The 123,585-nt window shown below is 46.3% G+C and overlaps 2 protein-coding genes, 2 long non-coding RNA genes and 1 pseudogene across 4 annotated transcripts; 2 read left to right on the forward strand and 3 right to left on the reverse strand.

Annotated features, from left to right (window-relative positions):
* Window positions 1–1,339: 1,339 nt before the first annotated feature.
* SPMAP1 (sperm microtubule associated protein 1) lies at window positions 1,340–11,138 on the reverse strand. The gene is made up of 3 exons (XM_063924800.1): window positions 10,783–11,138; window positions 8,584–8,683; window positions 1,340–1,555 (listed from the first exon to the last, which is right to left on the reverse strand). The coding sequence occupies exons 1-3, from the start codon at window positions 11,047–11,049 to the stop codon at window positions 1,398–1,400; spliced, it is 525 nt and encodes a 174-aa protein (XP_063780870.1). The 5' UTR covers window positions 11,050–11,138; the 3' UTR covers window positions 1,340–1,397.
* Window positions 11,139–25,366: 14,228 nt separating this feature from the next.
* LOC134928832 (uncharacterized) lies at window positions 25,367–34,713 on the reverse strand. Its single transcript, XR_010178045.1, has 3 exons — window positions 34,301–34,713; window positions 33,882–34,060; window positions 25,367–25,809 (listed from the first exon to the last, which is right to left on the reverse strand). It is a non-coding gene; the product is annotated as an uncharacterized LOC134928832 (long non-coding RNA).
* LOC134928833 (uncharacterized) lies at window positions 34,393–81,285 on the forward strand. The gene is made up of 2 exons (XR_010178046.1): window positions 34,393–34,788; window positions 80,942–81,285. It is a non-coding gene; the product is annotated as an uncharacterized LOC134928833 (long non-coding RNA).
* Window positions 81,286–114,632: 33,347 nt separating this feature from the next.
* Window positions 114,633–117,286, forward strand: PTF1A (pancreas associated transcription factor 1a). Its single transcript, XM_063924803.1, has 2 exons — window positions 114,633–115,236; window positions 117,081–117,286. Exons 1-2 carry the CDS (start codon window positions 114,633–114,635, stop codon window positions 117,284–117,286), a joined length of 810 nt encoding a protein of 269 aa, XP_063780873.1.
* On the reverse strand, window positions 116,088–116,206 carry LOC134931496 (5S ribosomal RNA; annotated as a pseudogene).
* Window positions 117,287–123,585: the final 6,299 nt, after the last annotated feature.

Genomic DNA, 123,585 nt, shown 5'->3' on the forward strand with positions numbered 1-123,585 from the left:
CTCCTAGATGTGCCCGGTGTTTGTGTCGGCCACTAGGGTCGCTAATCTTACTCACACAGCTACCTCATTGCGCCTCTTTTTTTCTTTGCGTCATGTGCTGTTTGGGGAGGGTTTTTTGGAAGGGACATCCTGCGTGACACTGCAGTGCCACTCCTAGATGTGCCCGGTGTTTGTGTCGGCCACTAGGGTCGCTAATCTTACTCACACAGTCAGCTACCTCATTGCGCCTCTTTTTTTCTTTGCGTCATGTGCTGTTTGGGGAGGGTTTTTTGGAAGGGCCATCCTGCGTGACACTGCAGTGCCACTCCTAGATGGGCCCGGTGTTTGTGTCGGCCACTAGGGTCGCTAATCTTACTCACACAGCTACCTCATTGCGCCTCTTTTTTTCTTTGCGTCATGTGCTGTTTGGGGAGGGTTTTTTGGAAGGGCCATCCTGCGTGACACTGCAGTGCCACTCCTAGATGGGTCCGGTGTTTGTGTCGGCCACTAGGGTCGCTAATCTTACTCACACAGCTACCTCATTGCGCCTCTTTTTTTCTTTGCGTCATGTGCTGTTTGGGGAGGGTTTTTTGGAAGGGACATCCTGCGTGACACTGCAGTGCCACTCCTAGATGGGCCCGGTGTTTGTGTCGGCCACTAGGGTCGCTTATCTTACTCACACAGCGACCTCGGTGCAAATTTTAGGACTAAAAATAATATTGTGAGGTGTGAGGTATTCAGAATAGACTGAAAATTAGTGTAAATTATGGTTTTTGAGGTTAATAATACTTTGGGATCAAAATGACCCCCAAATTCTATGATTTAAGCTGTTTTTTAGTGTTTTTGGAAAAAAACACCCGAATCCAAAACACGCCCGAATCCGACAAAAATAATTCGGTGAGGTTTTGCCAAAACGCGTTCGAACCCAAAACACGGCCGCGGAACCGAACCCAAAACCAAAACACAAAACCCGAAAAATTTCAGGCGCTCATTGTGTACAGAGACCCTGAACCACTCACATAGGAGACATATTCATTCATAGAGCAGGTGCAACCAATGTGCATCCGCTGTTTTGCATGCAAGCGGCAGAGACTTAGCTGGTGGGTGTCTCTGTACAGAGGCTGCAGGATAACTTGTCAGTAGCGCTGCACACAAAGGCACAGTCACACAAGGATTTGTGTCCACCGCTGAATCAGCCCCAGAGAATCTACCTTGCATTCCTCCATATATTTGAACACTGTAGACTATATGATAAATATGACTTTATATTGAAACATATTCCAATAACCGTAAAAGTCAATAAACCTTTCTAGCTATATAATGACAATATTGTCTAGTGATAATGATAACACTGCATGTATTGAGTTGGCAAATAGCTGCTTGTATATTTCGGGAAACACAAATCATTATTTATTTTTTTAGTAAATTGCTGACTGGGTCACAATTCCAAATGGGGAGGGCATTCTCCTGAGACATGGGGTGTTCCTTCTGTACCCGTACAGTCCATTGTAGCCAATGACAGGTTTGATAGAAGATAAGAACATGCCGTGGCCGCTGATGTGTTCTGCAGAATGACCTGGGACATGAGAGAAACGTTGGTGGTTATACAGAATAACCTGATCATATCATTAAGGGGTCTATTCATGAAGCAGTGAAAGAGTAGAGAAGTGAGCCAGTGGAGAAGTTGCCCATGGCAACCAATCAGCTGCTACGTATAATTTTATAGAATGCACTTTTTAAATGTTATCTCACAGGGCTGTAACTACGTATGTGCCAGCGGTGCTTGGCACACAGCGCAGTTGCCCTGAGGGCGCAACTGCCCGCATCCTCGGCGTAAAGTCAGCAGCATTGTAATGAGTCAAACTGGCTAATTACAAGCCGCCTGTGTGTGTGCTGCCGCCAGAGAGCAGAGGAGCAGCTCCAGGGGCAGGGGTGGAGGAGGAGGGAGGGGGATTCGGGAGCCGCTACAGCGCTATGTAATTGGTGGCGGCGCCGCTGCAGCTGTCCCTGTCCTTCACATTGGCTGGCCGTGATCGCTCCCTCTCTGCTCCTGGTGCACTTACAGTGTAGAAGCTGCAGCCGCTCCTCCCACTTGCCTTAAGTGGTACGATGGGTGAATCTCACTGACGAATCCGCCTCCCAGTCTCCGCCTCTGATCCAGACAGTCACCTGGGAGGAGGCCGGTTTCACTGCTTGCTAGGTCCCGCCTCAGGTCCGCCCCTCGGAGTAGCTCTGCCTGTCACCACCGTCACCTTGGCCGGATGTAACCGTGGGCTGTCACTTCCCCTCTTTGGATCACCGGCCGCTGCTAGGTCTAGCCTGGAACAGGTCAGTACTGTGGCGAGTTATACTCCCGAGCCTGACGACGCGGCCACACACAGCGCAGCTCTTTCCTGCCAGTCGTCTCCTCAACGCTCTAACGGTCCTCAGCAGCCCTTCTATATATCAGCACAGTCATGGGTCCCCGGATGCTTCCTGCTGGGGCCACGAGCAGTTGTAAAGTGGGCGCATTAGAGAGTGTCCTAGATTATCCCCACGTGCATGCTATGCTCACACTGCTACCAATTTCTTGCAGTCTAGGGCAGCAGGATAAGCTGCAGTTAGCAGACACCAACAATCATCCCTCTGTTCAGCTTTTCCCCTTCTTAGAGCAGGGGTATATGGTGCTGTTTGTGGGCAAATTAACAGGGGGGCATCACATGTGTACCTGGCACTGAGGGCATATGTGTATCTGGCAATGGGGGCATATGTGTTTCTGTCACTGGGGGCATATGTGTATCTGTCACTGGGGGCATATGTGTATCTGTCACTGGGGGCATATGTGTATCTGGCACTGGGGGTATATGTGTATCTGGCACTGGGGGTATATGTGTATCTGGCACTGGGGGCATATGTGTATCTGGCACTGGGGGCATATGTGTATCTGGCACTGGGGATATATGTGTACTTGGTGCTGGGGGCATATCTGTACCTGGCACTGGGGGTATATGTATCTAGCACTGCACACAATGCATATGCCGTAATGTGTAAAAGGGGACTCTACCTGCCATAATGTGTGGCACGCGCCGACCCTATTTTGAATAAGGGAGGGGGCGCTGATGCCGTATCTTGCACACAGCACTAAAATGTCTAGTTACGGCACTGTTATCTCAACACCGATTGGTTGCCACTGATAACTTCTCTACTGGTTCGCTTCTCCACTCTTATCACTGCTTCATGAATAGACCCCTAAGTGTTTATGCAGCAATAATTTGTGATCACATGGCCATAGAGTGTTTATAAAGCAAGATGCACTGACCAGTGACTGACACTGTTCAGTGAGCAGTGAGCACACAGCACACAACCTGATGGTTAGCAGATGACACATGTTGTGGGGCCCATTCTCCTGTCTCTTCAGAACCCATACACACAATGACACCAGCACGCTTCCATCATGATTAATCTATTGAGTTTAACAGAACCCATATGCAGCCAGTTTAAACAGATAGCATTGCTAACACAATTGAGCACTAAACAACAACCAATCACATTGCACGGGGAGCCCTTTAAACATTGTCTTAAATTTGAACCACCTGTGCCAATAGTTTTTAGCGCTAGCTGTATCCGAGGGGCAGAGTGTAACCTGATACTCCAGCTAAGGAATAATGAGCTTTGTTGTGAGACCCCCCAAACATTATATATATATATTCATTCTGTATAGTGAGCTCCACCCAGTCCACCATAAAAAGCGGAGAACTATCAAGCCTTGGAGAGAGATAAAATAAAGATCAGGTTCTTTCATTTATATCACAGTCTATGAAATGACAGTAGGAGCTGAATGGTTGTTAATGGCAACTTATCTATTTTATCTATCTCAAAGGTTTGATAAATCTCCCCCAAAGTGACCAGCCACAATGCAGAGTAAGCTTTGTTGCACAGAACCCCTATGTTTAGAGACAGACCCCCGTGGCATAGAGACCCCATGACATAAAGGGTTAGGGTTAGGTTGTGGGTGAGGGTGAGGAAGGTGGGGGGGGTTAAACTACGGGAAAGGAAGGTTAGGGAGGTTAGGGATTAGGGCAGGGCCGAAACTAGGGGGGGGGGCTAGGGGGGCAGACGACCTGGGCGCCGGATTGGAGGGGGCGCCGAGACCCCCTAACACCCTCTCCCTATGCGCTAGTGCCGTTTCTTGCGGCGGGGGCGCCCGCCGCGGCACTTCTTTGTACTTGAAACCCCCTTCTCCCTCCTCCCGAGTGTCCAGCTCGGGGGGCGGGGTTTCACGGAGTGACGCGATTGCGTCGTGACGTCACGACGCAAACGCGTCATTCCACGAAACCCCGCCCCCCGAGCTGGGCACTCGGGAGGAGGGAGAAGGGGGAGCCGCGCAGACGAGGAGGGAGAGGCGGCTGAAGAGCGGCGAGAACCGCTTCAAATGTAAGTCAGCCCCTCTCCCTCCCTCTCTCTCTCTCCCTCCCTCTCCCCACCACCTGCCGGAATGTGTAAAATGGGGACCTGTCTGCCGCAATGTGTAAAATGGGGACACTTTTTCCTGCCGCAATGTGTAAAATGGGGACACTTTTTCCTGCCGCAATGTGTAAAATGGGGACACTTTTTCCTGCCGCAATGTGTTAAATGGGGACACCTGTCTGCCGCAATGTGTAAAATGGGGACACTTTTTCCTGCCGCAATGTGTAAAATGGGGACACCTGTCTGCCGCAATGTGTAAAATGGGGTCACCTGTCTGCCGCAATGTGTAAAATGGGGACACTTTTTCCTGCCGCAATGTGTAAAATGGGGACACCTGTCTGCCGCAATGTGTAAAATGGGGTCACCTGTCTGCCGCAATGTGTAAAATGGGGACACTTGCCTGTCGTACTGTGAAAAATGGGGACACTTTTTCCTGCCGCAATGTGTAAAATGGGGACACCTGTCTGCCGCAATGTGTAAAATGGGGTCACCTGTCTGCCGCAATGTGTAAAATGGGGACACTTGCCTGTCGTACTGTGTAAAATGGGGACACTTTTTCCTGGATATGAAATTTATTTTAGAAAAGGCAATTTTTCAGGTAAAAAAGTTCTGAAAGAGAGATATATATATATATATATATATATATATATATATATATATATATATAATATTTTTATTCATTTATTTATTTATTTTAAATTGTTTAATTTTTTTATTTTTTTATTTATTTATTGTAAAAAAAACAAAACATTTTTTTTGGGGGGGGGGGGGGGGGGGGGGGTCAAATGACTACCTTGCCCCGGGTGACAAAAATCCTAGTTTCGGCCCTGATTAGGTGTAGCATACTTACCTAGTAGCTGGGACAGTTAGGAGTTATGGTGCATTAAATGTGACAGCTGGTATAAAGGCTAAAATATATTAGTAAATATAATAAGTCCTACTGAGCTGCAGGAGGGCAAAACATTAAACCGACACATATGTACTATCCATCTCAGTCCCACTGTGTCCTAGAGAACTCCTATAATCTCTGTCCCTGAATGTACAATGTACCCTAGTTCCTCTACCTCCCCTGTCTCAGCTTACTGGGTCTCTTATTTTGCAGATGCCATATTGCTGAATATGTGGCCTTGTAGGACAGAAATCAAAAAAGGAAGCTAAATAATTGACATCAGCAGTTTTCGTGTCAAATTGTGATACCCTGAAAGATGTGGGATCCACTGAGGATTTGGATGATTTTGGACCTACTTTCCCCCGCATGCCCCGGAGGGAGTAAAGGCAGGTGTAGAGTGCTGTAGGCTTAACAGACGTCACTGAATTCTGACATATCAGTTGTTGCTACTGTGATAAAGACTATGGGCCAAATGTAACAGAGAGTTTCAGAAAGTGAGAAAGTTGGTAAGGTTTTGCAGTTTTTTTTTTAAACTGGCAATCATTTACACTGCAAAACCAGGTTGATCTTGCTGTGTAAATGATTGTACGTTAGCAGGAAAAGGGAAAGGGATACTACTGCACTAGCATATTATAGAAAAGTTCCAAATTAGAACAAAGGAAACCCCTAGTTATATTCTATATCAGATATTTTAATTATATAGGGAGTGCTGCCATTGAATATATTGTTTCCAATATATAGTTATGCACAAAAAGAAACAGAGAAGGATTGGACTTGAAGTGGCGCACTTAAACATTAAATTGATACATAAATTATAACTTTTATTAGAGTATATTTGTTAAAAAGACCTGTAGCTGTGAAATATTAAAACCAAAAACATATAAATTGACAAAACAAAGTGTGATATGTGTGAATAAAAATACACACTGTGCTAACTGTGTAGTGCTACACATATATAATATATTATAGGTACTATGACCCTTGAATCAAATTATATGTGTTGTTAGGCTGAGTGCCCAATGGCGCTTTGAAGTCACTGATCAGTTGTACTAGATAGGCTTACTGAGGGTACTGTAAAGTGCAATATTCCAATAGAAAGCTCCCCCTCAGTTTGGGCACTGTGACCCTGAAAAAACTTAACTGTGAAACACGTGTCGGCGAGTCACACTGTGCTGCTGTGTATAATAACAATGTGCTAAATGTATTGTGTTGTTAGGAATAGAGCGAGATCTATACTAAAGCTGAGCTGGCTATTGTGAAGCCTCATGACACTGATGGAGCTCACAAGCTTTCCTGCACTGAGAGGATTATTTAACCACATATGACTCAGCAAGCTGCATGTACTAGCAACATTGTAGCAAGACTTATGGGCCCTACACACTGGCCGATATTTTGAAAGATATGAACGATCTCGTTCATAAATGAACGATATCTCGTTCATATCTTTCAGTGTGGAGACTTAAGCGATGAACGATGCGCGTCCCCGCGCTCGTTCATCGCTGGTCTCCTGTCGGCTGTGCATGCAGGCCAATATGGACGATCTCGTCCATATTTGCCTGCACGTCTATGGAGCGGGTGACGGGGGGAGTGAAGAAGCTTCACTCCCCCCGTCACTGCCCCCCCCGCCGCCGGGTCGCTCGTCGGCCGTATCGGCCGTCGGGCACCTCGGCCAGTGAGTAGGGCCCATAAGATACACTGCTTAATGTAGCAGCTGAGACATCTCTACAGCACTGCTTGTTACTTTACAAGTATAGAACAATTATCTAGCAATGTTTTTGTGCTACTCAGGTTAAATGCTGTTTATTTGATATATAGGTTTCCATCACACAGCTGATAATTACAAAACAGCTAGTTAGGATATACTGCTATTAACAGCTGATGGAGTGTTCCAGTGTACGGCATTAGTGCAATATTCAAACAGCTCACTAAACCCTGTGCCTCACAGCTATGATCTATATTCCATTATAATAGTAGTGAATATTGTGGAAAACTGTCAGTTTATATGCATTCTTGGACATTACAGTGTCTCTCATTAACAATATCACTAATGAACATTGTGATTACTCACTTAAAGTGATATTGACTTTATTAATTACCTGCTGTAAATCGACTGAGAACAGCTAATTATATTGAGATCACTAGTGGGGAGAAGCACTGATCTATAGCTGTATAAGCATATAAGTGAACATCAATTATCATTCACTTAAAGTGACACTGACTTCAGGTATTACCTGCTGTAAATTGATTAATGAACAGCCAATTATATTGAGATCACTAGTGAGGAGAAACACAGATTCATAGCTGTATAAGCATATGAATGCATATAAGTGAGGGGTCATAGCGCCCAAACAGATTATTCACTTAAAGTGATACGGACTTCAGATATTACCTGCTGTAAACTGATTGAGAACAGCTAATTACATTGAGATCACTAGTGAGGATAAACACTGACTCATAGCTGTACAAGCATATGATTGCACATAAGTGAGGGGTCACAGTGCCCAAACTGAGGGGGAGCTTTCTATTGGAATATTGCACTTTACAGTACCCTCAGTAAGCCTATCTAGTACAACTGATCAGTGACTTCAAAGCGCCATTGTGCACTCAGCCTAACAACACATATAATTTGATTCAAGGGTCATAGTACCTATAATATATTATATATGTGTAGCACTACACAGTTAGCATAGTGTGTGTTTTTATTCACACATATCACACTTTGTTTTGTCAATTTATATGTTTTTGGTTTTAATATTTCACAGCTACAGGTCTTTTTAACAAATATACTCTAATAAAAGTTATAATTTATGTATCAATTTAATGTTTAAGTGCGCCACTTCAAGTCCAATCCTTCTCTGTTTCTTTTTGTGTAAATGATTGCCACTTTAAAAAAAACTGCAAAACCTTACCAAATCCTCTCATTCTATTACATTTGGCCCTAAACCTCTTTAAATTGCAAGTCACGTGCCCCACCTTAACCTCACTAGTGGAGTTGTGATCTGATTAGTGTGTGTGTGTGTGTGTGTGTGTGTGTGTGTGTGTGTGTGTGTGTGTGTGTGTGTGTGTGTGTGTGTGTGATATTTATTTCTCTGCTAGGAAAGGAAGAAGTACTGTATAGCGAATGCTGCTGAAGTGAAGAGCTGGAACAAGAGCCAATCCCTCCAGTTGCAGAAACGTACATAATAACATTAGGCCCTGTGATAATCTATTTACTCAACATCATAAACAAACAAATGCATTTTCGGGTACCACATAATAAACTACTGTACCTGCTCCACAGTTATTCCTGGTTAGTAAGTAAAGAGCGGCTGCACCTTTATACTGGAAACGGTCAGCTAGTTCACCATGGATTGACGTTCCTCCATTTGACTAGAAAATCAAAATAGTTCCTTATTTGTGATGTGAAATAGCCATACACATATATTGTGTCACATTCTTTTCTTTGTTTTTTATTACAGCAAGTTTCTTTAAACTGAACATTTTTCATTAAAACACGGTTACGTTTTTTGTTACCCTTTTAAGTATGTCTGCCATACTTCCTGTCTGGTGTCCTGAAATGGAGTCTGGTCTACTTTTTACTTTGTATGAAGAATAACAACAACACACCGCATGCTCACCAACAGAATTACACAACACAACTCATTTATTGTAAAAGGGCTGAGCACCACACATCTTGCCTGAAAGTTTACTGAAAGTCAATATGGAATATTATTTTTAAAGCTTCTGCTTCAGAAACCACTGTGCACAACATACATTATATTTCCTATGGATGATTTAAAAAAAATTGCCTTTAGTGAGTGGTACCATTTTTTAAAATAAATCTTGTCGATGAATAATGGCAGGGAACTCTCAGTGCCCATTCTTAAGACACAGGGAACTATTTGTTAAACCCTTTTTACCTGAAAATCGTGGAAAGTTACTCAGGTGCCAGAGGAACATGTGACATCACACGAGGGGGCAAGCCACCAGGAGGTGGAAATGTGGAGAGTTCCAGGCACCCTGTCACCCAGATGCAGGTGCTGTGGGGTAGCAATGGTGCTGCCCCCAAGACACTGCACCTTGGGTGACAGTACCACTCGCACACTTCTCCCTATGGCTCTAAATTGATCTTCCATTTGATAGCGGTACTGTGCTATTTAAGAGCTGGGCATAAATAGCTAGCGCCTTTCATATAAGTAGAAAGCAAATATTGACATCAGTGATTATATTTTGTGTCCCATTACTCCTGTACTTGTTTTCATGATTATATTAACTTACAGAAACCAAATCTAATAGATGGATTGCAATGGAAAACTTACATTATTTAGAGTAATGTACCATTATTTAGTCTTTGGATGGAGAGAAATCTCCTTGAAAAATTACTGGCATTGACTCTTCTCTCTTTGTTTTTAAATATTATCATTTCATTAGGTCATGTGGGTCTGATTCTGAGGCAAACAGAAGTCCAAAAGTGGACACATCCTGCGGACTGCGCATTCGACTCATCGATGCATAGGCACCTTGACAGGACACAAGAGTGGATAGCTGGCTCCATTACTGAGCGATTATCGTGTGGATGCACAGTCCAGATCCGTATCGTGGGAGTATCATAGGAGTGTTATAGTCGTTCAGGCAGACTGTCTCAGAAGGAACGCTTGCAGCCAGCATGGGGTGGGTGCTAGTGTGATAGTTACTACTAATAATGAAGACTCTGGATGAAAATACAGCAGGCGGAGTGATGCTTACGGAGGAAGGCGTGCGCAAGGATTTCACATAGGGGGATGGATACTAGCATAATGCAGGAAATCTGGCAGCCGTGGGTGCTCGCATGTCGGCACTTTCCAGCCGACTCAAAATCAGACCCTAATAATCTATTTACTAAACTGCAATCAGCCAGACATCTTGAGCAATCTTTGTTTTTCCCAACAGAATGGCTATTGATTACATTTGTCCAATTTATTAAAGTGATTAAAGTGTTAATGCCATAGAAATAAGGGATTTTGTCGACATTTACCTAGTTACCAGCTCTTATTGTCATCCCGATAGACCCCTATAAGGATAATGAAATAACTCCATTTATCAAGCTCAAAAAATGTAGCTTAGCTAACTAAATTTCTATGACCTAAAAAGCAGGGCATGCTGGAACTTGTAGTCCCACAACATAAAAAAATAAAATAAAAAATAGCGCAAGAGGTAGACAAAGCCTGTCTTAGTGAATAAGCTACAGCTGTACTGAACACAACACTGACTGGGAAACTGTGGGGTAATAAGTCTTGGAGAGAGATAAAGTACCAACCAATCAGCTCCTAACTGCCATGTTACAGGCTGGTTTTGACAAATATCAGTTAAGTGCATATTGGTTGATACTTTATCTTTCTCCACTTTATCACTCTCCAATCCTTAGTACATGGACCCCTGTATTCATTATGCACACAGCACACAAGGGCTTGGAAAATTGGCAGTATAGAGAGGTCATATTAAACACTCACCTGTCCTGTCCTCTTCAGCAGAGGTGGCACAGGTCTGTTCCGGAAATATCCGGTAACATGAGGGTCCTTCTGGGCATTGTATGGTGGGATAACAGAGCCAAGCTTTGGTAAGGAGAAGCTGTAGTCCTTTGCAATACTTTCAGTTGCCACACTGTCCAAAACAAATCTTTTCTCCTTCATCAGAAGTTCGGCTAAAGATGGGGAAGGTGCAAAACGACTTAAATAGCTTAATTTTATTTTCCTCTGAGACCCAGCGGACGCCGCCATTGGACCAGCTTGGAAAGTGAAATGTTCAGAGCTTTGTATATCTCTCTGCCTTCTGAGTAATCACAGTGGTCATTTGGAGGCAGAGGGAAAGTCAGGATGGGTTGCTATAGCCACACACAAACACAAATACATGTTTCTCATACTGACAATTACACTTTGCTCTCTGTAAATGTTTCCTGAGTAACACACATACACAGAGGATCTATAACCCAACCTGTAACAATATGAGACAACGGGCCTGATTCATATTTGTGCACAAACCCCATGGTTTGCGTACAAATACAATGTTTGTGGGTCTACGCAGACACAAGCCCCGTGCTACACAAGTGCATAGTGGGTCTTGTGATGTCGCAGCCCCCTCTCAGCCACAGCATGACTGACATGCGGCGGCGCTCAGGGGGCAGATCGGGGTGTTATCCAGCACATTTTGACGGCATTATGGGCCCAGGGTCTGCGTCCTCGGGGGCAGACTTATAGGACCTGGGTGTCCAGATCGAATGGTGAGTCTGAGTGAGCTTCAGCTTAGGCAGGCTGGCTGGTGTCTGTAAACATCGCACATTGCGACTGATGGTTGAATGGTGATGTGAGGCTGCATCCCCAGACACAGCACTCTGATTCTCAGGGAGTGTAGTGCTCCAAGGTTTGCTGAGACAGCGTTGCACACAATGCATTAGGAGCCACAGGCCAGCAGCAGTCTTCCTGGTGATTATTTTACAATACTGGCCGGAATGCTGGAACATGTTTGCATTGCAAATGCATATGGTAGAGCTGTGCGCTGCAAGAGTCCACCCCGGGCACGTCAGCAGGGCCAGATTAACATTGGGGTGGACGGAGCTCCAGCTCCAGGCCTCCACATAAAAATAGGCCCATCATCATGGCAGCATACACCTGGCCACACAGTCAGCCATAAATCATAAGCATTAAAACAGTTTTTCTAGTTTTCTCAGAAATGTATGCAATTTTTGCATTTTTCTGTACTTAGGGAAACAGTGTACCTGATAGTGAAGGAGGCATATACCAGAGCCGTAACTAGATGTGTGGCGATGGTGCCTTGCCCACAGCGCACATGCACTGAAGGTGCACCATCGGCTAACAAACTTGCTGCTGCGATCAACTCAGAATTACCCCCAATGTCCACAGTAGTGTCAATTATACATATAATGTCCACAATAGTAGCGCCCCTTACACATAATGGCCACCGTAACATAGAAACATAGAATTTGACGGCAGATAAGAACTACTGTACTCGGTCCATCTAGTCTGCCATATGTACACGCACACACATACACACTAGGGTTACGGTTTGTCAGGAGCCAATTACCCTACCAGTATATTTTTGGAATGTGGGAGGAAACCCGAGTACCCGGACGAAACTCACACAAGCATGGGTGGAATATACAAACTCCACACAGTTAAGGCCATGGCGGGAATCGAACACCCAACCTCAGTGCTGTGAGGCAGTAATTCTTAATAGGCCCTAATATATATATATATATATATACACATAAAGGCAGCACTCCCAAAGCTATGTATAAAAGTCATAGATGCCATCTTGGAGATCCTCTGGCATGAGGTCCAATGTACTGACAGCATGTCGGCGGTACAACAGATAATGAAATTCTTAGACAGCAGAAAAATATGATCAACGTTTCATCCTGATGATGAAGTAAATTTGAAACGTTGATCATATTTTTCTGCTAAGAATTCCAATAACCATTGTGGCGCCGACACGCTGTCTATATATATGTATGTGTGTGTGCATATATATATATATATATATATATATATATATATATATATATGTGTGCAAATCGGTGGCACTCCTAGGGACCTTCTATAATTGAAATAATGACAGAGACTGCGCCCTGAATTGAAGGTAACGTTTCAGCTGTATTTCTGCTTTCGTCAGACCAAATGAACAAGATACATAATACAAACATTTATACCCCACTCCTCACCTCGTGTCACCTGCTCCGCGGACTAATGCGCCGGCGCGGGTGGATGACGTCATCACAATCACGCTATACACTAGACTCCTGACCCCTGTCCTGCACCGGTCACCTGACACCTCACCCTCTGTGATTCTCGGCCCGGATCGCAGGCGGGGGTGGATATCGTCATCACGTACCAAACGTGCGATGCGCTCCCCGTCACTGCCGTGCCATGGTCACCTAGGAGACAAACATAACAAAACAAAAAAGTGACATACCCACTTAAACTAAGTGAATCAAAGCCAAAATTATGCATCCCATTTAGAAACTTTCACATGATCGTCATAATAATAGCCTTATTACTTAATTCCAAAATGGAATATAATAAATTAATATATCCACCCCACTTGAAATGCATAGTTAGTATGAACGTCACATAAATGTTGAAACCCTTAAGTCTGTAACTTGAAACATCTATTACAATATACCCTCATAATGTGACTACCTAACTGACAGTCTTCATCTACGGTAGTTAAATGTTCCCTATTTACAAGAAGCAATTCAAGGATAGCTGCTCATTCAAACCCGCTGGTGCCTGAGTATTCAAAAAATGAATCCACCTCGCCTCTCGCTGTAATAATAGCTTGTCTCTATTGCCACCTCTGATGGATTCCGGCTGCTGATCTATGATCTTATATTTTAAACTCGCTAAATTATGTTTATATTTGGCAAAGTGTCTTGCTACAGGTTGTGACTGACTTTCTCCTCCTAAAGCAGCTCTGATGGCCGACCTATGCATCGCCATTCTCTCTCGAAATTGTCTCACCGTTTTCCCCACGTAAAACAAACCGCAGGGGCAATGAATGAAATATATCACATGGGTGTTCGTACAGGTCAGAGTTTTATTGATCTTAATAAACCTCCCTGTATGTGGATGCGAGAAACCTGGTCCCACCTCCATGTAGCTGCAAGTTGTGCAGCCCATGCACCTGTAGCATCCAGGCTTCTTACTGAGAAAGGTTTTGGGGGGGGGGGGGGGGCGGGGGGGGGGGCATTCTTATAGCCAGAGATATCATTATGCACCACCAGATCTTTTAAATTCTTATTTCTAGTATAACTAGATAATAGTGATTTCTGTTTCAAAACAGACAAATCTTTATCAGTGGTCACTACTGGCCAGCAATCTTTCACGTGCCTTTTCACCTCCCTACTCACCGTTGACCATCTTTGTACAAATGGAATCTTATTCTGCATTATAGTGGTTTGTATAGCCTTCCCTTCTAATACTCGTTTCCTATCCATACTGAGCACCTTAGCTTAAGTCTGCATTAGTTCCGACCAATCATATCCCCTGGATTTAAATCTGAGGGCCATCTCCTGGATTTCTTTTTCAGTGTTAACTAAATTATCTGAAATTCTGTGGACCCTCAAAAATTGGGAATACGGCAGACTATATTTAGTAGAGGGTGGATGGAAGCTTGAGGCATGCAACAGTGTGTTCCTGTCAGTAGGTTTTTTGAACAAATTAGTGTGGATCTGTCCCTCACTCATAGACACTGTTACATCCAAATAATTAACCTGTTGTGTGCTGCTACATGCTGTGAACTTGATGTTCTCATCCATCTGGTTAATTTTAGATAATGCAGTTTCAAATTCATTTTGTGTTCCTGACCAAATCAAAAACAGATCATCTATAAAACGAACAAAAAATAAAATCTTGCTCGCAATATCCGGATCTGAAAAAAATAAACCTTTCTCAATTTCAAACATAAAGCAGTTCGCAAAGGCCGGGGAGGCACAGCTGCCCATAGCGCATCCCTGTCTCTGTTTGAACCACTTCCCGTCAAATAAAAATAATTTCGAATGAGCGTAAGTTTAAGTAACTCAAGGAAAAACGCCAAATCCGGTCCTGCATATAGTGTGCTTGTAGACAAAAGATTTCTGGCAGCCTCCACACCCCTATCATGAGGGATGTTGGTGTAGAGGCTTACCACGTCCAAAGTGCACAACACACTATTAGAGGCTAACCCAGATAAATCCGCCAATTTTGTAATTAGAGAGGTTGTATCTTTTAGATACATAGGTTGAGCTTGGATGACCGGCTGGAAGTAATGGTCTATATATTGGGAGACTCTGTAATATACAGAGTCCCTTGCAGAAATAATCGGACGTCCCGGTGGCACCCTGGCATTCTTATGCACCTTTGGAATGGTGTAGAAAACCGGTGCCACCGGGCAGTCCTGCCATAAAGCATCTGCTAAAACTTTAGTAATAAACCCATCTCTGACTGCTTTTATTAACAACTGATGTAACTCATCATTATATCTACTAGTAGGATCCTTCCCTAGCTGATTATAGACTGTAGTATCTAGTAATTGTCTATATGCTTCTGCTCTATATTGTTGTATATCCTGAACTATAATCCCCCCACCCTTATCCGCAGGGCGGATTACAATTTGTTGATCCTTACTCAGAGTATGTAAAGCCTCCCTCTCGCCTTTAGTAAGATTATCAAAATGATGTTTCTGTGTCTTAACTGACTCACTAACTTTAGAGTCCAACACACGGGCGAAACATTTGAGAGACGCATTACTACTCTGGGGATCAAACTGAGAAGCAGGTCTAAGACTCATAGGGAGATCGCTCCCCACCACAGGATTCAAATTATATGCAAAATGTTCTTGTAAACGCAATCTTCTATTCACTTTGTACGAGTCAACTTTCCACTGAAAATCTTCAAAAGTGGATACTGGTATGAACGACAGTCCCTTATTCAGAACCGAAAGTTCATCTGGAGTTAACACTCGCTGTGATAAATTAAATACTATGTTGTTGTCTTCTTGGCTTTCGGTCCTTTCTTTGTGGAGCCTTTGGTTTTGTTTACCTCGCCTTGTGCAATATCTTTTTTTGGGCCCAACATGGCCCTTGTATTGACCCCTAAAGGGGGCTTGCCTCCCCGCTTTCCGCCTGTGGCCTCACTTTCACTCTGTGATGTACCTTCACCACTTGAGGTATCTGTATAAGGGCCCCGCCGGGCTCTGTACTTATTATAGCGTTTGGACTGCGCTCCCCTTTCTGGGTTATTTACCCAACTGTACACTCTTCCCTCCAGGTAATCCTTCTGGACCGTGTTCAGTTTCTGTCTCTTAAATTGCACTAGTTCTTGTTTATACGACTCCACCTGACTGGCTAATTTCTCCAACCACTTGTTGTCCACATCCGCCTTAAGTGTGGCAGCGTATTTTGCTTCAAACGTTGCCGTCATCTCCTTCAATAAATTAAATTCACGGGATGACTCCTCTATTACCAATAGGATCAGGTCCAAACTACATTTGTTTAAAATTCCAATCCATTTACGGCAGAACTCAATGTTATGTCTGCCAATCGTCGGGATGTTCCGGACTCTGAATCCACGTGGTATCTGGCGGTTTCGGTGGTAATCAGATAAAGTGACACCGTGCATATAAAAATCAACCTGCTTCTTATGCAGTCGTAATAACTTTACAAATAAAAGATCATTACTGTCCATGCCCCCAGCCGTAGCCAAATCCTCTTTAAACCTGATGCTCTCCGCATCTGCATCTGAGAAAGACCAGGTTTCACATGCCGGGATATGATTGGTCGGAACTAATGCAGACTAAAGCTAAGGTGCTTAGCATGTATAGGAAACGAGTATTAGAAGGGAAGGCTATACAAACCACTATAATGCAGAATAAGATTCCATTTGTACAAAGATGGTCAACGGTGAGTAGGGAGGTGAAAAGGCACGTGAAAGATTGCTGGCCAGTAGTGACCACTGATAAAGATTTGTCTGTTTTGAAACAGAAATCACTATTATCTAGTTATACTAGAAATAAGAATTTAAAAGATCTGGTGGTGCATAATGATATCTCTGGCTATAAGAATGCCCCCCCCCCCCAAAAAAAAAACCTTTCTCAGTAAGAAGCCTGGATGCTACAGGTGCATGGGCTGCACAACTTGCAGCTACATGGAGGTGGGACCAGGTTTCTCGCATCCACATACAGGGAGGTTTATTAAGATCAATAAAACTCTGACCTGTACGAACACCCATGTGATATATTTCATTCGTTGCCCCTGCGGTTTGTTTTACGTGGGGAAAACGGTGAGACAATTTCGAGAGAGAATGGCGATGCATAGGTCGGCCATCAGAGCTGCTTTAGGAGGAGAAAGTCAGTCACAACCTGTAGCAAGACACTTTGCCAAATATAAACATAATTTAGCGAGTTTAAAATATAAGATCATAGATCAACAGCCGGAATCCATCAGAGGTGGCAATAGAGACAAGCTATTATTACAGCGAGAGGCGAGGTGGATTCATTTTTTGAATACTCAGGCACTAGCGGGTTTGAATGAGCAGCTATCCTTGAATTGCTTCTTGTAAATAGAGAACATTTAACTACCGTAGATGAAGACTGTCAGTTAGGTAGTCACATTATGAGGGTATATTGTAATAGATGTTTCAAGTTACAGACTTAAGGGTTTCAACATTTATGTGACGTTCATACTAACTATGCATTTCAAGTGGGGTGGATATATTAATTTATTATATTCCATTTTGGAATTAAGTAATAAGGCTATTATTATGACGATCATGTGAAAGTTTCTAAATGGGATGCATAATTTTGGCTTTGATTCACTTAGTTTAAGTGGGTATGTCACTTTTTTGTTTTGTTATGTTTGTCTCCTAGGTGACCATGGCACGGCAGTGACGGGGAGCGCATCGCACGTTTGGTACGTGATGACGATATCCACCCCCGCCTGCGATCCGGGCCGAGAATCACAGAGGGTGAGGTGTCAGGTGACCGGTGCAGGACAGGGGTCAGGAGTCTAGTGTATAGCGTGATTGTGATGACGTCATCCACCCGCGCCGGCGCATTAGTCCGTGGAGCAGGTGACACGAGGTGAGGAGTGGGGTATAAATGTTTGTATTATGTATCTTGTTCATTTGGTCTGACGAAAGCAGAAATACAGCTGAAACGTTACCTTCAATTCAGGGCGCAGTCTCTGTCATTATTTCAATTATAGAAGGTCCCTAGGAGTGCCACCGATTTGCACACATATTCCGGCATACAGCCACGGAAGGCACCGGGGCGGTTGGACTTGTAAGCTGAGTGCCGGTCATATGGTTGTTTATATATATATATATCTATATATATATATATATATATATATATGTGTATATGTGTGTGTGGTCCTATAGAGAGGAGTTGTCTTTTCCCCACTCTCAATATGTAAGAACCAGGCGGCACTCAAAGGACTGGTGAAAAAAAAGTAAAGCTTTAGTGAATCATAAATTCCATAATGGCATAGCTTGCCAATGTCTCAGGCACCACACAGGGCGCTCTTTTCAAGGCTGTATGCTGTGAACCAAACAAACATAACGGTGCAACAATCTCACCTTATAAGTATTCTTGTGTCTGTAAGTTTGCCTTGCTGTCCGGCGGGAGCTGGCCTCGGACAGGACTTCCGGTAAGCTCCTGGGCCAGGTGACCAGGAAGTGATGTCATCTGGTATCCAGGCAAACGAGGGTGTCCCGACCTCCACTGGTAACCCGCTGTTACTGGCAGAGGAAAAGGTGCTGTGTAAAATAATACAAATAAAGAAGTGAATTTGCTGTTATCGTGTAACAGAATAAAGCGCTACTGAATAAACAGTGTGTATGATGTCAGTGCCTGTGCAAAATTATACAAAATTAATTAAAAACTAATGTGGTGTGTGCATGTTCCATATTTGCATGAGAGATTATACTGTATTGTATCAAAAAGCAGATGTATCTACATACCTCCCAACTTTTCTTTCTTGGAAGGAGGGACACACGCGCGGCGAAGCCGAGTGCGTTCCCGAAAAAGGACCCGCGATCGCGAGCCACGCCCCCATTTTCGTCACTGAGGGGGCATGCCCAGCGTTCTGTGAGCCGCTGGCATGCCCCCTCTCTCTCTGACTCCAGTGAATAGACGCTCTGAGCACAGCGTCTATTCACCGCTGCTCTGCTAAGCAGGGCAGCGAGAGACAGAGCCTCCCAACTGCCCCCCCCCCCCCCCCACCACGGGACACTGTGGCCCGCGTGTGGGACAGCGGGACAGTCCCCAAAACACGGGACTGTCCCGCGAAAATCGGGACAGTAGGGAGGTATGATCTATTTTGTAGGTACTAGTAACACATTACTGTAATGTAAATGCTATTAAGTTAGTAGGATAAGCTGCAAGTGTATTACCTAGTAAAGCCAGAGGCAGAACTCTGGGAGGCAACGGAGTCAGCTGCCGCCGGGCTCCTGCTTTGAAGGAGTGGTCCTGTGTAGCTCCGCCCCATTTTCTCTGTGTAGCACCGCCCCTTTCGACCGATAACTGTCACGAGAGGAGGGGTCAAGGAAGGCTTTAAGCTGCCGGCGCTGGCTGCTGCCTGTCATACATGACAGTAACAGCCTCAGGCACAGTAGCCGGCAGCAGCAGCAGAGGGGACAGGCCAGGGCGGTGCAGCAGCGAGGATGCAGAGCATCTCCTGGCTGGCACCTACCTGCTTTGCATCCCTTTGCTGAGCGGGTAGCACCGGGCCTGGGCAGCCATTCTCTCTCTGCGTGCAGCACGACAGGTCTCAGCTGGTAGCACCTTCATTACTATCAGTTAGGGTGTGCAGTCTAGGGCCTCTTTCCCTATAGAAAACGCAGGCGTGCCCAGGCGTTTGTAAGGAGTGCCTCTGACGTCAGCGCTGACCACTTCCAGCCTTTTGTGTAGCAAGAATTGTGGACAACCTTGCCTGGCACAAATAGGAAAAATGTGTGATGTTTCAGTGATTGCGTATGGTTTTGCAATCAGCCCGCATATTACGATGCATTTGCAATTTCTGCAATGGGCATTTTCTCTGTTTCGGGGTGGCAACTATTTGATCGCAGTAACTGCTTTTTAGCAGAAACTGCAATCCTTGATGAATTAGGCCCCTACTTCAGATAGGCGTGTTGTATGTGAGACCTAAATAAAAAAAAAAATTTAAAACACGGACGGCTATTTACACTAATGACACATATCTAAACACATTTCTAAGTAAAAAAAAAAAAAGACATTAATTAAACCCTTACTTTCCAACCCTCCCTGAATTTCAAGGAGATACCCTGAAATAGCAGCAATCTCCCAATCTCCCAGAGTGCTTTGCTTCTTTTCCTCATGATGTAACTGTATATGCTTGCAAAAAATAAAAACAAGAAGCCAGTGATACTGTATATGTATTCAAAAGTGCCATTTCCCATACATTGGCCCAATGATCCCTATGGCTACATGCATTTTCTAATAAGGTTTCTTGTGGCCACTTATAGGGATACACTTGTGAGTATCACAATACATGAATAAGACCTGAAAAGTATCGTTGTGTTTTCATTTTCATCAACAAGTAGATCATGCTGAGTAACAACTGCAGCACATACAGTATATATTTATATAGCATCCCTAATACTGACGCATTATATAAATTTATCCAGGACTTACCTTTCATAGTACCCATTCTAATGGGTAGACTGCTATGCAAGGACCATACACTAATGAAAATCAGATAAGGGCAGGTGGGTTGCTAGTCCAGACAGGAGTCTCACCTGCAAGTGTACAATATATACACATATACTCCAGTTTGTGTAACTTGGCTCTGATTTCAGCCTGGGAAGGGTGTGAGATCCGGTGCTGTTGCCGGTGTTGAAACGCAGCAGCAAAGGTACTTCACACCCTTTTGCCTTATTCGATCGACACCTGAAAATACTGATAATCAGAATAATTATAATAAACGCTACAATTTTAAAGACAATCATTTTTATTTTTATTAATGTAAGAAATATCAGGAATATACAGGAGTATTCGCACACAGCAAATAGCATATACATTATTGGAAAATTGGAAAATACTCCTGAAAACAAAGGAAAAATAGAACAAGGGAAGAGGAGAAAAAAGTGAAAGGGCCGGAGGATTGCAGGGAAAATCAGGGAATATCAAGGAATATCGGCAGAATTCAGCCGAGTCTAAACTCTACAATTTTAAATGGATTAATAATATGGTTTCTTAGCACGTTTGGCCAAAGAATTGCGAACCCACCTACCATGGCAAGGTAAACCTTTATCAGGTGGGTCCCTACATCCCTAATACTGACACATTATATAGATTTACTAGCTGAAGTACCTGGCATTGTCCGGGTTTACATTTTCAAGTTATTAAGTTATCAATTAATTTGATGTAACTGTCAACATTTTAAAAATACTTAGCAGCTTAGCAGCTCTTCCAACACACCCGTGAGGTGGCTGCCTAGTGTCATTTTTTTTTTACATGGGGTGTCGCCAGTAGCCCTAATCCCCAGATTTTTAAGGCTGATGGTTAAGCACTGACCGGAAGCAGTGTGTAGGGCTAGCGATAGGGTTCAGCCGGAGACTGGAGGAAAAGAGCCGACTTATCAGATGTTTCTTTAGAGCATGGTGTCAAATCCAGAAGTTTGTGATAAACATATACACATTTCAGTCCAATGATGCCGGGTTGGTAGCATTGCCAGCTTCTATATCAACATCCGTTACATCTTGCCTGGATCTTGTAAATCCCAGTCTGGTGAATAATTTGACTTGGAAATTGTGGTCGAAATAGAGAACGGCCAGGACCACTGCGGTAAATAAAAACAAGCAGATGACAACAACAACGCAGATGATGACAGTGCATTGGAAACGTTGTGCTTTTGTGTCTTCTGTCAGATCCTCAAAGGATTCCCTCAGGTCACGTTCAGACATGAGCTCTTTCTCCTGAGTGTCCCACTCTGATGGAACTGAATCTGACTCACTCATATCGTCCCACTCTGATGGAACTGAATCTGACTCACTCATATCGTCCCACTCTGAAGGAACTGAATCTGACTCACTCTTATCTGTTTTGGGTTCCCTATCAGAAGCCATGCCCATCCCAGGCATAAGATCTGGCTTCCAGGTGTCCCCTTCTGAAGTAGATGGATATGACGTTTCCATGTCGGTGTCGGGCTCCCCACTATCAGGCATGCGGCTTTCAGGCATTGCCTCTTTCTCCAGTCTGTTCCTGAGAGTTTGAGCTGGAAATAATTCTCTCATGTTTGTGTCAGGCTGCCCGGTAGCTTTCGCTTTCTCGGTCAGGTTTATGATCTTTTTTAAACTCCTTTCAGCCTTGTCACTCAGTGGACTAACTGATGTTTCCTGTCCATCTGAGATTTTCATAAGGGTTCCTGCCAAAATTAGCAGGAGGAAAGTAAAAGTAGACTTCATCGTCGCTCTCTATGCAGAGAAATTAAAGAATCCTTGCTGTTGGGCCCTTTTGTGACATCACTGCTTGCTGTTGGGCCTATTGTGACATCACTGCTTTATGGTGTCACAAGGTCACATGGTGTAGAGAAAAGAGACTATGAATATTTTTTAAATGTAAAGGTTACTGAAGATGTGGTAAAAGAGAGAAGATAGAATTAAGTAATAATGTTTAAAAAAAAAACACAGAAAAATAAAATACAGTAAAACAATTATTTATAATTTTTGTTTACCAATTTCTCATCCTTTTACTTTATTTAATTGCTAGTTGTCTTATATGTGCCACTTCTTAAATGTGGTTATATTTCTATATGCACAACAGCTAATCCTGTTCCTGCTGAGCCAGAAGCTAACGTCACTGGGGGTACAGGTTAGTGGCACATTATGTCCAGCAATGTATAGTGCTTCTGCCAGAACATCCCCTTATTATGGCTTCTAGTAAACACTACTACTTTAGGACATGTTAGAAATCCCTGTTCCATTTTACCCATCCAGGTTCAGCCAGAACGGTCAGAATCATGCAGTTCTGCTTGGCACGTATGCATGGCGCAGTAGCAGCACTGCAGAAATCACTGGGAAAATGGCGCAATGCCATTTTCCCTGTGTTTCACGCATGCGCAGTAGGAAAATCACTGGGAAAATAGCTGCTGTGCCATTTTCCTGGAGATCTGCGCATGCACTCTAGGCTTTGAGACAGCGCTAGGGTCCCCTCGGGACTCTACTGCCCAGAGCTACATCGCTGTCCAGCTAGAGAGGAGGGGGCCCAGGCAGAGCCTGCACACGGGCCTCCTTCTCCTAGGGCATCTGGCTACAATGGGCCCGATTCAGACCTGATTGATGTGCTGCAAATTTGCAGAGGTCTGCGATCAGATAGTCGCCGGCCAGAGAGAGTGAAAACCCGCCCCGTGCAAGTGTGCGAATGCATGTGTATGCCATGAGAAAACTTCATCAGCCAGCGGACAGCTGCAAATCCGATCACAACTCACTCACCATCGAATGATTTTCCCAGTCTGTGCGTAGCCCAGGACTTACTCCTGCAGTGCGATACAAATAGCCTGTTTGGGGCCAGAGCTGACGTCACACACCGTCCCAGAAATGCTTGGGAACGCGGCGCCTGCGTTTCCCCCCCCCCCCCAAAAAAAAAAAAATTTTTATAAAGAAAAAATAATAGTAAAAAAATATAAATTAATAAATAAATAAATAAATAAATACAATAAAAAATTAGGAAAATTAATGTTAAGGGTTAAAAAAGGATTCAAATTAGGCCATGCAGTTGTGCAACTTTAATCTCATTACACTGCACATTAGTACCCCTCATTAACATTAGATGGGAGAGAGGGGTGAGCGAGAGATGGGAGAGAGGGGTGAAGCAGAGAGGGGGGAGAGAGAAAGGGGTGAGGGAGAGATGGGAGAGAGAGTGAGAGATGGGAGAGAGAGAGAGAGAGAGAGGTGAGGGAGAGATGGGAGAGAGAGAGAGAGAGAGAGGGGCGGGGGTGGCAGGTTATCCTGCTGTCCCATTGTGAGCTGAAGATACTACTGTCTTTTTAAGTTGATCCTCATCCTTAAGTAGAGACTGTTTATACTCTACACAGTGTTAGTTGGATAATGTAAAAATGACGTTTGAGCACTATATTTTATATATGTATAAGATTCATGGCACATTTAAAAAATAATGGTAGTTAGTAAAAATATTTTTATAACATAAAACAGAGTTTTTTTGTGTAGGTGTTATCCATTGTGGTAGCCCAATAGATGTTACAGTCAGCAGTGAAGTTAGACCCTATCTTTCCCTACCTTCTGGAGTTCTTGGAAGAACAGGTCTGCTCCTAGACTAGACCAAGCAAAGTCCCAGGCAAGTGTCCAAAGCTGGGAACTCTCCCCGTCCAGCTTCAGTGCAGCTGCACTGATTACCGTGGCTCCGGCTTTACAATGCTGGGAGCAGGTGTGCAGAGTCGATCAGGGAGAGCCACTGTAGAGGCCGTAGTGATCTGAGCGTCCCCGGATGGTGAAATTACCTAGCGTGCTGGAGGAAGAGGCCGGGCAGGGTTTGCGCTATGCTCAGATGGAATGCCTTGCAGTTCCAGCAGCATTGGTGGTGGAGGCCGGACAGAAGCTGCGCTCTTCTCAGTTGGAGGGAGATCAGGAAGGACGCAATACGTTGTTATTCCAGGGTGTAGGTTCAAAGTAAGGCCAAAGCAGCCGTGCAGAGTTCACAGCGCCCCCCTCCTTCCGGCGCCCGGGGCACGTGACCCCCTAGCCTCCCCCTAGTTACGGCCCTGGTTTTTCCTGACACTTCCAGTCATCTTTAAGACAATCACCTTGCGAAAGTCTAGCAGTCAAAATTTTCTCACCATCCTGTCGCTGTTTGGCGACACGCATGCGCATTGCAGTTCATACGCATGCGCAGTCATTCCATAATTGGCCGCTTTGCGATTTCACACAACAGCAGTCAGGTCTGAATCAGGCCCACAGTTAGGGAAAGTTACACACAGAACTCTGTAAGACAGGAATGATGTGGAAAACTAAGACACAACTCTGGTGGAACTGCCTGAGAACTAGTCAGAGCGGAACCCAACAGCCACTGATCTCTGTAAATGACCCGCGGAGAAGTCACACTGTCAGTGGAATAATTGTCTAGAGTAGTGGTGCTTTAAGAGAGGAGGAGACCCGTGAGTGCCGCCTGGCTCCAGTATTGTATTGTTTTGTGTGTATACACCCAGGAGGGCACCTGGGTACTTCTGCATACAATTATAGAGTGCCGACCACCATTGTATGTATATATATATATATATATATCTATATATATATATATATATATATATATATATCAATAAAACCAATATCTCTGATGTGCAAAAAGTGTTAAGAAGGTTCATAATGATCCAGGTATTAGCTTATTTTTAGTTTGTGGTGCCGCTCTCCAGTCCCCTGTCCCGCAGGGTCAAATATCCATATCAATATACAGATAGAGTGCGCTGTCAACGGCAGCCTGTACAGGGAAGGTCAGTTCCCTCAAATATATATATAGAAGAAAAAGAAAATGTACTGGTGCCGGCTGGAATTCAATAACAGAATATATACATAAAATATAAAATATATTTTTAATAAATTCAACTAGGAGATTCAGCTTGTCTCTCAAAGATAAAACAACTACATTAAAAAATGAATCACATGAATAAAATGAACGCTGTAGGAGATCACAGAGTATTAACCCTTTCAATTCAAATGTCCACAGTTCCTGGCTAGGACACTAATCCACATTTGCCCACAAGTTGTTTTGTATGAAACTTTTTACCAGACTTTCTTCCGGATGAGGTCCCCTAGGAATCCCAAGCAAATGGAGTCCAGATGGCAATTGGGGATAAATCCGGGTCTGTTGGAAAACTTGTGTCGGAATTTGATCCAGTGGATGCTGATAAGTCCAAATAGCGCCAGGAAGTGGATAGGGTGCTGGTACCTGTGGTCCTACACGGAAAGCTCAACGCGTTTCGCTGGTCTAGTGAGTGCCAGCTTCCTCATATGTACCTAAAGGTTAGGAGGCACACAATAGTGTAGTATTTCTGAATCAAAGGCTTTACTAAAAGATATATATAAACACTCACAAACGTCGTGGTGATATATATAACAATACATCACAATAGCGCATAGTGGGCCTAATTCAGACCTGATCGGTGCTGTGCGTTTTCGCACAGCAGCCAATCAGGTCTGAACTGTGCATGCGCCATACTTGCCTACTCTCCCGGAATGGCCGGGAGGCTCCCGAAAATCGGGTGACCCTCCCGGCCCCACGGAAGAGCAGGCAAGTCTCCCGGAACCAGGTGTCACCCTGCCCGTCCGCCCACTTAGTGTGTAAAGTGGGCGGTCCGGGCAGTTGATGACGCGATTCTTGCTGAAGCGCGTCATCATAGCCATGCCCCCTGCAGTGTAATGCCGGGGATCGCCCCTGTTCCACCCCCGTCCCGCCTCCGGTCCACCTCCTCCCCACGTCACAGCCTGCCCCCCTGCTGAGCCGACCTGGCTGCTCTCTCCCGCAGAGAGCAGCCAGAATGTCGGCAAGTATGGCATGCGCTGGTGCCGCAGTGCGCTGGCACATGCTAGATAGCTGACGGCTGTCTCAGTCCTGTGATCGCCTCTGCCTGATTGACAGCGGCGGCTGCGTGACATCACACGCAGCCACTGCGACCCTCACAGCAACGAGTAGCTCCTACCAGCGCGCAGGAGCTGCGCTGGTAATGAGCTACACCTCCAGAACAATAGCATCGCCGCTGTGCGATGCTTTTGTTCTTTTGCACTTGTGCGGGGGGGTCGGGCCTGACATGTGGGGCGGACTAGCCCTGTGCTGGGCGTCCCCCTGCATGTCAGGGAAGCACATCTACGATCAGGTCTGAATTAGGCCCAGTGTTCAATTAGAACCTGGGTTCACCAGCAGCAATCCCCGGCGTCTCCACACTCACAGCTCCCCGGCTCCGTGATGTCAGCCCATTCACATTCGCATCAAGCCACGCCCAGATGCGTTTTGTCTGTCAGAACTTTATCAGTGGGTGATGTCACCCAATTTATATAATATGTCAGTTGTGGGGTGAGTTTTGGGGCACAGGTTCCCCTTAATGGCTTTGGCTGGGCTGCTACAGGGCATCACTGTTATACCTACCTTAGCACTCTCCAACACTTGTATTATTTGTTTTTATATATGTAACAATTTTAACACATTTATTTTTACACCCCTATAACACTAATACTGTACATGCAATATCTGCTCCTATCTATCCCATGTTTCCTCACATTTCACTTTCCTTGGGGTGGTTCTGGCTGAAGTTTTTTTGTGGAGACCCACACTCTAGACTTGAACCCCGAGATTGTTAGGGACCTGCAGTATAGTGGGGTCCCGTGACAGGGGCTGCAGGCTTAAATGCACTGATCAATACGTGAACTAAAACTCCACTGGTTATTATTATTATGCAACAGCTATATATTGCAAATTGTATTATTATTATTATTATTTTGTAATGTTTGTATAGTGCACCGGCAGCCATAGGGCCGGTGCTAGGGTGTTCGGCACCCCCCTGCAAACTACAAATTTGCGGCCTCCCTCTAATAGTTAATATAGGGAAGGCGTGCGCCAAAGGGCGCAAAAAGGATTATGGTTTCCCAAGGGGCGTCACCACACAACGGTACTATTCAAATTACGCCAAACAGTAGCACAATCTTATTCACATTACATCATACCCCTTATACACATTACGCTACACAGTAGTACCCCTTATACACGTTACAATACAGAGTAGTACCCCTTATACATGTTTTGCTAGATAATAATACCACTTATACAAGTTAAACTATATAGTAGTACCCTTTACAAAGGCCGCGTCAAGCGGTAGTGCCTCTTACTCATTTTACACTACACTGTAGTGCCTCTTTTACACAATGTCCACAGTAGTGTCAATTATACATATAATGTCCACAATAGTAGCGCCCCTTACACATAATGGGCACCGTAACATAGAAACATAGAATTTGACGGCAGATAAGAACTACTGTACTCGGTCAATCTAGTCTGCCATATGTTCACGCACACACATACACACTAGGGTTACGGTTTGTCAGGAGCCAATTAACCTACCAGTATATTTTTGGAATGTGGGAGGAAACCTGAGTACCCGGACGAAACCCACACAAGCATGGGTGGAATATACAAACTCCACACAGTTAAGTTCACGGCGGGAATTGAACACCCAACCTCAGTGCTGTGAGGCAGTAATTCTTAATAGGCCCTAATATATATATATATTTATATATATATATATATATATATATATAGGTTGAGTATCCCATATCTAAATAGTCCGAAATACGGAATATTCCGAAATACGGAATTTTTTGAGTGAGAGTGAGATAGTGAAATCTTTGTTTTCTGATGGCTCAATGTACAGAAACTTTGTTTAATACACAAAGGTATTAAAAATATTGTATTAAATGACCTTTAGGCTGTGTGTATAAGGTGTATATGAAATATAAATGCATTCTGTGCTTAGACTTAGGTCCCATCCCCGCAATATTTCATTATGGTATGCAGCTATTCTGACATATGGAAAAATCCGATATCCAAAATACTTCTGGTCCCAAGCATTTTGGATAAGGGATACTCAACCTGTATATATAAAATACACATAAAGGCAGCACTCCCAAAGCTATGTAAAAAAGTCATAGATGCCATCTTGGAGATCCTCTGGCATGAGGTCCAATGTACAGACAGCATGTCGGCGGTACAACAGATAATTAAATTCTTAGAGAGCAGAAAAATATGATCAACGTTTCATCCTGATGATGAAGTAAATTTGAAACGTTGATCATATTTTTCTTCTGTCTAAGAATTCCAATAACCATTGTGGCACCGACACGCTGTCTAAATATATGTATGTGTATGTGTGTGTGTGTATATATATATATATATATATATATATATATACAATCACAAAACCGCTGGCACTCGTAGAGACTCATAAAGAAAACACAGATGCTGTAGCTTTAAGTCAACGTTTCAGGGCTATGCCCTTTTATCAAGACCAACTATACATACAGAAAAGAAAAATATTTATACATTACCAGTAACACCTCGTGTGCAGACGACCGCCGCTCTCCGGGAGACCCGCTGACGTCATGGGCGCGCGCCGGCGCCGGCGACCCGGCGTCTCCAGGGGGCGTGGTATGAAAAATTGTGTAACCCGTCACCATGGGGACAAGTGTAAGGGTACTGGAAAGGGACAAATGGAACAGCCACGAGTAAATAGAGAGCACGATGTGGGGAAAAAAGCAATATAACCAACATAAAGAAATAGCAGCAATGTCAATAATCAGAGACTCAACTGTGCAGAATGAAACACAGACATAGGAATGTAAAGCATGCTGATACCACAGGCCCTGATATAATGAACAGATACAAAGTGATAACAAGCATGAATGCATCTGCTGATAAACGTAAGGGGCTGATGATGGAACTAATGCAAAAGGCTATGCAATGGGGACTATGAGAAAAATTCACAGATATATTAATGGCTCATAAAAAACATGTGTAGGATAGCATGTCATTCAAACCAAAAGGTTTGACCGTTTGAAGGGTATGTATCCAGCGGGCTTCCCTTTGTAATAAAAGACGACCGCGGTTACCACCCCTAGAGTTATCAGGAACTCCATCAATTATCTTGTAGCGGATGGAGGCAAGATTATGTTGAAATTCTTTAAAATGACGGGCGACGGGTTGGTCAGACCCGCGTCCTTCCAATGCGGCCCGTATACTGGAGCGATGTAAGGCAATGCGCTCCTTGAATTGTCGTATTGTCTTGCCTATGTACAGGAGCCCACACGGGCATTTGATGTAATATATAACATATCGACTGGAACAGGTAAATGATTGAGTAATGCTGAACCTTTTGCCAGATCTAGGGTGGTAAAAAGAATCGCCAGTCTCCAGGCTGCTGCAAGTAGTGCAACCCAAGCACTTGTAGTTGCCTGCTTTGCGTGAAAGAAAGTGCGTTGGCACTGTAGGTTTCATCCTTGTGATGTCATTGTGGACCACAATATCCTTAATGTTTTTTCCTCTACGGAATGACGGTAGGATCCTAGACTTGGCCAGTCTTGGCAGCTGCTTATCATGTGATATAATGGGCCATAGACGTTTTGCCGTTTTCATAGCTGTAGCGCTAAAGGCAGAGAAATCTTATGGCCAAGGGATCCGATCCTGTTGCTGCCCTTTGATCTTAGTCTGTAAAAGGTTCATACGGTCCTGTGACAGTGCTCTCTCCTTAGCTTTCTTCAAGTGATGCCATTTATAACCTCTATTGAGGAATTTACGCGACATTTGGTCGATATGAGAGATGGCATCTAGGCGGTCACTACAAATTCGTAGGATTCTGATGAATTGGGAATACGGCAAGCCCCACTTTAGTGCTGGTGGGTGGAAACTGGCTGCATGCAGCGAGGTGTTTCTGTCCGTAGGTTTTACGAATAAAGAGGTATGGAGCCTGTGAGCCTCATCCTGTGTGATCGAGACATTGAGATAATTAATTTGCTCAAAGCTAGTAGTAAAGGTGAATTTAATGGATGCATCCATTGTGTTGATGTCCTGCATAGCCTTAGTAAAGTTATCCTCAGTGTCAGCCCATAGTATAAAGATATCATCGATATAGCGAAAATAGGCCTTCATTTTATGTGCTACAGCCGGGTTTGACAAAAACAAATCTTGTTCCACCTCACACATAAATAGGTTGACTAGGCTCGGAGCCACGCAAGACCCCATTGCGCATCCGGACCTTTGTAGATAGATGCGACCATCAAACATGAAATAGTTGCGGGTTAGGGTCAGTTCAAGCAACTGGATGAAGAAGTCGATATCTGGGCCTGTGTAGTTATTGTTGCACGAAATAGCCCTTTTAATAGCCTGCAGACCGCGTTGGTGCGGAATGTTGGTATAGAGACTGACCACATCGACCGTGCACATTAGAAAGAAATGCTGTAGTGTCCTTGAGGCAGGTGGTTTGATCTTGTACCACAATGCTTTGTCAATCACATGAGTAACATGTATGACAATATGGACATGCAACTTGTCCTCCAAAAGGGCAACCTGAGCAATTCTGAGTACAAGGCACTGAAAAATCTAGGCACATATACAGACATAGTTATACGCCTTGCCGACAAAGGCGGCAGGGGGGGGGGGGGGTCGTCCAGGACCTCACCGCATACAAATGTGAAGTCTACACCCAACTCCAGGACAGTGCTACTTATGCACTACTACCAACTGATCCCACTGTGGCATACAAAAGGGAGCTGGACGATATCCTACAGCAGGCAGTCCTGGAACACCTTATCAACAATAAAGTGAAAGAAGCACTCACACAGGATCTCTATACCATACCGAAGCTCCACAAGAACCCTACCAGCCCCCCTGGGCGCCCGATAATTGCGGCTCGTGACTCCTTGTACTACATGGTGTCCAAATACTTAGACCACTTCCTCCAGCCTGTGGTACAAGATCAAACCACCTGCCTCAAGGACACTACAGCATTTCTTTCTAAGTTGGCTACTCTTACTCCACTTCCAGAGAGACTCCTGATGTGCACGGTCGATGTGGTCAGTCTCTATACCAACATTCCGCACCAACGCGGTCTGCAGGCTATTAAAAGGGCTATTTCGTGCAACAATAACTACACAGGCCCAGATATCGACTTCTTCATCCAGTTGCTTGAACTGACCCTAACCCACAACTATTTCATGTTTGATGGTCGCATCTATCTACAAAGGTCCGGATGCGCAATGGGGTCTTGCGTGGCTCCGAGCCTAGTCAACCTATTTATGTGCGAGGTGGAACAAGATTTGTTTTTGTCAAACCCGGCTGTAGCACAGAAAATTAAGGCCTATTTTCGCTATATCGATGATATCTTTATACTATGGGCTGACACTGAGGATAACTTTACTAAGGCTATGCAGGACATCAACACAATGGATGCATCCATTAAAATTCACCTTTACTACTAGCTTTGAGCAAATTAATTATCTCGATGTCTCGATCACACAGGATGAGGCTCACAGGCTCCATACCTCTTTATTCGTAAAACCTACGGACAGAAACACCTCGCTGCATGCAGCCAGTTTCCACCCTCCAGCACTAAAGTGGGGCTTGCCGTATTCCCAATTCATCAGAATCCTACGAATTTGTAGTGACCGCCTAGATGCCATCTCTCATATCGACCAAATGTCGCGTAAATTCCTCAATAGAGGTTATAAATGGCATCACTTGAAGAAAGCTAAGGAGAGAGCACTGTCACAGGACCGTATGAACCTTTTACACACTACGATTAAAGGGCAGCAACAGGATCGGATCCCTTGGCCACAAGATTTCTCTGCCTTTAGCGCTACAGCTATGAAAACGGCAAAACGTCTATGGCCCATTATATCACATGATAAGCAGCTGCCAAGACTGGCCAAGTCTAGGATCCTACCGTCATTCCGTAGAGGAAAAAACATTAAGGATATTGTGGTCCACAATGACATCACAAGGATGAAACCTACAGTGCCAACGCACTTTCTTTCACGCAAAGCAGGCAACTACAAGTGCTTGGGTTGCACTACTTGCAGCAGCCTGGAGACTGGCGATTCTTTTTACCACCCTAGATCTGGCAAAAGGTTCAGCATTACTCAATCATTTACCTGTTTCAGTCGATATGTTATATATTACATCAAATGCCCGTGTGGGCTCCTGTACATAGGCAAGACAATACGACAATTCAAGGAGCGCATTGCCTTACATCGCTCCAGTATACGGGCCGCATTGGAAGGACGCGGGTACGACCAACCCGTCGCCCGTCATTTTAAAGAATTTCAACATAATCTTGCCTCCATCCGCTACAAGATAATTGATGGAGTTCCTGATAACTCTAGGGGTGGTAACCGCGGTCGTCTTTTATTACAAAGGGAAGCCCGCTGGATACATACCCTTCAAACGGTCAAACCTTTTGGTTTGAATGACATGCTATCCTACACATGTTTTTTATGAGCCATTAATATATCTGTGAATTTTTCTCATAGTCCCCATTGCATAGCCTTTTGCATTAGTTCCATCATCAGCCCCTTACGTTTATCAGCAGATGCATTCATGCTTGTATCACTTTGTATCTGTTCATTATATCAGGGCCTGTGGTATCAGCATGCTTTACATTCCTATGTCTGTGTTTCATTCTGCACAGTTGAGTCTCTGATTATTGACATTGCTGCTATTTCTTTATGTTGATTATATTGCTTTTTTCCCCACATCGTGCTCTCTATTTACTCGTGGCTGTTCCATTTGTCTCTTTCCAGTACCCTTACACTTGTCCCCATGGTGACGGGTTACACAATTTTTAATACCACACCCCCTGGAGACGCCGGGTCGCCGGCGCGCGCCCATGACGTCAGCGGGTCTCCCGTAGAGCGGCGGTCGTCTGCACACGAGGTGACACTGGTAATGTATAAATATTTTTCTTTTCTGTATGTATAGTTGGTCTTGACAAAAGGGCATAGCCCTGAAACGTTGACTTAAAGCTACAGCATCTGTGTTTTCTTTATGAGTCTCTACGAGTGCCAGCGGTTTTGTGATTGTATCTCTCAGCTGTGACTGACGCAGGGCACCGGAGCAAACTACATCTGTATACATTGGGAGTGCCATTCCGTGTTGTCTATTATATATATATATATATATATATATATATATATATATATCTGGTCTTGATAAAAGGATTTAGTCCTGAAACGTTGACTATAGCTGCTGTGCTGTGTCAAGTTATTTCATAGAGTCTCTATGAGTGCCGGCTGTTTTTGTTTCCAATATATATATATATATATATGTGTGTGTATGTGTGTGTGGTCCTATAGAGAGGAGTTGTCTTTTACCCACTCTCAATATGTAAGAACCAGGCGGCACTCAAAGGACTGATGAAAAAAAAGTAAAGCTTTAGTGAATCATAAATTCCATAATGGCATAGCTTGCCAATGTCTCAGCACCACACAGGGCGCTCTTTTCATGGCTGTATGCTGTGAACCAAACAAACATAACGGTGCAACAATCTCACCTTATAAGTATTCTTGTGTCTGTAAGTTTGCGTTGCTGTCCGGCGGGAGCTGGCCTCGGACAGGACTTACGGTAAGCTCCTGGGCCAGGTGACCAGGAAGTGATGTCATCTGGTATCCAGGCAACCGAGGGCGTCCCGACCTCCACTGTGCATGCTCCATATGTGCATGAGAGATTATACTGTATTGTATCAAAAAGCAGATATATCTATTTTGTAGGTACTAGTAACACATTACTGTAATGTAAATGCTATTAACTTAGTAGGATAAGCTGTAAGTGTATTACCTAGTAAAGCATGTTGTTAATCACTACTATGAAGACCCACAACAACACATTATGAGAGCACACCCACCGACCCACCCACACACACTCACACACACACTTTCATAAACACACTCTCTGTTTCCCTTACTTTCTTACCATCAGCCTGGTGGTCCTGTGTAGCTCCGCCCCATTTTCTTTGTGTAGCCCTGCCCCTCAGTGTAGCTCCGCCCCCTTTCTGTCACAATAGGAGGGGGTCGAGGAAGGCTTTGAGCTGCCGGTGCTGGCTGCTGCCTGTCATACACGACAGTAACAGCCTCAGGCACAGTAGCCGGCAGCAGCAGCAGAGGGGACAGGCCAGGGCGGCGTAGCAGCGGGGATGCAGAGCAGGGAGAGCGCCTCTCCTGGCTGGCGCCTACCTGCTGTGCATCCTTTTGCTGAGCGGGTAGCGCTGGGCCTGGCCACAGTGCCCCCTGTCTCCCGCCGGAGCCGCCACCTCTGAAGGGACTCTGAGCGCCGGGCTCCGAGTCCCACTGGTGCCTGTCTCCTGCCGCCTCTGTGGGAGCACTGCAGCCAGCTGCTGGGTCTCTGCCTCTCTCTGCAGCCAGCCTGCCGAATTAACACAGCAGATGGATGCCAGGTCACAGGTGAGTCTCTCTCTCTCCCTCTCTCTCTCTCTCCTCTCTCTCTCTCTCTCTCTCTCCTCTCTCTCTCCCTCCCTGCCATAATGTTTCTGTTTTTTTTAAATGGGGACTGCCTGCCATAATGTGTAAATAGGGTGACTGCCTGCCATAATGTTTTTTTTTCCTTTAAATGGGGACTGCCTGCCATAAAGTGTAAATAGGGGGACTGCCTGCCATAATGTTTTTTTTTTTTGTTAAATGGGGACTGCCTGCAATAATGTGTAAATATGGGGACTGCCTGCCATAGTGTTTTTTAAAAAATGGGGACTGCCTGCCATAATGTTTTAAAAAATTGGGGACTCTGCCTGCCTAATGTGTAAAATAGGGGACTCTGCCTGCCTACTGTGTAAAAAAGATGACTCTGCCTGCCTACTGTGTAAAAAAGGTGACTCTGCCCACCTAATGTGTAAAAAATGGGGACTCTGCCTGCCATATGTATAAAAAAAGGGGGACTCTGCCTGCCATAATGTGTAAAAGGGGGCTCTGCCTGCCGTAATGTGTAAAAGGGAGCTCTGCCTGCCGTACTGTGTAAAAGGGGGCTCTGCCTGCCGTAATGTATAAAAGGGAGCTATGCCTGCCGTAATGTGTAAAAGGGAGCTTGATGGCCACGCCCCTTCCCCATGAAGCCATGCCCTTATATTTTTGGCACGCGCCTGCGGCGCGCACTGGCCCTTGTATGTATATGGGGGTGGGGGCGCCGATGCTGTTTCTTGCACACACCGCTAAAACGTCTAGTTACGGCACTGCTATATACACCCACATGGCTCTGGCCCCTCCACCACCCACACGAATCAGAGCTCCTCTGCATCTCACAATAGGCCCTTTAACATTTTCAGCTCCAGGCCCATGTGGTCCTTAATCCAGCCCTGACGTCAGGCAGCTGCTACACAGTTAAGGAGGTACACATAAAGAGATGTGTGCTTAAATTCTAAGCAATCTGATTAGATTGCTAAGAAATTAAGCACGGATCTCTCCATGTGTATACCCCATAGTGATAGCGATGCGCGGCCCCTTGCTGGCTCTACTTTGGCCTGCATGAATGTCAGATCTAGTCAGATCACTCACTACACCGCTGCGTGAAGTGAGCGTTTTTTGAGTTTTTTCCCCTTGCGCTGTGTGCTGAGCGCCTTACAGTGATCAGGCCCTGCAAAAGTAGAAATTGTTCTACATATGTAGCAAGAGACTGTCGTCAGTGAAAGGGTTGAGGGTTGTAGGGTTGTAGTGTGGCAATTGCTGTACTCAGCAGTGTGTAGTCCCTGTACTGTACACTACCATACGTATATATGCTCTGCACACACCTATTACACTCCAATCTGTATTTCACTTAAAATCAGGGAATTCTATTTATACATAGTGCAATATATATAAGCTAGCCATCTGCACCAGTCTTCCCTTCTGACCAGACATACACTGTCTCTTAGAGAACATGACAATACTTTGCTTCCTACCACACTACGGGCAAGATGTACTACGCATCACATTTTGGATGCGATACATCCCACCACTTAGCAAGTATATACCTAGAACTGTGATTGTGATCACAAAGGATAGCTGTCCAGATAAGAGCTGCCACTTGCAATACAAGAACTGCTGGGTTTATGACCCGGGAGTCCTCCTGCGCATGCGCCCGATGACCCGCACGCCACGGGGGATGCTGGGAGGGAACCTATTAGTTCCCTTTCAGGAAGATTGTGATAAGAAGCCCATAGGCTACTGTTAGGCAACACCGCCTGCAGATATTGTTGCCTACAGGCAGGCTCGGCGACAGGGGGGACAAAGGGGACATCTGTATAGGGCCCCAAGGATCAGAGGGGCCGAAGATCAGGGACACAAAAAAAAAGGGTCAGCAGCAGCTGTTCATACCTTGTAAGCTGCCCCGATCTGCCACCGCAAATTAACTAAAAAACTAATTTACCAGCCAGCCACATCATTCCTCCTATGCCGTCCTCTCCGCTGTCTTAATCAGTTGCAGGCGCCTCTTCATGACTCTGCATCCAGCCTGGGAGACCACCCACTGCTGCTGGATGCCACAGCACCTGGGCAGTCAGCGCCAACTGCAGCACAACTGCTTGCAAGACTGCCCACTGATGCCCCCTCACTGGCTTCACTCCCTCATCGCTACACCTGCTACAATACAGCTCCAATGTCAGACGCAGTGGAGCGAAGTTCTTCATCTGCGTATGTGTCTGAGTAGCACTTCATACAGTTTCAGATCAAATGTATATACACAAAAGCAGAAATGTAAGGAGTGTGACTGCGACATGGTGACTGCAAGGTAATGTGGGATAGCTAGGGCCGTAGAGGGAGGCCACAGGCCCTGTGATCAAAGATAGGGAGGTGTGGCCATGTCCTCTCGCTCTCTCTATATATGTTTTAGACGTGTGATGTATCCATGTATCCACTTTGACACACGTATCAGACACAAACATCTCTAGTAGTTGCCATTCAATTACCGTCTCTCTCATTTTTATATCAACATGTGACATCTCTGAGGGCCTGGTCCAAGTAATCAGTGTAGTTATTGTAGGGTGTATAACTATAATGTATAATCACTGCAGCTCATGCCCCAGTTCTATTGCAATATGTAGCGCGCTGGCAGTGGCGTGAGTTTGTCCCAGTTGCCCGGAGGCAAGAAAAATATTGGTGCCCCCCTATATATCATCCGTGAGCCAATAAGATGCCATTTTGAGATCCGAGTAAAACCGAACCCGCTCATCTCTAATTCTAACTATATGAAGCTACTACAAAACCGTTGCAACTAGGCAGATCTATGCAGGGGTCCAACCACACACTACATAGATCTGCTCAGTCACTCACAATGCTGATTATTTCTCTGACAATTAATTTGCAAGTGTCATATGCAGGATTAGAACCCACAACCTTTTACACTGGTAGCATGCACCTTACTGATGGAGATATCTGCTCTTGCATAGGAAGTGTGAGAATTCTAACTATATGAAGTTACATGTAATTGTCAGAGAAATAACTTCATATAGTTAGAATTCTCATGTTTCCTTTATAGGAGCAAATAGCTTCATCAGTAAGGTGTCTGATTCCAGTATATCTATAATAAAGAGGGTGTGATTTGTAAGATGCAGTGACTAGTGGGGAAGTCGGCTACGGAAGAGATACCGGCTGCTGTCAATTAACTTAATTGATTAATGTCACTGAACACACGGAACAGGAGGAGAGGTGCCCCCCTTCAAAGCAGGAGCCCGGCGGCAGCTGACTCCGTTGCCTCCCAGAGTTCTGCCTCTGCGCGCTGGTATTCCTGTATATTTTTGGCCTGATTTTTTTATTTTTTTTAACAGTCATGCATTTTGGCAGCAGAATATTCTGATCTTGATAATCTGCAAATCTCATGTATTAGGTGAGTTTTCAACTCTGGCTCAATGAATACAGTATATAAGTAAAGGTGTAGAATGTTGCGGCTGGCACTGATCTGAACTATAATTACACAAACTACATTGGCCACAAGAGGGAGCCAGAGAGCTGCAGATTTCATATATATTACTAGTGCTTCGTTCCTAACTCATAAAATCATGTTACAAACATTTATGTAAATGGACAATGGGGGTAATTCTGAGTTGATCGCAGCATCAAGTTTGTTAGCAATTGGGCAAAACCATGTACACTGCAGGGGGGGCAGATATAACATGTGCAGAGAGAGTTAGATTTGGGTGGGTTATTTTATTTCTGTGCAGGGTAAATACTAGAGATGAGCGGGTTCGGTTCCTCGGAATCCGAACCCGCCCGAACTTCATGTTTTTTTTCACGGGTCCGAGCGACTCGGATCTTCCCGCCTTGCTCGGTTAACCCGAGCGCGCCCGAACGTCATCATGACGCTGTCGGATTCTCGCGAGACTCGGATTCTATATAAGGAGCCGCGCGTCGCCGCCATTTTCACACGTGCATTGAGATTGATAGGGAGAGGACGTGGCTGGCGTCCTCTCCATTTAGATTAGAAGAGAGAGAGTGAGATTGATTTGAGACAGAGACACTTGATTTACTGGAGCTTAGGAGTACTGTAGAGAGTGCAGAGTTTAGTAGTGACTGACCACAGTGACCACCAGACAGTGCAGTTTTATTTAATATAATCCGTTCTCTGCCTGAAAAAAACGATACACAGTGACTCAGTCACATACCATATCTGTGTGCACTGCTCAGCCCAGTGTGCTGCATCATCTATGTATATATCTGACTGTGCTCACACAGCTTATAATTGTGGGGGAGACTGGGGAGCAGTGCCAGTTATAGGTTATAGCAGGAGCCAGGAGTACATATTATTAAAATTAAACAGTGCACACTTTTGCTGCAGGAGTGCCACTGCCAGTGTGACTGACCAGTGACCTGACCACACTGACCACCAGTATAGTTAGTAGTATACTATATTGTGATTGCCTGAAAAAGTTAAACACTCGTCGTGTGACTTGTGTGGTGTTTTTTTTTTTATTCTATAAAAAACTCATTCTGCTGACAGACAGTGTCCAGCAGGTCCGTCATTATATAATATATACCTGTCCGGCTGCAGTAGTGATATATATATATTTTTTATATCATTATTTATCATCCAGTCGCAGCAGACACAGTACGGTGTTCACGGCTGTAGCTACCTCTGTGTCGGCACTCGGCAGTCCATCCATAATTGTATACCACCTACCCGTGGTTTTTTTTTCTTTCTTCTTTATACATACATACTACATCTCTTTATCAACCAGTCTATATTAGCAGCAGACACAGTACAGTAGTCCACGGCTGTAGCTACCTCTGTGTCGGCACTCGGCAGTCCATCCATAATTGTATACCACCTACCCGTGGTTTTTTTTTCTTTCTTCTTTATACATACATACTACATCTCTTTATCAACCAGTCTATATTAGCAGCAGACACAGTACAGTACGGTAGTCCATGGCTGTAGCTACCTCTGTGTCGGCACTCGGCAGTCCATCCATAATTGTATACCACCTACCCGTGGTTTTTTTTTCTTTCTTCTTTATACATACATACTACATCTCTTTATCAACCAGTCTATATTAGCAGCAGACACAGTACAGTAGTCCACGGCTGTAGCTACCTCTGTGTCGGCACTCGGCAGTCCATCCATAATTGTATACCACCTACCCGTAGTTTTTTTTTCTTTCTTCTTTATACATACATACTACATCTCTTTATCAACCAGTCTATATTAGCAGCAGACACAGTACAGTACGGTACGGTAGTCCACGGCTGTAGCTACCTCTGTGTCGGCACTCGGCAGTCCGTCCATAATTGTATACCACCTACCCGTGGTTTTTTTTTTCTTTCTTCTTTATACATACATACTACATCTCTTTATCAACCAGTCTATATTAGCAGCAGACACAGTACAGTAGTCCACGGCTGTAGCTACCTCTGTGTCGGCACTCGGCAGTCCATCCATAATTGTATACCACCTACCCGTGGTTTTTTTTTCTTTCTTCTTTATACATACATACTACATCTCTTTATCAACCAGTCTATATTAGCAGCAGACACAGTACAGTACGGTAGTCCACGGCTGTACCTACCTCTGTGTCGGCACTCGGCAGTCCGTCCATAATTGTATACCACCTACCCGTGGTTTTTTTTTCTTTCTTCTTTATACATACTACATCTCATTATCATCCAGTCTATATTAGCAGCAGACACAGTACAGTACGGTAGTCCACGGCTGTAGCTACCTCTGTGTCGGCACTCGGCAGTCCGTCCATAATTGTATACCACCTACCCGTGGTTTTTTTTTTTCTTTCTTCTTTATACATACTACATCTCATTATCAACCAGTCTATATTAGCAGCAGACACAGTACGGTAGTCCACGGCTGTAGCTACCTCTGTGTCGGCACTCGGCAGTCCGTCCATAATTGTATACCACCTACCCGTGGTTTTTTTTTTTTTCTTCTTTATACATACTACATCTCATTATCAACCAGTCTATATTAGCAGCAGACACAGTACGGTAGTCCACGGCTGTAGCTACCTCTGTGTCGGCACTCGGCAGTCCATCCATAATTGTATACCACCTACCCGTGGTTTTTTTTTTCTTTCTTCTTTATACATACATACTACATCTCATTATCATCCAGTCTATATTAGCAGCAGACACAGTACAGTACAATAGTCCACGGCTGTAGCTACCTCTGTGTCGGCACTCGGCAGTCCATCCATAATTGTATACTAGTATCCTTCCATCTCCATTGTTTACCTGAGGTGCCTTTTAGTTGTGCCTATTAAAATATGGAGAACAAAAATGTTGAGGTTCCAAAATTAGGGAAAGATCAAGATCCACTTCCACCTCGTGCTGAAGCTGCTGCCACTAGTCATGGCCGAGACGATGAAATGCCAGCAACGTCGTCTGCCAAGGCCGATGCCCAATGTCATAGTATAGAGCATGTCAAATCCAAAACACCAAATATCAGTAAAAAAAGGACTCCAAAACCTAAAATAAAATTGTCGGAGGAGAAGCGTAAACTTGCCAATATGCCATTTACCACACGGAGTGGCAAGGAACGGCTGAGGCCCTGGCCTATGTTCATGGCTAGTGGTTCAGCTTCACATGAGGATGGAAGCACTCAGCCTCTCGCTAGAAAACTGAAAAGACTCAAGCTGGCAAAAGCACCGCAAAGAACTGTGCGTTCTTCGAAATCCCAAATCCACAAGGAGAGTCCAATTGTGTCGGTTGCGATGCCTGACCTTCCCAACACTGGACGTGAAGAGCATGCGCCTTCCACCATTTGCACGCCCCCTGCAAGTGCTGGAAGGAGCACCCGCAGTCCAGTTCCTGATAGTCAGATTGAAGATGTCAGTGTTGAAGTACACCAGGATGAGGAGGATATGGGTCTTGCTGGCGCTGGGGAGGAAATTGACCAGGAGGATTCAGATGGTGAGGTGGTTTGTTTAAGTCAGGCACCCGGGGAGACACCTGTTGTCCGTGGGAGGAATATGGCCGTTGACATGCCTGGTGAAAATACCAAAAAAATCAGCTCTTCGGTGTGGAAGTATTTCACCAGAAATGCGGACAACATTTGTCAAGCCATGTGTTCCCTTTGTCAAGCTGTAATAAGTAGGGGTAAGGACGTTAACCACCTCGGAACATCCTCCCTTATACGTCACCTGCAGCGCATTCATAATAAGTCAGTGACAAGTTCAAAAACTTTGGGCGACAGCGGAAGCAGTCCACTGACCAGTAAATCCCTTCCTCTTGTAACCAAGCTCACGCAAACCACCCCACCAACTCCCTCAGTGTCAATTTCCTCCTTCCCCAGGAATGCCAATAGTCCTGCAGGCCATGTCACTGGCAATTCTGACGAGTCCTCTCCTGCCTGGGATTCCTCCGATGCATCCTTGCGTGTAACGCCTACTGCTGCTGGCGCTGCTGTTGTTGCTGCTGGGAGTCGATGGTCATCCCAGAGGGGAAGTCGTAAGCCCACTTGTACTACTTCCAGTAAGCAATTGACTGTCCAACAGTCCTTTGCGAGGAAGATGAAATATCACAGCAGTCATCCTGCTGCAAAGCGGATAACTGAGGCCTTGACAACTATGTTGGTGTTAGACGTGCGTCCGGTATCCGCCGTTAGTTCACAGGGAACTAGACAATTTATTGAGGCAGTGTGCCCCCGTTACCAAATACCATCTAGGTTCCACTTCTGTAGGCAGGCGATACCGAGAATGTACACGGACGTCAGAAAAAGACTCACCAGTGTCCTAAAAAATGCAGTTGTACCCAATGTCCACTTAACCACGGACATGTGGACAAGTGGAGCAGGGCAGGGTCAGGACTATATGACTGTGACAGCCCACTGGGTAGATGTATGGACTCCCGCCGCAAGAACAGCAGCGGCGGCACCAGTAGCAGCATCTCGCAAACGCCAACTCTTTCCTAGGCAGGCTACGCTTTGTATCACCGCTTTCCAGAATACGCACACAGCTAAAAACCTCTTACGGCAACTGAGGAAGATCATCGCAGAATGGCTTACCCCAATTGGACTCTCCTGTGGATTTGTGGCATCGGACAACGCCAGCAATATTGTGTGTGCATTAAATATGGGCAAATTCCAGCACGTCCCATGTTTTGCACATACCTTGAATTTGGTGGTGCAGAATTTTTTAAAAAACGACAGGGGCGTGCAAGAGATGCTGTCGGTGGCCAGAAGAATTGCGGGACACTTTCGGCGTACAGGCACCACGTACAGAAGACTGGAGCACCACCAAAAACTACTGAACCTGCCCTGCCATCATCTGAAGCAAGAAGTGGTAACGAGGTGGAATTCAACCCTCTATATGCTTCAGAGGTTGGAGGAGCAGCAAAAGGCCATTCAAGCCTATACAATTGAGCACGATATAGGAGGTGGAATGCACCTGTCTCAAGTGCAGTGGAGAATGATTTCAACGTTGTGCAAGGTTCTGATGCCCTTTGAACTTGCCACACGTGAAGTCAGTTCAGACACTGCCAGCCTGAGTCAGGTCATTCCCCTCATCAGGCTTTTGCAGAAGAAGCTGGAGACATTGAAGGAGGAGCTAACACGGAGCGATTCCGCTAGGCATGTGGGACTTGTGGATGGAGCCCTTAATTCGCTTAACAAGGATTCACGGGTGGTCAATCTGTTGAAATCAGAGCACTACATTTTGGCCACCGTGCTCGATCCTAGATTTAAAACCTACCTTGGATCTCTCTTTCCGGCAGACACAAGTCTGCTGGGGTTGAAAGACCTGCTGGTGAGAAAATTGTCAAGTCAAGCGGAACGCGACCTGTCAACATCTCCTCCTTCACATTCTCCCGCAACTGGGGGTGCGAGGAAAAGGCTCAGAATTCCGAGCCCACCCGCTGGCGGTGATGCAGGGCAGTCTGGAGCGACTGCTGATGCTGACATCTGGTCCGGACTGAAGGACCTGACAACGATTACGGACATGTCGTCTACTGTCACTGCATATGATTCTCTCAACATTGAAAGAATGGTGGAGGATTATATGAGTGACCGCATCCAAGTAGGCACGTCACACAGTCCGTACTTATACTGGCAGGAAAAAGAGGCAATTTGGAGGCCCTTGCACAAACTGGCTTTATTCTACCTAAGTTGCCCTCCCACAAGTGTGTACTCCGAAAGAGTGTTTAGTGCCGCCGCTCACCTTGTCAGCAATCGGCGTACGAGGTTACATCCAGAAAATGTGGAGAAGATGATGTTCATTAAAATTAATTATAATCAATTCCTCCGCGGAGACATTGACCAGCAGCAATTGCCTCCACAAAGTACACAGGGAGCTGAGATGGTGGATTCCAGTGGGGACGAATTGATAATCTGTGAGGAGGGGGATGTACACGGTGATATATCGGAGGATGATGATGAGGTGGACATCTTGCCTCTGTAGAGCCAGTTTGTGCAAGGAGAGATTAATTGCTTCTTATTTGGGGGGGGTCCAAACCAACCCGTCATATCAGTCACAGTCGTGTGGCAGACCCTGTCACTGAAATGATGGGTTGGTTAAAGTGTGCATGTCCTGTTTATACAACATAAGGGTGGGTGGGAGGGCCCAAGGACAATTCCATCTTGCACCTCTTTTTTCTTTTATTTTTCTTTGCGTCATGTGCTGTTTGGGGAGGGTTTTTTGGAAGGGCCATCCTGCGTGACACTGCAGTGCCACTCCTAGATGGGCCCGGTGTTTGTGTCGGCCACTAGGGTCGCTTATCTTACTCACACAGTCAGCTACCTCATTGCGCCTCTTTTTTTCTTTGCGTCATGTGCTGTTTGGGGAGGGTTTTTTGGAAGGGCCATCCTGCGTGACACTGCAGTGCCACTCCTAGATGGGCCCGGTGTTTGTGTCGGCCACTAGGGTCGCTTATCTTACTCACACAGTCAGCTACCTCATTGCGCCTCTTTTTTTCTTTGCGTCATGTGCTGTTTGGGGAGGGTTTTTTGGAAGGGCCATCCTGCGTGACACTGCAGTGCCACTCCTAGATGGGCCCGGTGTTTGTGTCGGCCACTAGGGTCGCTTATCTTACTCACACAGTCAGCTACCTCATTGCGCCTCTTTTTTTCTTTGCGTCATGTGCTGTTTGGGGAGGGTTTTTTGGAAGGGACATCCTGCGTGACACTGCAGTGCCACTCCTAGATGGGCCCGGTGTTTGTGTCGGCCACTAGGGTCGCTTATCTTACTCACACAGCGACCTCTGTGCAAATTTTAGGACTAAAAATAATATTGTGAGGTGTGAGGTATTCAGAATAGACTGAAAATGAGTGTAAATTATGGTTTTTGAGGTTAATAATACTTTGGGATCAAAATGACCCCCAAATTCTATGATTTAAGCTGTTTTTTAGGGTTTTTTGAAAAAAACACCCGAATCCGACAAAAAAAATTCGGTGAGGTTTTGCCAAAACGCGGTCGAACCCAAAACACGGCCGCGGAACCGAACCCAAAACCAAAACACAAAACCCGAAAAATTTCCGGCGCTCATCTCTAGTAAATACTGGCTGCTTTATTTTACACTGCAATTTAGATTGCAGATTGAACACACCACACCCAAATCTAACTCTCTCTGCACATGTTATATCTGCCTCTCCTGCAGTGCACATGGTTTTGCCCAATTGCTATCAAACTTGATGCTGCGATCAACTTGGAATTACCCCAAATATGTGATAGTCATCAAAAACAAACAAACAAACACTGACTGACTGTGAGAAATAAGTAAATTATTTGCTTGTACTAATAAACTTCACACATCTTGTGCATAACATTGCATACCTCCCAACTTTTTATCCTCACAAAGAGGGACACACGCGCAGCGTTTTGGGAAAAGGGTTGTGGCCTAAGAAAAGGGGCATGGCTTCACTGGAGGACCAGCGATCGCGAGCCATGCCCCCGTTTTCATCAGTGAGGGGGCATGTCCGGCGCTCTGTGAGCCGCTGGCATGCCCCCTCTCCCTCTGACTCCACTGAATAGATGCTGTGCCCCCCCCACCGAGGGACACTGCTGCCCGCGGGTGGGACAGAGGGACAGTCCCCAAAAAACGGGACTGTCCCGTGAAAATCGGGACAGTTGGGAGGTATGACATTGGCTTATTGCATTTGTATTCTAAGTAGGCTTACCATACCATCCTTTCAAACCGGGACACTCATGAATTACACAGGTTCTGTGGCTGCATGATTTGAAGTCTGCATGCCAGCTGGGTTTAATCAGCCAGAGAACCTGGGTAATTCATGAGTGTCCCAATGTAAAGGAATAGTATGGGAGGTATGACTAATACCCCTTTCTCATACGTCCTAGAGGATGCTGGGGTCACAATAAGAACCATGGGGTATAGACGGGATCTGCAGGAGACATGGGCACTTTAAGACTTTCAAAGGGTGTGAACTGGCTCCTCCCTCTATGCCCCTCCTCCAGACTCCAGTTTTAGAATTGTGCCCAGGCAGACTGGATGCACTCTGATGAGCTCTACTGAGTTTCTCGGAAAAAGACTTTTGTTAGGTTTTTTATTTTCAGGGAGACTGCTGGCAACAGTCTCCCTGCTTCGTGGGACTAAGGGGAGAGAAGTATGACCTACTTCCAGTGAGTTCAAAGGCTCTGCTTCTGGCTACAGGACACCATTAGCTCCTTAGGGTTTGATCGCTAGGTACGCCTAGATGCTCGTTCCCAGAGCCAGCTGTTACCCCCCTTACAGAGCCAGAAGTCAGTAGACAGGTGAGTAGAAGAAGATCAAGTAGACTTCAGTGACGGCATTCTGAGGTACCACACAGCGATCGCACGCTGCGCGCCATGCTCCCACACACACAGCAGCACTACAGGGTGCAGGGGGGGGTGGCGCCCTGGGCATCATAAAAGCCTCAAAATAAACTGGCAAAAGGGGACATGAGTGCCTAGGCACTGTCCTAACCCTCGCCAGTATAAATATATATTTCAAGAAAGTGGGACTGAAGGGGGCAGGGCTTTGTCCTCACAGCTCACACATCTCAGCGCCATTTTCCGCTACAGCAGGCTGCAGAGACGCTGGTCCTTCCTCACACTTCTGAATAAAAATCAGGGTGAAAAACGGGGGGGGGGGGTCAGAGTAATATTGGTGCAATATACATTTAATATAAAAGCGCTGCAGGTCTGGGGCATTCTTTAGTCTGGCCCCTATATACCCGGTGTGTCTGTGGGTGTTTGGGACACGTGTGTTGGCATGTATGAGGCTGAGTGCTCTTCCCACACAAACGGCTGTGGGAGTGACCCTGTCGGCACCGCCGTCTCCTGATTGGGTAAGTGCTTTGAATGCTAATGTGAATAAAAATCCCAAGAGGGAACTATATTACGGACACAGACATATGTGGGTGGCCCTGTCGGCACCACCAATATCTGACTGGGTGAAAATTTGCATGATAATGTGATTCATATCAGAGTAAGGTTGCACGATTCTGTGTACCAGACACAGACGCAGAAATATCTATGGAGGATGTCATGTTCATATCTATTTTTCCCTCAAACCCCTCGGGGTCGCAAAAATGTTATTTTGCCCAGTTACTACTCCCTGATACCGACACGGTTACTTATTCCTAGGTCGACCATAGCGTTTCCTGATTAGATCCACAAAAAAAAAAAAAAAAAAAAGAGCATTCAGTACATGTTTAGTGTATAGTAAGGGCGTATTAACGTCACTGAGGACCCTGCTGGTCCTGACAAAAGGGTCTATATATATGTGTATATATATATATATATATATATATATACACGTTGAAATTCAGCCCGGCACTCGGTCAAAGGTCCAAAGCTGCCCCGGTGCCCTCAGTGTAAAGTCCAATAGTAAACAAAATAATCTGCGGCACTCGAGGTCTTAGATGAAAGTTGATTATATTTGAAACATCAGTAAAAGTACATCGACGTTTCGGGGACTTTAACCCCTTTGTCAAGATGTGAGCAGGTGCTCACATCTTGACAAAGGGGTTAAAGTCCCCGAAACGTCGATGTACTTTTACTGATGTTTCAAATATAATCAACTTTCATCTAAGACCTCGAGTGCCGCAGATTATTTTGTTTACTATATATATATATATATATATAAATTTATAATAAAAGCTGAGGTAACGTTCCTCCATCTCATGTACTGAACGCTCTGTTTGAGAAAGTCTGGGTCAGCCCTGACAAGGTGGTTTTAAATCCCCAAGAGGATTCCGATTTGTTTATTCCTTTCCCGCCGCAGACAGAATAAAGTGGGAGTAACCACCTGTTCTGCACGGGGCCCTGTCACAAATCCAGTGGATCATATGCAGGAGGCGACGTTATATTCTAGTATGTGTCCACGCGTACGTTGTTTAGACCTACCATTACATGCACATGGGTGAGTAGTAGTATTCAAAAATAGTCGGATGCCTTGTCATCTGATATAGATACCCTGGGGAGAGATGGGATACTCCTTATGTTGGGTCATATTAAGGATACTGCAGCATACTTACGTGAGACTGCAAGGGATATAGGACTCTTGGGTTCACGGGCCAATTCCATGGCGGTCTCGGCTAGGAGGGCGTTGTGGATTCACCAATGGAATGCTGATGCTGACTCCGAGTAGATATGGAGTCTCTTCCCTATGAAGGTGAAGCCGGGTTTGCTGACGCCCTAGTTAATGTGATCTCGGCAGCTGCCGCAGGTAAGTCTACCTTATTGCCCTATGTTCCCTCACAACGGATGATGACGCATCATAGTCGGATGCAGTCAGTTCGGCCCAATAGATACAGATTCCTCTTTCTTTGCAGGTAGAGGAAAGTGAAGAGGGAAGAGGTCCGCAGCCTCTTCAAGAGCACAGGAGCAGAAATCATCCTCTGCTTCTGACACATCCACCGCATGACGCTGGGACTCTCTTGCGGGAACCCACACCGGTGGGTCCACGTCTAAAACTCTTCAGTCAGTCCTGGATGTGTTCGGACCTGGGCCCGTGGTTTTTTACAAATAGTGTCCCAAAGGTACAAACTGGAGTTTCAAGACATTCCCCCTCACCGATTTTTCAAATCGGCCTTACCAATTCTTCTCCGGACAGGGAGGTAGTATGCGACGCAATACAAAGGTGGTGTCGGAATCAGGTCATTGTCCTGGTTTTTCCTGTCACAACAGGGAGAAGGTTTTTATTCAAGCCTCTTTGTGGTCCCGAAACCAGATGGCTCGGTCAGACCAATCCTAAATCTGAAATCTCAATTTCTACTTAAAGAAATTCAAATTCAAAATGGAATCTCTGAGGGCAGTGATCTCCAGTCTGAAAAAAGGAGTTTTTCATGGTTTCAGTAGACATAGAGGATGCCTACTTACATTTTCCTCCGCATTAAGCTTACCTGAGGTTTGCAATTCAAGATTGTCATTACCAATTTCGGGGTGATGGCGGTAATGATGATTCTCCTTCGCTAGAGTCACAATTATCCCGTACTTGGAAGATCTCCTGATAAAGGCGAGATCCAGGGACCAGTTGGTGCAAAACATTGCACTCTCCCTGACAGTTTCTTCAACAACATGGTTGGCTCTTGAACTTGCCAAATTCAAAGTGGGTCCCTACGACGCGGTTGTCGTTTTTGGGAATAATACTGGACACAGAACTACAGAGAGTTTTTCTCCCAGTGGAAAAGGCTCTGGAGATCCAGAGTCTGGTCAAACAAATTCTGAGACCAGTAAGAGTGTCAATCCATCAATGCATTCGGTTGCTGAAATAGATGGTTGAAGCCTACGAGGCCTTTCAGTTTGGCAGGTTCCATGCCAGAGTGTTCCAGTGGGACCTGCTGGACAAGTGGTCCGGATCCCACCTACACATACACCGGAAGATAATCCTGTCTTCCAAGACCAGAATCTCACTCCTGTGGTGGCTGTGCAGTTCTCACCTCCTAGAGGGGCGCAGGTTCGGGGTCCAGGACCGGTTCCTAGTGACCACGGATGCAAGCTTCCGAGGCTGGGGGGCAGTCACACAGGGGGAAAACTTCCAAGGAAGATTGTCAAGTCAGGAAACTTGTCTCCACATAAACGGTCTGGAGTTAAGGGCCGTTTACAACGGCTTTCTACAAATGAAAAGCAGAGCAGCAATGGTAGAAGCCACGAGGATTTTCCGCTGGGCAGAAAAACATACAAGTGATATTCATTCCAAAAGGGGGCAACTGGGAAGCAGACTTCCTCAGCAGCCACGATCTCCATCCGGGGGAGGGGGGCCTCCTCCAAGTAGTCTTCGAAGAGGTGACATGTCGTTGGGGTTTCCTCAAATAGATATGATGGCATCTCGTCTCAACAAGAAGCTTCAGAGTTCCAGGTCAAGGGGCCCTCAGGCAATAACAGTGAATGCACTGATGACACAGTGGGTATTTTCAGTTGGTATATGTATTCCCTCCGTTTTCCCTCATTCCAAAAGTTCTGGGATCATAAAAAGTATAGATATTCGAGCGATCCTCATTGTCCCAGACTGAGCAAGGAGAGTTTGGTAGCCAGATCTCAGGAATTACTCATAGGAGATCCCTGACCTCTTTCTGTGCGCGAGGACCTGTTGCAGTAAGGGCCGTGCGTGTATTAGGACTTGCCGCCGCTACGCTTGACGACATGGCAGTTGAACACCAAATCCTAGCCTGTAAGGGTATTCCCAGGGAAGTCTTTCTCACATTTATTGAGGCTAAACAAGGGGTAACATCTAATCATTGCCACCGTTTTGGAGAAAATATGTTTCTTGGTGTAAATCCAAGAAGGCTCCTACGGCAGAGTACAGCTAGGACGTTTTCTCAGTTTTCTGCAAGCAGGTGTGGATGCGAGCCTAAAATTGGGCTCAATTAAAATCAATTGGCCTCCCTTCCAGAAGTTCAGACTTTAGTGAAGGGTGTGTTACACATCCAACCTCCATTTGTGTCCTCAGTGGCACCATGGGATCTTAATATGGTGTTGCAGTTCCTTCAATCACATTGGTTTGAACCTTTACGTAAGGTGGAGTTGAAATTCCTCACTTGGAAAGTGGTCATCGGCAAGGCGGGTGTCTGAGTTAGCGGCCTTGTCTCACAAGAGCCCTTATTTGATCTTCCATGAAGATAGAGCAGGGTTGGGAACTCGTCAACAATTTCTACCGAAGGTGGTTTTCTTCTTTCCACATGTATCAACCTATTGTGGTTCCAGTGGCTACGGACGCCTTCGCGGAGTCAAGGTCTCTGAATGTGGTCAGAGTTTTAAAAATGATGTCGCCAGAATGGCTCAGTTTAGGAAAACAGGCTCTGTTTGTCCTGTTTGCTCCCAACAAGATTGGGTGTCCTGCTTCCAAGCAGACCGTTGCACGCTGGATCTGTGGTACGGTTCGGCATGCTCATTCCACGGCAGGATTGCCGCTGCCGAAATAGGTGAAGGACCAAATTTACTAGAAAGGTGGGCGCTTCCTGGGCGGATGCCCGGTGGATCTCGGCATTGCAACTTTGCAGAGCAACTATTTAAAAAACACTTTGGCTAGGTTTTACAAGTTGATACCTTGCCCGACGTTGACCTCAAGTTTGGTCATTCGGTGCTGCAGAGTCGTCCGCACTCTCCCGCCCGTTCTAGAGCATTGGTATAACCCCATGGTTCTTATTATGACCCCAGCATCCTCTAGGACGTATGAGAAAATACGATTTTAATACCTACCGGTAAACCCTTAGAGGATGCTGGGCGCCCGTCCCAGTGCGTATTGTATCTGCAGTTAGTGTGTAGGTTGTGTACGGTTCTGGTCAGCATGTGCTGCAATTGTTCATGCCGTTGGCTTGTATTCTGTTGAATGCCACGTTCTGCGGCATGCTTGAGGTGTGAGCTGGTAAGATGCTCACCTTGGTTTAACAATAACTCCTTTCCTCGAAATGTCCGTCTCCCTGGGCACAGTTCCTTAACCTGGAGTCATGGAGGAGGGGCATAGAGGGAGGAGCCAGTTCACACCCTTTGAAAGTCTTAAAGTGCCCATGTCTCCTGCGGATCCCGTCTGTACCCCATGGTTCTTATTGTGACCCCAGCATCCTCTACGGACTAAGAGAAAAGGATTTACCGGTAGGTATTAAAATCCTATTTTCACACCAAAAATGCAGGGCCTAAACCCAGGAATCATGCAGGGACATTCCCGGGTTGGGCCCGTTTATACCAGCATTTGGAGCCGGGACATCCCGGGTCTGCACCTTTCATACTGAACCCGGGATGGGCCTTAATTTTATGAAGAATGCCATTAGAAATGCCCTTTTTAAGGGCCACAAAGATGAGTTACTCTAGTGCCAAACTGAGTGAAAACATTTGTACCCACCTTCACGAGATGTTTAGTGATTACTAACATAATTAATTGTACATAAACAAAAGGTTTGCAAAGTTTTTGACTTTGTTTTAATGGTGCAAAAATAACCTGTTAAATGCACAGGCATATACAGAGTGCAACTTTGTATAAAATGCCAACATGTGCGGAACACAATGCAAACTTATATTAATAAAAAACACACAAAAACACAACCCGAACACACACACATCCCCAAACATGAAAATTGTGACTTATAACAGCACAAAACTATCAACAAAAAGTATACATTCCAAAGACTGACTATGTCAATTGCCTATATATTTTGTATTCTGGAGATGATATATTAGGGTTCGGGTTGGGGTTGAGGTTAGGGAGCGGGTTTGGGTTATGGTTAGTAGTGACCTCGAGAATACGGGGGATAACTGTGCTCAGGGACAGGAGGGGCCTGGATGGGCTGGTTAGCTGGGTACATATTGTGACCCTTAATGTGTGGCAAGAAGCGTTCCATGAACTGAAACTGCCGGTCTTGGTAGTCGCACAAGATGCGTTCTTGGTGTCCCATTATGTGCGTTATGAAGGATTGCTGCAGCTCTCTTTCAGCCTCTATAAAACGGAATTGGTGGGCATCCTCCTGTTGCTGCATGTTGGTGTCCATGTCGCGCAGTTCTGCAACCAGTACCGTGGTCATTGCCCATGCAGCAAGCTCCACTTTGGTGGCTTTGTGTCTCCTCTTGGGAACTGTATATACTGCAAGGGGAATAAAAGGGCATATAAGAACAAGCAGTGTTGTTTTCTTATGCATTTGGGGCCTCCTACCACCTTCACTAGATACACTGTACACAATAAACTTTATTGTGGCCGGTTATGGTGTTGTATAGTGCAGAATTAATGATTATAGGTTTTCATCATAAATGATGCTAAGCAAGGACATATACTTACTATTGGTGCGCATCACAGGAGGATTTGCCTGGAGTGTCGCATCCACATTTGATTCCTGCCCAATCACAGCGTACGTAATGTTGCCGGGTATACTGTCATCATTCGGGTTGACGGATGAGTCCAGATCGGGGTGGATAGGGTCATCTGGGAATAGTATGGGGGATGATGCCGGTGGCCCACATTGGGTACTTTCCATGCTGGACTCAGTCTCATCAGCAACCACAAAGGGTGAGGGAGTGGCAGAGCTGGAGGATGACAGGCTGATGGGGTCAGTGAGCGCAGTGTTGCCAAAAATAGATGCACATTGTTCATAAAACATCCAGTTGCGCCTTGCAACACCACTCTTGTTTCGGTTATGGTCATGGATGCGATTAAACTGTTTTTTTAGCATTTTCAGTTTATTTACCCATGTTGTTGGGTACGGATGATGCCCCGCGAGGCCAGGGTCTTCGCTATGTTGTGACCTGGCGCCGGATCTCCTCATCCCCTCTAATACTTAAAAGCTCCCTCACCTCCGCATTTGTCCAAGACATTGCAGGGCAGCAGTGGTATAAATGTGCTGCAGGGGTCAGATGTGCCACAGAGCTGACAGTACCTGCCTCCACGCTACTGTGCATCCTCTGCATGCCACAGAAAAAACACAAGACCAGGAAGTGCCCTGAATAGCCAATCAGCATCAGTAGAGGCAACCCGGGAAGGCGGGACATGCCCCTGCACCGTTCACACTGACCAGGTTCCCAGGAAGATCCCGGGACCAACCCTGGTAGATTACAGGGTTGAAATGCGGGGGCAGGAATCCCGGGATTTTGTCCCTGTACCCTTTCACACTGAGAAATTTCCTGGGTTGATGCGCGTTCATGTGCAATAACCCGGGAAATTTTGGTCTGTGTGAAAGGGGTATTAGTGTGTTTTGTTTTGAATGTTTATGTATATATGTGTGTGTATTTACATGCATACCTCCAGGGGTTAAAGTGAGCCGGAACGGGGTGGAACTGCGTTCCGTCAGTTCCACTTGGAGACGGAATGCAGTTCCGCCTCCTCCGGATCACATAACCTGATGTGTCCCCAGCGCCGCACAGGGAGATGACGGGCACCCGCTGAGATTGTGTTACCAGCGGGCGCCCGTCTCCCTCTCTACACCTAAAGCCGGTACTGAGCTCAGTACTGAGCTCCGGCTTCCGGCGCTGTCACTGTTTGGCATTCGCTATGGGAGAGACGTCAGCCATGACGTCTCTCTCATAGTGCTGAGGAGCGGACGCCAAGAGAGGAGGACTGCAGCGGTCTGGAAGCAGGAGCGGGGCTCGGTAAGTATGGTGTGGGTTTTTTTTCTTCCTTAGTGCAGCGGCGCATCTACTGGTGGGACATTACTACTTAGGGGGCATCTATTGGGGGCAAACTATGGGTGGGACATTACTACTGCGGGGCATCTACAAGTGGCATTACTACTGGGGGGGGCATTGCTGGGGGCAAACTACTGGGGGACATAATTACTGGGGGCCAACTACAAGGGGGCAAACTACTGGGGGTAAGCTACAAGGGGGCACACTACAAGGGGGCAAGCTACTGGAGGCAAGCTACAAGGGGGCAAGCTACTGGGGGCAAACTACAAAGGGGCTAACTACTGGGGGCAAACTACAGGAGGGCATTACTACTGGCGGCGTAACTACAGGGGCATTACTACTTGAGGGCTAAACTACTGGGGGCATAACTACAGGGGCCAAACTACTGGGGGCATTACTACTGGGGGCTAAACTATAAGGGGGGCATAACTACAGGGGCTAAACTACAAGGGGGGCATAACTACAGGGGCTAAACTACTGGAGGCATAACAACAGGGGCTAAACTACAAGGGGGCAAACTAGAGGGGGGCATTATTACTGGCGGCTAAACTACATGTGGCAAACTACATGAGGGCTAAACTACTGGGGGCATTACCACTGGGAAGCTAAACTAAAGGGGTAAACTACTGAGGTCATAACTACAGGGGCATTACCACTGGGGGCATAACTACTAGGGCTAAACTACAGGGGGCTAAACGGCTGGGGGCATTACTACAGGCAACATTACTACTGGGGGCAATACTGCACACGGGCATTACCATTAAGGGCATTACTACTGGGGGCCCTACTAATGAGGACATTGTAAAGGGGGCACTTCATAAGGGTTATCACTCCTAGGGACATAAGGGGCACTACTATTGCGGGCATTGCATAAGGGGCACCACTACTATGGGGTCTATATAAGGGGCACTACCACTGTGGGCACTACCAATTAGTGATGTGCACCAGACATTTTTCGGGTTTTGTGTTTTGGTTTTGGATTCGGTTCCGCGGCCGTGTTTTGGATTCGGACGCGTTTTGGCAAAACCTCCCTGAAAATTTTTTGTCGGATTCGGATGTGTTTTGGATTCAGGTGTTTTTTTCAAAAAACCCTCAAAAACAGCTTAAATCATAGAATTTGGGGGTCATTTTGATCCCATAGTATTATTAACCTCAATAACCATAATTTCCACTCATTTTCAGTCTATTCTGAACACCTCACAATATTATTTTTAGTCCTAAAATTTGCACCGAGGTCGCTGGATGGCTAAGCTAAGCGACACAAGTGGCCGACACAAACACCTGGCCCATCTAGGAGTGGCACTGCAGTGTCAGGCAGGATGGCCCTTCAAAAAATTGTCCCCAAACAGCACATGATGCAAAGAAAAAAAGAGGCGCACCAAGGTCGCTGTGTGACTAAGCTAAGCGACACAAGTGGCCGACACAAACACCTGGCCCATCTAGGAGTGGCACTGCAGTGTCAGGCAGGATGGCACTTCAAAAAAATTGTCCCCAAACAGCACATGATGCAAAGAAAAAAAGAGGCGCACCAAGGTCGCTGTGTGACTAAGCTAAGCGACCCAAGTGGCCGACACAAACACCTGGCCCATCTAGGAGTGGCACTGCAGTGTCAGGCAGGATGGCACTTCAAAAAAATTGTCCCCAAACAGCACATGATGCAAAGAAAAAAAGAGGCGCACCAAGGTCGCTGTGTGACTAAGCTAAGCGACCCAAGTGGCCGACACAAACACCTGGCCCATCTAGGAGTGGCACTGCAGTGTCAGGCAGGATGGCACTTCAAAAAAATTGTCCCCAAACATCACATGATGCAAAGAAAAAAAGAGGCGCACCAAGGTCGCTGTGTGACTAAGCTAAGCGACACAAGTGGCCGACACAAACACCTGGCCCATCTAGGAGTGGCACTGCAGTGTCAGGCAGGATGGCACTTCAAAAAAATTGTCCCCAAACAGCACATAATGCAAAGAAAAATGAAAGAAAAAGAGGTGCAAGATGGAATTGTCCTTGGGCCCTCCCACCCACCTGGGCCCTCCCACCCACCCTTATGTTGTATAAACAGGACATGCACACTTTAACGAACCCATAATTTCAGCGACAGGGTCTGCCACACGACTGTGACTGAAATGACTGGTTGGTTTGGGCCCCCACCAAAAAAAGAAGCAATCAATCTCTCCTTGCACAAACTGGCTCTACAGAGGCAAGATGTCCACCTCATCATCATCCTCCGATTCCTCACCCCTTTCACTGTGTACATCCCCCTCCTCACAGATTATTAATTCGTCCCCACTGGAATCCACCATCTCAGGTCCCTGTGTACTTTCTGGAGGCAATTGCTGCTGGTGAATGTCTCCACGGAGGAATTGATTATAATTCATTTTGATGAACATCATCTTCTCCACATTTTCTGGAAGTAACCTCGTACGCCGATTGCTGACAAGGTGAGAGGCTGCACTAAACACTCTTTCGGAGTACACACTGGAGGGAGGGCAACTTAGGTAGAATAAAGCCAGTTTGTGCAAGGGCCTCCAAATTGCCTCTTTTTCCTGCCAGTATACGTACGGACTGTCTGACGTGCCTACTTGGATGCGGTCACTCATATAATCCTCCACCATTCTTTCAATGGTGAGAGAATCATATGCAGTGACAGTAGACGACATGTCCGTAATCGTTGGCAGGTCCTTCAGTCCAGACCAGATGTCAGCACTCGCTCCAGACTGCCCTGCATCACCGCCAGTGGGTGGGCTCGGAATTCTTAGCCTTTTCCTCGCACCCCCAGTTGCGGGAGAATGTGAAGGAGGAGATGTTGACGGGTCACGTTCCGCTTGACTTGACAATTTTCTCACCAGCAGGTCTTTGAACCTCTGCAGACTTGTGTCTGCCGGAAAGAGAGATACAACGTAGGTTTTAAACCTAGGATCGAGCACGGTGGCCAAAATGTAGTACTCTGATTTCAGCAGATTGACCACCCGTTAATCCTGGTTAAGTGAATTAAGGGCTCCATCCACAAGTCCCACATGCCTAGCGGAATCGCTCTGTTTTAGCTCCTCCTTCAATGTCTCCAGCTTCTTCTGCAAAAGCCTGATGAGGGGAATGACCTGACTCAGGCTGGCAGTGTCTGAACTGACTTCACGTGTGGCAAGTTCAAAGGGTTGCAGAACCTTGCACAACGTTGAAATCATTCTCCACTGCGCTTGAGTCAGGTGCATTCCCTCTCCTTTGCCTATATCGTGGGCAGATGTATAGGCTTGAATGGCCTTTTGCTGCTCCTCCATCCTCTGAAGCATATAGAGGGTTGAATTCCACCTCGTTACCACCTCTTGCTTCAGATGATGGCAGGGCAGGTTCAAGAATGTTTGGTGGTGCTCCAGTCTTCGGCACGCGGTGGCTGAATGCCGAAAGTGGTCCGCAATTCTTCGGGCCACCGACAGCATCTCTTGCATGCCCCTGTCGTTTTTTAAATAATTCTGCACCACCAAATTCAATGTATGTGCAAAACATGGGACGTGCTGGAATTTGCCCAGATGTAATGCACGCACAATATTCGTGGCGTTGTCCGATGTCACAAATCCCCAGGAGAGTCCAATTGGGGTAAGCCATTCTGCGATGATCTTCCTCAGTTCCCGTAAGAGGTTGTCAGCTGTGTGCCTCTTCTGGAAAGCGGTGATACAAAGCGTAGCCTGCCTAGGAACGCGTTGGTGTTTGCAAGATGCTGCTACTGGTGCCGCCGCTGCTGTTCTTGCTGCGGGAGGCAATACATCTACCCAGTGGGCTGTCACAGTCATATAGTCCTGAGTCTGCCCTGCTCCACTTGTCCACATGTCCGTGGACATTGGGTACAACTGCATTTTTTAGGACACTGGTGACTCTTTTTCTGACGTCTGTGTACATTTTCGGTATCGCCTGCCTAGAGAAATGGAACCTAGATGGTATTTGGTACCGGGGACACAGTACCTCAATCAAGTCTCTAGTTGCCTCTGAATTAACGGTGAATACCGGAACCACGTTTCTCACCGGCCAGGCTGCCAAGGCCTGAGTTATCCGCTTTGCAGCAGGATGACTGCTGTGATATTTCATCTTCCTTGCAAAGGACTGTTGGACAGTCAATTGCTTACTGGAAGTAGTACAAGTGGTCTTCTAAATTCCCCTCTGGGATGACGATCGACTCCCAGCAGCAACAACAGCAGCGCCAGCAGCAGTAGGCGTTACACTCAAGGATGCATCGGAGGAATCCCAGGCAGGAGAGGACTCGTCATACTTGCCAGTGACATGGCCTGCAGGACTATTGGCTTTCCTGTGTAAGGTGGAAATTGACACTGAGGGAGTTGGTGGTGTGGTTTGCAGGAGCTTGGTTACAAGAGAAAGGGATTTAGTGGTCAGTGGACTGCTTCCGCTGTCATCCAAAGTTTTTGAACTTGTCACTGACTTATGATGAATGCGCTGCAGGTGACGTATAAGGGAGGATGTTCCGAGGTGGTTAACGTCCTTACCCCTACTTATTACAGCTTGACAAAGGCAACACACGGCTTGACACCTGTTGTCCGCATTTGTGTTGAAATAATTCCACACCGAAGAGGTGATTTTTTTTTTGTATTTTGACCAGGCATGTCAATGGCCATATTCGTCCACGGACAACAGGTGTCTCCCCGGGTGCCTGACTTAAACAAACCACCTCACCATCAGAATCCTCCTTGTCAATTTCCTCCCCAGCACCAGCAACACCCATATCCTCATCCTGGTGTACTTCAACAGTGACATCTTCAATTTGACTATCAGGAACTGGACTGCGGGTGCTCCTTCCAAATGGTGGAAGGCGCAAGCTCTTCCCGTCCAGTGTCGGGAAGGTCGGGCATCGCAACCGACACAATTGGACTCTCCTTGGGGATTTGTGATTTAGAAGAACGCACAGTTCTTTGCTGTGCTTTTGCCAGATTAAGTCTTTCATTTTTCTAGCGAGAGGATGAGTGCTTCCATCCTCATGTGAAGCTGAACCACTAGCCATGGACATAGGCCAGGGCCTCAGCCGTTCCTTGCCACTCCGTGTCGTAAATGGCATATTGGCAAGTTTACGCTTCTCCTCAGACGCTTTCAATTTAGATTTTTGGGTCATTTTACTGAGCTTTTGTTTTTTGGATTTTACATGCTCTCTACTATGACATTGGGCATCGGCCTTGGCAGATGACGTTGATGGCATTTCATCGTCTCGGCCATGACTAGTGGCAGCAGCTTCAGCACGAGGTGGAAGTGGATCTTGATCTTTCCCTATTTTAACCTCCACATTTTTGTTCTCCATTTTTTAATGTGTGGAATTATATGCCAGTTTCAATAGCAATGGCCTACTACTATATATACTGCGCACAACTGAAATGCACCACAGGTATGGATGGATAGTATACTTGACGACACAGAGGTAGGTACAGCAGTGGCCTACTGTACCGTACTGCTATATATATTATATACTGGTGGTCAGCAAACTGTGCAAAACTGAAATGCACCACAGGTATGGATGGATAGTATACTTGACGACACAGAGGTAGGTACAGCAGTGGCCTACTGTACCGTACTGCTATATATATTATATACTGGTGGTCAGCAAACTGTGCAAAACTGAAATGCACCACAGGTATGGATGGATAGTATACTTGACGACACAGAGGTAGGTACAGCAGTGGCCTACTGTACCGTACTGCTATATATATTATATACTGGTGGTCAGCAAACTGTGCAAAACTGAAATGCACCACAGGTATGGATGGATAGTATACTTGACGACACAGAGGTAGGTACAGCAGTGGCCTACTGTACCGTACTGCTATATATATTATATACTGGTGGTCAGCAAACTGTGCAAAACTGAAATGCACCACAGGTATGGATGGATAGTATACTTGACGAGACAGAGGTAGGTACAGCAGTGGCCTACTGTACCGTACTGCTATATATATTATATACTGGTGGTCAGCAAACTGTGCAAAACTGAAATGCACCACAGGTATGGATGGATAGTATACTTGACGACACAGAGGTAGGTACAGCAGTGGCCTACTGTGTCAGGAATCGACTCACCAAGCCGACATCCGTCCGCCGCTGCGGACTCCGTCCTGGCTCCCTGCGGTCACCTGTCATCTGTGTCTCTGCCATGGGACGCCATCACGGGCCTGGGAACACTCCTGTGACAGCGGGCGTGTAGCGCGCCGCGTTCCCGCTAGGCCGCGGCATGGGCGCCGCCATGACAGTCTACAAACAGTCAGCATACAGCGGCCAATCCGGTGCTTGGCCGCACCCACTTTCCCTCACTCACCCAATCCCTGTGCACCAAGGGGTATATAAGAGACTGCAGGATCAGTCTGCAGGCATCCTGGACTTTGTGTCACTCCTGCGACCCATGTGTAAGGATCTGTTCCGTTACTCCTGTGTTCCTGGCTCTCTGGTTAAAGACCTGTACTCCTGGTTATCTGCACAAGCTCCGTGGAACTTCAAGGTCCAGCAATACCTGCAAACAGGCTTCACACTCATCACCACCTTGTGTGCTTCAGCCTGCAGTTGAGACTGACTCCAGGTGTGTCTCATTCCAAACACCTGTGATACAGCTTGCTGCTGCCAGTGCTTCAATACCTGCACTGTGAAGTCAGACTCCTGCCTCTGCTACCAGGTTTGTCATCTTACACCTTGCTGCCTAAGTTCCCTGTTTTATTATCTGCACTGGTTTCCAAACCAGAACCATTTACAAGCACCCGTTCTTCTGTTTATGACATTTCCGGTTATTATTTCTTCAAATCATCTGTCATCCAGTTGCCATAAGACTTTCAGCTATTACGCTGTATGATTGACATTTTTACATCTGTGATTATTATTTCTGCTGCCATTTCTGTTGATTTCATCTGCCAATAAATATCATTGCGCCATGCGCAGAAACATCATCCAGCCTCCTCGTTTTCTCCCTTCTACCTCCACTGACCCACTAGCGCCCCCTCTGGGGACACAGACAAGTCCAGACCTGACAGTAAGTCCAGGATCGATGGACTCAGATGGTGGACGGAGTGTGGGGTCAGAGGCCTTGCAAAACCTGGTCTCCCGTCTGGATGGTCAAGAGGCTGCGCAGCAGCAGATGTTTCAATTTCTGCAAGGGATGTCCTCCCGGATAGATACACTACAGCAATCCCTGCCTAGTGTCCTCACTCCTGTTGTTCCTGTTACTCCAGCACCTGCCAGTGCCGTGAGTTCCTCTATGCCGACTGCATCAGCTCCAGTGTCACGTCTGCACCTGCCCGTGCCGAGCAAGTATGATGGCAGTCCAAAGTTATGTCGCGGGTTTCTCAACCAATGTGAAATCCAGTTTGAATTGTTGCCACATAATTTCCCCACGCCAAGATCCAAGGTTGCCTACATCATCTCCTTACTTTCTGGATCTGCTCTGAATTGGGTGTCTCCTCTGTGGGAACGTGCTGACCCTCTGATTAACAACTACACAGACTTCGTGTCAACTTTCAGACGGATCTTTGACGAGCCTGGTCGTGCAACATCAGCTTCCGCTGACCTGATTCAACTCTGCCAAGGTACCCGTAGTATGGGACAATATGTTATTCTGTTCCAGACGTTGGCCGCTGAGGTTCAGTGGAATAATCAGGCCCTGGTAGCAGCCTTCTGGCATGGACTTTCTGACCGGATCAAGGATGAACTGGCGACCCGCGACCTTCCTGTTCAATTATCTGACCTGATCTCCTTGTGCATTAAGTTGGACTCTCGCATCCGCGAACGCAATAATGAACGCGCTCGGAGTGAGCCACGCAGATCAAGGATAATACCTTCTGTACAGTTTCAGTCTCCCTCTTCTGACGAGCCTATGCAGATAAATAGGTCCCGCCTAACTCCTGAAGAGCGGGCAAGAAGAATACGTGAGAGACTCTGTCTGTACTGTGCGGCTGCGGGCCACCAGATTAACTCCTGCACAGTGCGTTCGGGAAACGCCAGATCCTGACTTGCAAAGGAGGAGTCAAGTTGGGATCTTTTTGTCAAGCTCCTTCTAATCCAGACCTTATCCTTCCAGTGACGTTAGAGACTTCAGTTGGGCTCCAGTCCGCATCAGCATTGGTGGACTGTGGAGCTGCAGGAAATTTCATCACCCAAGCTGCGGTAAATAAATTCTGCTTATCTACTTGTGAACTTTCCTGTCCAGTTTATATTACCGCTGTGGATGGAAGCCGAATCTCCAAGGGGAATATTTCCCATCAAACTGCCCCAGTGGTCCTGGGAGTTGGATTCCTACACTCTGAACTGATTAAGTTCTTGGTCATCCCTCAAGCCACCCAGGAGATCGTCTTGGGCATGCCCTGGCTCCAGCTACATAATCCACAGTTTAACTGGTCAACGTTGCAGCTTACCTCTTGGGGTTCACAGTGTCATCAATCTTGTTTAGCCCAAGTGTGTCCCATAAAGTCTACCGAAGTTAAGACACAGTCAAGTCTCCCAGCTGCCTATCAAGATTTCTCAGACGTCTTCTGTGAAAAGGCCGCTGATGTCCTGCCGCCCCATAGGGAATGGGATTGTCCCATCGATCTCCTTCCTGGCAAGAAGCCACCTAGGGGGCGCACCTACCCGTTGTCTGTTCCTGAAACTGAGGCGATGAGCGTTTACATCAGAGAGAATCTTCAGAAGGGATTCATCCGTCCGTCATCATCACCCGCTGGCGCAGGTTTCTTCTTTGTTAAAAAGAAGGATGGAGGACTGCGTCCATGCATTGACTACCGGGGTCTCAATGACATTACCATCAAAAATAGTTATCCATTACCACTCATTACCGAATTATTTGACAGAGTCAAAGGAGCCCGCATCTTCACCAAGTTAGATCTCCGCGGTGCCTACAATCTCATCAGAATCCGGAGTGGTGACGAGTGGAAAACAGCTTTTAACACTCGAGATGGCCATTATGAATACCTAGTAATGCCATTTGGATTGAGTAATGCTCCAGCAGTGTTCCAACACTTTGTGAACGAAATTTTTCGTGATGTCCTGTATAAGTACCTCGTTGTTTACTTGGATGATATCCTCATCTTCTCCCAAGATCTTCCATCTCATCGTCTACAAGTCCGAGAAGTTCTCCGACGTCTTCGTGAGAACCGTCTTTACGGAAAACTATCTAAATGCACCTTTGAAGTACCCTCTATACCCTTCCTGGGTTATATAATTTCCGGATCGGATCTTCAGATGGACCCGACAAAATTGGAAGCTATTGCCAATTGGTCCATTCCAAATTCTCTCAAGTCTATCCAGCGGTTCCTGGGTTTTGCCAACTACTATAGGAAATTTATTCGGGGATTCTCCACTCTCATCGCTCCTATTACCAACCTGACTCGGAAAGGGGCAAACCATTCCAACTGGACAGAAGAAGCCTTAGCAGCCTTCCAGAAGATCAAGCTGGCCTTTATGTCTGCCCCAGTTCTGTCTCAGCCAGATGTTAACAAACCGTTCGAATTGGAGGTGGACGCCTCTACAGTTGGGGTTGGAGCTGTTCTCTCCCAGAAGGGAACCGATGGGAAAGTCCACCCTTGTGGGTTTTATTCTCGCAAATTCCTTCCTGCAGAAGCTAACTACTCCGTTGGAGACCAAGAACTACTGGCGATCAAGCTGGCTCTCGAGGAATGGAGATACCTCCTAGAAGGGGCCAAACATCCGTTTAATATCTACACGGATCATAAAAACCTGCTATACTTAAAGGCAGCTCAGTGCCTTAATCCTCGCCAGTCCAGGTGGGCTATGTTTTTCTCACGTTTTAATTTTAAGCTTCATTTCCGCCCAGGTTCGCAGAATGTTAAAGCTGACGCTCTATCCCGATCCATGGAATCCGAAGAGGAAACGCCTGACTCAGTGCCTCATTCCATCCTGAGTCCAGTGGTATTCGCTGCATCTCAAGTCTCCCCAGCTCCTCCTCCTGGTAAGACTTTTGTTTCCCCAGAGCTCCGTCCCAAGTTGCTATCTTGGGCTCATCAATCCAAGTTCACCGGTCATCCTGGTGTTCTGAAGACCTTCAAGTTTCTCTCTGAGACGTACTGGTGGCCAAAGATGAAGGCTGACATCAAGGATTTCGTAGCATCCTGTCCTAAGTGTGTGCAGCATAAGACTCCTCGTCAGTCTCCAGCAGGTCAGTTACAACCATTGTCTGTTCCTAGTCGTCCCTGGTCACACCTGTCCATGGATTTTATCACCGACCTTCCTCCTTCCCAAGGATATAATACCATCTGGGTTGTAGTGGACAGATTTACCAAGATGGCTCATTTTGTCCCTCTCCAGGGTCTCCCGTCTGCCCCGAAACTTGCCCAAATCTTCCTACGGGAGATTTTCCGCTTACATGGTCTACCCTCAGAAATAATATCTGATCGGGGGGTACAGTTTGTAGCGAGGTTTTGGAGGGCCCTCTGTGCTGCCATGCAGGTCAAACTGAAGTTTTCGTCATCATACCATCCTCAGACGAATGGGCAGACAGAGAGAGTTAATCAAGATCTAGAGACGTTTTTAAGATTATATGTTTCATCTTCCCAGGATGACTGGTTCGATCTGCTCCCATGGGCCGAGTTTGCCCACAACTTCCGATACCATACTGCTACTGAAACAACACCATTCTTTGCAGTATATGGGCAACATCCCCGTGTTCCTGACTTCCAAGAACTCCCTCATATGGATGTTCCTGCTGCCACTACTGCTCTGTCTCAGTTTTCATCAATTTGGAAAAAGATTCATGTATCTCTCAAAAAGGCCTCCAGCCGGTACAAATTCTTTGCTGACCGCAAGAGACGTGCGGTTCCTCACCTGAAACCTGGGGACAAGGTTTGGCTATCAACCCGTAACCTCCGTCTTAGGGTTCCGTCCATGAAGTTTGCACCCCGTTTCATTGGTCCTTTCCCTGTTGAAAGAGTCATCAACCCTGTGGCCTACAAACTGAAGTTACCAACTTCTCTTCGTATACCTAACGCTTTTCATATTTCTCTCCTCAGACCTCTAGTCCTGAACCGTTTTCAGAGTTCTCTTCCAGTTGGCCCCAAAATTCGAACTCAGCGGGGCGTGGAATTCGAGATCGGTAAAATTCTGGACTCCCGTTGCCGGTATGGACGTCTTCAGTACCTGGTCGATTGGTCCGGTTATGGCCCAGAGGAGAGGAGTTGGGTAAACTCATCTGATGTCCATGCTCCAAGGTTGGTCCGTGTTTTCCACAGCACTCATCCTTCCAGGCCACGTGGGTGTTCGGTGTCCACCCTTAAAGGGGGGGGTACTGTCAGGAATCGACTCACCAAGCCGACATCCGTCCGCCGCTGCGGACTCCGTCCTGGCTCCCTGCGGTCACCTGTCATCTGTGTCTCTGCCATGGGACGCCATCACGGGCCTGGGAACACTCCTGTGACAGCGGGCGTGTAGCGCGCCGCGTTCCCGCTAGGCCGCGGCATGGGCGCCGCCATGACAGTCTACAAACAGTCAGCATACAGCGGCCAATCCGGTGCTTGGCCGCACCCACTTTCCCTCACTCACCCAATCCCTGTGCACCAAGGGGTATATAAGAGACTGCAGGATCAGTCTGCAGGCATCCTGGACTTTGTGTCACTCCTGCGACCCATGTGTAAGGATCTGTTCCGTTACTCCTGTGTTCCTGGCTCTCTGGTTAAAGACCTGTACTCCTGGTTATCTGCACAAGCTCCGTGGAACTTCAAGGTCCAGCAATACCTGCAAACAGGCTTCACACTCATCACCACCTTGTGTGCTTCAGCCTGCAGTTGAGACTGACTCCAGGTGTGTCTCATTCCAAACACCTGTGATACAGCTTGCTGCTGCCAGTGCTTCAATACCTGCACTGTGAAGTCAGACTCCTGCCTCTGCTACCAGGTTTGTCATCTTACACCTTGCTGCCTAAGTTCCCTGTTTTATTATCTGCACTGGTTTCCAAACCAGAACCATTTACAAGCACCCGTTCTTCTGTTTATGACATTTCCGGTTATTATTTCTTCAAATCATCTGTCATCCAGTTGCCATAAGACTTTCAGCTATTACGCTGTATGATTGACATTTTTACATCTGTGATTATTATTTCTGCTGCCATTTCTGTTGATTTCATCTGCCAATAAATATCATTGCGCCATGCGCAGAAACATCATCCAGCCTCCTCGTTTTCTCCCTTCTACCTCCACTGACCCACTAGCGCCCCCTCTGGGGACACAGACAAGTCCAGACCTGACATACTGTACCGTACTGCTATATATATTATATACTGGTGGTCAGCAAACTGTGCAAAACTGAAATGCACCACAGGTATGGATGGATAGTATACTTGACGACACAGAGGTAGGTACAGCAGTGGCCTACTGTACCGTACTGCTATATATATTATATACTGGTGGTCAGCAAACTGTGCAAAACTGATATGCACCACAGGTATGGATGGATAGTATACTTGACGACACAGAGGTAGGTACAGCAGTGGCCTACTGTACCGTACTGCTATATATATTATATACTGGTGGTCAGCAAACTGTGCAAAACTGAAATGCACCACAGGTATGGATGGATAGTATACTTGACGACACAGAGGTAGGTACAGCAGTGGCCTACTGTACCGTACTGCTATATATATTATATACTGGTGGTCAGCAAACTGTGCAAAACTGAAATGCACCACAGGTATGGATGGATAGTATACTTGACGACACAAAGGTAGGTACAGCAGTGGCCTACTGTACCGTACTGCTATATATATTATATACTGGTGGTCAGCAAACTGTGCAAAACTGAAATGCACCACAGGTATGGATGGATAGTATACTTGACGACACAGAGGTAGGTACAGCAGTGGCCTACTGTACCGTACTGCTATATATATTATATACTGGTGGTCAGCAAACTGTGCAAAACTGAAATGCACCACAGGTATGGATGGATGGTATACTTGACGACACAGAGGTAGGTACAGCAGTGGCCTACTGTACCGTACTGCTATATATATTATATACTGGTGGTCAGCAAACTGTGCAAAACTGAAATGCACCACAGGTATGGATGGATAGTATACTTGACGACACAGAGGTAGGTACAGCAGTGGCCTACTGTACCGTACTGCTATATATATTATATACTGGTGGTCAGCAAACTGTGCAAAACTGAAATGCACCACAGGTATGGATGGATAGTATACTTGACGACACATAGGTAGGTACAGCAGTGGCCTACTGTACCGTACTGCTATATATATTATATACTGGTGGTCAGCAAACTGTGCAAAACTGAAATGCACCACAGGTATGGATGGATAGTATACTTGACGACACAGAGGTAGGTACAGCAGTGGCCTTCTGTACCGTACTCCTATATATTATATACTGGTGGTCAGCAAAATTATGCACTGTACTCCTACTATATACTACAATGCAGCACAGATATGGAGTGTTTTTCAGGCAGACAGCGTATACTGGTGGTCACTGGTCAGCAAAACTCTGCACTGTAGTGTACACCTCCTATATAATATACTGGTGGTCCCCAGTGCCCACAATAAAGCAGTGTGAGCACAGATATATGCAGCACACTGAGCACAGATATGGAGTGTTTTTCAGGCAGACAACGTATACTGGTGGTCACTGTCAGCAAAACTCTGCACTGTACTCCTCCTATATATTACAGCTGCTCCCCAGTCCCCACAATTAAGCAGTGTGAGCACAGATATATGCAGCACACTGAGCACAGATAAGGAGCGTTTTTTTCAGGCAGACAACGTATATACTGGTGGTCACTGTCAGCAAAACTCTGCACTGTATTCCTCCTATATAATACAGCTGCTCCCCAGTCCCCACAATTAAGCAGTGTGAGCACAGATATATGCAGCACACTGAGCACAGATATGGAGTGTTTTTCAGGCAGACAACGTATACTGGTGGTCACTGTCAGCAAAACTCTGCACTGTACTCCTCCTATATATTACAGCTGCTCCCCAGTCCCCACAATTAAGCAGTGTGAGCACAGATATATGCAGCACACTGAGCACAGATAAGGAGCGTTTTTTTCAGGCAGACAACGTATATACTGGTGGTCACTGTCAGCAAAACTCTGCACTGTATTCCTCCTATATAATACAGCTGCTCCCCAGTCCCCACAATTAAGCAGTGTGAGCACAGATATATGCAGCACACGGAGCACAGATAAGGAGCGTTTTTTTCAGGCAGAGAACGGATAAAACTGGTGGTCACTGATCAGCAAAACTCTGCACTGTACTCCTCCTATATTATACAGCTGCTCCCCAGTCCTCCCCACAATTAAGCAATAAAGCACAATCAAGTTCAACAATAAACGGAGAGGACGCCAGCCACGTCCTCTCACTAACATTTCCAATGCACGAGTGAAAATGGCGGCGAAGCGCGGCTGCTTATATAGAATCCGAATCTCGCGAGAATCCGACAGCGGGATGATGACGTTCGGGCGCTTGGGTTAACCGAGCCATACGGGAGAATCCAAGTATGCCTCGGACCCGTGTAAAATGGGTGAAGTTCGGGGGGGTTCGGTTTCCGAGGATCCGAACCCGCTCATCACTACTACCAATACAGTGGACAGTGCATAATGAGCACTACTACTGTGGGCATTGTATAAGAAGTGCTACTATGGTGGGCATTATGGAGGTAATTCTGAGTTGATCGCAGCAGGAACTTTGTTAGCTATTGGGCAAAACCATGTGCACTGCAGGGGAGGCAGATATAACATGTGCAGAGAGAGTTAGATTTGGGTGGGTTATTTTGTTTCTGTGCAGGGTAAATACTGGCTGTTTTATTTTTACACTGCAATATAGATTGCAGATTGAACACACCCCACCCAAAACTCTCTCTGCACATGTTATATCTGTCCACCCTGCACTGCACATGGTTTTGCCCAACTGCTAACAAAGTTCCTGCTGCGATCAACTCAGAATTACCCCCTATGTGTATTACGGGGTGCTACTACTGTGGGCATTATTACTATTGTGTGACCACGTCCCTTTCTTTTGGAGACCACGCCCCTTTTTGCGGCGCACGCGCAATACCTTTATTACTTGGGCGCCGTGGGGAGGGGGGTGAGTTCCACCACCTCTCTAGGACCACTTTAAGCACTGCATACCTCCCAACATGACCCTCTCCAGGAGGGACAAAATGCTCTGCTCCAGGACTTTTCTCCTAATTTATGGTTGCCAGCACCTGTGCTGAACAGGTTAATGCAGTGTTTTTCAACCACTGTGCTGTGGCACACTAGTGTGCCCTGAGCAGTCTCCAGGTGTGCCGCCATAGTAGCAGAGCCAGGCCCATCAGTGCATACCTCCCAACATGACCCTTTCCAGGAGGGAAACAATACTTTGCTTCCGGAATTCCCTCTTAATGTATGATTGCCAGCACCTGTGTTGAACAGGTTAATGGGTAAGGAGGGTGTTTCAGCACAGGTGATGGCAAGCATAGATTAAGAGTGAAGTGCAGGAGCAGAGCATTCTGTCCCTCCTGGAGAGGGACATGTTGGGAGGTATGCCAGTGTTTTGCCACTACTGAGGCTCTGGAAGGATCAATACTGGTGGGTTTAGTGGTTGCAGAGCCATTTCTAATTTTGGGCCCGGGCAGTGTTGGGCTCTTCTGGCTTTCTCAGATGTGGCTCAGGCATTACCTATGGAGAAGCTGAGACATGACATCCTAAGACCATACCTCCCAACATGACCCTCTCCAGGAGGGACAAAATGCTCTGCTCCTGGACTTTTCTCTTCATGTTTGATTGCCAGCACTTGTTTTGAATAGGTTACCATTAATGGATAAGAAAGGCGTTTCACCACAGGTGATGGCAATCATAAATTAAGAGGTAAAGGCCCGTACACACTGGTCGATAATTATCGGCCGTTCTCCTGAACGGCCGATATATCGCGGGACCGTCGGCCAGTGTGTACGGCCGATACGTCTGTGAACTCCGTCATTCACAGACTTATCGCGTCGGCCGCGCAGCACAGCCGACGGCCAATATATCTACCAATATATTGGCGCGTCGCTGTGTGTGTACGGGGCGGTCGGCCGACCGCCCGTACACATGCTACGGCTGCCGGCGGTGATTGACAGGTGAACTGGGCGGGCGTGTGTACACGCCCGCCCAGTTCATGACGTCAGTCCCCGACGGATCGAGCAGTGTTTATGCTGAACACACTGCTCGATCCGTCCATAGATATATCTGCAGATCAATTGATCTGCAGATATATCTGTTAGTGTGTACCCACCTTAAGTCCAGGAGCAGAGCATTCTGTCCCTCCTGGTAAGGGTCATGTTGGGAGGTATGCTAAGACTCGCAACTGCACCATGCATCACAATTATATTTCAGTGTGCCTTGGCAATATTTAAATCTTCTTCAGTGTGCCGGTAGTTGTAAAAGGTTGAAAATCTGTGGGTTAATGGGTAAGAAAGGTGTTTCAGCACAGGTGATGGCAAACATAGATTAAGAGGGAAGTCCAGGAGCAGAGCATTCTGTCCCTCCTGGAGAGGGTCATGTTGGGAGGTATGTACATGCCATATACAGATGGAGCCACACTAGTGGAATTTGCATGTGATTATTGGTGATTTTTAGTAAAGGAAACATGCTTTTTTTGGTCATGTTTTTATTACTTAGTCAGAAGCATGCACAGATCAGTGAGATCCGTGCATGCTTCTGTCTGTAAATGTGAAGAAAGTGTTAGAAGTAAAAAAAACAAAATAAAAACATGCAGGCCCCCCCCCCAAAAAAAAAAGCATAACCAGCCCTGGGCTCTTTGAGCCGGTCCTGGTTGCAAAAATACAGGGAAAATTCATACCCTCCAACACATACTTACTGACTGTTTGGCTGCTCTCTCTGGGAGAGAGCAGCCAGGTCGGCTCGGTAGGGGGGCGGGCTGCGATGTGCGTGCAGAGGGGGGCGGGCCGGAGGCGGGCCGGGGGTGTGGTGGAGGTGGTGATGAGGGCGTGACCACAGGATCGTGTCGTGTAAGCCCCGCCCCCACTGTTTAATGCCGCTATTACCGGCATTATACGCCAGGGGGCGTGGCTATGATGATGCGATTCAACAAGAATCGCGTCATCGCCTGCCCGGACCGCCCACTTTACTCGCTAAGTGGGCGGCCGGGCAGGGGGGGACCCCTGAAATCGGGAGACTTGCCTGCTCTTCCGGGGGGCCGGGAGGGTCACCCGATTTTCGGGAGCCTCCCGGCCAGAGCCGGCCCTAACCAATATGATGCCCTAGGCAAGATTTTGGCTGGTGCCCCCTAGCACCACCACTGGTTCCGCCTCTGACCTTGCACCTCTTTCCCAGCACCATCACCCCTCACCCATAGCAGTCCTTATTTTGGTGTTTGTACCCCCTATATTTTAAATAGGAACAGTTTGCACATTTGGCGCACAGCCCAAAAAGGGGTGTGTTTTTGCTGGCAAGGGTCATGGCCACACAATAGTAACCCCAATTCCAATTACGCCACACAGTACTGCAACTTTATTCACATTTGATCATGTGATAGTGTCCATAATTCATATTACATCCACAGTAGTATTACTTTACCTTATACACATTACTCCTCACAGTAGAGCCTCTTATTCACATTACATCACACTGAATTGCTCCTTATTCACATTGCACCACACCCTGTTGCTCTTTATTCATATTAGACGACACAGTATTGCCCTTTCTAAACACAACGCCACATAGTAGAGCACCTTATACACATAATGCCACACATTAGTAATGCATTTATACACATAATTCCACACAGTAATGCCCCTTACACATTATTAATGTCCTTATAAACATAATGTGCCTTACACATTATGACAACCTTCATTAATGCCCTTTTACACATAATGTCCCTTACATATATGCCGCACATTATTAATGCCCTTATGCACATAATGAAACACATAGTGCCCCTTACACATTTGCTGCACATTATTAGTGCCCCTATACACATAATGACACACATACAGTAGTACCCTGTTACACATATGCCGCACATTATTAATGCCCATATACACATGACACACATAGTGCCCCTTACACATATGTTGCAAATTATTAATGCATTTTTACATGACACACATAATGCTCCATACACATATTCCGAACACTACTGCACATCCAACCCACTCACATACACACAGCACTCACACTGTGACCTCTGCCTCTGCTTGGATACAGATGTGTCCTCATAAATCTTGCCTCAATGCGTCGGGCACCTTTTTTATGAAAATGCATCTTATTTGCATTGCTATGTGACTAGGATACACAAGCAGATTCTGCTGATTAAAATGATATGCAGCATGCCTATATATTGTGTGAGACTGTGGCTGTATCAGCATAAGACATGCTACACACAGAATATAGGCATGCCACATATCATTTTAATCAGCAGAAGCTGCTGATGCCCCTAGGCATATCCAGGGCTGTTTCTAGCCAATTTGGCTCCCAGTGCGGGATTTAAAAATGCGCCCCCCCATGACATAAAACACACCTAGATTAAAAAAAAAACTTGCGCGGGCACCCGGCAAGGGGGCATGGCTCATCTAAATGGGTGTGGCCTCATTTAAATGGGCATGGCCTCATCTGAAAAGACTACCTCATAATCCAGTTTTTGACCCTGCCCCAACAGATCACGACCACCACAGGAAAAAAAATTCTACCATATTAAGCCCCACACAGTAATGCCCCCTGCACCATATTATGCCACACACCGCAATGCCCTTGATACATTAAATCCCCACACTACGGCAGGCAAAAGTCCCCATTTCACACATTACGGCAGGTGTCCCCATTTTACACATTGAGAGAGAGAGAGAGAGAGAGAGAGAGAGAGAGAGAATACTTACAGAGGCGATTACCGCTGTTTGGCCCGCCTCACAAGTCGCTCCTCGAGCTGGCCTTTCCCTCTTCCTAGCTTGGATCCCCCCCTGTACCCCGCTCGGGGGGGGGGTTTCGCGGAGTGACGGGGATGCGTCGTGACGTAACGACGCAACCGCGTCATTCCGTGAAACTCCGCCCCCCGAGCGGGTTACTCGGGGAGAAATAGGAGGGGGAAGCAGGGAGCCACAGTTAGTGCCGCGGCAGGCGCCCAGTGCGGTTGCACTGCTCGCCTGCCCCAAGAAACGGCCCTGGGCATATCAAATGCCCTAGGCAATTGCCTAGTTTGCCTATGCCTATGGCCGGCTCTGCTCCCGGCCATTCCGGGAGAGTAGGCAAGTCTGCTCCAACATGAGCCGCCCCACTAGGTACAAAATGCTCTGTTTCTGGACTTCCCTCTTAATTTATTATTGCCATCACCTGTGAAGAAACAGCTTTCTTATCATTTAACTAGTTCAACACAGGTGATGGAAATCATAAATTAAGAGGGAAGTCCAGAAACAGAGCATTTTGTACCTAGTGGGGCAGGTCATGTTGGAGGGTCTGCGTATTTAAGAAACCAGCACCGGGCTGTTGAACTGGTCCTGGTTCCAAAAATATGGGGGACAAAAGAAGTAGGGGTCCCCCGTATTTTTTTAAACCAGCACCGGGCTCCACTAGCCAGGAAGGTGATTCCGCAGGCGGAGGACACTTTTATACAGGTCCCTGTGGCCGCAGCATCACTCCACCCAACTAGTCACCCCTGGCCGGGGTTCCCAGGGGAGTGGGGACCCCTAAAATAAAGGACCACAGACACCCAAGGGCCAGGGATGAATCCCGGGGCTATGGCTACCACCCCTGGGCTGTGGGTGGTGACTTCATAGCTTTTTGTGTAATAAAAAAAAAGAATATTGTCTTTTGTTGTGGAACTACAAGTCCCAGCAAGCCTCCCCTGCATGCTGGTACTTGGAGAACCACAAGTACCAGCTTGCAATGAATTAACAGGCCTGCTGGTACCTGTAGTTTCACAACAAAAGAAATACCCAAAAAAAGACAAAACACACACACCGTGAAAGTAAAAGTTTATTTACACACACTTACACACTCACACATACTTACCTAGTGTCCCACGCAGCACCTCGGTCCCCTTGTCCAAGTAGAATCCATTGGGTTACCTGTAAAAAAAAAACAATATACTCACCTAGAACCTTGTGTAGATCAGTCCTCTTCGTTCCAAGTAGGCTTCCACAGGGTTAAAATTAAAAAAAAATAAAAAAAAAATCTGGTCCACGCAAATAAAGCGGATCCCCTTTCCCAGAATGCCGGGACCCCCCATGACTCCTGTCACTAGAGGACCCGGCAGCCAATCAGGGAGTGCCACGTCATAGCGCTCTCCTGATTGTCTGAGCGCTCTTGGCCTGCCAATCAGGCAGAGCGCATAGGCTATAATGGAGGATTGCGGTCCTCCATTATAGTCAATGGTGGGAAAATTGCTGTCTGTGGTAGACCGCAAGGTTAATTGATTTCACCCACAAGAGTGACCTCAATTGAGCTTGGAGGACTGCGATAATTTGCATATTTGAAGCCCAGCATCTCCTGACCGCCACTGTCTCCTCCTACCCTGACCCCTTCTCAGTGGTGCAAGTAGAAAAAATGTCTTACGGGTACTGTGTGCGCGCGCCTTAGGCGCGTGCGCTAAAAATGGGTGTGGCTAAATGCCACATGGGGCGTGGCCAATGAAAATGGGGGCGTGATACACATATGGGGGAGGGGCAGATACACGTATGACCCCAATAGTGCCAGATACACGTTGCCCCACAGTGCCAGATATACATTGCCCCACAGTGCCAGATACACATTGACTAACAGTGCCAGATACACATTGCCCCACAGTGCCAGATACAGAAATGCCCCCAGAGTGCCAGATATACATTGCCTCGCAGTGTCAGATACACGTTGCCCCACAGTGCCAGATATACATTGCCCCACAGTGCCAGATACACATTGCCCCACAGTGCCAGATACACAAATGCTCCCACCGTGTCAGATATACATTGCCCCCCGTGCCAGATACAGAAATGCCCCTACAGTGCCAGATATGCCCCCAATGCCAGGTATACACGCCCCCCCAGTGCCAGATATCCCCCAGTGCCAGGTATACATGCCCCCCAGTGCCAGATATCCCCCAGTGCCAGGTATACATGCCCCCCTGTGCCAGATATCCCCCAGTGCCAGGTATATATGCCCCCCAGTGCCAGATATCCCCCAGTGCCAGGTATATATGCCCCCCAGTGCCAGATATCCCCCAGTGCCAGATAGAAATGCCCCCCCCAGTGCCAGATATCCCCCAGTGCCAGATAGAAATGCCCCCCCCAGTGCCACATATCCCCCAGTGCCAGATAGAAATGCCCCCCCCAGTGCCACATATCCCCCAGTGCCAGGTATAACATGCCCCCCCCCCCCTTCCCTGCTCACCGCTGCCGCTGGCCGCTGCCGTCCTGTGTGAGGGAAGGAGAGCGCAGCCTGTGCCTCTCCTTCCCCTCAGTCTCCGGCGGGTGTCTCACAGTTTAATTCAGCGCTGATCCGTGAGCCAATCAGAGCTCGCACCGCGAGCTCTGATTGGCTCACGGATCGGCGCTGAATTAAACTATGACCCGCCGGAGACTGAGGGGAAGGAGAGGCACAGGCTGCGCTCTCCTTCCCTCACATCAGCGGCGGTGCGAGGAGCGGCGGCCCGTCGGTGTGGGTACGGCGTACCCACGGCTAAATTCTTACGGGTACGCCGTACCCACCCGTACCCGCCCACTTGCACCACTGCCCCTTCTGCAAAGCTAGGAGTTCCCATGATAGCGGAGGGGGGGGGGGGGGGGGGGAGGACCTGGCATGCAGGGTAGACTTGCCCTGTGTTGGTCTGCAAATTTTTGCACAACTACAACCCATGCTGAATTAGGAGCCTAATTTAGCATGGAACGCTGCTGCTGCGCATGCTGAAGCCCTGTGAAGTGTGCGCACATGCAGAAGCCACACTGCGCGTGTGCACACAGTGAGACATGCGACAGAGATGCTGATTGACAGGTAGAGGTGTTCGCGGGGCAGAAGAGGGGGCGTTGCTCAGTTTGCGAGGCATTGCGGCGGCGTGGTCCAGACAACGCAGGCGTATCCAAACCATTTGCGGGATGGGCCGCAGCGGCTGCGTGACATCAGACGCAGCCGCTGTGACCCAAAACATGGCGAGTAGCTGTCTGACATGCAAAAGCATCGCTGCCATGCGATGCTTACACGTGTGCAGGGGGGCTGGATCCGGCATGCGGGGCGTACCTGCCCTGCGCTGGGCTTCCCCCCGCATGTTAGTGTAATGGATTGTAGATGTGCAATATTTCGCACATCTACGATCCATGCCCTAGGCCCTTTGTCTATTATCTGCACCTTTCCAGCTTTTATTAGTTAGTGCTACTTATACTGTGCAGAACTATGAAATATAGGGGATATTTATGAAGTGTGCTCACTGCATAACACAGATCATCTCCCTATTCCATTTATAAGGCTTGTGCCAATGCTCCACTCTTGGGTGACGTCTCTGCAAGCTAAACATGCGCGTAAAGGAAGACTGATCTCCTAAAGTGCAACCACCAAAGCTGCTTGTGTTATATCCCTTTCACACATACATAAAAATCCCAGGTTTTTGCCCATGAATGCGCATCAACCCGGGATTTCTGTATGTGTGAATGCAAACGACCCAGGGCTAAGTCTGGGACCACGATCTTGCTCCCAACCAGGGTCACGGAGCTAAGACACAGGAATATGTAACTAGGTGTGTGCGGAGGGGGCGCCGCAATAGAGCTGCAGGGTAGGGGGGCACTGTTGGTGGCACTTGTCAGTTATCTGTTTTAATTACTTTCACTTGCAGCTTCCCCCCTTTTGAAGGCCAGCATCTCCTGACCACCCCTGTCTCCTACCCTGACCCCTTCTGTCACTAATACCTATACAACATTCATGAACTCAACTTGAGATTCTTTGTTATTCAGTCACACTGTCCTTTATTACATTTCAAGATGCTGATATACCCGGGATTCAAACCCTGGCAGGGAATTCCACATCCTAATTGCCCTAACAGTGAAGAACCCTTTCCTCTGTTGCGTTCGGAACTTTCTCTCCTTCAGTCGCAGCGAGTGCCCACGTGTCCTAAACTGTGTTCTTTTAATAAATAGTTCCTCTAATAACTCTTTGTAATTTCCCTTTACATATTTGAAGATATTAATAATATCACCTCTTAGACGCCCCTTTTCTAGTGTATACATATTCAACCTATTAGGCCTTTCCTCATAATCCAGTCCCTCTAGGTCTTTAATCAATTTAGTAGCTCGCCTTTGAACCCTTTCGAGTTCACCGATATCTTTTTTATACAGTGGTGCCCAAAACTGAACACAATATTCCAGGTGCAGATGTACCAATGCTTTATACAGCGGCAGGATTACATCCGAGTCCCTTGACTCAATTCCCCGTTTTATGCACGCTAGCACCCTACTTGCCTTTTTTACTGCGCTTTGACATTGTGTATGGTTATTAAGTCTATTATCAATGAGTACCCCCAAATCCTTTTCCAAATCTGTTTTACCTAGTCGTTCCCCATTTAGTATGTAGGCTGCAAGTTTGTTTTTAGTCCCGAAATGTATAACCTTGCATTTGTCTGTATTGAACCTCATTTTCCATTTAGACGCCCAGAGTTCAAGTTTAGATAGATCATTCTGGGCCTAATTCTGAGTTGATCGCAGCAGTAATTTTGTTAGCAGTTGGGCAAAACCATGTGCACTGCAGGGGGGGGGGGGGGGCAGATATAACATGTGCAGAGAGAGTTAGATTTGGGTGGGGTGTATTAAAACTGAAATCTAAATTGCAGTGTAAAAATAAAGCAGCCAGTATTTACCTGCACAGAAACAAAATAACCCACTCAAATCTAACTCTCTCTGCAAATGTTATATCTGCCCCCCCCCCCCTGCAGTGCACATGGTTTTGCCCAATTGCTAACAAACTTGCTGCTGCGATCAACTCAGAATTACCCCCTCTGTAAGGACTCCACATCCAATTCCGAGTTAATTACCTTACACAATTTAGTATCATCTGCAAAGATTGACACTGTGCTTTCCAGGCCTATTTCTAGGTCATACAATGCTGATTTATTTATTTTTTACAAAGTACCAGTAGCTTCATATAGTGTTCATAGTTAAAATGCAGGATCAAATAGCTCAATGAGTAGGGTGTTTTACTGAAATGCGACAAGTTATTGGTTCGAATCCTGGGTATGGCAGTTTATTGAAATGTGTTATTGAGTAAAGGGTATTGTAACTGAATAACAATGAGTTTGCAAGGTAAGTGAATGAATGTGGTAGCTTCTGCTGTTGTGCGGAGAGTGAAGCCAGTCTCTCATGTTAAGCAGTACCACCCACCATGTGACATTATACATCCAGCTTCCCCAGCAGTGCTCACGGATGTCATCCAGCCAGCTGTGTGCAGACACAGAGTACACTGGAGGCAGCAGCGCGAGCTGCAGGCTGCTCACACCAGAGATGATGTCCCAGAGCGCTGTGTCAGTAGGGAGCAGTGAGGCAGAGGCTCCACATGATGCAGAGGGCTTCCTGTACATGCTAGGCAGCAGCAGACACAACATGGAGGCGGTGGCTTGAGATCCGGAAGCACATGCAGAGCGCCAGCCTGGGGTTTCTCATATTTATATAATTTTTGGAAACCGATGCCCTGACACACACACACACACACACACACACACACACACACACACACACACACACACACACTCTCTCTCTCTCTCTCTCTCTCTCTCTCTCTCTGTCTAAGGGGCTTTACCTGGCGCAATGTGTCTAATAGGCTCTACCTGGCACAGTGTGTGTAACATGCTCTATCTGGCGCAATGTGTATAACGTGATCTACCAGGTGTAATGTGTATAAGGGGATCTACCTGGTGCAATGTGTATAAAGTGCTCTACCTGGTGTAATGTGTAAAAGGGGGCTCTACCTGGTGTAATGTGTCTAAGGTGCTCTACTTGGCATAATGTGTCTAAGGGGCTCTACCTGGCGTAATGTGTGATGGGCTCTACCTGGTGTAATGTGTCTAAGGTGCTCTACTTGGCATAATGTGTCTAAGGGGCTCTACCTGGCGTAATGTGTGATGGGCTCTACCTGGTGTAATGTGTAAAAGGGGGCTCTACCTGGTGTAATGTGTCTAACAGGGCCGGTTCTTGCCCTTGCGGCGCCGCGGGCAAAAGTTAGGGGCGTGGCTTAACATGGGGGCGTGGTCAGTCACGCCCCCCATTTGTAGCGCCGCTGAAATGAAAAAGAAAGAAAAGTATACTTACTGTACCCCGCAGACCGGCGCCGCTCTTCTCCTCGGATCTATGGGAGAGACGTCAGTCATGACGTCTCTCCCATAGCACAGCATAAGCGCTAGAGGTCAATTATGACCCCTAGCGTCTATGCCACAATGCTGTGCGGTGCGCGATGACGTCATCGCGCACCGCACACCAAAGGTCCTCTCCATGAAGGGAAACTAGACGCTTAGCGTCTGATTCCCTTCAGAGCGGGGGAGGACCAGCGCCACGAAGGGAAACCAGACGCATAGCGTCTGGTTCCCTTCTCACAGCGGGAGGGGGGGCACAGCAGGGGGACACTGCTGGGGCGCACACTGACAGTGGAGGATCTTGCCATGGTGCGGCGCCCTCCGGATGGCGCCGGCGCCCTCCGGAAGGCGGCGCCCTGGGCAAAAGTCCTGCTTGCCCGTGGCAAGATCCGCCACTGGTGTCTAAGGTGCTCTACTTGGCATAATGTGTCTAAGGGGCTCTACCTGGCGTAATGTGTGATGGGCTCTACCTGGTGTAATGTGTAAAAGGGGGCTCTACCTGGTGTAATGTGTAAAAGGGGGCTCTACCTGGTGTAATGTGTCTAAGGTGCTCTACCTGGTGTAATGTGTCTAAGGGGCTCTACCTGGCATAATGTGTGATGGGCTAAACCTGGTGTAATGTGTCAAATGGTGCTCTACTTGGCATAATGTGTGACAGGGGCTCTACATGGCGTAATGGGTAAAAGGGGCTCTATCTGGTGTAATGTGTGTAAGTGGCACTACTGTGCAGCATAATTTGAATAATGGAGACTACTGTACAGCATAATATGAATTGGTATTATTATGTGGCCATGCCCCTTCCTCATGAAGCCATGCCCCTATATTTTTGACGTGCACTGGGCCTATTTTAAATATGGGGGGGGGGGGGCGCTGATGCTGTTGCTTGCACACAGCGCTAAAATGTCTAGTTACGGCACTGCACTCACACACACTGCTGCTTCAGAAGACCGCCTCCCGATGCTGGATGAAGAAAACACTGCTACAGAAGGTAAGTAATTACTGACTAATTAAGCTAATTGAAAACTGTCCAATTGCTTAATTAGTCCTTTAAGCAAGGGTGCCAGAGCAACTCCCGGTAATTTTTCCCACAGAATAACAATTTTAGGACAAATCAGACTTGCTCTAGGGGTACTATATGTGAAAAAAGACGCATCTCGTGTCTTCTCCTTTAATTGAATTGGAAACCCTGCGCACTGCTTTTTTTTTATTTTTTATTTCCCACCGTCAATTGAAGTCCTCCTTTAGTCTAATTTGTGGCTTTAGTAAACCATGAGAATATAGAGAAGCATTTGAGCTGTCTTTATTCTATGTAGCAATTTTGTGTTTGATACTCTTACTACTTTACTTACAGTGCAACAGGGAATGTGGTTCTCTTCAACATTGGAGGAAATGAACATGTATCCATCTGCTAGTGCTCTAACAGGGCACTAGTAAATCATCATGGGCCAGAACTATTGCAGTTCGATCCATTCTCAAGCCTGGTGCAATTCATAAAACAGCCACAAGAGGGTGCCAAATAATAAAGTGACCCATGGGAATAGTGACTGGCGGTTGGAAAGCAAAAAAATGAATGTAATCTGAAATGAAGATTGTATACATTAATAAGGTTAATATATAACTGCACATTAGTGTTCTTGAGCATTCAATGTCTGTTTTCTATGACATCTTTAAAGTTACAATAAATACTTAACAAACTTGTGCTGCATTTTCTTTTTCTTCGTAATGCATAAATTGTTTCTACTGTCAGCCTGCTCCTACAGGTGCAGATGCTGAATGTAAATTGCTAAGTGCTGCACTTAGTAATTTGTTTGACTTGGACAGAGATCTGTGTCACTGCTGATCTGTGGGGATGAGAAACCAGACAGTACACCATTTGCTGCAATCCTAAATAAACTTAAACATTCTTATTTCTGTTTCTAGGACACAGAGACACCAGTCACATTAATCAGACTTACAATGAACTGAAACTAAAATGAAAAAATGAGGTCTCAAAGAATGAACGTAAACCTGTCAGGGTGTGATACCATTTACCAGCGGTGGGGATGCCGGCAGTCATATGACCAATAGTGGCATACCGATGGAGGAAATCCCGACAGAAGTGAGGTAAGTATACTTACCTTCCCCAACAACTCCCCGTCCCCCGCAGCCTAACCCTCCACTGTGATTCCTATCCCTTACCCAACTCTCCCGCAGCATAACCCCTTCTCTCCGCAGCCTAACCCTAACCCTCCCTTTCCCGCAGCCTAACCCTAACCTTCCACTGTGCTACCTATCCCTTACCCAACTCTCCCGCAGTCTAACACTCCTTCTCCCGCACCCTAATCCTCCCCGGTGGTACCTAACCCACCCCTCCCGCAGCATAACCCCTTCTCTCCGCAGCCTAACCCTAACCCTCCCTTTCCCTCAGCCTAACCCTAACCCTCCACTGTGGTTCCTATCCCTAACCCACCAGTCCGGCAACCTAACCCTCCCTCCCTGCACCCTAAGCCTTCCCGGTGGTTCCTAACCCACCCCTCCTGCAGCATAACCCCTTCTAGCGGCCTAACCCTCTCTTCCACGCAGCCTAATCCTCACCAGTGGCACCTAAACCTAAGAGTCCCTGGCATACTTACATTCGGGATGCCAGCGGTCGTGTTTCCAGCATCGGCATTTCAACTCATGTCAGAGTTTCGGCGTCTGCAATTTGCCCGCGTGTTGGGTTTTCCGGCACCAGGATTTTTACTGCCGGACTCCCGACTGCAGGCATCCTGAACGTACCCCTGTCATTCTCACATTACAGTCAGCACTGAAGTATGTAATTCTCCTCTGTAGTATGGCATATACTGTAGCGTAGCTCTGGAGGACCTATTCCAAACACAGCGTTCTACAGAAGATGAAGACTTTACTGTACTATATATATACCTAGTGGGATTGAGGCCGGTGAAGCAGAGCCTTTCCTGTCATACTAATGTTTGTGCCAGTGTTTTTACTGCATAAAGTATATGAAAAATACAAAGAATATGTTTGAAATATTTGCATTATTCTAATCATTTTTCTAGTCAAAACTCTGGAGTATAAAGTCTATGGCATGCGAGGCGTCTGTCTTTTCCACACATCTCTGATCAAAACTCACCAAATTTCCAGGAGTTTATACTGCTGCACCTGTGTATAATGCCCAGATGTACGCTTTGGCTCATATATTGTGTACAACCAATCAGCATTGAAGTAACATAATTTGCATACTATAAAATTATACAGAGCAGCTGATTGGTTGCCATGGCCAACTTTTCCACTGGCTCCCTTCTCCAATCTCCACTCTTTTCACTGCTTCATGAATAAACCCCATAGACTCCAAATTGTGAGGGAGGGCTGAGGCAGCAGGGGAGCCCCAAAGCCTGAGGGGCAGTGCTGCAGAGGTGTAATATAATAATGAGATGCACCGTGTGGTAAATAAAATAATGCAGATCTATGACAAAGTAATTAAGAGAGTTAGGGAGAGATGTAGTAAGAAGTGATAAAAGTGGAGAAGTGAGCCAGTGGAGAAGTTGCCCATGGCAACCAATCAGCATTGATGCAGCAGTTATAATTTGCATACTTTAAAAGTATACAGAGCAGCTGATTGGTTGCCATGGGCAACTTCTCCACTGTCTCACTTCTCCACTTTTTGCACTGCTTAGTACATGTTAGACTTCTATAAAGGCATATGAAGAGAGTGGCAGAGTGAATGAGAAGCAGCTCTGAGTAAGGGTGTGTACACACGGTGAGATCCTTGCTATGCCCGATTTTCACTTGCGGTTTCCCTTGAACTCCCTGGAGCCCAGCACCACCATGGACTATGTGTGTTTATGATTTTGGCTTATGTGAGATGTCATTGACATGTGAGATGAACTAGATAGTAGAGATGTGTACCGGAAATTTTTCGGGTTTTGTGTTTTGGGTTTGGGTTCGGTTCCGCGGCCGTGTTTTGGGTTCGAACGCGTTTTGGCAAAACCTCACCGAATTTTTTTTGTCGGATTCGGGTGTGTTTTGGATTCGGGTGTTTTTTTCAAAAAACCCTAAAAACAGCTTAAATCATAGAATTTGGGGGTCATTTTGATCCCAAAGTATTATTAACCTCAATAACCATAATTTCCACTCATTTTCAGTCTATTCTGAACACCTCACACCTCACAATATTATTTTTAGTCCTAAAATTTGCACCGAGATTGCTGGATGACTAAGCTCAGCGACCCAAGTGGCCGACACAAACACCTGGCCCATCTAGGAGTGGCACTGCAGTGTCACGCAGGGTGGCCCTTCCAAAAAATACTCCCCAAACAGCACATGACGCAAAGAAAAAAAGAGGCGCTGAGGTAGCTGTGTGACTAAGCTCAGCGACCCAAGTGGCCGACACAAACACCTGGCCCATCTAGGAGTGGCACTGCAGTGTCAGGCAGGATGGCCCTTCCAAAAAATACTCCCCAAACAGCACATGACGCAAAGAAAAAAAGAGGCGCAATGAGGTAGCTGTGTGACTAAGCTCAGCGACCCAAGTGGCCGACACAAACACCTGGCCCATCTAGGAGTGTCACTGCAGTGTCACGCAGGATGGCCCTTCCAAAAAACACTCCCCAAACAGCACATGACGCAAAGAAAAAAAGAGGCGCAATGAGGTAGCTGTGTGACTAAGCTCAGCGACCCAAGTGGCCGACACACACACCTGGCCCATCTAGGAGTGGCACTGCAGTGTCACGCAGGATGGCCCTTCCAAAAAACACTCCCCAAACAGCACATGACGCAAAGAAAAAAAGAGGCGCAATGAGGTAGCTGTGTGACTAAGCTCAGTGACCCAAGTGGCCGACACAAACACCTGGCCCATCTAGGAGTGGCACTGCAGTGTCAGGCAGGATGGCCCTTCCAAAAAATACTCCCCAAACAGCACATGACGCAAAGAAGAAAAAAAAGAGGCGCAATGAGGTAGCTGTGTGAGTAAGCTAAGCGACCCTAGTGGCCGACACAAACACCTGGCCCATCTAGGAGTGGCACTGCAGTGTCACGCAGGATGGCCCTTCCAAAAAACACTCCCCAAACAGCACATGACGCAAAGAAAAAAAGAGGCGCAATGAGGTAGCTGTGTGACTAAGCTCAGCGACCCAAGTGGCCGACACAAACACCTGGCCCATCTAGGAGTGGCACTGCAGTGTCACGTAGGATGGCCCTTCCAAAAAATACTCCCCAAACAGCACATGACGCAAAGAAAAAAAGAGGCGCAATGAGGTAGCTGTGTGACTAAGCTCAGCGACCCAAGTGGCCGACACAAACACCTGGCCCATCTAGGAGTGGCACTGCAGTGTCACGCAGGATGGCCCTTCCAAAAAACACTCCCCAAACAGCACATGACGCAAAGAAAAAAAGAGGCGCAATGAGGTAGCTGTGTGACTAAGCTCAGCGACCCAAGTGGCCGACACAAACACCTGGCCCATCTAGGAGTGGCACTGCAGTGTCAGGCAGGATGGCCCTTCCAAAAAATACTCCCCAAACAGCACATGACGCAAAGAAAAAAAGAGGCGCAATGAGGTAGCTGTGTGACTAAGCTCAGCGACCCAAGTGGCCGACACAAACACCTGGCCCATCTAGGAGTGGCACTGCAGTGTCACGCAGGATGGCCCTTCCAAAAAACACTCCCCAAACAGCACATGACGCAAAGAAAAATGAAAGAAAAAAGAGGTGCAAGATGGAATTGTCCTTGGGCCCTCCCACCCACCCTTATGTTGTATAAACAGGACATGCACACTTTAACCAACCCATCATTTCAGTGACAGGGTCTGCCACACGACTGTGACTGAAATGACGGGTTGGTTTGGATCCCCACCAAAAAAGAAGCAATTAATCTCTCCTTGCACAAACTGGCTCTACAGAGGCAAGATGTCCACCTCATCATCATCCTCCGATTCATCACCGTGTACATCCCCCTCCTCACAGATTATCAATTCGTCCCCACTGGAATCCACCATCACAGCTCCCTGTGTACTTTGTGGAGGCAATTGCTGCTGGTGAATGTCTCCATGGAGGAATTGATTATAATTCATTTTAATGAACATCATCTTCTCCACATTTTCTGGAAGTAACCTCGTACGCCGATTGCTGACAAGGTGAGCGGCGGCACTAAACACTCTTTCGGAGTACACACTTGTGGGAGGGCAACTTAGGTAGAATAAAGCCAGTTTGTGCAAGGGCCTCCAAATTGCCTCTTTTTCCTGCCAGTATACGTACGGACTGTCTGACGTGCCTACTTGGATGCGGTCACTCATATAATCCTCCACCATTCTTTCAATGGGGAGAGAATCATATGGAGTGACAGTAGACGACATGTCCGTAATCGTTGGCAGGTCCTTCAGTCCGGACCAGATGTCAGCATCAGCAGTCGCTCCAGACTGCCCTGCATCACCGCCAGCGGGTGGGCTCGGAATTCTGAGCCTTTTCCTCACACCCCCAGTTGCGGGAGAATGTGAAGGAGATGTTGACAGGTCGCGTTCCGCTTGACCTGACAATTTTCTCACCAGCAGTTCTTTGAACCCCTGCAGACTTGTGTCTGCCGGAAAGAGAGATCCAAGGTAGGTTTTAAATCTAGGATCGAGCACGGTGGCCAAAATGTAGTGCTCTGATTTCAACAGATTGACCACCCGTGAATCCTTGTTAAGCGAATTAAGGGCTCCATCCACAAGTCCCACATGCCTAGCGGAATCGCTCTGTGTTAGCTCCTCCTTCAATGTCTCCAGCTTCTTCTGCAAAAGCCTGATGAGGGGAATGACCTGACTCAGGCTGGCAGTGTCTGAACTGACTTCACGTGTGGCAAGTTCAAAAGGTTGCAGAACCTTGCACAACGTTGAAATCATTTTCCACTGCGCTTGAGACAGGTGCATTCCACCTCCTATATCGTGCTCAGTTGTATAGGCTTGAATGGCCTTTTGCTGCTCCTCCAACCTCTGAAGCATATAGAGGGTTGAATTCCACCTCGTTACCACTTCTTGCTTCAGATGATGGCAGGGCAGGTCCAGTCTTCTGTACGTGGTGCCTGTACGCCGAAAGTGTCCCGCAATTCTTCTGGCCACCGACAGCATCTCTTGCACGCCCCTCTCGTTTTTTAAATAATTCTGCACCACCAAATTCAAGGTATGTGCAAAACATGGGACGTGCTGGAATTTGCCCATATTTAATGCACACACAATATTGCTGGCGTTGTCCGATGCCACATATCCACAGGAGAGTCCAATTGGGGTAAGCCATTCTGCGATGATCTTCCTCAGTTGCAGTAAGAGGTTTTTAGCTGTGTGCGTATTCTGGAAAGCGGTGATACAAAGCGTAGCCTGCCTAGGAAAGAGTTGGCGTTTGCGAGATGCTGCTACTGGTGCCGCCGCTGCTGTTCTTGCGGCGGGAGTCCATACATCTACCCAGTGGGCTGTCACAGTCATATAGTCCTGAGTCTGCCCTGCTCCACTTGTCCACATGTCCGTGGTTAAGTGGACATTGGGTACAACTGCATTTTTTAGGACACTGGTGAGTCTTTTTCTGAGGTCTGTGTACATTTTCGGTATCGCCTGCCTAGAGAAATGGAACCTAGATGGTATTTGGTACCGGGGACACAGTACCTCCAACAAGTCTCTAGTTGCCTCTGCAGTAATGATGGATACCGGAACCACGTTTCTCACCGCCCAGGATGCCAAGGCCTCAGTTATCCGCTTTGCAGCAGGATGACTGCTGTGATATTTCATCTTCCTCGCAAAGGACTGTTGGACAGTCAATTGCTTGGTGGAAGTAGTAAAAGTGGTCTTACGACTTCCCCTCTGGGATGACCATCGACTCCCAGCAGCAACAACAGCAGCGCCAGCAGCAGTAGGCGTTACACGCAAGGATGCATCGGAGGAATCCCAGGCAGGAGAGGACTCATCAGAATTGCCAGTGACATGGCCTGCAGGACTATTGGCATTCCTGGGGAAGGAGGAAATTGACACTGAGGGAGTTGGTGGGGTGGTTTGCGTGAGCTTGGTTACAAGAGGAAGGGATTTACTGGTCAGTGGACTGCTTCCGCTGTCGTCCAAAGTTTTTGAACTTGTCACTGACTTATGATGAATGCGCTGCAGGTGACGTATAAGGGAGGATGTTCCGAGGTGGTTAACGTCCTTACCCCTACTTATTACAGCTTGACAAAGGCAACACACGGCTTGACAAATGTTGTCCGCATTTCTGTTGAAATACTTCCACACTGAAGAGCTGATTTTTTTGGTATTTTCACCAGGCATGTCAATGGCCATATTCCTCCCACGGACAACAGGTGTCTCCCCGGGTGCCTGACTAAAACAAACCACCTCACCATCAGAATCCTCCTGGTCAATTTCCTCCCCAGCGCCAGCAACACCCATATCCTCCTCATCCTGGTGTACTTCAACACTGACATCTTCAATCTGACTATCAGGAACTGGACTGCGGGTGCTCCTTCCAGCACTTGCAGGGGGCGTGCAAATGGTGGAAGGCGCATGCTCTTCCCGTCCAGTGTTGGGAAGGTCAGGCATCGCAACCGACACAATTGGACTCTCCTTGTGGATTTGTGATTTCGAAGAACGCACAGTTCTTTGCTGTGCTTTTGCCAGCTTAAGTCTTTTCATTTCTCTAGCGAGAGGCTGAGTGCTTCCATCCTCATGTGAAGCTGAACCACTAGCCATGAACATAGGCCAGGGCCTCAGCCGTTCCTTGCCACTCCGTGTGGTAAATGGCATATTGGCAAGTTTACACTTCTCCTCCGACGATTTTATTTTAGATTTTGGAGTCCTTTTTTTACTGATATTTTGTGTTTTGGATTTTACATGCTCTGTACTATGACATTGGGCATCGGCCTTGGCAGACGACGTTGATGGCATTTCATCGTCTCGGCCATGACTAGTGGCAGCAGCTTCAGCACGAGGTGGAAGTGGATCTTGATCTTTCCCTATTTTTGGAACCTCAACATTTTTGTTCTCCATATTTTAATAGGCACAACTAAAAGGCACCTCAGGTAAACAATGGAGATGGATGGATACTAGTATACTTATGGATGACGAGCGACTGCCGACACAGAGGTAGCTACAGCCGTGGACTACCATACTGCGCGTCTGCTAGTATAGACTGGATGATAATGATATAAAAAATATATATATATCACTACTGCAGGACAGGTATATATTGTATAATGACGGACCTGCTGGACACTGTCAGCACTGCAGACTCCTAAACTACTAGTATGAAGAAGATAGAAAAAAAAAAACCACCACAGGTAGGTATACAATTATGGACGAGCGACTGCCGACACAGAGGTAGCTACAGCCGTGGACTACCGTACTGCGCATCTGCTAGTATAGACTGGATGATAATGATATAAAAAATATATATATATATCACTACTGCAGGACAGGTATATATTGTATAATGACGGACCTGCTGGACACTGTCAGCACTGCAGACTCCTAAACTACTAGTATGAAGATAGAAAAAAAAAAAACCACCACAGGTAGGTATACAATTATGGACGAGCGACTGCCGACACAGAGGTAGCTACAGCCGTGGACTACCGTACTGCGCGTCTGCTAGTATAGACTGGATGATAATGATATAAAAAATATATATATATCACTACTGCAGGACAGGTATATATTGTATAATGACGGACCTGCTGGACACTGTCAGCACTGCAGACTCCTAAACTACTAGTATGAAGAAGATAGAAGAAAAAAAACCCACCACAGGTAGGTATACAATTATGGACGAGCGACTGCCGACACAGAGGTAGCTACAGCCGTGGACTACCGTACTGCGCGTCTGCTAGTATAGACTGGATGATAATGATATAAAATATATATATATATCACTACTGCAGGACAGGTATATATTGTATAATGACGGACCTGCTGGACACTGTCAGCACTGCAGACTCCTAAACTACTAGTATGAAGAAGATAGAAAAAAAAAACCACCACAGGTAGGCATACAATTATGGACGAGCGACTGCCGACACAGAGGTAGCTACAGCCGTGGACTACCGTACTGCGCGTCTGCTAGTATAGACTGGATGATAATGATATAAAAAATATATATATATCACTACTGCAGGACAGGTATATATTGTATAATGACGGACCTGCTGGACACTGTCAGCACTGCAGACTCCTAAACTACTAGTATGAAGAAGATAGAAAAAAAAAACCCACCACAGGTAGGTATACAATTATGGACGAGCGACTGCCGACACAGAGGTAGCTACAGCCGTGGACTACCGTACTGCGCGTCTGCTAGTATAGACTGGATGATAATGATATAAAAAATATATATATATCACTACTGCAGGACAGGTATATATTGTATAATGACGGACCTGCTGGACACTGTCAGCACTGCAGACTCCTAAACTACTAGTATGAAGAAGATAGAAAAAAAAAAAACCACCACAGGTAGGTATACAATTATGGACGAGCGACTGCCGACACAGAGGTAGCTACAGCCGTGGACTACCGTACTGCGCGTCTGCTAGTATAGACTGGATGATAATGATATAAAAAATATATATATATCACTACTGCAGGACAGGTATATATTGTATAATGACGGACCTGCTGGACACTGTCAGCACTGCAGACTCCTAAACTACTAGTATGAAGAAGATAGAAATATAATGAATGACGGACCTGCTGGACACTGTCAGCAGAATGCGTTTATAGAATTAAAAAAAACAACAACACCACACGAGTGTTTAACTTTTTCAGGCAGACAATATACTGGTGGTCACTGCTGGTCAGTCACACTGGCACTCTGGCAGCAAAAGTGTGCTATAACTGCTATAACTGCACCCCAGTCTCCCCCACAATTCAGCTGTGTGAGCAGTGAGCACTCAGCACAGTCAGATATACATAGATGATATTATATCATGCAGCACACTGAGGCTGAGCACAGATATGGTATGTGACTGTGTATCGTTTTTTTTCAGGCAGAGAACGGATTATATTAAATAATAAATAAAACTGGTGGTCACCACTAGTATAACTATCAGCAAAACTCTGCACTCTCTTAGTACTCCTAATGCTCCAGTAAATCAAGTGTCTCACTCTCTATCTAAACGGAGAGGACGCCAGCCACGTCCTCTCCCTATCAATCTCAATGTACGTGTGAAAATGGCGGCGACGCGCGGCTCCTTATATAGAATCCGAGTCTCGCGATAGAATACGAGCCTTGCGAGAATCCGACAGCGGGATGATGACGTTCGGGCGCGCTCGGGTTAGCCGAGCAAGGCGGGAAGATCCGAGTCTGCCTCGTACCCGTGTAAAAAGCGTGAAGTTCGGGGGGGTTCGGATTCCGAGGAACCGAACCCGCTCATCTCTACTAGATAGTACACCGATCTAGCAGGGATTGACTTGCCTGCACAGTCTATCTTTTCTTGTGATGCCGACCTGGCGGGACCGTGCATCCGGATCGCAAGGTGACTTTCACCTTGCGATCTGCACTAACTTTTCTTGCGATTTTGACTATATAGTCAAAATCGAAAGAAAATATCTCACCGTGGGGTAAATTTACTAAGGTGGGAGATTTGTAGAACCAATCAGATTATATCTATTATCTGCTAGAAGCAGCTAGATAAATGGTAAGTAGAATCTGATTGGTTGCCATGGGCAACATCACCAGTTCTAAAAATCTCCCACCTTAGTAAATTTACCCCCGTGTGTACACACCATTATACTTTGTTGAGTGTAGTAACTTTATATGAGCCGAGTATATGCCTAGTCCTGTAAAACAGTGAGAGCCATGTTAAAAGAAGGGGGATATGGTTGGAATGACTGCGCCAGCAAGCTAATGTATATACACTGCTCAAAAAAATAAAGGGAACATTAAAATAACACATCCTAGATCTGAATGAATGAAATATTCTTATTACATACTTTGTTCTTTACATAGTTGAATGTGCTGACAACAAAATCACACAAAAATTATCAATGGAAATTAAATTTATTAAACCATGGAGGTCTGGATTTGGAGTCACATTCAAAATCAAAGTGGAAAAACACACTACAGGCTGATCCAAATTTGATGTAATGTCCTTAAAACAAGTCAAAATGAGGCTCAGTAGTGTGTGTGGCCTCCACGTGCCTGTATGACCTCCCTAGAACCCACACAAGTGGCTCAGGTAGTGCAGCTCATCCAGGATGGCACATCAATGGGAGCTGTGGCAAGAAGGTTTGCTGTGTCTGTCAGCGTAGTGTCCAGAGCATGGAGGCGCTACCAGGAGACAGGCCAGTACATCAGGAGACATGGAGGAGGCCGTAGGAGGGCAACAACACAGCAGCAGGACCGCTACCTCCGCCTTTGTGCAAGGAGGAACAGGAGGAGCACTGCCAGAGCCCTGCAAAATGACCTCCAGCAAGACACAAATGTGCATGTGTCTACTCAAACAATCAGAAACAGACTCCATGAGGGTGGTATGAGGGCCCGACGTCCACAGGTGGGGGTTGTGCTTACAGCCCAACACCGTGCAGGACGTTTGGCATTTGCCAGAGAACATCAAGATTGGCAAATTCGCCACTGGCGCCCTGTGCTCTTCACAGATGAAAGCAGGTTCTCACTGAGCACATGTGACAGACGTGACAGAGTCTGGAGACGCCAAGGAGAACGTTTTGCTGCCTGCAACATCCTCCAGCATGACCGGTTTGGCAATGGGTCAGTAATGGTGTGGGGGGGCCACACAGCCCTCCATGGGCTCGCCAAAGGTAGCCTGACTGCCATTAGGTACCGAGATGAGATCCTCAGACCCCTTGTGAGACCATATGCTAGTGCGGTTGGCCCTGGGTTCCTCCTAATGCAAGACAATGCTAGACCACATGTGACTGGAGTGTGTCAGCAGTTCCTGCAAGACGAAGGCATTGATGCTATGGACTGGCCCGCCCGTTCCCCAGACCTGAATCCAATTGAGCACATCTGGGACATCATGTCTCGCTCCATCCACCAATGCCACGTTGCACCACAGACTGTCCAGGAGTTGGCGGATACTTTAGTCCAGGTCTGGGAGGAGATCCCTCAGGAGACCATCTGCCACCTCATCAGGAGCATGCCCAGGCGTTGTAGGGGGGTCATACAGGCACGTGGAGGCCACACACACTACTGAGCCTCATTTTGACTTATTTTAAGGACATCACATCAAAGTTGGATCAGCCTGTAGTGTGTTTTTCCACTTTAATTTTGAGTGTGACTCCAAATCCAGACCTCCATGGGTTAATAAATTTGATTTCCATTGATAATTTTTGTGTGATTTTGTTGTCAGCACATTCAACTATGTAAAGAACAAAGTATTTAATAAGAATATTTAATTCATTCAGATCTAGGATGTGTTATTTTAGTATTCCCTTTATTTTTTTGAGCAGTGTATTTTCACTGTCATAACCCAAGTACTGTGTAGAAGAGGATATGTAGATATTTATCCTCTATCATTTTGCAACCAAGTAATGTGCTGGAAGAGCTTTGTAATAAATATAATTTGGAATATATGTCCTGCACATCCACCATGTAAAATCACCTGTGTCCACACAAGAAAACACTTTGCTGTAAAGCCTGTCTGAGCGATAACCCTTTAACGTCACTAACTGCCCTCACCCATAAACTAGCCACGCTAGAGAAATGCCTCCTGCACCTCATACCAGCTACAGAAGGAGATTGTGCAATTAGTCCATTTCAAGATTGTGAAATACAGATTAAACTATAGAGATACCCAAACACAGTCATACAGCCCCATTTCTGAGCAGCAGAGGCTGCAAGCACATTGGCCACACATGTAGAAGAATGCACTGAACATATCGAGCTGGTTAAGCACCATGCCAGGTAGATTGGATTGGGTGTCAAACCACTCTGTTCTCCCATCCACTTCCAGGTCACATGATGACTTCAGGCATGCTGGTTATCGCCAACCCAATTTATTATCCTCACAGAATGAGACACCCTTGGTGAAATACACAAAATGGAAAGCTGCTCAATCAGATTGTAATGTCACTCAGGTGCTAAAAGGGAGCGGTAATTCTGTGTAGGAAAAAACTGTGTTCCCTAATGCACACCGAGTGAAAAATATTACTACATAATAGTCAGATAATACGGAGATCTTAGTTGCGTATATCTGCAGATATAGGGTTAAGCCCCCAGGCCGATCGACAAGGCTTCTCCGTCACTGGGGGTCCCTAATACTAGGTATGGGTCCGGGGTGCAGGACCCCACGATGTCGGCACAGGTCGGCCACCCCAGGTCAGCACACAGGTGAAAATTAATAGGGGTTAATTATAAGCACAGAAGTGCTATGTAAGTGGTGTGATTAAAATAATATATACAAAGTGATAGGGAAAATCATAAGTGTTAATAAAGTGTTAGGGTGTGCCGACCTGAAGCAGCCCAGCCATACCGACACAGGGGCCACCGCACTGACTATTATGTAGTAATATTTTTCACTCGGTGTGCATTAGGGAACACAGTTTTTACCCTTGGTGAAATGTTCAGTACACTGGCCCAAAACAAAAATTGATATTGTAGACCAAATAGGTATGTGTATACATATATATATATATATATATATATATATATATATATATATATAGAAGAAGCGAGATAAATCGCACACACTTTCCAATCTTTTGCTGGGTGCTCGGTGAGACAATCAGTATAAGGTAGTTTGTGGACCTTCCACATAAACCAGCACACCATAAGTAGCAGAAATTTCAATTCATTTAATCCATATTAATTTTCCAAAAGTGCAATGTGCAAGCATAGGCATGGATAATAAAATGATACTTAGCAGTTCAATGCATCAAAACGAGTGGCAGCTCCTACAGCTGTTTCGGTGCCTAAGCACCTTCATCATGGGAATAGCCATCAGTGTACACTGCACCTCCGTGTGTGTGTGGCGCAAGGCAGGTGGCACTCAGAGACGTGTAGCATCAGAGCCGGCCTTAACCAATATGATGCCCTGGGCAAGATTTTGGCTGGTGCCCCCTAGTACCACCGCTAGTTCCGCCTCTGACCTTGCACCTCTTTCCCAGCACCATCACCGCTCACCCATAGCAGTCCTTATTTTGGTGTTTGTACCCCATATATTTTAAATAGGAACAGTTCGCACATTTGGTGCTCAACTCAAAATGGGCGTGTTTTTGCTGGCAAATGGGCATGACCACACAATAGTACCCCCAATTCCAGTTATTCCACACAGTACTGCAACTTTATTCACATTTGATCATGCAATAGTGTCCATAATTCATATTACATCCCACTGTAGTATCACTTTACCTTATAAACGTTACTCCTCACATTAGAGACCCTTATTCACATTTCATCACACTGAATTGCTCCTTATTCACATTACACCACACCCTATTGCTCTGTATTCACATTAGATGACACAGTAGTGCCCTTTCTATACGCAACACCACATAGTAGAGCACCTTATACACATAATGCCACACAGTAATGCCCCTTACACATTTGAGACACATTATTAATGTCCTTATAAACATAATGTGCCTTACACATTATGACAACCTTTATTAATTGCTTATACACATAATGTTCCTTACACAATATGCCGCACATTATTAATGCCCTTATACACATAATGACACACATAGTGCCCCCTACACATTTGCTGCACATTATTAGTGGCCCTATACACATAATGACACACATACAGTAGTACCCTGTTACACATATGCCGCACATTATTAATGCCCTTATACACATAATGACACTCATAGTGCCCCTTACACATATGTTTCACATTATTTAATGCATTTTTACATGACACACATAATGCTCCTTACACTACTGCACAACCAACCCACTCACATGCACACAGCACTCACACTGCCACTAACACTGTGACCTCTGCCTCTGCTTGGCTACAGATGTGTCCTCATAAATCTTGCCTCAATGCTAACGTCGGGCACCTTTTTTTATGAAAATGCAGCTTATTTTCATTTCATGTGGCTAGGATGCACAAGCAGCTTCTGCTGATTAAAATGATATGCAGCATGATTATATACTGTGTGAGACTGTGGTTGTATCTGCATATGAAATGCTACACACAGAATATAGGCATGCTGCATATAATTTTAATCAGCAGAAGCAGCTGATGCCCATAGGCATATCAAATGCCCTAGGCAATTGCCTAGTTTGCCTATGCCTATGGCTGGGTCTGTGTAGCATTGAGAAAACTGTGTTTATTTCAACGTTCGGGGATCAAGTCCCCTTCATCAGCATTTCTAAACTCTACAAGTCTCTGAGTGCAACCGATTTGTAGCTATCATTTATCTAGTATATTTTATATAATTATATCTAAACTCAAATTGGTTGCTATGGGCAACTGCTCCACTTAGCCTCTGTAGAAGGTAAAAGTTTGTAAGTGCCCCTATGTATCTACCAATGGTGAAAAATGCATACTGTACAACACTTTTAATTTTGACAGAGAAGGTGGGCCCCTCTCAGGTCTGCACTACCTGCACCTATGGTAGCTACGCCCTTGCCTCTTGGGCTGGCCATGTTGGGCCACTTCTACAAAATGTTACAGGGCCACTTTTAGTTTTCAATCCGCCCCTGGTCTGCAGCAAACGACTCATGGAATCCCGCAATTGCATACAATCAAGCCCTATAAGGAGGGATCCCGGCCCCTCAATAGACAACCCCCACCCCTTCCCCCATCAAACTGCACCCCCATTAGGGCTGCTTCCATAAATTTCACTGCCTTCCCAATTCATCCCTGTCTGTGGGGGTTGCGATGCTGAGAAAACTTACCAATATCGGGAAAGCGAAGTATTCCTATTTAATATCGCAGGAACCCTAAGGAACCCTCTGCCGCTAATGTCTGCAGTGCATGGTGATCACCCTGACAGCTCATGCGCAGTGGCCCAGTACCACACTAGGCTCATCGTAGGGATCTGTCCCTGCCTGTGCCAGGCGATACATACATCCGATATGATCATATTCTGCAATGTGATCCTTATCGCTAATATCGGTTGCATTGCAAATACAATCATTGATAGATGGACCCCATTGTCACTTCACTGCAGCCTGTTAATGTGGCTAGAAGAGGACTGCACACACAGGCTGACTGAAGTCACTTTCCAATTGCATCATTCGCAATTCCTGAATACAGTAAGATCATTATCGGGGTATTATGGATGGTTTGTTGCCACAGTTTCTGCAATAAACCAACTGACTGATATCAGCAGCGAGTGTATGATCAAGTATACCAACCATTTAAAAGAAACAGATGTCAATGGAACCACAGGCGCTTTAAGAGAGGAGGGGGCCCATGTGCAGGCTCCGATTGTGCCTCGGCGGTGCAGTAGACTCTGGAATTGTGCCATAGTCTACTGCCCATGCGTAGGTCCCTTGGAATATGGTGCCCTCGCCGCATTTCCAGGGACATCTCTATTGTGCATGCACAAATCACCGGACAATAAATGCGGCGGCCATTTTCAGAGTGATTTTTGTTGCTCTGCAGCCAGCGCCAGACCGACGGATAGGTGAGTATAATCAAATGGGTGCGGTATGTGGGCCCCCTGAACACAGGGGCCGTGTGCACCGCACACCTTCACCCATTCTAGATACTCCAGTGAATGAAACTAATGAGACGTTATACAGAAATTTCTACAAAACTAAAAACTGCTTTACTAGAGTATATTAGCTATTTTATCTAGATAAAGTATAACACACATATTAAAAGCTCTTTGTTGAGCTTTTAATTTCCAAAACTATGCGGAATGAAACTGCACTACATTTATATGAAGACCAACACTTCTAATTCTCGCAGGCAGGGGCATTTTAAGACTGGAGGGGGACTGTGTGCCATTGTCCTTGGGTCCTCTCCCCCCGGGCACTGTGCCAGAATCTTCCAAGCATGTAGCATTTTTCCAGCATTAAGGCACCAGCTCCATATTCTGATGATAAAAAGGAGAATAATATCGGGGTGTAGAGTTGGATCTTGATCCGAGGTACCAACAGGCTAAAGCTTTGACTGTTCCCAGGATGCCTTGCACCACCTCCTCTATATCCCCGCCTCCAGACACTGGAGCTCAGTTTTCTTAACCAGTCCAATGCAGTAGCAGATAAAAGAGACGATAACAGTTAGTAGCCACAGTGAACCACATTCTCACGGCAGGAGAAGGTACCAGCTGCTAATGCCATACAAACCCAAAGAAGCTAAGTGCGTCAGGGTGGGCGCCCTGTGGAATCCAGTGTACCTCGCAGAAAGAGATTTAACAAAGGTAAATTCTTACCATAAATCTCCTTTTCTGCAGCGGGGTACACTGGTATTCCACAGGGAATAACATTGGGGATGTCCTAAAGCAGTTCCTCATGGGAGGGGACGCACTGTAGCGGGCACAAGAACCCGGCGTCCAAAGGAAGCATCCTGGGAGGCGGAAGTATCAAAGGCATAGAACCTAATGAACGTGTTCACTGAGGAACACGTAGCCGCCTTGCACAATTGTTCTAGGGATCTAGGGACGCACCACGGCTGGCTGCCAAAGAAGGTCCAACAGAGCAAGTAGAATGGGCCTTGACAGTAGCAGGAGCTGGAAGTCCAGTCTGTACATAAGCTTGTGCAATCACCATTCTAATCCATCTAGCCAAGGTCTGCTTATTCGCAGGCCAGCCACGTTTATGAAAACCAAAAAGAACACAGAGAGAATCAGATCTCCTAAGGGAGGCGGTTCTCTTCACATAGATACAGAGAGCCCGGACCACATCCAAAGACCGTTGTTTGGAGGACAAATCAGGAGAGATAAAGGCCGGAACCACAATCTCTTGGTTAAGGTTGAAAAATGACACCACCTTAGGCAGATAACCAGGACGAGTTCTAAGAACCGCACGGTCACGGTGAAAAATCAGAAAGGGAGACGGACAGGATATGACACCCAAGTCTGAAACCCTTCTAGCAAAGGCAATAGCCAGCAAAAAACAAGACATTAAGCGTAAGCCACAGACTCAAGAGGTTCAAACGGAGACTCTTGCAGGGCATTCAGAACAACCAACAAATCCCAAGGAGCCACAGGAGGCACATAGGGAGGTTGAATCCGTAAAACACCCTGAGTGAAGGTATGAACATCAGGCAGAGTCGCAATTTTTCTCTGAAACCACACCGACAAGGCTGAAACATGAACCTTGAGGGAGGCCAGACGAAGGAGTCCAGGCCCTGTTGCAGAAATGCCACAAGTTTGGCCGTACTGAACTTGTATGCATCAAAATTCTTAGTCGCACACCAGGTGAAGTAAGAATTCCAGATTCTATAATAAATCCGAGCCGAAGCCGGTTTACGGGCTTTCAACATCGTTTGAATGACTGCCTCAGAAAAACCTTTGGCCCTCAGAACTGAAGCTTCAAGAGCCACGCCGTCAAAGCCAGTCGGGCCAAATCCTGGTGTACACAGGGGCCCTGAACGAGGAGGTTTGGGCGTTGCGGAAGCATAAGAGGACGCTCTATCGATAGACCCTGCAGGTCTGAGAACCAATGCCGTCTGGGCCACGCTGGAGCGATCAGAATTAGGATTCCTCCTTCTTTCTTGAACTTCCTTATTACCCTGGGCAGTAGTGACACCGGAGGGAACACATACGGCAGCCGAAAGTTCCATGGAATTGCTAGTGCGTCCACGAATGCTGCTTGTGGATTCTTGCTCCGAAGACTGGAACCTTGTGATTTTGTCGAGACGCCATCAGGTCTACATCTGGTAGACCCCAACTTGTCCTCTAGGAGTTGAAATACTTCTGGATGAAGGCTCCACTCTCCGGCGTGTACGTCCTGACGACTGAGGAAGTCCGCTTCCCAGTTGAGGACCCTCGGAATGAACACTGCCGATATGTCTGGCAGATGGCGTCCCGCCCATTGAAGAATCTTGGACACTTCCAACATTGCCATGTGGCTTCAAGTGCCAGCTTGATGATTTATGTACGCCACCGTTGTGGCGTTGTCCGACTGTACTTGAACAGGCCTGTTCTGTACCAGAGGCAGGGCCAGCTTCAAAGCATTGAACACTGCTCGCAACTCCAAAATATTTATCGGGAGGAGAGATTCCTCCCTGGTCCACTGACCCTGAAGAGAGTGTTGCTGCAACACCGTGCCCCAACCCCACAGACTGGCATCCATCGTTAGAAGGACCCAGTTGGAGATCCAGAAGGGACGACCCCTGCTCAATTGTTGGTCCAGTAGCCACCAGCTCAGTGACGGACGAACTTCCGGAGTCAAGGAGATCATGTGAGATCTGATCCGGTGAGGCAGGCCATCCCACTTGGCAAGGATTAGCTTCTGCAGAGTACGAGAGTGAAATTGAGCGTACTCTACCATGTCGAAAGCTGACACCATGAGGCTTAGTGCTTGCATCGCTGAGTGTATCAACACTCGCGGACAAGAAAGGAAGCATCTTATCCTGTCCTGAAGCTTCAGGACCTTCTCTTGGGACAAGAACAACCGTTGGTTGTGTGTGTCCAACATTGCACCATGCTCTGAGCAGGGACCAGGGAGGATTTCTTCCAGTTGATGAGCCACCCGTGGGCTTGCAGGAATTGGACCGTCAGTTCCAGATGACGGAGGAGAACCTCTGGGGAGTTCGCCAGGATCAACAAGTCATCCAGATGCGGCAGGATTCTGATACCCTGACGGTGAAGCAGAGCCGTCATAACCGCCATGACCTTGGTGAAGATTTGCGGAGCTGTGGTCAGTCCAAAAGGTAAGGCCTGGAATTGATAATGTTGGTTGCCAATAGCAAACCGCAGGTACTGCTGATGCGATGTTGCAATAGGTATATGGTAAGCATCCCGTATGTCCAGGGATACCATATAGTCCAGGGGCTCCAAGGCCAGAACAGTAGAGCGAAGAGTTTCCATACGGAACTTGGATACCTTCACAAATTTGTTCAAAGACTTGAGGTTGAGAATGGGCCGGGAGGAACCATTTGGTTTCGGAACTAGGAACAACGTTGAATAGTACCCCCTGCCTCTCTGAGCCAGAGGCACCGGCACTACCACTCCTGTGTCCTGGAGGGATTGTACCACCAAATGGAGAGTTTTTGCTTTCACTGGATCCGAAGGGATATTTGTTGAGCAAAACTGGCGAGGGGGACGTTTCTTGAAAGAGATGGCATATCCGTGAGTGAAGACTTCCCTTACGCAGGCATCTGAAGTGGTCTGTAACCATACCTGGGCGAACCGTAAAAGTCAGCCTCCCACACTGGGATCCCCCAGGGGGAGGCCCGCCCCGTCATGCAGCTGGCTTGTCTAGTTTGGAAGCAGGCTGACGGGCAGCCCAGGAACGTTTAAGTTTGGGCTCAAAGGTTTTGGAAGTGAGAGCCTGTTTCGAGTATGCCTGATCCTTTGCTTTACTTGGAGGTCGAAGGGAACGAAAGGTGGTACTTTTAGCCTTCGGAGCCGAAGGATTAGTACTCGGCAGACATGCAGTTTTAGCAGACGCTAAGTCAGCAACAATCTTGTTCAGATCTTCCCCAAAAAGGATGTCTCCCTTAAAAGGGATAACCTCCAAGGTCTTTTTAGAGTCCAGATCCACAGACCAGGACCGCAACCACAGAATCCGGCGAGCCAGAATGGACGTAGTAGATGCTTTGGCCGCCAGGCCGCCTCCAGAATATAATGAGAGGCTGTGATAATATATGAAAGACACTGTCTGGCATTATCAGAAAAAGTAGAAGGTAGCTCCGCTTCAACTTCTTGAGCCCAGGCTTCAATAGCCTTTGCAGCCCAAGAAGCCGCTATAGTGGGTCTATGCACGGGTGGTCTTCAGTTTGCTGGCTGTCGGGATCCCGGCGCACAGTATACCGGTGCTGGAATCCCGACAGCCAGGATACCGACACTTTTTCTCCCTCTTGGGGGTCCATGAGCCCCCTGGAGGGAGAATAAATACCGTGGCACACGTAGAGCGCCACAGTGCCCGCAAGGGGCTCATTTGCGCTTGCCCAGCTGTCGGTATGCTGGCTGCCGGGAGCCCGGCCGCCGGCATACACTACTACACCCCTATGCACAGCACCTGCAAGGGTGTAAATAGACATCAAGCAACCCTCCACATGCTTATCCGTCGGTTCCTTCAGAGAGGTGATGGTAGTGACAGGCAGAGTAGATGACACCATCAGACGCGCGACATGTGAGTCCACCGGCGGCGGTGTTTCCCAATTTTTACTTAACTCTGCAGCGAGGGGATAATGAGCTAGCATCTTCTTAGACAGGGAGAATTTCTTTCCTGGAGACTCCCAGGATTCCTGACGTATGTCAACTAAATGGTCAGAATGTGGCAAAACTAATTTAGTGACCTTCTGACGTTTGAACTTATCGGGTTTCTTAGACGTATCTGGAGGTTCAGATTCATCATCAATCTGAACAATCAGTTTGATAGCCTCCAAAAGGTCAGGAACATCCACCTGTGAAATAGATTCCACATCAGAAGCATCTGCATCAGTGTCTGAGGGGTCAGTGTATTCGCCATTTTCATCGGATGAAGTATCCGAAACATGCGTGGACTGGATTCTGAGGAAGTAATGGCCCGCTTAGATGACCCTTTGGTCCTAGGAGGGCAAGGGTTAGGTTTTTGTTTAACCAAAGACTGATTTAATTGCTGTAACTGAGTTGACAGAGTATCTGCCCATGGCGGATTAACTGCAGGGACAATATGTGACTGCAATGGCACAGGAGGTCCCACAGGGAGCGTAAATCTCGTTACTAGCATAGTCAGCAGATTAGAAAAAGCAGCCAAGGTGGGTCTTGGTGTGCCACCGGTGCTGCAGGCTGACTAAGGGGTACTGGACCCCCGGTACCTGGACCCTCAGCTGGAATATTTCATCAGGTGCATCCGCGGCGTCAGCACTGCATGACGCAGGATACGCCACAGATCTCCCGCCCTGTATAGAGACATTATTTGGAAACGTAGCCTTAGGGCATAACAGTACAATATAGCCAGACAAATTACCAGACAAAAAACCCCTGTGGAGTGTGACTGCAGATGCAGAACACAAACAGAGGATTTAAGTGGTATATGGTGACTGAGATACACAGAGAAAAATACTAAGGTAGTATATCCTGTGAAACACTATAGATATAGGATGCTGACGCACTTAGCCACCCTCAGGGTACAGAATATTGGGATAGCAATATGTATGAGATACACGGAATAGGAACCACACAGCAGCTATTGGCACACACAGTCACATGTACAATGCAGAAATTATACAAACAACAATAAAACTGCACTGGACTAGCAATACTAAGTAAAGCTATATATGTATACAGATATAACAATGCACAGTAAATACTGGATGTATATCACAGGATACTTGTACTAAATATCCCTGTAGTTATGCACTTGTTCTTAACTAACACTGTCTAAACGACATGTGGAATACTTAAGTGTCCTGTAAATGCACAGCGCTGATGAGGCAGGCGGCTTTACAGAGGAGACATTGCCCTCCAGTCCCAGAATCAGGGCAGCTCTGTGTAATGGACAGGGAGTGAAGAAGAGAGAGATGCAGCTCCAGGGTGGGAACATCTGCTGTAGATGGCGCCTGGGGCTGGGGGAGGGGCTACTAGTCAGAGCCTTATCCCCTCTGCTGGACTTCACTGCCGGGTACTGCGGGGTCTATACTAAACAGATTTTAGTAAATCTGACCTGTGCCCCTTGTCCTGGTGGATATAGTGGGGTCCCTGCACGGCCTCAGAGTCCACGCCAGCGGCGCGGTCCGTCTCCGGAGACCGTGCCGGGTCGCGATTTCGGCGGGTCCCACCTGGGAGACCCTCTTACCTCCTCCCGATGATGCGGCCATGCGATCCAGTAAAGCAGCGGTGGTATGTGTGCCTGAAGGGACCGGAGCGCCTCGGCTGTAAGTACCCGGCAACCAGGGCGCGGGAGTATACAGCGCCGCTGGGGGAGGTGATGGAGCTGCAGCACGATATGTCAGTGTGACATATAGCATCTAGTGCCTGTGCTGTGGCCCTTGAAGTCTTCTTTCTTCCCATCCTGTTAGCTGCCTGCACTGCAGACAAACAACTTACAAACTGAGCTCCAGTGCCTGGAGGCGGGGATATAGAGGAGGCGGTGCAAGGCATCCTGGGAACAGTCAAAGATTTAGCCTGTTGGTGCCTCGGATCAAGATCCAACTCTACAACCCGAAGTTATTCCCTGTGGAATACCAGCGTACCCCGCTGCAGAAATATGAAATATTGTAAGGCAGGGCCGGATTAAGGGAGGGGCAACAGGGATGATTATCTCGGGGCCCCCACACATTAGGGGCCCCCACACTCTGCTCTGTTAAGCAGAGCAGAATAGTCTCCCTTCAGTAGCAGACACTGAGGAGCTGAGCTCCCCGGTGTACAGCAATCAGTCTCGCGGGATTGTGCAGTGAAATCCCGCAAGACATTGACGCTAAACTGGCCGGGTTTGCTGCTCCTGTGGCACGTTGTCATGTAAGGCATGTCATGTGTGTATGTAAGGTAGTGTGTGTGTGAGTGTGTACGTGAACCGGTCGTGTGTGCTGCTGCTGTTGCGACACGCTGTGCAAAGTAGTGTGTATTTAAGGTAGTGTGTGTTAGTTAACGGGGGAGGGGGTGATCGGTATTTGCAACCACTTAAACTAGTGGGGGCCCCCACAACATCGCTGCTCCTGTGCCCCCACCAGCCTTAATCCGGCCCTGTAGTGGTGGCACTATACTTACAAAGAAATTGACATAATAATGATGCAGGTGGCCAGCATAAAGGTAGTGCTCATTCTAGCACCTGTCACAACATGTGCAGACACTCTTTCCTGTGTGGAGTGTCTCTCTCTGCTCTGGTTCTTCTAGCACACTCTGCCTGTATCTCAGGGTTGAGATACTGCTAGCAACCGCAGGCAAATGCATATCCGGCATACACATATGGGCTGTCATGAGTGATATGTTAGTCCGATCCATTGGACAGGATGATATATCACTCAGTGTGTACCCAGCTTTAGTCTTCTGGACAATGAGCCTGATTCATGTTTGTAAGTTAAGCACAAAAGCAAGCAACTAGGCAAAACCATGCTGCACTGCAGGTAGGGCAGATGTAACATGTGCAGAGAGAGTTAAGGTGCCACTCATCCAAACTCATTATTTGCTCCGCTCACTGGGGGTCATTCCGAGTTGTTCGCTCACTAGCAGATTTTAGCAGCATTGCACACGCTAGGCCGCCGCCCTCTGGGAGTGTATCTTAGCTTAGCAGAGTTGCAAACGAAAGATTAGCAGAATTGCGAATAGAAAATTCTTAGCAGTTTCTGAGTAGCTGGAGACTTACTCCTACACTGCGATCAGCTCAGGCCGTTTCGTTCCTGGTTTGATGTCACAAACACGCCCTGCGTTCGGCCAGCCACTCCCCCGTTTCTCCAGACACTCCCGCGTTTTATCCTGGCACGCCTGCGTTTTTCCGCACACTCCCAGAAAACGGTCAGTTTCCGCCCAGAAACACCCACTTCCTGTCACTCACACTCCAATCACTTCAGCGATGACAATTCTTCATTCGGACGTGAGTAAATCTACTAAGTTTTGTGCTAAAATACTTAGCGCATGCGCACTGCGTACCATGCGCATTTTTGCCTTAATCGCTCCATTTCGAAAATCGGCAACGAGCGAACAACTCGGCATGACCCCCACTGTTTTCCAGCAACTTTTTTTTTTAGCAGGTGCATTAACACTAGCAAATATCACCTCTCTCGGCAAGCTTATGAAGTTCCATAAGAATCTTCCTAAGCCCCAGGGAGAGGGCGGGTGTGGGAACACGTTACAGTGCAGAGCAGGTGTAACAATGCCCCCTGTCCTGCCATAGCCACACTCGCACCCCGGTGCATTATAATAATGGTCAACGCGATGGAGTGTAACCTTGTGTAGGAAGCTGCTATTTTCCTGTAGCTTTAAAACCAGGGCTGTAGGGAGGGGTGGGCGAGCTATGCCGTCGCCCAGGGGCCTGGGGGTGACACCGTCGCTGTCCATAGTCCACTGTCTGGAAAGGCACCCTGCTAGCCAGGAATACAGCGTCAGTGCTGCCTGGGGCATGCAAAGGAAAGCCAATGCTAATTTGGCAAAATAAATAAAGAGGCTTGCCTGGGCCATGATGAACCGCAAGCGGACTACTGAAGACAGAAGGTCTTGTGGCAGGGCTGTAATTAGGGGTGTGCGAGCAGTGCCTCTGCACAGGGTGCAGCACCGTTGCTGCTTCATGGTCCCTGTATCTGGCTAGCCAGTGTCACTGCTACAGCGCCACCCGGAGCATCCTTTGGACCCTGCAGCCTGTACACAGCACCTGGAGCATCCTGGGAATGCCCCTGCAGGTCGGCTTGCTTTTTTCGGTGCTGGTGTTTCTGCACTCTCTACATGACGTCATGACGTTCTGCAGTCAGGACGTGGCTGGCATAGGGCGCCGTGAAGCCCTTTTATTGTGCTGTCTTATGGACCTGTGAATAAAAAGGCTAAATCTTTGGTTCATCACACAGGGCTTTTGTACACTGAGTAGTGTGCGACACCAATGGGTGCTGCTATAGTGCCTATTGGCAGAGTCACAGGTGCAATAATATACAAATGCTAGTTTCGGTCTGCCCCTTGTTCATTAGTGTGTCCGGGAAAGTGCAAGCAGCGAGATGCCCATTTTCTGCACCCCTGGTTCTAGACAATCCACCATTGATGCGCCATCATGTCCAGCAACGTCACTTGTACCAGCCTGTGACAGGTGCAGCGCCTCTGTCTGAACAGTGAGGGAGCGGCTGTGCATCGGTGAACACAGCCCGCTTTCACTGACACGCCCATATCATGCCCACATAGCGGATATTTATTGCATTCACTTCAGGCCACCTCCCAGACACCGCCCAGGTACATCCAGTGCTTGATTACTCCATTCCTGTACGCAGTAACACCTCTGTGGGACCAATCAGAGTAACGCAGGCACCGTAGGGAGTTTCATGAAAAGTTTTGTGCATGAACAGTAGCATATAATCACTCAACTGCGCAACATCAGCATTGTGTTCAGTAAGCGTTCACCTCGGCCCCAACTGTCAGTGTGATGGATCCCGAGTCATCAACTTGCACAGAGTGACTGGCACCTGGCCAAATGGGCTACTACAGCATTTTACAGTGCCATCAAGGGTTAATTAACCCTAGTATTGTGTGTATGGAAGTGTGTGTGTATGCATGTGGTAGGGAATATGTAAGCTCCACTGGGGCAGGGACTGAAGTGAATAGCCGGAAATTCTTAATAAAGCGTTGCGGAATATGTGTGTATATAAATAACTGGTAATATTACATTCCAATGCCCCACCAGGCCAGAGCAGGTAGGCCACAGCTCCCCTCATGGCCATTAGACTGCGCCTCATATCAGTCATACTGTCCCAACATCAGTTGTAAGATGGCGGGGCTGGAGGAAACATGGCCACACATTGAGGTGCGTAGTGTGATCAGATTTCTGCGTCTAAAGGGAAACGCAGCAGCTGAAATTCATCGCCAACTTGTCGATGTGTACTGTGATAACGTCATGTCACGGAAACAGGTTTGGGGCCCCGCCTTTGATAACGGCAGGAGAGATGTTCGAGATGAGCCGTGATCAGGAGGTACTAGGACCATCCTCCCTACAGCCCCGGCCTGGCACTGAGTGATTTCCATCTCTTTGGACCATTGAAGAAGCACCTGGGTGGAAGGTGATTCACAAACCGATGGTGAAGTTCAGCAGGCCGTCATGTCCTGGTTTTAAGCGCTTGACACTGATCTATTCTATGCTAGGACAGATGCCTTGGTGTAATGTTTGAACAAATGCTTATACAAGTATGGGGACTGTGTACAAAAATAATCTGTAAAAAGGTCAAACTATTGATTTTATATATATATATATATATATATATATATATATGTACGTACGTACGTACGTACGAGTTATTACATGAATACATAGGAGTTGAATAAATTTGCACAATGAGAGGTTATTTATTTATTGAACCACCATTGTATAACAATCTATCTATCTATCTATCTATCTATCGTGTGTGTGTGTGTGTGTATGTATGTGTGTATATATATATATATATATATATATACACACATCTATATATAAACATATGTATATATATATATATACATACACATACATATACTATAATGTCTAAACTATTGGGGGGGGGGGGATTCTTGGCAGCATATTGCTTTATAGATACTGTATCTACCACCATTGTATAACAATCTATCTATCTATTTATCTATCTATCTATCGTGTGTATGTATGTGTATATATATATATATATATATATATATATATACACACACACACACATCTATATATATACATATATATATATATACACACACACACACATATTCTATAATGTCTACACTATTAGGGGGGGATTCTTGGCAGCATATTGCTTTATAGATACTGTAGATAGATAGATAGATAGATAGATAGATAGATAGATAGATAGATAGATAGATAGATAGATAGATAGATAGATAGATCTATTTGTTTATCTATCTATAAAGCGATATGCTGCCAGAAATTCCCACCCCCATATGCGTATACAGATATATAATGTGTGTGTGTGTGTGTACACACACGCACACACACACACACACACACACACACAGTATATTCAATATATAATAATAATTATTATATTTATACATTTCCATCTTTATCTAAAAATATATTCATCTATCTATCTATCTATCTATCTATCTATCTATCTATCTATCTATCTATCTATCTATCTATCTATCTATCTATCTCTCTCGCTGTCTACATAACGGTAGAGTGCACACACGCAGACACGAGTAGCAGCACTGTCAGTGTGTGCTGAGGGATGCTTCCCAGCATTTGGATGGGGGGGGGGGGCTGTACCCGGCAGAGCAGGTGTATAAAGTGGGACATGTTGTGTAGTAAAAGCAAACTAACAGCGAGCTGAGGAGACAGCATAAAGCGCCTGTCAGGAGCCTCTCCCGGGGCCTTTGTGAGAGCCAGGAGTGAGGGGGGCACAAAGTAGGACCCCCACCCCCCAGGCGTGCTCCCCAATAAATCTGGCGTCATTCATACAGACAGAAATTACCTGTTCCCCTGTAAAGTGCATGAAAACCGCCAGTAAATGAGCATGTCATTGGCTTTGCCTGTGCACACCATGTATAATGTGCCTAATTGTGTGTGTGGGTGAGAGGGAAGCGGAGCCCCCGCCTGGCTGCAGGGCGCACAAGTGGTCAGATTCCCATGTATCGGCCCATAGTGCAGCGTGTGCTCCGGCGGGCGGGGGGGGGAGAGGGCGCCTGGAGCTGCTGCTGGGAGCCAGGTACAGGCGCCCTCCCCAGGCACAGCCGGCAGGTGCTGCTGCAGTTATACAGGGACACACTGATTGCGCCTCCTCATTGTCCTCTATGGGACTCTGCGCTCATCATCCTGCTCGCTGGGGTGTATCTCTTCCCATTGCCTCTAGGGGGAGCCATTCACATTATACCCAATGCATTGCAGTACTAGAAGCTACTAACATCTGATACGTTGTATATAAAGTACATTATGTTATGTATACTCATAGTAATATATATCCATACAACAGACGTATGAGAGGGAGAGACAAATTGATTATACATAACATATAGAAAAATAGATAGATAGATAGATAGATAGATAGATAGATAGATAGATAGATAGATAGATAGATAGATAGATAGATAGATGTAAGTAAATAGGAAATAACTAGGAGAATTGGAAAGCTAACGATATAACTAGAGTAATGAGACAGAGATACAGTATAGATTATATATAACATATATAGGTACAGATAAATAAAAAGATAGATTAGATAAACAAATAGATAGATAGATAGATAGATAGATAGATAGATAGATAGATAGATAGATAGATAGATGCAGGTAGGTAGGAAATAAATATGGAAGGAACATTGGAAAGTTAGCAATATGACTATAGTAATGAGAGGGGGAGATACATTACATCTATCTATCTATCTATCTATCTATCTATCTATCTATCTATCTATCTATAATATATAACATAGATAGATAGATAGATAGATAGATAGATAGATGTAGGTAGGTAGCTGGGATATAACTATGTAAGGGGAATTGGAAAGCTAGCAATATGACTAGATTAATGAGACAGAGATACAGTATAGATATATATTATATATAACATATATAGAAACATAGATAGATAGATAGATAGATAGATAGATAGATAGATAGATAGATAGATAGATAGATAGATAGATAGATAGATAGAATTATGTAGGTAGGTAGAAAATAAATAAATATGGAAGGTAAGTTGGAAAGCTAGCAATATGACTATAATATATATATATATATATATATATATATATATATATATATATTAGATAGATAGATAGATAGATAGATAGATAGATAGATAGATAGATAGATAGATAGATAGATAGATAGATAGATAGAATGATGTAGGTAGGTAGATAGGAAATAAATATGGAAGGAAAGTTGGAAAGCTAGCAATATGACTATAGTAATAAGAGAGAGAGATACATTATATATATATATCATATATAACATAGATAGATAGATGATAGATAGATAGATAGATAGATAGATAGATAGATAGATAGATAGATAGATAGATAGATAGAAAGTCACTACAGATAATATATATAAGACAATACATAGATGTCTGAGTAAGTAGCACTAGCCTGCGGGCAGATACAGTGCAGTTGAGCATAACATAATTGCCTATGCAGAGTTTATTTCTCAGCCATAGATGTAACCAGGGACCGTCCCATCATTATAACACGCCTGGATTATGTATATTTGCCTGATGGTGGGACAGCCATGTTTAGCTTGTCAGAAAGCCTACAGATCGATTGCACCTCATTTGTTCCCCTGGCTGGCTGTTTTGCAGGCGGTGGGGGGGAGAGCAGCACAAGTGGTTGGATTCCCATGGATGGGCCAGCTCTGCAGCTTGCACTGGTCTCCGGGAGGGGGAGCAGACACAGTGACCTCTCCCATCTTGACATGAAAGAGTCTGTAAAGAGGTTCTTTATGGTGCATTAGCAGTAAATCACACAGGTACCAGCTCCCTGTACAATGTGTGTGTAGTGCCTGCCCGGCCTGCAGGTGCCTTCTAGGATGGGAAAGGAGGTTGTAGAAAGGGGTAAAAGTGGCAGCATTGTGTGCAGGCCATCCACCCAGCGTCTAGGGCACAGACTACTTCCTATTCCCATCTAGCAGATGTACTGTTTATATACCAGTCCTGAATATATCACCACTCTTCTAAATGACCCCAAAAAATAGAGTGTCAGCGCTTGGAGCATTTGTGTGGGGTGCATATGAAATGGTGGCTGCTTATTAACAAGAATGCTTATTGCATAGCTCCAGGCTACACAGGGCAGTTGGTATTGATATTCTGCTAAGTACACTTGGCAAATAGATAGATTTTTTTATACACATATTTGGATTGCTTGCTTCAAGCGATCTGATCTACGAAATGGTGAAAATACAGTGTACCCGGGACAAAGACACTGTTATGGGACTATATTACATATACATCCCTTATATTGGAATTATAGCATAATTTCTCACTATTGCCAGTAATACATTGCTAGGGTTCCTTTCCCGACCCATCACATTATGCTACCCTCTGTATCTGATTTCTGGACCCGGTAAATAGTAAATACGTCCATATAGAGAGCACGTTTTCATATAGGACCCTCAGCACATGTTGGGGCTTTATAACCATTTGTCATTGTATCCTGTCAGGATACATATGACATAATTACATAAAATGACTATAAATATTTTATACTAATGAGAAAATATTTTTGCTTGTGGATCTTTAACAGTTTAAAAGCCATTTAAGGTGAGTGGGGTTTTTTTTATGTGGACTATATTACATCTTATCATCTTTTTAAGTCTCAATTCACATGCAAAAGTAGCTTTTGTGGAACTAGGAGTGCCAGCATGTCCTGTCTGTTGGGTCGCGCTGGGAGATAAGTGTAGAAGCAAACAGAATAATTTATGCGCATTGCATTCTTAGTTTTACGTTTATTATTGGTCATAAACAATAATTGAACATATATACTTGTATATTACACATTTTACATTTTCGTACTCTGTAACACGTCTCTGAATTTATTATTTTACAGCTGGTAACTTTGTAAACAATTGCTGGAAATTTACATTATTATTTTTTTTCCAATTGACGTTTTTAGATAAATGAATGAAATTCTACAAAGCGTCACCCAGTGAAAGTTGGATCATTCTGGATGATGATGCGCCCGATCTCTGCCTTTACTACTGTAAATCCACAGTGTACCTTTTATTAATCATTATCTGGCTGACCTTGGTGGTGTAATTCGTGATGTCAGCGGTACAGGGGACAGAGACCTCCCAATAATATGCTTATTACCTGCTGCCACATCAAACGAGGTCTCCTTCTATCAGTCACCTGAATATCCGACACTCTCTGGTGTGAGGATTACTATGCTGGATATGTATTTATTTATTTATTTATTTATTTATTTATTTACAGTTTGTTATATAACGCAGCAAATTCCGTTGTGCTTTACAATTGGACACAATGCTACAACAAAACGGGTTAATAAACAGTCAGAGGTAGGAAGGCCCTGCTCGCAAGCTTACACTCTATAGGATATGATGCCTTCCATCAACTGTAGTACTGTTGGGATCACTACCTACACTGGAAAAGGATAAAATAGTTATATTATAACAGATTATAGATAACAAGGCAACGCAAATAAAATATATATAGAGAGCGAGAGATACCTATAAACTACAAGTGTGTGTGTATATATATTATACACACACACACACACACACACACACACACACACACACACACACACACACACACACACACCCCTCCCTCCCTCTCTCTCTCTCTCTCTCTCTCTCTCTATGTATATATATATATACTGTTCCAGTCCCGCATAATCCTTCAGCAGTAGTTATTTTCTAAAGCTACTACCAAAATGAAATAATAATATCATGAAGAAATATTGAGCCATATCTGACTGCACACTCGCCCATTTATAAATCACACATGAAACACTTTTAGGTGGCAGAATGAAGCAGCGTTGCTGGATCTTGTCCGGGAAATGGGTGTAAATTGAGTTTTCTTAGGTACACCTATATTACTGTCACCTTAGCCTGGTCAGCACAGGGTAGGTGTCATCTACAGATAATGTCCTTATCGCAGCATCTTGTGGCCACATCCCCAGTCAGGCCTGCAGCAGTGACCAAGGCTCTCCCCCCACTTGTTGATTGATGAGGACCCTGCGTCCTTTATCTAGTCCACTGAAAACGGTGACACTCATTAGGGTCAATTGTTTACAAATCTCAGATAGATGGAGAGAGCAGAGGCCGATGAGGTGGTCTGAGTGATGCAGATAATTTGGGGTCATGTGTCCCTAAGTGGCAATACCATAAACGTGATGGGTTAAAATACAGTCCCTGCACCCCTCAGCAATAGGTCACCGACCTTTTTCACGTTAAGGGTTAAAACACAGTCCTCATGATTGAGGGGTGAGCTATACAGTATCAGGGAAATGTAATTACATAAATTGATCAGCCCAATTCATTCTCTAGGTCCTAATGCATTGGCTTGTCCAGCACCATATATGATGCAGTACTCTGAGTGACCCTCTGCTTCTTATAGCAAGTCCCTAATCACATAGATGGGCTTTAGGGACCTCTAGTATTAGGGGATATGATTTGTCAAGGACTTGTTAACAGCCCACAACGCACCAGACGTAGGAAAGGCCGCAGGGGTACCAAATATATTTTTGTGAATGAACAAATAGACTATTATTATTATTATTATTATTATTATTATTAATAATAATAATAATAATAATAATAATAATAATAATAATAATACTACATAAAATATAGATGCAAATAACTCACTTTTGCAGGGCCTGTCCAAATATGTATTAATCCCTATATACTTGTTACTCAAAATTATGTGCAGAATAGATGAAAGTCTGATTGCAATAATCCAGATTATTTTGGAGTGTGTACTGCATACAAACACAAAGACTACTATATATATAAGGCTATTTGTATATTACCCTAATATACTTTCATGACACTGATCAGTTCCTACTACAGTAATACTGGTCATTATCAATATTGAATTTGTTACATTATACTGCAAAATATAAACAGATGCATCACACATATAGGTAATATGTTAATATTCTATACTTATGATAATATATTTTATCAACTAAAAGTTATATTTTAGTAAACTTTAGAGAACAATGTAATTATTTAGTATGATGTCAGGTATGAACATTAATTTTTAGATAGTAATAAACTACGCGTTTTAATCCCAGTTACTATATTCAAAGAGGAACACTGAAACTGGCGTTACATGGGATGAACAAATGTCAATAAATAAATAACACTACATTGTGAATACACTATGTATATTCTTATTCATCCAGTTACTATGTTACTCTCACTCCGCTATACTGTATCTTCCAAAGCGATGATTACAATAGTTGTTACTTTGTCTGACTGTCACCCTGGAAGTTGCATGAAATCGGGACGGAATAGCGGCTATGTATGCGTCCTGCCATAAATCGGGACAATGAAGAGAATGAATGTATTTGTGCGTGCAGTCCAGCAATGCACACGTTAAATGGCCTTTATGGGGTGACAATTAGACGTGTGAGACCCCAGTGTGCTCATTGTGCCCCATACAAGCAGGGACTGGCCTGACCTCCCTGGTACACACTAGGGGCAGCAGCTGGGCGTCCAGTCTGCAGCAGCAGCAGCTACCTGAGGGAATGGGAGGGGGGTGGTCTCCGTCCTCCCAGCACATGTAGGTGTTTATGAGGCTAGGGGGGGTGGGAAGAGGGCTGGGACCCTCTGATTGGCTGGGGGCTGGAAAGGGGGGCAGAGGCACGCGCCTGGGGATGTAGTTATAAGAATCCTCGCGTGCCCAGCCTTTAGACCAGTGAGTGCCCAACCTGCAGAGGAGCCCCAGGGACCAGACCACTGCTGGGGGCCACCATGGACACAGTGCTGGAGCAGTTCACAGGACTGGAGTCCTTTCCCTCCCCTTACTTCAATGAGGATGACTTCTTCACCGACCAGTCCTCCAGGGACCACTTGGATGCAGATGACTTCTTGGAAGATGATGTGGACTTCTTGTCTGGTCAGATTCAGGACTACTATAAGGACAGCCGGGCGCTCAATGGAGAGGACTACTGCGATGCAGGCACCTTCTCCTTCTCCTCCTCCTCCTCTGGAGGCTTCCCCTATGACAGTGGGGAAGGGGGATATGACCTGTCCCCAGGGATGAAGGGGTGCGGCTCGGCTGTGAAGCGCAGAAGGAGGCTCAGGTCTGACACTGAGATGCAGCAGCTGAGGCAGGCAGCCAATGTCAGGGAGCGCAGGAGGATGCAGTCCATCAATGATGCCTTTGAGGGGCTCAGGTCTCACATCCCCACCTTGCCCTATGAGAAGAGACTCTCCAAGGTGGACACCCTGCGCCTGGCCATCGGCTACATCAACTTCCTCAGCGAGCTGGTGCAGTCAGATCTCCCACTCAGGAACCCCAGCACAGAGAGCTCCCTGCAGCCTAAGAAAGTCATCATCTGCCACAGAGGAACAAGTGAGTACAAGGAACACCTGTAGCTCGCCGCAAAGCCTTAGGACAGCGCTTCCCAAACTCAGTCCTCAAGGCGTCCTGGCAGTCCATGTTTTAAGGATTTCCGTGCTTGAGCACAGATTACTTAATTATTAAACTATCTCTGCTCAAACATGGAGAGACTTAAAAACCTGGACTATTGAGTGTCTCGAGGAATGGGTTTGGAAAGCATTGTCTTGGGGCTGGTGCTTGTAGTTCCACAATAGCTGGAGACAGTAATATTTGTAGTACATGGTGTATGTCTGTATAGAGTTTTTACAATCAGTAATATTAGCTGTGTCGAGCTGCTGACACAATTCTCTGTAATGTAACAGAGAAAGAAAAAGTATGACTCTTGTTGGGGCGCACTCTTGTTGTATCGTGTTGTCTAATGATTAGTGATGTGTATAAAAAATAGTCAATTCTTTATTTCTACTCTTAAAATAAATGGGAACTCAGCACAAAGCAAGAATCAATGTTGAAATTTAGCATAAATGGATGTTAGCATTCCAGGAATAGGACAATCTCTAGAAAAAATTGGGAATGTTCAGATCTTGTTTATCCTTGGACAAATGCATATTGGAAGATAGCTACGTACCATGCTGCTTCCGTCTGCCAAAGATCTGTACAAACTGTGTTTGTATTAATGGAGCCCTGAATAGGGATGATTTCAGGCGAGGGACCACCCCCTAACTGAGATCTAACCCTGATGGTTCGAGTCCGTCTTGGAGAAAATTGCATACGATGAACAAGGTGAGATCTGGACGCAGTGAAGTGATGGGAATAAGTGAAAGTGGTGATCCTGCTGTTAGTGTTATCTCACAGGAAGTGAAGCCTTCCTACTGCACTGGGTATTCCCTAGTGGTCGCCCAACTAGGTACTGACCTAGCCCACCTCCGTTTAGCTTCCAAGATCGGACGAGATTGGGCGTAAGCGGAGGGGTATGGTCGTAGAAAGATTTGTCCTGTGCCACTAATGAGAGTGCACCGAAACAGAAAATGGGTTACCTTGCGAGAAGGGAGTGGAGAAAAGGCATGGGGGAAAAAGGGAAAGGATAGATCTTAGGAGCGTGAATCTGCTGTCCTCGTTAGACAGGAGAAACGTGTCTCGTGGGGGACACGGTCACCTGAATCGTGGATGAGAGTTCACGGAAAAAAGGAATGATTGAAAAAAATGGGAAAGAGAGAAAAAAGGGAAGAAAAGGAAAAAGGATTACATAAATATGAAAAACACTATGATGAATATTGCAATATTGAACAAGAATCAATCATGCTATATAGATGAAAAGATTATTTAAGGATATTAGTGATAAAGATATTAAAGCAGGAGGAACTGAGATATAAAAGTACCCCCTGCGTATGGTCACTGTATAGGCGGAGGACCTGGTGCAAGATCATACACCACTACTGGTCCCAACCGTATACCTTAAATTGTATAATGGAGTGCCAGTGATTGAAAAAACCTTAATCAATTTTCAGCACAATAGGTCATACGTCCAGGGATATATTTGGTTATCATAATTTTAGTCTTTAGAACCATATGCAATTTTTCAATTTTCAAAGCAATAAATCATACTTTTAAAACCATATTTGGTTTCAGTCTTAAGACTTTTTTTAAACAATTCTCTGTAACACAATGCATCTCTGTAACACAATCACAATTCTCTGTAACACAATGCATCTCTGTAACAACTTTGCGCAACAACTGTATCTGGCATATAGCTACATAGAGGCTGGATGTGGATGATCCTTGTTCATGCAAACGAATGTGATGTTAAATTATTATAAGGCTGTGATAACTAATGTCCTCTCTCTCCCTCACCCTCTCAGGGTCCCCATCTCCCAGTGACCCAGATTTCGGGCTGCCCCCTCTGGCTGGACATTCTCTTTCATGGACTGATGAAAAGCAACTCAGGGACCAAAATATTGTCAGAACAGCTAAAGTGTGGACCCCTGAGGACCCCAGGAAACTAAGCAAATCATCCCTAAATAACATTGAGAACGAGCCCCCCTTGACTATGTGTCTGGACATTTAAAGTGCACTTTCCAGCACCCGAGTAATGACAGAACCGTGTATATAGATCTGTACAGAATCTATATTGTGCAATTTAAGTTATAATATCTGTATCATCCGAATGGCAATCCGCTTAAATTTATATATTTATTATAATCTGGGTAGATTTGGAAATTGAATGTATAATAATATTTAATTTAATTCGATATATGCAAGGACATCACCTGCTGGTAATCATTTTGAAAGAAAAGTTAATATAATTTATATTTTTATATTTTTCTCTATGAATAAATGTGATTTTTTTTTAAATAATGTGCTAGTTTGTGCTGGACTTTTAGGTTAACTGATTGATGGTATAAGGCACAGTGGTAACGATGTAGGGAGATGCACAGGGCCGCGATAAATAGGAGCTGTGTAGTATCAAGTCTCCAAGCTTCCAGCCTATAAAGAGGGAGATTTATCAAAGCTTGGAGGAGATAAATAGGAGAGAGATATATTACCAACTAATTAGCGCCTACCATTTTTCCAACAGTCTTTACAATGACAAAAGTTGCTTGGTTGGGACTTTAACTATATCTACTTTATCTCTCTACAATCTTTGATACATCTCCCCTTAATACCAAGAGCATAGGCATGCGCAGCACATTTTATTAGGGGGTGCACCATCAGAGGGGTGTGTCTAGCACCGCCTTTTGGGCGTGTCTAGCACCATCTATTGACGGTCAACGCAATATAAAATATCCACCCTTGCACCAAACAAACACCCCTGATGGCACTCACTGCAATTACACTGCTCCTCCTCAGCCTGGTCTGGCTGCCCCTCTCTTTCCCCTGCAAGCTGCAGCAGCTTACTTACAAGTCAGTCACTCACTGACACTGACAGTCGCAGACTAGTACTGCTGGTGCTGGAAAAACGAGTGACGTGTCAATGTTGCTGCCGACCGCCTGCCAGTATTTGTCTTCCTAAGAGGAACGCTGGCTGCATGCTGATCCTCATCAGTGGCTGGCTTTGGCATAGCATAGAAGGAGAGAGGTGGGCATGTGGCGGGTGGGCGTGCGAGCAGCATGACTTCATCACGTCACATCATGCTGTTTTTGTACATGGAGGTGGAGCCGGGAGTTTGAAAGCCGGTGTCAGTGGCACCCTTGATTAACCCATGCGTCCGGTCAGTAATGCAGTCCTGACAGGGTGCAGCGCAGAGGGGACAGTAATCAGCCTGCTCGGCAATCGCTGCATCAGGCATGTGAGATCGGGGTGCCAGACATTAGGGGGTGCCTGTGCGCACCAGGCACCCCCCCTGCGCACACCTATGACCAAGAGCTAATGGAGGATTTAGGGGCAGATGTATTAACCTGGAGAAGTGATAAAGCGCAAGGTGATAACTCACCAGCCAATCATTACGGGTTTGAAAAATGACTGTTAGGAGCTGATTGGCTGGTGTGTTATCACCTTGCACTTATCACTGCTTTATCACTTCTTTATCCATTCTCCAGGTTTATCTGCCCCTTAATCTTTCCCCAATTCTGCATATTTTCTTTATATGGTCTTATAGAAATAGTTCCAGCCATGCCATATAATAACCTTTGCTATGAATATGGGCTCACTTACTGACTCATCATCAAATTATATTTTTACACTTAAGCATGGATTTAAGAAGAGTCATTTGTCATCTATTGCCAGTATATCAGGGCACTATGGATGGTGTAATGGTTAGCATTACTGCCCCACAGTACGGAGGTTAATGGATGCTTTTCCCACCATTGTCCTAACTGCGTGGAGTTTATATATTCTCCCTGTGCTTGTGTAATATACTGTATGTAGATGGGACAAGTGGTTCTTATCTGCCATCTAATTCTACGCTTCTAAATCAGATTTTTCCAAAATGTAGCATTCACCTAGATGAGTTAATTTTTGCAACTGTATATGTTCTGGAAACCCCTATGGCGCATGTGTTATACAGAGTGCACACAAAGGCTCAGTTCAGACATTATAAGAAGTGTGGTGGAAAAGTGATGGGCAGTCCTGGGTGGTGGATTGGAGGTGGCTAGTAATGCACCCAAACATGAGGGGTAGTCAGAGTTGTTAGAAAGCCAAAAAAGTTAGCAATTGGGCAAAACCATGCTGCACTGCAGGTGGGGCAGATGTAACATGTGCAGAGAGAGTTAGATTTGGGTGTGTGGTGTGTTCAATCTGCAATCTAAATTGCAGTGTAAAAATAAAGCAGCCAGTATTTACCCTGCACAGAAACAATATAACCAGCCTAAATCTAACTCTCTCTATACATCTGCCCCACCTGCAGTGCAACATGGTCTTGCACAATTGATAACTTATTTGTTTGCTAACAACTCTGAATACCTCCCCCCCCCCCCCCCCCACCCTCCCCCAGTCCATTCAGTGGATTTGTTATGGGAATGTTGCGGGCATGTCAGTGCAAGTGGATGAGGTCCCAGACGCAAAGGGCAGGAGCGAGTTTTGATGTTGCGACTGGTGGTGGTGTATACGCAATGAACCAATCACTATTACATTGGGGGCCATTCCGACCCGATCACTCGCTGCAGTTTCTCGCAGCGCAGCGATCGGGTCAGAACTGCGCATGCTCTGGTGCTGAAGTGCGCTGGCGCATGCCAGCCATCATTGCCTAGCGATCGCCTCTGAGGCAGAGGCAGTCGATGGGTGGGAGAGGGCTGGACGGCGGCGTTAAGCCGCCATTTAGGGGGCGGGGTCCGGCCACCGCATGCGTGGCCGGACCGTTGGGGGGGGCAGCGGTGGCAGCATGACGTCACATGCAGCCGCTGTGGGCCGGGAGAACGACGAGTAGCTCTTGGCCAGCACGCTAAAGCTGCACTGGCCGGGAGCTACTCTTGAAGTGCAAAGGCATCGCCGCTGTGTGATGCCTTTGCACTTCTGCGGGGGGGGGGGGGGGGGGGGGGGGGAGTGGGGCGGCACTGACATGCGGGGCAGATTAGCCCCGTGCTGGGCGTCCCCCCCGCATATCAGTGTGAATGATCATAGCTGTGCTAAATTTAGCACAGCTACGATCAACTCGGAATGACCCCCTTAGTCTCTACAGAATTTCTCCCTCTTGGCAAAAACTATAGTTTTCTAAATTTCAGTAATTAATGTATGGTATAGCCTTTAGCTGAGACACTGTGCAGCAGACCCACCATATGGAGCAATATACTGTATATTAGTAAGCAAGTATGGATTGTTGTGATTAAACAGAGTGAAGAAATGTACTGGAAACTGTACTTCTAACACTGATACGCTGTATGTAGACTTGCCCCGTATTTAAACCATACAATATATAGAGGGTTACTAACATTGCCCATAGAGTGCAAATGAAACCTAGAAACCAATTAGCTTCTACCTGTCTAGTGGAAGTTAGACAATGATAGGAGATGTCTGATTGGACGCTATGGTACTGCACAAGTGTGTGCAGTGTAGTTTGCAGAACTTGCTCTGTACATGCCTATAATAGTAGGCACAGATGTAATAGGGAACGATAGGGACATCCTTTTTTTTTTTACTTGAAGCCCGAGGTGATGAAGCCCGAGGTGCTGGGTGGCTTCATCACCCAGTGTCTGTGCAAAACGTGCTGGGGCATAGGATCTTGGACCCTCTCCAAAAGGAGAAGAGCCCCGTTACTCCGCTACCCCTCATAGCCAAAGACCTACTGAGGGGAAAAAGAATCTGCGGGTCCCCATTTGCCGAATCATAGAGGGGACCCTCGGGTATCCCCAGGGTTGGCCGTAGCTCCCCCCCTGGGGATCGAAAACAGCCTCTAGCCCTCCCCAAAAGGAGAGGACCTCAGCTAACTAGGGGAGAAGGTGGCCCATAAGGGTCTCACTAGGGACATACTAATGTAGCCCACGTACATTAAGGGTGCAGTAAGGGTGGGTTTTCACTATTGCATACACATGTAGCTTGGGACAAGATGCCTATGTGCCTAAGGGAGCTTTATGTGTTAAAATTGATCAGTGACACTAAGGAAACACATCTTATTGGCTGTTTACGAATATTCGGCTTGTTCTGATTGGTGCTTTCTTCGTCACTCAGCATATATTATGCATTTAAGTGAAACCTTTTTTACATCTAGAAAACAGGGAGTGGTTTCTGTTGTGTTAGAGAGGTTTATTTTTTTTAACTGCTGCATAGTCAGAGAATGTGTTTGTTGCAAATAAAAGAAAAGACTCCAAACAGTGGTGCAAGTGGGGCATAAATGTATGGGGGAAATTCAATTCAATGCACTATGGTGCGAGCAGAAATCCAACAAAAGTAGTGCAGCAATGCTAGTTGCTGGCTTACCACCTTAGCTAACAGCCCAGGACTTTGTGAGCCCAACAGCAACATTTTGAAGGGGCCACTGTCCAAATACTTCTAGAGAGACACCTTTCTGCAGCAGTTGTTAATTCTATGCCCCATAATAGTGCCTTAGTTAATATTATGGCCCATAGTCAGTGGCGTAACTAGAAATTTTACTCCCCAAGCCAAAAAAATTCTTTACCAACCGCCCCCTCCCCCATCCCCATAATTGGCACTAGTAAAGGGACAAACATGCGCATGCGCCACAGAAGGGGCGTGGCTTCGCATAAAGGGGGCGTGGCTTTGCATAAAAGGGCGTGGCATTGCAGAAAAGACTACCTTATACCCCAGTTTTGCAACCTGCACGCCCAGGACGTTAGCCACCACAGGAAAGGAAAATATTCCTGATTCATGCCCCTTACATTATTTGTCATTTTTCCTCCTTATAGTAATGCCCAGTATACATTATGCCACATACTGCAATGGCCCTTAGACATATATGCCACACACAATAATGCACATGACACAATATGCACACACCATAATGCCCCCGACACATTATGCCACACACCATAATGCATGTGACACATTATGACAGGAATCGCAATGCCCATTATACATTATGCTACACACTGCAATGCCCCTGATACATTATAGCACATACAATGTCTGTGACACATTATGACACACCACCGCAATGACCCTGAGACATTATACCACATACCACAATGCCCGTGATATAGTATACCACACAACGTAATGCCTGACACATTATGACACACACCGCAATGTCCGTGATACATTATGCCACACACTGCAATGACCCTGAGACATTATACCGCATATCACAATGCCCGTGATATAGTATGCTATACACCGTAATGCCTGTGACACATACCGCAATGCCCGTTATACCCTATGCCACACACCGCAATGCCGTTATACATTATGCCACACTGCACTGCCCCTGAGACATTATACCACATACCACAATGCCCGTGATATAGTATGCCACACACCGTAATGCCTGTGACACATTATGACACACACCGCAATGTCCATTACACATTAAGTCCTACAGTAAGGCTTCTAATTACTTTTAAATTACCTGCTCGTTGCCGGGGGTTTCATGCTCTTGGTTCCATGCACGGTGCCAGGGGTTTTCATGCTCAGGGTGTCATGCTCGTTGCCAGGGGTTTCATGCACTGGGTGTCATGCTCGTTGCCAGGGGTTTCATGCACTGGGTGTCATGCTCGTTGCTAGGGGGTAGTGTTTGTTGCTAGGGCTGTGCTCCCAGTGCCACATATGCCCCCAGCGCCAGATATTCCCCACAGTGCCAGGTACTCACATGCCCCCAGTGCCAAATATAGCCCCTCCCCATGTGCCAGGTACACATATACCCCCCCCCCCCAGTGCCACATATGCCCCCAGTGCCAGATATTTCCCTACAGTGCCAGGTACTCACATGTCCCCAGTGCCAAATATAGCCCCCCCATGTGCCAGGTACACATATACCCCCCCAGTGCCACATATGCACCCTCAGTGCCACATATGCCCCCTCCCTCTGTGCCGAATATGCTCCCCCAGTGCCAGTTAAACTCTCCCCCCCCCCCCCCCGCGCGCGCTCCCCCGCTCTTTTGTGATGGAGGGACACGGAGGGCACAGCGTGCGCCTCTCCTGTGTCCCTCCTGGGTCTCCGGCGGGTCTGTTAAAGAGGTGCTGGTTCATGAGCCAATCAGAGCTCACGAACGGCACTTCATTTATTAGACCCACCGGAGACCCAGGAGGGACACAGGAGAGGCGCGCGCTGTGCCCTCTGTGTCCCTCCATCACAGCAGCAGAGGAAGGAGGGAGAGGAGACAGCAGATTGACATGCGGACGCTCATCCGCATGTCAATCTGCGCTAAATCAGTGGTGGCGCCCCCACAGCCCTGCGCCCCCAAGCCACCGCGAGGGCTGCGGGGGCAGTAGTTACGCCACTGCCCATAGTCGTGCCCTAGCTCATTTTCTGAACCATA

Source organism: Pseudophryne corroboree, chromosome 5 (genome assembly GCF_028390025.1).
Source record: "Pseudophryne corroboree isolate aPseCor3 chromosome 5, aPseCor3.hap2, whole genome shotgun sequence".
NCBI classification, from domain to species: Eukaryota; Metazoa; Chordata; class Amphibia; order Anura; family Myobatrachidae; genus Pseudophryne; species Pseudophryne corroboree.

Coding starts and splice junctions, on each gene's coding strand:
- PTF1A (XM_063924803.1), top strand. CDS start 114,633: ATGGACACAGTGCTGGAGCAGTTCACAGGACTGGAGTCCTTTCCCTCC. Junction 115,237..117,080: donor CATCTGCCACAGAGGAACAA/GTGAGTACAAGG, acceptor TCACCCTCTCAG/GGTCCCCATCTCCCAGTGAC.
- SPMAP1 (XM_063924800.1), bottom strand. CDS start 11,049: ATGGCGGCGTCCGCTGGGTCTCAGAGGAAAATAAAATTAAGCTATTTA. Junction 8,684..10,782: donor TGCTGAAGAGGACAGGACAG/GTGAGTGTTTAA, acceptor TTGATTTTCTAG/TCAAATGGAGGAACGTCAAT. Junction 1,556..8,583: donor CAGGAATAACTGTGGAGCAG/GTACAGTAGTTT, acceptor CTCATGTCCCAG/GTCATTCTGCAGAACACATC.